The sequence below is a fragment of the Macrotis lagotis genome, chromosome 7 (assembly GCF_037893015.1).
Source record: "Macrotis lagotis isolate mMagLag1 chromosome 7, bilby.v1.9.chrom.fasta, whole genome shotgun sequence".
In the NCBI taxonomy this organism is placed as follows: Eukaryota; Metazoa; Chordata; class Mammalia; order Peramelemorphia; family Peramelidae; genus Macrotis; species Macrotis lagotis.
Window position 1 is genome coordinate 96,651,462 of NC_133664.1, and position 130,015 is coordinate 96,781,476.

The window sequence follows — 130,015 nt, forward strand, 5'->3', positions numbered from 1 at the left end:
CTTGTAAAAGCTCACCACCAGACTTGTATAAAACTGGGTTCAACATACTAACTTGTGCTTGGTATTCTGGAACCAGTGACCTTTTTCTCACCTGAATTGGGGTCTGTGGGAATGTCCCTTTCCTCCAAATCCTGCTGATCCCACACACAATGTTGCTCCTCCTGCTTTATCCGGGATAAGATGTCCTGGGTAGAAATTGGGGAGTCTGTTGTGGGGAGGAAAAAGACATTAACTTGTTTCCTCATTTTTCCACCCCCTAGTAAAATTGGTAATAATAATCCTAAACTATCCCCATTTCCCCTTTTGAGTAATTAGAAACAAATTTACCCTGAGAGACAAATTGAACCCTCCTTTCTCCCTAAATTGAATCATTTGTCATCCCTTTTATACATTCAGCATTTTCTCATAGCATATCTTGGCTCAACATTCCCTATTCTTGGAATGCCCTCCTTCTATCTCCCCTTCCTGAAGTCCCACCTATTTTTTTAATTATGTAATTTTATTTTCTAATTACACACAAAGAATTTTCAGCATCATCTTTTTGTAAGCTTATAAGTTCCACATTTTTCTACCACCCTCTTTTCTCCCCTCCCCCACCCCATGGCAGCAAAAATTTTGATATTGGTTCCTACCTATTCTTTAAGACCCAGTTCAAATCCCCCTGCTTCCATGAAGTTTCCCCTGATCTGTTCAGCAAGACATGGCCTTTCCTTCCTCCAACTCATTATTTTGTCTTTTTCATTCAATTCTGTAATATATTGCTATTAGTGTATGTTTCATACCATTCTTCCCTCAACCAGATTGTGATCTTCATGAAAAGGAATAACTATCTTTTTTTCCTAACTCTATTTTATTATTAAACTTTTCCCCAGTTAGTTACATGCAAAAAAAGTAAGTTTCAACATTTACTTCTAAAACCTTGAGTTCCAAATTCTCTTCCTTCCTCCCACTCCATTCCCCCCTCATTGAGAAAGCAAGTTACCTGGTGAAGGTTAAAAATGTGTGCCCATGAAACACATTACTACAATAATAGACATGCCATAACTTCCACCACCCCATCCCCCACATGAAGAAAGAGAAATATCAAGGAAAATAAAGTGTGGGGCAGCTAGGTGGCATAGTGGATAAAGCACCGGCCCTGGAGTCAGGAGTACCTGGGTTCAAATCCAGTCTCAGACACTTAATAATTACCTAGCTGTGTGGCCTTGGGCAAGCCACTTAACCCCATTTGCCTTGCAAAAACCTAAAAAAAAAGAAAAAAGAAAAAAAAGAAAAAGAAAGTGAAAAATATGTGCTTTAGTCTCTATTCAGTCATGATCAGCTCTGTCTTTGTAATGGATAGCATTCTTCATCATAAGTTCATCAGAGAAATTGCTTCAATTTTTTTCCCACAGTTGCTTTTGATAGCTATATTCCCTTCCAACCTATTCCCCCATCCCCATTTATTCTATTCTCTTTTCACTATATCCCTCCTCAGAAATGTGTTGCATCCAATTTCCTCTCCCAAAATCTTCTCTCTCTTCTATCATCTACCCCCCCAACTCTCCTCTCTCCCTGTCCCCTTTTCTCCCATCCCTTTCTCTCCTCTTTTCCTCTAGGGTTAGATAGATTTCATACCCAATTGAGTGTGTATATTATTCCCTCTCTGAAACCACTGCCAATGAGAGTAAAGCTTCACTCACTAGCCCTCACCTTTCCCTGTTCTCCTCCATTGCAAAAGCTTTTTCTTGCATCTTTTATGTGGAATAACTTATCCCATACTTCCTCTCCTTTCCTTTTCTCCCCCATTAACTCCATGTTTTTAAAGTATTTATCTTCAAATTCAACGCCCACCCTGTGCCTTGTCTATATATGCTCCTTCTAACTGCTCTAATAAATGAGAAGGTTCATATGAGTTATCAGTTTCATCTTCCCATGTAGGAATACACGCAGCTCAGCATCATTAAATCCCTCATAATTTACTCTTCCTGGCCACTCTATGTTTCACCTGAGTCCTGTATTTGAAGATCAAACTTCCTGTTTAGCTCTGGTTGTTTTATCAGGAGAGTTCAAAAGTCCCATTTCATTGAATGTCCATCTTTTCCCTTGAAAAAGAATGTTCAGTTTTGCTGGAGAGCTGATTCGCAGTTGTAATCCAAGCTCTTTTGCCTTCTGGAATATCATATTCTAAACCCTATGAGCCCTTGGTGTAGAAGCTGCTAAATCCTATATTATCTGAATTGTTTCTTTCTGTCTGCTTTAATATTTTTTTTTTGCAAGGCAATGGGGTTAAGTGGCTTGCCCAAGGCCACACAGCTAGGTAATTATTAAGTGTCTGAGACTGGATTTGAACTCAGGTACTCCTGACTCCAGGGCTGATGCTCTATCCACTGTGCTACCTAGCCACCCCGAGCTTTAATATTTTCTCTTTAACTTGGGGGTTTTGAAATTTGGCTATAATATTCCTGGCAATTTTCATTTTAGGATCTCTTTTAGGAAGTGATCAGTAGATTCCCTCAATTCCTATTTTACCCTCTGCTTCTAGAATATCCAGGGTTTTCCTGGAAAATTTCTTGAGAAAGGACTTTCATCTAGTCCATTTTTAAATTATCTCTCCTGGATCTGTTTTCCAGTTTCCAGGTCAGTTGTTTTTCCAATGAGATATTTCACATTTTCTTCTAGTTTTTCATTCTTTTGGTTTTGTTTTATTGTTTCTTGATTTCTCACAAGTCACCAGCTTCCTTTAGCTCCATTCTACATTGAAGGAATTATTTTCTTCAGAGAGCTTTTGGATTAAGTAGCAACAATATCTTAGTGATTTTTGCATCTTCCTCAGTGCCTGTGTTTTGCATATAGTAGGCATTTTATAAAAGATTGATTAATGAATGGCAATTTTCCAGCCAAACAACAGAAGTTACTCCAGTGACGTACAGTTCCACTTTACTTTTATTTTTTGCTATATTTGTTGAAAATCTTTCAAAAAACATATTCTTAAACAACATGTATTCTAGATGTCATTGATCATTGGTATGAATTTCTTTTTTTTAAATTTTTTTTAGTTTTTTTTTTTGCAAGTCAAATGGGGTTAAGTGGCTTACCCAAGGCCACACAGCTAGGTAATTATTAAGTGTCTGAAACCGGATTTGAACCCAGGTACTCCTGACTCCAGGGCCAATGCTTTATCCACTATGCCACCTAGCCGCCCCATTGGTATGAATTTCTAAGGTCCCTTTTTCAAATCCTAAATCTGCTTACTTAGTTATTGATTACTGTACTTTCTACAGAGATGCTCTTGAATGTTCCTGAGATATGAAAAGCTATTTGCCTCAACCCCAAATAGCCCTGGACTGCTGTGCTTTTTTGTATGGTTCTTCAGTCCAGGATTTATAGTCTTCTTACTTTTCCACTGTTACTTCACTTTATGAATTCCCCATTATCAGCATATTTTGCTGCATCTTTTTTCCCCTATTTATTGGCATTGATATATATATATGTATGTATGTATGTATTGGTTTTACACATGAGGTACTTCTCTCTCTCTCTCTCTCTCTCTCTCTCTCTCTCTTTTTTAAGGTTTTTGCAAGGCAAACAGGGTTAAGTGGCTTGCACAAGGCCCCACAGTTAGGTAATTATTAAGTGTCTGAGACCGGATTTGAACTCAGGTACTCCTGACTTCAGGGCCGGTGCTCTATCCACTGTGTCACCTAGCCGCCCTGAGTTACTTCTCTCATAGCATATTTCCTGAAAAAACAGGCAAGCAAAAGCACTTATAATAGTGATTTTGACTGATGATACATGCTGCTTTCTATTTTTGAAGTTTACCATTTTCTACTTGTACACTTTATTATATATCAAAAGAAAGGAAGGATTACTGCTTTTGTCACTGGAACCAAAGCTGGCCATTGTATTTGACCAGAGCTCTGTTACTGTTGACTGTAGTCATTTAAAATTGCTTTTTTTGTTCTTTCTTGCTTTCTCTTGTACCAGTTCATACAGATTTTTTCAAGTTTCTCTAAACTCTTCATATTTGTCCTATCTGACAGCATAGTATTCTGTGCTCAGATTGGTTGAGTTGTTTCCCAAATGCTGGTCACACACAGTTTGTTTCCTAGCTCTTTACTATTTTACACAGTGCTGCTCTGAATATTCAGATAGAAATGGGTCCTTTCTATTACTGACCTCCTTTGGGTATAAACTCAGTTATGGTATTTCTAGGTCAAAAGAGATGGACAATTAAGTAACTTTTCTCACATCATTCCAGAAAGGCTAGATTGATGCATTATTCCACCAAAATCACAGAACTGGAGAGCCAGAAGGAAAAACTCAGAGGCTGCCCAGATTAACATATATATATATATATATATATATATATATATATATATATATATATATATATGGAATTCCCAACAGTTCCCACATGACAAGTGACCATCAGTTGGAAGACTTGCAAGAATGGGGAGCCCACCCCCTCTCCATACAGCTTCTTCCACTTTGAGACAGCTCTAGTTGTTTGTTGGCAAGTTGTTGGGATTTTTCCTTTTTTTTTTTTTTAGGTTTTTTTTTGCAAGGCAAATGGGGTTAAGTGGCTTGCCCAAGGCCACACAGCTAGGTAATTATTAAGTGTCTGAGGCTGGATTTGAACCCAGGTACTCCTGACTCCAAGGCCGGTGCTTTATCCACTACACCACCTAGCTGCCCTGATTTTTCCTTTTTTTTAAACATTAAGTGAAATTGTTCTTTTTGCACTTTCTGCCTACTACTCTTGGTTCTGTCCTCTGGGGTCAAACCACAAGTTGAATTTTTCCCCCGGTATGACAGTCCTTTAAAGCTTGAACAAGGTTATTGTGTCTAACATATCTAACTCCCTTTCTCCCAGCATTCCCCATCCAAGTCATCATGGCACCCAAAAAGTCTGATGAGAATCTTCCCCTAGACATAATGCCTTTTTAAAAAAATAACAAACTATCATCTCCTGAATAAGCTACAAAGTTCTTTTTTAAAAATTTATTTATTTGGTTTTTGTAAGGCAATGGAGTCAAATAACTTGCCCAAGGTCATACAGCTAGGTAATTATTAAGTGTCTGAGGCCAGATTTGAACTAAGGTCCTCCTGACTCCAGGGCTGGTGCTCTATCTACTGGGTATGCCTTTTAATGCAGCTCAGTTTTTCTGACATTACCTTCTTTCATCTTTATCAATATGATGATAATTTTTTAATTTAATTCTAATTTAATTTTTAATCCTAATAAACAACTAACATTAATATAGCACTTGCCATAGATTGGAAGGCAGGAGTTATTATCTCCCTCATACAAAAGAAAACTGAGTCAAACAAAGGTTGAGTGTCTTGCCTAGGCTCACACAGCTAGTAAAGTCCAAGGCAACACTTGAACACAGGTCTTCCTGACTTCAGGAACAGTATTCTATCCACTGTGCCACCGGGCTGCCCATTTATTAATGTGTCAAGTCTGCTCATGGACATAAAGTCATCATTCAGTTGTTTCAATTTGCATTTCTCTATAAATTCTTTTTTAGATACTTGTTGGTAGTTGGCATTTTTTTTTTTTTTTTGGAAAAATGTTCACATCCTTTAACCAAGCATCTCTATTGGGAGATGATTCTTGGTCTATAATGATTTTTATCAAGTTGCTTCAGGCTTGGGATTTCAGACTTTTATTAGAGATATTTGATACAAATACTGTTTCCCAATCCATTTTTTTTTCTTCTAATTCCATTGATTTTGTTGTTGTTTTCTTGGCAAAAGTTTTAAAAATTGAATATATTTGAAATAGCTCATTCTGCCATTTATAATCTTCTTGATCTGGTATCTCCTTAGGAATTCTTTCCCTAGCCAGTTGTGAATTATGTAGCTTCTACTAGAAGATGACAGAAAAGAACTATTGTATATGGCTAGGATGGAATGCTATTTCACAATGAGAAATGACAACTATGAAGAATTTTTTTTAATGGCAAGATTTGTATGGATTGAGGGAGAGCAAAATAAGCAGAAGGAAAAGAACAACATGTACTAAAAACATAAATGAAAAGATCATGAAAAGGAAACTAAACTCAAAAAAATTCATGAAAAGTCCCAGAGAGCAGATAATAAATATGCGTACCACTTCCTGGCACAGAGGCAGGGGACTTCAAGGATGAAATTGCCATCTGTATATGCCTGTGTACACAGTCATATAGTCACTGTCTCAGATATTTTCACCTGTTTTTCTTTGTTTGGGGTGGGGTTTACATGGAAGGAGGGCGGAAGGAAAGTGTTGAAATTATGATGATATAAAGATAAAAAGTATTGATGAAATATATACATGTGCAGATTTTTTAAAAAATGCAGTCTTTCTTTGTCTTCCTTTCTATTGTTGCTTCTATTCTGTGCTGCCTTAATCTGTTTGTTTAGAATGACTTCTTAGGCTATTTTGATGCTGAGAAGCTTGAACAGGAGCAAAGCACATGGCTGCTTCCATTCATAGCATGGAAACCTCACCACTGATGGAGCAGTGGTAAGAATGGGGTGATAAATAACATAGTTGACATTTAAATAACATTTTAAGGCTTATGAAATGTTGGTGTTCCATTTATTCTCACAACAACTTAGGGAGATAGTTGCTATTATTATTCCAGTTTTATAGATGAGGAAACCAAGGCTGTAAGAAGTTAAATGACTGGCCTAGGATTACCCAACTATTGAGGACCTGAAGCAGCTTGAATTCATATCTCCCACACCCCTAAGACCAATGCTCAGTCCTTTTGGTCCTTTGGTTGCCTAATTAATTGGAAATTTAGGTCTTCAAACCCATTGGTAGATGTATGGTTAATGAGAAGGTAGATGATTGAGCCTAGTCTTGCCAAGGAGATAAGGAAGTGTTGATCCTGCAGAGAGTCGGGCGTGAATGCTGACTAAAGGAACAATGCCCTCATAGATGTGAAAAGATGGCTAGCATATGGGAAGGACCAAGGGACTCTAGGAGTGGCACCCCCAAAGTGGGGTGGCATCAACCTAATGTGTTTGGGTGATCACAGATGGAGGATAAGCTGCCTTGGTAGCTCCACAGGCTCAATCCTTTGACAGCGCATAATGACAGCAGCTTTGAGATCAACCACTTGGGTAGTCCTATCTTTCTGACCTGGATCAGCTGAGTTTGCTTCCAGTTGCCTTGAAGAAGAAAGGTCCCTGGGATGGAGAGGTGAGAGAAATCAGGCATTCTTACACAATTGCCATGGTGAGGGTATGGGAGGAATTCCCTACCTCTCCTACAAAGTGAAATGAATGGGCTTTGTGACCCTATCATCCTCTCTTCTGAAGCCATTATCACTTACAGGATAGTTGAACTTGGTTGAACCATGGTTGAACTTGCTAGAAATCTGACCTTGAGAGAGAATCCTGTGTGTTATCAATATGAATCTCAGAAGCTTAGGATAGAAAGGCACCTTGTGGGAGGGGAGGTGATAGAGCTTCACCCATGTTTATCACCCATCTCTATCAGACAGTGCCCCCCCCCAGAAGTCAGCAGAGGTTCTTTCCACTCACTTACCAGTAACAGTGTCTGCCACAATTTCCCTTTCTTCTGAGCACCTCTGAACTCTGGCACACAATGGTTCTTCCCTCTTCACCTGAGAGGAAGCAGCAGGTGCTTGAATCAGAGCTTCTAGAGCTAAGAACAGAGAATAGCATCATTACATCATTCCTTTCTCCCTCGTAGTTAATTATTATTTTTGTGCTGGAGTCCAGAGTAACAGACAGTTGGCAAAACCTTTGAGGGAGCACAAGCCTAAATTGAACTAGGGTAAAATGGGAAGCAGAGTCGTTGGGGATCCTGTGCAGCAAAAAAGAAACGGAAAGGGGGGAAAGGCCATTTTCATGACTGCAAGGTACTTGACATGCAAGTATTTCCTTGGATGCTCCTAACAACACCCTAGGAGGTAGATGACACAGGCATCATTAGGTCCATTTGACTGAGGAGGAAACATACCCAGAGATTTAGCCATGGTCATAGAGCCACTTAAGAAACAGAGGTGGGGTCCAGGGGCAGGTCTCCCAGTTCAGGGCTTGTTTCAAGATACAGCCTGCCTCTCAAAATGAGAGATCAAAGGAAGGATCCACCCAAAACAGGAATAAGCATGAGCAGGAATCCTGGTTAGTACATTTGTTACGGCAGGGTTTCCTCACCCTTCATTGTATCAGAGACCCCTTTGGCAGTCTGATGAAGGCTACAGATTCTCTCTATATATACTTTTTAAATTAAATTTATATTTGTATCAAGTACATAGGAGTGTAAAGGAAATGAATATATTTAAATGTGACTATCATAATGTTTTGGGTTTTTTTTAATAAAAATTAAATTCTGGGATCCTGGGTTGAGAAGTCATGATTTAGAGCATGGTGCCAACAAGGTCAGGGGTTTCATCCCCTTGCAGACAGTTGACTTTGCTCTTTTCCTCAACCAAAGACTGTCTCCCTGGCCCTGGCCAAATTTCTTGTAAAGGCAGGCTATCAATCACAAAGAAGACAGGTGGAGAGTGTGGGGCTACTTCAGGACAAACCCATTTTTTTCTCTAGAGAAAAGTACTTGTCCTACTTATGGTGGCTCAGTAAGCACCAGCTTTATATAGGTAGCTGGAGGCAAGAAGGTGGTTCAATGGATAGCTCACTGAGCTTGGAGTCAGGAAGACCAGAATTCAGATCAGGCTTCAGATACTTCCTAGCTGCGTGACCCTGGGCCAGTCATTTAACCACAGTCTGTCTTGTCTGCCCATTTCCTCATAGGGTTGATGACAGTGCATCTCTCTCAGGTTGTTACAAGAATCAAATGAGATAATAACTAATTGCAAAACACTAGGACAATTCCTGGCATACTACAGGTGCCTAATAAATGCTTGTTTCTTGCCTTCCTCTATGAACACAAGTCAATATGAAAGCACTCAGTGCATCTCAAGGAAATTTAAACCTAGGTCTGAAGAGTTACCAGAGAGTAGAAGAAGGCAAAGAGCTGGAGTCACAAGGGCATGGAGTTTGGAGACCCCCATCTCTATTCCCTTGGGTAATGGGGGGGGCAGAGTAGGGGGGGCTCCTGTCTTGGGGCTTCCCAAAGCAAGTTGGCTTCATCTCAATTTCCATCCTTTCTTTCTCTCTATTTCTATCCTTTCTATTTCCCACAGTCTCTAGCTCTTTGGTAAAAGGATCTTGGAAGGTAAATCTATCCTGAGAGCAGCAGCCACCCTGGGTGGGTTCAAAAATTTCATTAGAAGTTGGGTCAGGGGGCAACTAGGTGGTGTAGTGGATAGAGCACCAACCCTGTAGTCAAAAGGACTTGAGTTCAAATCCAAACTCAGAAACATAATACTTACCTAGTTGTGTGACCTTAGGCAAGTCACTTAACTTCACTGCCTTGCAAAAACAAACCAAAAACAAACAGAAGTTGGGTCAGGACTTGAATAAAGTACCCAAGTTTTCTAATGTGGGCTGCTGGTCTACAGAGATGCCCACCTGTACTGGGATCCATCGGGATTTCTCTCTCCTCTGGGTTGTGCTGTTCCCAGACGCAGGGCTCCTCCCTGGGCTCCACTCGAGACTGGGTGTCAGGTTTGGGCCCTGGATTCTCAGCACCTGTGAACAGGTTCGATGGGAAGGGAACATTCGCCACATGAACCACAGCCAAAGCAACAGTGAAGACCCATGGTTCACTCTTGGCAGACTCCATTCATGAAAACTCCATTGATAGTCTAGGCAAATATGTCAATTGGAGAAATCATAAACACTGGTATAGAAATGGCCAAATATCTAGTGGCAAAAGTAGCCAAACTGGAAGAAAACCAACTGATCAAATTGACTGTGGCTTATTCTAAGCCTACAGATTGTAGAAAAGGGATAGAGAGGAGTAGAAAGGTCTAAAGAATGAACACATGAATACCGTATCCTTTAAGGAAGATGACGTCCTCAGCCATGAGGAAACAACTGGCTTTAGAATAAGCCTTCTGCAAGTTGCAAAAACACATAGCCATGATCCTCTGAGGGGAAAACCCAGAAATACAACCCTTGGAGCCTCTACTTCTCTTTGAAACAGCCAGTAATGTGTATAGATATTCAATTGTAAAATCTATTTGTTTTGGATTGACTTGCTAGAGATAGGCAAAGCCAATTTTGAACTAATGATGTCTAAATAACAGAATATAATTCAAAGAAAGGGTTTTTACTTATTCAAACAAGAGTAATCAAATATTTACAAGCAAATATCCTTAGAGGATATTTAATAAAGAAATAAGACCTGGAAACACTTGTATGAATTGATACAGAACCAAGTAAACTATTTATACAATATTAATATTGTAGAGACAATTAACTTTGAAAGACCTAAGAATCTTAGTCAATGTAATAATAATCAACCATGATTCCAGAGGTCTCATGATCAAGTCTTCTCCCTATTTCTTGAGAAGTGACAGACTCAGGATGTTGATGGAGACGTAAACTTTTTGGACACAGCCAATGTAGGAATTTGTTTTATTTGATGATGCATATTAGTTATGAGGATTTTGTTTTTCCTTTTTGTTATTATTATTGCTGTTTGATGGAGAAGAAAAATCTAAGAGGGAGAGAAAATGCATTTTTGATCATTAAAAAAGAAATTTAAACTATTTTTAATTTGAAAAAATGGATGAGAGACATGTAGTTAATATTTGTATAATGTTAACCATCTGCATGAAAAATTATGCTTCCAAAATGTTTGGAAATAGTTTGTTCTCTCCTAAGCAGTTTCAACATTCTCCTGGAAATCCTTTTTTTCCACTCTTAATTTGCTTAGTAAACCCTACATTTACAGATAGGGCAAAGATAAATGTCAGGCTACTCTCTCTATAAAAATTCTAAATAAGTATGGTTCAAATTAATAGGATTTTTTGTACTTTAAAACTGATAGTGGTATGGGTGGCATGATAGAGCAGGTGATAGATACCATTTTTATTAACTCTATTGTAATCAACATATCAAGTTGTCCCTCCAAGAGATGCTAGCTGATTTGCTTACAGTATGAACAGAGATTTGGGTGACATCTTCCATTCATGGAGGTCTTTATTAAGTTTCAAAATGCTCCCAAAAGGGTGGACTCTACCCATAAATTTATTGGTTTAGGGGACTCCCAGTGAGGAAACCCCTTTTATCAATGCATATCTGTAATTCTGCAAATGACAATCTTAGCTGCCAAACTGAGAGTTTTGTTGCCCAAGTTCACAGAGTCAGGAATCCCAGAATGATCCCCAGAACCCAGGCCTGCTTGCCATCCAGGTTGGTGTTTTTTAACCACTACACAATGCTGCTTCTGTCCATAGATATAATCTTTATTTGATACTCAGACCACTTTGATGAAGTAGAAAGGAATGACCTCCATTCCACAAAAGAGAATACTGAGGCTGAGGGAGATCACCTGGACCAAGGCTATGCAGTGAGCCAGTGACACAATCAGGACTAGATAACAGTTATCCTGATTCTAATCCATTGTTCCTTTGCCTTATCTTAGCATAGACTGACAGAGAGGGGAGAGAAAGGCAATTTTTACCTAGTGACATTAGAGTTTTGTAGTTCTCCTTCACGAGGTTATTGTAAAGTTCTTTTTGCCATTCATCCAGATTCTTCCACTCATCCTCAGAGAAGTAAACAGCTATATCCACAAAGGTCACAGGCACCTGAAATGGCAAGTATCTGGATTCAGTACCTCTGGCAATCATTCCCCTCTAGGTCTTCCTTTATCCACTTCTTGCTGAAACCAAGTCCAATCTATAGTGAGGTCCTATGACTCCAGAGTCCTACTTTATTTCCCAAAGTGCACCACTCCAGCCAGTATCCCTCTCTCTCACCCATCTGGTTTCCATGACTTTGTTCATACTATATCCCCCTTGCCTGAAAAAATTCCACCTTATCTTTTTTCCATTTATGGAAGTCCTATTCATCCTTCATGGCCCACCTCAAGTCCCATTTTCTCAATGAACCTTCCTTGACCACTACAATCTACAATGAACACTTGCCGGCAATAGCAATTACTTCCCATATTACTCATTTTAATTGGTGGGCAAGCAATCATTAAGGGCTTATTACTATGTATAAGGCACTGTGCAAAGTGCTGGGATTATAAAGAAAAGCAAACAATAAATAGTCCCCACCCACCAGGAGCTCACCTTCTAATGGGGGAAAGACACCATGTAAATATCTAGGTCTATACATGATACCCGGAGGAAAAGGAATCATCCAACAAAGGAGGGTACTAGCAGTGTGGAATAGGGGGACAAAGGGGAGATAGTACGAAAATGGGATTTGAGCTGAGTCTTGAAGGAAGCTGAGGAAACTAACAGACTACAATTGGGGGCCAGGGGCCAGGCACAGAAACAGGTAACCTTGTATGGCTGAATCATAATCTGTGGAAGGGAGGGAGGTGTGAAAAGGCTCAAAATGGAGGAAGGGGCTGGGTTATAAAGCACTTTCTATGCCAAACAGAAGATACATCCTAGATGTAAGAGGGAGCCACTGAAGCTTCACGGTTTAGGGATAGGGTGGGGGAAGTGACATGGTTTTACCTATACTTTAGGAAAACCACCTTGGCAGCTGAGCAGAGGATGAAAAGGAGAAAGGTGAGACTTGTGGCAGGAACAATAGTTAAAAAGCTCCTGTCACAGTTCAGATGAGATGGGATGACAAACAGAATGAGGGTTCTGGATGAGGGGCTAAAGGGAGACTAGAATGGATAAGAGCTATCGTGAAAGCAAAAATAAAATTTGGCAACTTCTTAGATATGTGGGGCCAGAGGAGTCAAGGATAACACCAAGAGAGGGAGGATGGAAGTGTCCTCAGTAATGAAAAGCAAGCCTCAAAGGCAGGAGGATTTGGAGGGGAAAGAGAGATATTAGTATGGAAGCATACGGTCCTGTCTTACTTAGCTTTCTGTGTAGTGTATACCCTTGAATGGAAGGCTAAAGCAGGCATATTATTTATGGAGTCCAATGTAATTAAGCTACGCTAAAAGTTCTTGGAAGTGGTTTCAATCAATCTAGCACAATGAAGTAGTAATCAGGTCAAATTGCAGGTCAAATCACCTCCATACAGATAGGTATAGGTTTCTCAGTGGAACATGAAAAACCATATAAAACATGTATCATCATTTTATATATAAAAGATATATCATCCATTTCATGCACATTTCTCATTTTTCTATTCTTTGTACAGGAAAGTTTTCTCATTTCATAAAAGTAAAAAAGGGAAAACTCAGAAAATAAAACAAAAACAGAACTTCCCCCCTACCCCCCCAAAAATGTATGTGATCTAACTCTGGAAGCATGTCATGATGAGGCCTCAGTTGTGTTATAGAAGTTAAGAATCAATACTATAACAGTGTCCTGAAAATGGGCAGTATATTTAATTCCTCAAAGAAGGTAGAATCAGTAGTTAGATCATTAGTTTATTATGGAGGCCAAATAGATGTGAGAGAGTGAAGGTCTTTTTTTGCTAACCAAATAAAGAGGGGATCCCTCTGGTTTTAGTTTATCATTGACCAGATTGAAAGAAGAACCAGCCACTTCATGAAGTTAACTGCTCCCCAGTTTTCTTGCTTGGTAATTGTTTAATATTTCTAAAATCTATTTCTAAATTGTTTAGTAATTCTATAAACCTTAAATGAAATGATGCACTTTAAAAATAATCATTTGCTACTATCTCACAAGGAACTATAAGGATGTGTATTGGAAACTGCTTGAAGAAAAATAGGTCTTTTCTAAGCCAGCAGGAGGATTTTCACTGGCCAGAACCTTTCTCCAAGTAGTTGTTAGTATGTTTATTAAGTGATATGTCTGATCCTGGAATGTGCTAGAGTCAGCTTAACTGACTTGAGAGAGCAGATTATTAAATTGTCTGTGTATTTATACCTCTGAAACTAGTCAATGCTACAAAATCAGGGTTTGATTTATTGTTTTATTGCTTTAGACTAGACTTAAAGTGATGGAGAGAATTGTTAACAATGTAGATCCAACTTAAAAGTGTATTGAACCATTTCCTTCCTCTGACCCCTTTCCTGAGAGCTGGATTTTAAACATTTACCAGTATACCCTTGCGTGTCTAGCAGATTTGGCTAAAAAATGTCAGTAGATTGTTTCTCTTCCATATAATTTTTACTTAGAGATCAAGGTCATACAATATGACTTCTTAAAATTTTTCGTATGCTTCTTCCTTCCTATTTTAGAGGAATAAATGCACCTCCTTCCTTGTCAAGGCTAATTCCTTTCCATGTATCCTTTGATGCTCACCTCCTTCAGAACTTAGTCCATCAAATTACCTTCTTCTTCGCTATCCCATTCAGTTTTTTCCTTTAAACTTGTTCCCTCTTCTCTGCCTGTAAATACACCTAGGCTTCCTTATCCTAAATTAAAACCACCATTACCACTCCCCTTCTCCCTTTCTACCTTCTTTGAACTTCCATTTTTACTTCTACAATGAGATTTTTAAAATTATATAATCTTTATATATTTCCCCATAACCTACTTGCTGTTTGGTCAAATAAAATCTAGGTTCCCTTCATTCAATCTGTTCTGTTCTCCAGTACCAGATTAAACTTCCTAAAATGCAGTTCTGATACTATATTTCCTACACCAGAGGTGTCAAACCTATATGTGCCCATGTGCCCAAATAAATTAAAATGCAATTGGGAAGAATTTAACAGATAAATAAAAATACAATAAAATTTAGAAAACAATACATTTTAAAATTCAGCAAATACTTAGGCCAAAAGGACTCTTAGGTATGGTTAGTTTAATGGCCTCCCATTTCTATTTGAGTTTGACACATCCCTCCCTCAAAACCCCTGAAAAATAAAATAGAGCTCAATCAACTTTTCTAGTCTTACCTCTACAATAGGTCTACACCTATTCTATGCTTCAGCCAATCCCAAAGGAGTCCTATCTGCTCCAATGGAGAGGAGTTTGGCCTTTATTCATTCTATAGGCAATAGGTATCAATGGGGGGGGCTCTGTCACACATAATGATTGTTTCTCTACTCCCACAATGTACTGTGCTTCCTGATTTACCTTGGGGACCTCGCCTTTGCTGCCTGGAGGGAGACGGAGGACCCAGAAGTTCCTGTTCCTGAGTAGGTTCTCCATGTTCTCCAACCTCCTCTGGAGCAGCCCATATTCCTGGAGCAGAGTCCCCAGCACAGCCCACTTGCTCTCCATGTGGTTCCCAAACTCCACAGCTGTCTTCTCACAATCAGCAAGCTTTTTCTCTGCTGTCCCTGTTCGCCCCTCCAAGTTTAGCAGCTGGCTAGCCTGGGCATCCACCTTCCTCTCCACAGCCTGAATGGCAGCCACCACCGTCCAGAGGGAGATCTCAGCCGTGGGCAACTGGGGCTCCCTCATCATTCGGTCCGGATAAACAGGTGCCCTCTCTGGGAAGGTAGGAAACTGGAAGGGCATTGGACGCCTGGTGTCCATGTCCCATTCTTGAGCCTGATGACAGAGGAAGAAAAGGCATGGATGAGGATGATGATCATTCTCAAAGGCAAGAGACTGATTTAAGGAAAAGTCTTAGAGCAGGAGTTGACTGTTCAGCATTGGATGCTCCATACCCCCTTCTCCTTGCTCAAGACCTCCTCACACTCCCTGCTTCCTTCAAGTTGATTCCATATTTCTACTACCTTTAGTCTTCTAGGATCCCTATCACCCCACGAACTGGACATGTCAATTTTGAAACAATGCAGTGACTTCAGTCTAGAGTATCAAATATTACTGTCTGTGGAGGGTGGCACTTTCCCTAAGGGATGAACTTAACAAACATTTATGCTTTCGAACATCTTATAATACCTTTTAAAGTAAGTATGGATAGATCAATGTGCCTTTTCACATGTGCCAGAGTGTGGGCAGTGGGTGGAGAGTTGTGGTGAGAGAGTACAATTAGCTTGACTGCAGCAGCAGCAGATGAAGGGTAGATTACTTTGAGCATATTCTCTTGTTGCTTTTTTTGTTTGTTTTGCAAGGCAATGGGGTTAAGTGAGAATATTCTCTTAAATGAGGCAAGGGAAAAATTTCTACCCAAAATGGTTAAAGAAATTAAATCACTCCACCCCAATGCCTCCCCTGACCTGCAGGCTTTTTTGGTACCTTAAGAGATAAGTTTTAATTATCTGGAAAATTTACTTATTCAAGTTGGCAGTTTTCTATGTAAGTGCATACCCATGTAAGCATACATACATACACACATGCATGTGTATTTGAGTGAACATCTGGGGCTGCCCCAGGCGACATGAAAGCCACAGACACCAAATCAAAGGTTTTTTGGAAAACTAAAGGGTCCACCAGCTCCTAGAGACCAACTAATCCCAACTCTCATACTGTCTGGCCCCTACTTCAGGTTCAGTTTGCATTTTGCTGGTTCAGGAAGGGAAAAGGAAGGAGGAAAAGAAAGAAGGGAGGGAGAAAGGAAGAGAGGGAGGAGAGGAGGAAAGAAGGAAGAGAGAGAGGGAGAGGAAGGGAGAGAGGAGGAGGAAGAGAGGATGAGGGAAAGAAGGAAGGGAGGAAGAGAGGGAGGGAAGGAGAGGAGGAGGAAGAAGAGAGGGAGGGAGGAGAGGAGGGAGAGGAGGAGGATGGAAGGAAAGAGGGAATGGAGGAAGAGAGGGAGGGAGGGAGGGAGAGGAGGAAGAAGAGAGGGAGGGAGGAGGGAGAGGAGGAGGATGGAAGGAAAGAAGGAAGGGAGGAAGAGAGGGAGGGAAGGAGAGGAGGAGGGAGAGGAGGAGGATGGAAGGAAAGAGGGAATGGAGGAAGAGAGGGAGGGAGGAGAGGAGGGAGAGGAGGAGGATGGAAGGAAAGAAGGAAGGAAGAGAGGGAGGGAGGAGAGGAGGAGGGAGAGGAGGATGGAAGGAAAGAGGGAATGGAGGAAGAGAGGGAGGGAGGAGGGAGAGGAGGAGGATGGAAGGAAAGAAGGAATGGAGGAAGAGAGGGAGGGAAGGAGAGGAGGAGGGAGAGGAGGAGGATGGAAGGAAAGAGGGAATGGAGGAAGAGAGGGAGGGAGGAGAGGAGGAAGAAGAGAGGGAGGGAGGAGGGAGAGGAGGAGGAGGAGGAAGAGGGAGGGCGTCCTGGAAAGGGCCTGGGGCAGCCCTGCCACATCCCCACCAGGCCCCGGGGGTTCTGGGGGGGACCCCAGGGTCCTCATCCACATGTGGCCCGCAACGAGGACGGAGCCCCCGACCCAAGGCGCTCGCCAGCCCTCCCCGGCAGCCCCCTCCCCCCTCCCCCGTAGCAAAGCGGGCCGGGCCGGCGGGCGGGGAGGGCCTGCCGGGGTCCGGCGGCCTCCTGCTCCGCTGCCGGCCCCTCCTCGGCCGGGCCTCAGTTTCCTGCTCTGTCCACGGGAGGAGGGGGCCCCGGCGGGGGGCGGCGGCCGCGGCTTCTCCGCCCGCGGCCGGGGGGCCGGAGGCCGGGCAGCGATGCGGCGCCCCCGCCCCCACCCGGAGGCCGGCCCAGGGGCTGGGGGGGGTCGGCACCTGCATGGGAGGAATGCCCTCGGCCATCTCCCCTGCTCGCGGCGCGCCGGGCTCCTGGGGGCAGACCTCGTCGGGGGGCAGCGCCTGGGCCCAGCTCCAGCTCGCGCTGTCCAGTCCCAGGCCCTGGATGGCCAGCTGCTGGGGCTGCGGCCGTGTTGACACAAACTGCATCCTGGGAGTCCTGTTCCCCTCTCGGGCCGGCCAGGGAAGGGAGGAGCGCTCCGCAGCCTCCTTCCCCCTCGCCGAGGCCGGACAGCTCCATCTACAGCCCGTAGGAGCAAACAGTCCCCCTCGGCTCCCCCTCCCCGCGGCCCGCCCGCCGCCGGGGCCCCGCGCCCGGCCCCGCCCCGCCCGCGGCCTGGGCCCGGGCCCGGGCCCCGAAGCCGCTGGGCCCCGAGGGCGCCCCGCCAGCGCCCGGCGTGGGGCGAGGGCCCCAGAGAGCACGCCTGGGGCCGCAAACTCGTTGGTCCGGCATGCACACCCCGGGGCCCCTGTAGCATGGGGGCGGCCCCGGGCTCCCCGGCGCAAGGCCGGGGTTGCAGAGATCACATCCCGCAGTGCAGCCCGGGGACCGCGGCCGAAGCGCGCCCCAAGCCCCCAGGGCCCGGCGCAGAGCCCGACGCACCCAAGGCAGCCCGAGCCCGGCTAGGAGGCTGGCCAGCCCCAGAGCGCTCCTTCCAAGCCGCCCCCCCGGGGCCCCAGAGAAGGCACCCCCGAAACAAGTCTCTAATTGCGTGGTCTGGTCCAGTAGATACTTGTAAACACAGTACCCACAGTGCCTGAGAGAGTGGGTGCCATTGACATCAAGAGGAGCCTGCGGCTCGGTGGTCCGGGCAGCGAACCTTGTGTCTCTCTCCCATCCTAACCTTCTTCTCAGGGAAGAACTCATTCATCTTGGATATTAAAGAACTCTCTAGAGCTTAGCTCCCTCTCAGAAAATGGGAATGGTCTGGTGGAAAATTAATGCCATTTAGGGGGAGCATCTTGTCTTAGATACTTATTAACTCCTTAAAATACTTATTGGTTCCTGGGCAAGAAACTTCTGTGTGACTCAGTTTCTTCATTTGTAAAATGGTTATAAAAATAGAACCCAGAGTTGCAACTATCAATTGCTATATACATAATAGTTATTATTACTCTGGAGACACTCCAGACAGTGAGTCAGGACATGGGGATGAAACATTCAGAAAGCTATTGCTATCTTTCCTAAACTAAGACTACGCCACCGATAGGCTACTGACTTTGTGCTGCTTTCTAGTAGAAGGATGTAATTACATTACAGAGTAACTGGCCCGGGGATGAAAAAGCAAAGTCAACTGGCCAGTTCAAGGATTGCAATCCAGACCTGTCTCAGGGTATGCTTGCCCCTCTTGGGGTAGGCTGCCTCTGCTCTGGACCCACAACTTCCTTTTTTTCTGAAAACTTCGATGCCCCGCGTCTATTTAATTGAATCCTTACCTTTGTTTCTCCCTGCTTGGGAGGGCAGAGATGAGACACCAATCAGATATTCTGTCCACTGGACCCAGATGGCTCTGGAGGAGAAAGTGAAGCTAGTGACCTAGCACAGGACCACCCCCCCCACACACACACACACACTCAAATTTATGTGTCATGGTATCTCCCTGATGGCATGGCCTTTTTCAAGAATGAAGGACAAATATCATTATATTTCTATTTAATGCAACTTCATAATAGCCTTTTAATAGCAATTAAGTCATCCTGTTGATACCTACGCAACTCAATCCCTCAGGTCTTTTTTCCTAGAATGAAATCAGGTCTCCTTATCTTATCTTCTGAAAACTATTTGAACTTAAACATAATACTTATTACATTGATCTCTTTGGATTCTGCCTGTTGTCCCAGACTATTCTATCTTTTTCTTGATAAAGTTTTCAATTCAATGTTTTTATTAGCCTAAGATGTCAAAAAAAAAAAATCTTACTTTGAAGTTTCTTTATGGCCTGAAAGTAAACCTGGGTCCTGAAGGCCATACTAGGAAACTGCAAGCACTGGCAGGTTCTGCCAAGCTGAAGTCTTTAAATATAGTCTCAGGTACAGACTGTATCTTCTTTCTAAGGATCAGTAGGTTGACTATCAATAGGTGATAAATTCTTTGACTGTGGCAACTCATGAAACAAAAAAAACATAGGGACAGAGTGCTATGAATTATTTTTAGGTTTTCTATAATCATTAACTGTCAGTACTCTAAACACTAGATAATGTCCAATGCCCAACAAGTTGAGGTATTATCAGAAAAACCAAACCTATCATTTTACATTCTCACCTGTGCCTGTGGCACATTCTTTAGAATACTTTTGATAGACAAATTTCATTTTTTAAAAGATTTTATATTTGGAAATAGACATAAGACTGGCTAATTCTGATGATTCAGAAAAAGCTGGTCAAAAGTGTAGGGATTATGGGGGGGGGGACACAGAAAGGAATTGTGCCTATAAAGAGACTGGTTTTCTACTGTCTTAGCCTTTAAACCAACTATAATGGGATAACTGCAGCAACCACTCTTATCATAGTGTCTCCCTCCATGCTCACCCCCTTCAATTTCCTGCCCTAGGGTTAAGTTGATGCCTAACATCTGGGTACAGTGAGGCAGAACAACTATCTCACTCCAAGTGACCCACATTTTGCTGGAACTGAGGGGCTTTTTGTTCTTCAGGAAACCTAAAAGGAAAAGTTTAAAACTAACTGGGGCTTTATTATTCACATATGCAAACACCCCTCTGAGGGTGTCAGGGCCTGGAAGAAACAAGAAAGAAGCTTTTCTGGAGGAAGCTTCAAGAATGTAGGATGAATTCTAGATACCACTGCTTGGGGAGTTAGTGCCCCCAGCAAGAGCTGATGTTGCTGAAAGCCATTCTGTTGTTTGTTTGTTTTTTTAGTTTTTGTTTTTTGCAAGGCAGTGGGGTTAAGTGGCTTGCCCAAGGCCACACAGGTAGGTAATTATTAAGTGTCTGAGGCTGGATTTGAACTCAAGTACTCCTGACTCCAGGGCTGGTGCTCTATCCACTGCACCACCTAGCCGCCCTTGAAAGCCATTCTGAAAGAACAGTTCCAAGTATGTTTTGATCAATGGCTATACTGTTGCAATACATATTCAAAAGGTGACTGGTGCAACACTTATCAGACATAAATTCCAACAAATTAAAACTAAATCTTATTTTACAGTCCTATTTCCACATATGAAAACTTTTGAAAAACATTAATGCTACCAAAAGTTAAGGAAGTATTAAATCTCATTTGGTAGACACCACCAAGACCAGAAAGGGTTGCCTGATGACTTTAGTCTGCCTGGACCTTATCTGGACTAAGTTTCCCTATAAAGCCAATCTATAAAGAATGCCACTTAGTAAATTATTTTGATCCTACAGTTTATGTCCTTTTTTTACTCACACATTTGGCAGGTGAGTTCCACTCCATAAAGTGAGTATAGTTATTACAGTACCTGCCTCCTCCACTTCAAAGTCCTAAAAAAGAGCAAGGTGTGCATCATTCAATTTGCTTTATTTCCAATTCAGAGTCCTGAAATTCTTGCTAGGATCTAATGACAATTCATTGACAAGGGGAGGGGGTCAAAGGCTCTTCACTAATGAATATTCGCTAGCTCCCTGCTCCAGCGAAGTGGACTTGGATCCATTATTTTACCTTTTTTTTTTTTGCTTTATCTTTCTCTTTAATCTTCTGTTCCACAAAATATCCTCTAACTCCTTTCCAGACTGCCTCTGATTTCCCTTATTATTCTCAAAATTTTATCTACATTCCAAAATCACTGAGAGGATACTAAGTTGATATTTCCTTGCTTATCCTAAAACTAACATAGAATTTAATTAGTATGTATTTATCCAATTATGTTTCCCTTTTATGGATAATTACAAATATTTTGCTTTCTTAGTTTATAGGCTCCTCAAGGGCTAGTTTTTAAATTGGAAGTGTATAACACTTTACAGCATCATTCATATAAAATAATTATTTTAATTCACTCTTAAGCCTTCATCATGGTATTCTGAAACTGGTTATAGCTCCATGTCACAATTATAAGTTAGCATGAAACTCAGGTTAAAACTTATATTTATCACAAAGTTCCCCTACCACTAATATCCCAAATAATTATCTGAGACAACTTACCACCAGAAAAGGCAAACTAGAAGGAAAGTACTAGGATTTCTGAGCCACAAGCGAAGGTAGTATGTGTGGTTTTGAGTGATGTATTTAAGAGTAAAACCCACAAGTATTAAATAGGCACTTACTACATACCAAGTACTATGATAAGCTCTAGGAATATAAAGAACAGTCTAAAGTATGAATTTAAAAAGTCTAATGGGGGACATAAGCAAATAATTATGTACAAACAAGATATAAAAAGAATAAATTAGAAGTAATTTTTTTAAGGGAAGGAAAGCTTCCCTAACATTAAGGGAGATTGGGAAAGGATTCTTACAGGTGGGATTTTTAGCTAAAATTTGATGGAAGTCAGCGGGGTGGGGAGGCATAGATGAAGAGGGAGAACATTCTAGGAATAGAGGACTGCCAGCGAAAATGCAAAGAATAGGGAAATGGGAGTATGATATGAAAGGAACTTACTAGAGATCATAAGATCATAACGCACATGGTAAGTAGGGGGTGGGGTGGGAGATGAAGAGTAAGGTATAAGAATACTGGAAAGATAGGAAGGGTTCAGGTTATGAAAGGCCTCATTATTTATTTCATCATGGTGCTTGCTCACAAGAAGTCCCTGGAATTTACTGACTAGAGTTGGAGTATATGTGACATGGGCAGATCTGAGGTTTAGGAAGAGCAATTTGACAGCTACTGCAAAGTCTAGAAATGAGGGGCTGAGGGCCTGCAATAGGGTAGTGGCAGTGTTAGACAAAAGAAATGAAAAGTCTTGCAAAGGTAGAATCTATAAGACTTGGCATCTGATTGGCTATGGGGCGGAAAGTGATGCATCAAAGATTATTGTTGTAAGCCTAAGTTATGAGCCTGGGTGACTGTGAAGATGGTAGAGCCCTCAACAGTAATAAAGAATTTAAGAAGAGGGGAAGAGTTTTGGAGAAAAGATAATAAATTCATCTTTGGATAAACTGAATTTAAGATATCTAGGAGACATCCTGTTCAAGATGTCCAACAGACAACTGGAGATGTAAGACTGGAGGTAAGCAGAGAGATTAGGGCTGGATAAACAGATTGGAAGATCATCTACATTGAGATACCTGAATCCATGGGAGCAGATAATCAACAAATGAAATAATATAAAGGAAGAAGACCCAGGACAGTCTTGGGGGTTATCTAGGTTACTGTGTGTGAACTGTATGAAGATCCAGTAGAAATGTCAGATAGGTAGAAGACCCAGTGTAGTTTGATGGAATTCTAGAGTAGAGATTATCAAAAAGAAGAGTGTGGTCAATAGCATTAAAGGTTGCAGAGATCAAGAAGGATGAGGGTTTAAAAAAGGTCATTAAATCTGGCAATTAAGAGATCGCTTGGGGAACAGCTGAACAATTTATGGTGTATGAAGGAATACTATTGTGCTGTAACAAGCAATTAAGGAAATGGATTCAGAAAAACTTATATGATCTGATGCCAAGTGAAGTAAGCAAAATCTAAAAAACAGTTTATACACAATAATGCAATATTTTAAAGATAATCAACTCTGAAAGATTTTGTTACTCTGATCAGCAAAAGGGTCAACAGCAATTTCAAAGGACTCACAAGGCAAAGAAAAGAGATCTCAGAGATTCAAAGTGCAGAATGAAAATATTCCAATTTTTTTTCTTGGAACATGGGTTAATGTGGAAATGTGTTTGGCATCTCTATACATATTTGTAATGGGTCCCATTTTTCTTGCTTTCTTAATGGTTGTGGGAGGGAGAGAATTTGGAACTGAAAATAAAACTGAATATAAAAAAATCAAATAAATTTGAAATTTTGTAGACAATATATTTTTGTGGGGAGCAGAGAAGCAGACTGGTTCAGAGACTGAAGAGAAGTGAAAGAATGAGCAATCTGCTGAAGATGGGATGGAATGAAATTACATGTAAATGGGTTTTGCTTTGGCAAGAAAGGCCACCTTTTGTTGTGATACAAGAGTGGACAAATGACAGAAGGTGCCTGATTGTGAGATGAAAGGAGGAGAGAGCTCTTGGGACAGAGTTTTTTTAATATATATATTTTTAGAGGAATATAAGCAAGGACTAGGGGTGGTGTTAGATGGTGCCAGGGGAAGATGAATGAAAGGATAAAGAGGTATGGAAAAACTGCTTTGGTGACTGGGATAGTGAATCAATTAAGGAGGTGGAAAAGAAATGCCTTGAGGTAGCCCCAGTTGAAATTTAGTAACATAAATTTGTAGCAGGTCCAGTTCAAATGATAGAATCTAGGTCCAAAATCTTATTTTGCTACTTAAAACCTGTGTAATTTTGAGGCAGTCCTGAGTTTCAGGGTTTTTTGGTCTATACAATAAAGGGGTCAAGATGGTTTCTGAAATATCTTCCAGCTTTAAATCCCCATAGACAGTCACTAACAGTAAGTTGATTATAATTGACCCAATTATAATGACAATTATAGTTTATTATAATTGACTTGAGCATCTTCTATACTTTGACCTTACACTTACCTGATGCTGTAGTTTCAGAGCATTTTCCACTTATCTCATTTAATAGTTTCTACATTCCACTTATCATAAAGACATGATGAGAATACATATAAAACTACTTTGAAAACTGGAAAGCTTGTGCAAAATCACATAATTCTATTTAGGCTTTGGAATTTCATTCAACTCCTATCATTATACAGATGTAGCAGAGGCCAGAAAGGTGATGATGACTACAAAGTCACCCAGTGGTTCAGTAGTAGGATGGAGAGTCTTAACCCCTAGGCATCGAACTCCCTCTTACACACACACACACACACACACACACCAAACAGCCTGTATTGTGCCAGGAATTATGGCAGACATAAAGATTTAGAAAGCAAAGTCTTTTACATTTTCTAGACTTCTTAATAGCACCCCTCTCTCCCCTCACCATTCCACATCTCTGTGAGTGGAGGAATGAACCAGTGATTTCATGTGTGGGGAACTTCTCAAGTGGAATCTCTCTCTCCTAATAACTACTGACAACTCATTTGTAACAGTCTTAAAGGGTTGCCTGGTACACAGAGACTTGCCTTGTCATGAAGTCATTACCTGTCAAAGGCAGGGCTTGAACCAAGATGCTTCTGTATCTACTATTCTACATTGCTTTTCACCCCACTGGTTTTTATCAAAAGTAAAAACTCAAAGCATAAAACTTTATCAAACTTCTATGACTTTATTTGAACTGCTTACTCAACAGTCACTCAGAGCACCTAGGTCCCAGTTTTGGTATGCCCTTCTGCTTTTGGCTGGGCACAGATCTCTTCTGCACTTCATGTTTACATTCTCTGGTGGGAAGTTAGTTTTTCTTTTTTGTATTTGTGAACATCTAGTTGTTTGGGAGAATCCTTTTAAAACCTTCACAGTTTGACATACCATGTGACATGAAGTATATTTTTGTTTATTTGGGTCCACTGAAGGAAAAATTAAGGATACAGAGTAGCATTTATGAAGGAACAGTCTGAAGGGGGTATACATTGCTCTGAGAACACTCTTTTACTTTTGCTCAAGAAACGGAAACAGGTCACAAAAACTGCTAAGACAAAAAATGCTCCTTGAAAACAAGTTGCTCTAATCTAGAAATGTGTTTCTGTCTGGGATGGAGCTGAAAAAAAGTGAAAATAAAGCTTTACAGGCAACCCACCAACTCCACCAGAGGAGACCAGGGAAATCTCTCCCACTGGACTGAAGGATTCACTCACTTATGCATTCCCTTAAGGTCTTCCTCAAATACTGCAGATAGACTTCTGGGGTTACTTTTGCTGATTCAGACAGTCTCTTCATTCTGTAGAGGTGGTCTGAGCACAGACCCCTGAGTTATCTCTACACTATATGAAGTGAGTGGAAATGAAAGTCCTAATCACTGAGGTTCTAAGGATTTCTTTTATTAAGGAAAAAAAATCTTTGATGATTAAGTCATGGAGGTTCCTGAAGGGCCCACATTAAAGTACCCCCAATATTGATCCAACAGTGAAGGACAATGACCATTTCTCTTGCTATGTAACTAATTTAAAAGTTGATCATTTAATGATGTTCACCAATTTGCATGTAGATTAACTGCTAAGCCACAAGAGACAAAGAAAATATCCAGCAAAGAGTTTGTTTATTCTGATCTCCTTAGTAAACCAATTGTATTAATTAGTGATATAAGCCCATCCCTTAGCAACTGAGAATTACAATGGATGAAAATGTTCAAGGATATAAATTGACATCTATCTGTATAGTCAAGGATTTTTAACTGAAAGGGAGGGTGGAATGGTGAATAAGGGGACAGGCTAGTATATCTGCTAAACTCCTCTGCTACAGATGAAAACTACTGAGAAAATCCAGAGGGGAGACGGTTGGTTGGATCTAGGACCTGAGGAGGGCTTCTGACCTTTATATTTTACAGCACTTTTTTCAAATTGCAGTCTAACAACTTGGTCCTTTTGAGGGACTTGAAGGATCAATATGGAAATTGTCCCCCCCAGAAACTTTTTTTTTTTGCAAGGCAATGGGGTTAAGTGGCTTGCCCAAGGCCACACAGCTAGGTAATTAAGTGTCTGAGGCCGGATTTGAAGTCAGGTACTCCTAACTCCAGGGCCAGTGCTCTATCCACTGCGCCACCTAGCCGCCCTACCGTCAGAAACTTTTCCACTGATAGAATAAGCCCTTTTACTTATCTAGTATTTTGATTATATACATTCTGATTCTAAAAAAAATAAATAATTTGGGGTGGGGGGCTTCTCTTCACTAGTCAGGAAATAGGACAGTAGATGAGATGATCATGAGTCTGTTAAATTCCCAGTTTGTGTCAGTGCTGAGAGAGTCTGACACTTACTGCTCTAGTGTGGCTTCTTCCTAGAAAATTTATATATTCTTTTTCATTCAGTATGATGACTATGCCTCACGGAATCACAATATCTTAGATATGGAAGGTCATCTAACAATTTTACAGATAAAGAAACTGAGACAGAAAGTCACAAAGTTACTTACTGGTAAGACTCAGATGTCTTAAACTCTTATATGCTGCCTTTTCCACTACACAGTACACATAGTCTTCCTGTTCAAAATGCTTAACACCACAGGTAAGGAAAAATACCTTTCCTCAGCCAGACCACAGGCAGTTGTACCATCTCCAGGTGAGAAGTGAAAGACATGCCCTTCTCACTCAAACCACTAAGGTCTTGTCATTGAACACCATGGACTAATGTATTCTCTGTGAATAGAGTATTTAGTGAGAAAGGCTGATTCAGACAGACTCCTCAATCTGCAAAGGGGATCTTGAGCCCTTGAGTTATCTTTCCATTACATGAAGTGAAAGTCTAGATCTCCTTCTAGATGATGCTAACATCCTCTCCTGCCAATGTGCAGGGCTACGGCTTCTGTGTGAGAACACTAACCAAGTCTTCTCTGGGTTCTCAATTCATAAGAAAGTACACACAAATCTAAGAGATGTGGGTCAAGCTTCAAACAGAAGTCTCTACCTTGACTCTGACCAGAAGATTCAAGTCTGTCTATGTAGAGAGTGAAAAATAATTAAATGGGTTTTTGGCAGGAAAGAGAATATTCTGTAGAGCTCTTACTTTAGGTCTTACCTGTTCCTCACACCAACTGTCTGAGATGAACTGGATAGGAACTGGTCTTAATTTACAGAAAGGTAAATAGGGTGCAGAGAAAGAAATAACTGGCCCAAACTCAGTGAGGAATATACCCGGGGGCTCAGTTGCTCCAAATGACTGGGGGACCCATATACAACAACTAATGAACTTGTGCACATAATAGACAGTAGCCCTGAGAGCATGATATGGTTGGGACTGATAGGCTGTTTATGTACAAGGAAGGGCCAGCTATCAGCTAGGGAGGAAGCTTCTTGATCTTACCACTTTCCCAGGGTAGGGTCAAATGGGGGTGAACATACACTTCCCCTAATGGTTTGAGCCAGCCACATTACTAAAAAAGCTTAAGTTTCATTGCTTGTGAAGCAAATAGTGAAAGTCTTCAGCTAGTTTGAAAGCTGTGAGATGTAATCTTTTCTACTATCTATAGTCACAAACGTCCAAAATATCAGAAAGAGAATAGTCAGACTATTATTTCTGTAAAGACATAGAAAAATGTATTCATTAGATGTACTCATATCGAAAGTTGACGGCCTAGTCACAAATTCTGGGCAGTGCCCTTTAGAGACATAGCCTGTCATTTACTCCAATGAATCCTATTTTTAATATTTTGGAGTCAGGGACTGTGTGTAGACTGAGAATACTAATATCCAGGAATTTTAAATTTCAGTAAAATCTTGAATATTAGAGAGATAAACCAAGCCAGTGAAAAGTTCAAAACCAACCAGTTCTCCTTAAGGAGATTCCCAACCTCCAAAATTCAGATCTCTTATCCTGGGCTGATCCAATAGTTAAGAAAATCACATTGATAAATTCAAGAAATCTTATAGCAGGTCAAATCTTGAGTTGACACGGGTGGAGAAAAGGAACCTCCAACATGCTGGGTCTATTTCAGGAAAGATAAGCAGGAGTACGAGTAGGGGGGTCTAAGCTGGAGCCAGAAGGAGAGAGCCCCAGCCCCCACTTGGCAGTTCCATGCCTAGCACTCCCCTCTAACAACCACCTCACCCACCCAGGAGTTAGGGAGAAATCTCACTGGCCCATCAACCTCATAGTATAGCGAAAGAAGCAAATTTTAAAGTTTCCCCATGATACCTGCCCTGCCCTGAACTTCAACCTACAAATAATGTGGAATATCTCATAGTGATTTACCAAGTTTTTGCTCTCAGCCTCTTTGTAACATTATCACCTCTTCAGCTCATGGTGAGTGGATTATTTTCAAGCTCCTCCAAATTCACAATGTATCTTCATTATTTGCAATATGGTGAAGTTCCAGACAACCAGAATTGTCCCTAGTTAGATGTTTGCTGCCCAAAATGGATCGAAGAGCCAGTTTAAAATGACCTTGGGCTCCCTGTCTTTGGGATTCTCCACTTGCTGGATAAACAAGAGATGAAGGATTTACAAAACACCCCCTCCACTCCCCTCCCCATACCAGTGGTTGGTTTCAAGGCCATCAGCTCCAATTCCTAAGCCTGTGGGCTCAAGCCCTGGGAGGAGGAGACCAGGGGGATCTGGTGGCTGCCCTGGGACGTCTCCATCACCACTGCAACTTCCATCCTGACCTGCTCGCAAATGGTCCTTGAGCGTCTGTTTGTAGCGGAAGCTCTTGCCACAGCAGGGACAAGGGTAGGGCCTCTCACCTGTGTGGATGCGCTGGTGCTTCATTAAGTGGTGTTTACGAATGAAGCTCTTGCCACAATGGGCACAATGGAAGGGACGCTCACCTGTGTGCAGCCGCTGATGATTAAGGAGGTGCTCCTTACGCATGAAGCTCTTGCCACAGTCACCACACTGGTAGGGGCGCTCACCTGTGTGGATCATTTGATGGCGGATCAGTGCCGAGTGGCCATTGAAGTCAATGCCACACTGAGGGCATGAGAAGGGGCGCTCTTGGGCATGACCCCGCTGGTGAAGCAGAAGACTAATCTTTAAGCTGAAGCTTCGACCACACTGAGCACAGCGAAACGGCCGCTCACCAGAGTGGCCACGTCGATGGCTGGTGAGCCGAGATTGGTCAGCAAAACGCTTCGGGCATTCTGGACATGGAAAGGGCCGTTCACCACTGTGGACCCTCAGGTGGTAGGTAAGCCGAGAGGGGTGCACAAAGCTCTTGGAGCAATGTGGGCAGGTGTGGGCCCTCTCAGTTGTGTGTACACGAGCATGATTGCTGAGATTGGCCTGTTGGGCAAAGCGCTTAGGACACTGAGCACAAGCAAAAGGACGCTCACCAGAATGACTACTCTGGTGGTCCATAAGCATTTCCTTCTGGTTAAAATTCTTGCCACAACGACGACAAGGGAAGAGTTGCTGCTGCTCTCCAGATTGGGAGGGAAGGGGAAGGTTGCTCAGCTGGGCAAAACTAGCTTGTCCACCAAGGGGGTCCATGGGGTTATTAAGTGGAGGTCCAGAGGGCAGTACAGGTGGAAGATGCTGGGTTTTGAAAGCTGCATCCTGAAAAGCATCTTTTGCCACTGTTGGTGGATTGACTGAGGTAACCTGGGCATCTGGACACAAAGGACCTCCAGTAAGCCCCTCAACTTTGATGGCAAGTTCATCATCTGAAAGAGAAGACTAGGGTTGTTATACAACATTTCTATGTTATACAACATAGAAATTGCTTTGTTAGCAAGTCTCACCACAAAGTAATAGCTACATTCTACCTGGTTGTCACAAATTGCTCTGTGCTTTAATTCACTGTGATTATATAGGAAAGTGATTAGTTCAAAGGTACAGAAACAGTTCAGCAAATTCTGAGGTGATCATCCAGGAATCTAAGGGGACATCTCTGAATTATGATATTCCTTGGTTTGAGATAGGGGATGGGAAAAAGCTAAGTTTTAAATTAAATTTTCCTAAGACATTGCTTTAATCATGTTACTTCCCTGCTCCACAACTTTCTCTCACTCCCTTTCGCCTAATGATCCAGCCTCCTCCCACCATCCTCCTCTGTTCTTCCAACTCTTCCCCAACATAAATCTTCTTGTCTAAAAGGGCTGCTCTTTCTTCATTCCCCCCTTGCCTCCAAAACCCTGTAATGAACCTCTTTCACTTCCATGATTTTCCATTTGTTTTTTTGGGCTGTTTCTCTGCTGCACAACACTGGAGGCAGGGTTTTACCTACTCCATTACTCACCAGCATAGGGGCCTTTGTAAATGTCACTTTCTTCATGTTCTTGTGGACCTTCTACCTGGGGATCTTCTTCTTGTTTAATCCAGGAAAGAATGTCTGATGTGGAAATACCTGGCTCTGTTTATGGGAAAAGAGAAGCAGAGTATTTTGTTCCATTTTGTTTTTAGTTTCTATTAGAAACTGAACAGTTTTGAACCAAAAACTAGAATTAAATACGCTAATTTAATTTCAAACAATCCAAATATTCATTTGTAACTAAGCACTAAATAAAACTCTTCCTAAATCAATCACAGCTTCTGCCTGGAGATGCCCTAAAGTGATATAACAATGTGTCCTCTATTTCTACTGAATTCTTACTTTAAATTGATTTTATCTTAATTCTCTTTCCCCCCTCACAACAGTCCTATAATGCAGATAAGGCAGAGTCTCTTAATTAATATAAAAATCATAATTTATTAAGTCAAAGCACTATGTTATATCCTATGAATCTCAAGGATCTCACACTATAACAGAGAGACATATAAAACAAATAAATATGATACAAGATAAAATATGATAAAGAAAAAGGAAAGGTAAATACTAAGTGTTACAAGGATATTTAAATGTGGAGGAAGGTGAGAATGAGAGAGAAGGTGAGAATCATCAAAAGTTTCAGCTAGAAACTAAAAAAAAAAAGAAATTCAATAAGCAGAGATGAATATCAAAGGAACTCTAAGCATAAGGGATAGCTTATATGTATGGAGAGAGGCAAGAAAGAACAAGGGAAAATTAGGAAACAGGACTGATTTAGCTAGAATGTACAATATATAAAAGGAATCAATGTTAAACAAGGTTGGGCCACTTTGTGGTCAAATTGTGGAGGGCTTGAAATACCAGATTAAGTAAGAAATTTGTATGTGATTCTAGAATCAACATGGAGCCCCTGATAGTTTTTGAGTAGGAGAATAATATAATCATAAGATGCATTAGAATGATCATTTGACCATTATGTAAAGGGGAAAGGTAGGACCTATAACTATCAATGCTAGTATTGATGAGTATCTACACTAAAATATGGTGGTAGAAATGAAGAGGAGAGGTCCAAAATAAAACATTAGTAAGGAAGAATAGGCAAATCCGCAAGTTGGATATAGGGGGTAGGGAAGAGGGAAATGTCAAAAATGACTATATTTTTTAGTATGAGTGATTGGGGGGATAATGGTGATATTAATGGAATTAGGAAAGTTAAGGGAAAGAGGAAATTTTGAGGAAATGATGAGAATTCAATTTTGGGCATGCTGAAATAAGAGATGCTGAAAAGCATTCAAATGGAGAGATCCTGAAGGAAGTATTCAAATGGAGAGAGAAAACAAGTTGATTTACTTTTTAACATTTTTGTTTTTATATTTAAGAAGTGATGGTATCTGAATATAGAACAATTTGATTTACAATTTTGAGTCATTTTATAGGAGTAAAAACTAAAATTACAAGACTGAATGAAATCAATAAGAGAGATAAGACAAAAACACAAGAGAAGGCAGTTGAGGACACCAACATTTACGGAATAGTCAATAGATCAAAAATGAAAAGTGAGAAGGAATGGAAAGAAAGGAAAAAATTAGAAAGCACCAATGTCATGGAAGTCTAAAAGACTATCAAGGGAATGGTCAACAGTGTCAATTCTGCAGAACAGTCAAGAAACCTGAGGTCTAAGAAAAAGTCACTGAATTTTGCAACTGAGAGCAAGATCAGAAGCCAAACTCCAGAAAACTGTGGAGAAGGCCTTGAAAAGGAGACAATGATTTTGTTATTTTTTAAAATATTTTTTATTTTATTCTTTTTATTTTTATTTTTTTATTTATATTTTTATTTATTTTATTTATTATTTATTTTTATTTTTATTTTATTTTATTTTATTCTTTTTCTAGAAGTTTAGTAGTGAATAGAGGGAAAGATACAAGACAATTTGAGGAAGTAGGAGCATCAAGGTAAAGATTATTGTTTTGTTTTTCTAGGATAAAGCTGACTTGAATAAGAGAGAACATGGTGCAGAGTAGTGCTATCAAACTCAAACAAAAAGGGATGTCTGTCAGTTGCTAAGAAACCACAAATTAATATCTATGTTGTAATGTATTTTTATTTATTTTCTTAAGCATTTCCCAAATAAATTTTAATCTGGTTCCAAAGCTCAAGTTTGACCTTGGTTGAAGAGGATAGAAATTGTTTTTATGGTCAAGAAAATTTGAGTTCAAATTCCATGGCACAAACTGAAAATATGACCCTGGCATGACCCTTTTTAAATGAATAGCTTTCCCCTCAATACACTTTTATTGATCTTTTATTTTTACATTGTCTAAATTTCCCTTTGTATTCTACCCCTCTCCCAGGCAGTCATCCATTATATTCTATACTACGGAGCTCCTCTCCCCCACCTTTTCCTTTTTTGAGGCCAAGCTTGCTCTTTGTAATTTTACCCTTTTCCTTTAAAATAAAATTTTATTTACATTACCAAAATTTCCCCCAGTATTCCTCCCACTTTCAGAGAGCAATTTTATATATAGTTTATATATATATATATATGTTTATATATATATAGTATATATAGTATATATATAAATAATATTTAACTTTCACTTTTGATTATTTTGTGGTTTTTTTATACACACACACACACACATACACACATTGTTTATGGGGGCTTAGCTTACCTTCCTTTTTATCAGTTCATGTGAGTCTTTCCAAGTTTCTCTATATTCTTTATATTCATCACTTTAAAATTCCATTAAATTAATATACTAAAATTAGTTTGGACATTCCCCAAGTGATGAGTATCTATTTTGTTATTTTTTTGATTTTTGCTACCACAAAAATGTTGCTATAGATATTTTGGTATACATATAAACTTTTCTCTTTGTTAGTGACCTCTTTGGAGTATGTATAGCATGCTCTAGCAACAGAATCTCAGATTCAAGGAAATGAACATTTTTGCCATTTTTTTCTTGCATAATTCCAAAATGCTCTGTAGAAGGGTTATACTAATTCATGCCTCCACCAACAATGCATCCTGACCAAGGCCTTTAACTAAACTCTCTGTGTTCTGTGGTATTCTCTAAATGGAATAGAAGGAGCTTATCTATATTGATAACGGAAGTTAATTGGAAGCTCCCAACCAGATGAAATCAAAGGTCTGGATAAAAAAACAAAAAAAGTGTTGAGCATGTTTAAAGCAGAGGAAAGAGCTTCTACTTTAGGAATGAATGGGCAGATATGATGATGAAAGGATGAAGATGAGAGGCAATGATAGATGAACTAAGATCTCAAAAGAAGATGAAAGGAATTGGTCCAAGGAAATAAATAAACAGTCAGTTTTGTTGAGGAAGAGTTAAGTCATGATCTTTTTAGATTGAGGAAAGAGGTCAGAGAGATCAGAATGTCCAGAATTACCTGGCTTTATCCTGCCCAAGATAAAGTCCTAAGGTAGGTCTAACTATAAAATCTTCTATTGACTTCTAGTCTAATGAGAACTGGTATAACAGAAAGAGCTCTGGATGTGGAGTCAATGGACCTGGGTTAGAATCTTTGTTCTGCTATATGACCTTGGGTGATCACTTCCCCTTTGTGGCTCTCAGCTTTCTAATTAGCTATACAAGAGGTTGAACTGGATAGTCTCAATGATCCTATCTAACGCTCAGTGTCTAGGACTCTCACAGGGGCAAGCTCTGAGCCCTCAGTCTAACTCATCCTTAGCAGTACTTAACTCTAATTAAAGTCTCACAGGGAGGTTCTGTCTTTATTATTATCATCAACAGAACTCTGTTTTGTCAGGGACCTTTGGAGAAGCACAAAGCTATCAAAATGTAAAATAGCTTGTCCAAAGGAAAGAGAAAGTTGAGTAAAGGCACAACAGATCATACCTGGGAAGGATTAGCTTGCAAAGAACAAAGGTTTACTATTATAAAGAGAGGAAAGAGGGTGGCTAGGTGGCGCAGTGAATAGAGCACCAGCCCTGGAGTCAGGAGTACCTGAGTTCAAATCCGACCTCAGACACTTAATAATATTACCTAGCTGTGTGGCCTTGGGCAAGCCACTTAACCCCATTGCCTTGCAAAAACCTAAAATAAACAAACAAACAAATAAATAAATAAAGAGAGAAAAGTAGACAAGGGAATGGAAGAAGATGAGGAGGAGAAAGAAGAGAGATTAAATGAAATAAGAGATAAATAACAGTGAGATAAAAAAAACCTAAGGAATTAACTGTTAATTTTGATCAATCACTAAAATGAGAACCTCAAAGTTAAGAGACCACAAGATTCTGTCAATATTTCTTCTTGTCTTGGTGTTAATCTTGATCCCTCACTCTTATTCACCTACATGTAATTTCCACCTCTAAAACATCTCTTGAATTAATTTCCTCCTCTCTATTTACAAAGCTTTTACCCTAGTTTTGGTTTCATCATTTGCCTAATCAAATAGCCTCTATAATTCATCTCCATCTCAAATTTCTCTCTACTCAGATTCATTCTTCATGAAAATGTCAATGTCATGGTCCTAAAGCATAAATCCAACTATGTCACAACTCATCAATAAATTCATTCCAGGGACTTCCATTACCTCCAGGAACAAATATAAAATCCTATAGCGTTTAAAGCCCTTCAAAATCTGGACCTCATTTACCTTTCCAGTTAGCAGGCCTCCCCTTTGCCACCTCTCTTCCCCACCACAGCACAATATTCTAACCAAACTGGCCTTTTAACTATTCATCATAAACAACATATAATTACCAGTCTCCAAAGCTGGAAAGTACATTTTCCTCATTTCTGCTTCTTAGAATTCCTAGTTTCCTTCAAGGGTCAACTCAAGTACCAGGAAGCCTGACCAGCTGTTAATAAGCTACTATGTCTGGCACATAGTAGGTTTAATGCCCATTAATTGAAAGATTAATTAAAGATAGAGCAACTTTATAACTGAAGTCAGTAACAAAGTTGAAACTAGAAGTCATCAATCTTTAATTGCTAGGCTTCTATTAAACCCTGGGAATGCAAGACAGACTAGGGTCTTGGAAAATGTGCTATGGGGCGGCTAGGTGGCGCAGTGGATAGAGCACTGACCTTGGAGTCAGGAGTACCTGAGTTCAAATCCGACCTCAGACACTTAATAATTACCTAGCTGTGTGGCCTTGGGCAAGCCACTTAACCCCACTGCCTTGCAAAATCTTAAAAAAAAAAAAAATGTGCTGTGATCTTGTTTACTCACCATCACTGGGTTCTGCGGTCATCTCACTCTCCTCTGGTCTTGCCTGATTTTCTGTATTCTGCTCTGACGCTGGTTGAGTCTGGGACAAAACTTCAGGTTGTGTCATGGCATAATCTAGAAAACAAAGGGGAGAGAAAAGAATATAAAAATTAATGGAGATGAAGATGACATTAATTCTAACCAGACTAAACTGAGGGCACAGAGGGCCTATGGAGCTAGGCCTTATATGGACCCTGTCCCTACTACACCTTTAAATTAATCAGTTCTTTTCCAAAACCTGTCCTATCTTCACTGGGCAGGGGTATGAGGCAGCAGTAGCTCCTGTAGAGCATAGTTATCTAGGACAACCACTGTAATTTGCATATATATCCTATGCTGTTTCAATTTTAACCTTTGTTCCTAGATCATGCTCCTACCATCTGACATGGGAGAGATACATCAAGGTAACTATAGCATTTATAGTGATTCTAAGTTCACAGTAGGAAAACACTGAGAAGTTGCATTTTCCACATTTCAGGTCTGAAATGACAACAGGAAGTTGGCTGAGCTCACTTGAAGCTGTTGTCCACTAATCTGATAGAAGCCAGCTCAGCCTCACCCATTGAGATGAGAGACTCATAGTTGCCCTTCATTATGTTCTTGTAAAGTTCCTTTTGCCATTCTTCTAACTTCTCCCACTCAGGCGTAGAAAAGTAGATGGAGACATCATCAAACGTCACTGGTACCTGCAATCATAAGCATGTGGGGCTCAGTTTTTCCCTCTATCATTTCATTAACTTAATTTTTGTTAAGAGACTATGGTGTTTAACACATTGTTAGTCACTGAGGGGGGGGTGACATAAAAGAAAAGTATATTTCAGAAGCTTACAACTGAATAGGGGAGATGAGACATAACTGCACAAAATATAACCATATATGTGTCTCTGGCATCAAAATAAGCAATTCAGGTAAATGTTAAAGTAGTTCAAGAAAAGAGTAAGGATAAAAGTGGACATGAGTGCTCAGGAAAAGATTTCATGATTGAGCTCTCTTGAGAGCTGGATAGGAGAAGGAACTTGGGGCACAGATATATGTGGTAATGTTTCATCCCAGGCCCCATCACAACTGATCCCGGTTTTGAACACAGTCAAGTTTTTCCGGATTTTTTTCCTTTATATTGTTGTCCTTTTGTAAATTTGTCTCCTGGTTCTGCTCACTTCACTTGGTTTCAGTTCTTATCACCCGTGATCTCCTGAAATGAAGTATTTTTGTGTGAGCACGTGTTTGAGTGTGTGTGTGTGTGTGTGTGTGTGTGTGTATTCAATCCTGCTTTATCTATTTCAGATAAAACATAAGTTTATCAGTAATATAATATTTGTAAAATGCTTGACACTGAGTCTGGCAGGAAGCAGATGCTACCCTAAATGCTTGTCCCTTCCCTTCCTTTTCCCTCATCTGATGCCCATTCTTACTGCTGTTTCCTCATGTTTATGTACCTTTTCTCTCATACACATCGATTATGAGAAATCATGTTACTTTTCAGTGTTTTGTGAATGGAAAGTAATGGTGGTGTATATTTCAAACTAGGGAAAATGCGAAAAAATTGGATGGAGAGTTCTTTTACTCTGACTCATTAGGAAGACTGCCTTGTTGCCTTAAAGAACAAAGGAAGTGGGCAGCTAGGTGGCACAGTGGATAGAGCACCAGCCCTGGAGTCAGGAGGAACTGAGTTCAAATCCAATCTCAGACACTTAATAATTGCCTAGCTATGTGACCTTGGGCAAGTCACTTAACCCCACTGCCTCAAATAAATAAAAATTTTTAAAAAAGAATAAAGGAAAACTTCAAGAAGAAAACAAAGAGGAAAGAAACTAGGTAGCAGCAGAATTTGGAAGAATTATTAATGGAGTAACAATTCAATCCAATTAACATTTACCAGTTTAAAGTGTAGTGCTAGGTGTTAGATACCTAAACACAGTAATTGAACAGATTCCACCAGAAGCTCACATTTCAACTGAAGAACTGGCTCCTCAGCTGGCACTGAAGGAGCCTCAAGAACCTGAGAGGTAGAATGGAGAAGGGAAGACATTCCAGATGTGGAAGAACCATTTAGTCAATAAGTAAATAGGAGACTGACTACCATTATGGGTAAAAGTGCTAGCAGGTCAATTTGACTAGAACAGAATGGATGAAGGGAAATAATATAAACTACAGCTACAAAATTAAGTGCAAAATAAATTATATAGTACTATAACCCTAGACTTTTAGAGGTACTTGACTCTCAAAAGAAGTCATCTAAGGAATGATGATGAGGATAGAGATTTTATCAGGAGATGGGGAACTCAGACTGGACAGAGTAGGAAGAAATGAGTTTGGGTGGATGTCTGCTGATAGGAAATGAGGAAATCATGTGCTATCTTGTTTTCACATATCTTTGACATAACAGAGGGTCTGCTTTCTAAGACCTATCAAACCTAATTACCAAAAATATCTACCTCTGGTTAATCAACTAGGGAATAAATGTGACCCACAAAAGGAACTTAGCATTTCTAGGAATTATAAAATTATGAACAAGAAAATGAAAAACTTAGGAGCACAGTGATTGATCTGGGAAGTAAACAACTGGTAAAGATGATGCTATCCAAGAACAGTATTTCTGGACCATAACTTAAAATGTGGAGATGACTGGCTCTCGGCCAAAGAGGGTCTGCATTTAATGCTAGACAGTAAAAATTTGTTCAAGAAGGCTTTAAATAGAAAAGAGAGAAATGAGAAAATTTTCCACATGCATCCATTATACCAGAAACACAGTAATACATATGATATAGGAAAAATATCAGTGAAAATTACCCATAATACAGAAGAGACAATATCGATAAGAAGGATAAACAATAAAACTTAGGGCTTTGGATAGTTATATAAAAATTCACAGAATATAGGATAACATATACTAAAAATCTTAATGTAAGAACATATAATTTTTATTATAAACTCAATAACCATTAATTTCAACAAAAATAAACATTTTTTTAAAAGTTTATTATACACACACACACACACACACACACACACACATATGTATTATCCAAAATCCATTCTCAGAAGGCAGAAACAAATGAACAAAAGGTACTTAGCAATTATTTAAATTCTACCACATTTAATCCTTTTCCTTCTTTCTCTTTCTCTTTTCTTAATGCAATGGGAGACTGACCAATGGGGGCCCAAATCTTAATGTATTTAAACTTGTCCTTGCTTGTTAACAATCTAATAGAAGAATGCTTGGTAAACCTTCCAGATAGTGCAGGAACATGATGAGTTTTCTAATTGACTTCACAGCTAGAAGAACTGATGCAGAGCTGGAGGTGAGTTCACATACAAAAGGACAAAGTAGACTCTTTGACCTCATATTGCTTCTTTCTTCTCCGATGGCTTTCAAAGGAGGAAAAACTGTGAGTACCTGAGTAGGGGAAGGAAAGAGGCAGCAGCTGTATAATTCCCCCACACAGCAATCATATGTTTTTGAAGCATGAAACCATGGGGGTACTGGAGAGGTGGGGGTAGGGAGGGGGAGAGAAAGAGACAGAGACACAGAGAGACAGAGATATTATTCTTTCTTGATCATAGGTAAATCTAAAGATGGAATAGATCAGGTCAATGTTCTTATGAAGCTCAAAAGATCAGAAGAGTTTTATCAGAGGTTTCTTCTGCAACCAGAGCTGGTAGCAAAGGATCACTGAAGTCAGCAGTTGCAGTACCTAAGATTAATGATGGACTAACCCCCAAGATTGACTAGCATGACTCTACACAGAAATGAACTGACCTGGCATAAGATGTATTAAAGTCATACAAGTATCTAACTCAGCTCATACATTTTAGTATCTTTCAAAAATGAACTTAGTGGAAACTCCATGATAAGAGAAGACTCCCAAGGTCAGGAGGTACCCCTTGGTTACATGTGGTCCCTACAAGAGACAGGGAATTAATTTTGTGCTCTAAGTTTGAGCCCATTCTTCTGAGAGACCAAGGGTATGCAGAGAATAGAGAGTGCCCCTGGCTTTGGTGAAGATAAGTTTACCCTCACCCAAACTAGGGGCACACTCTAGTAAATAATTCCTTTGAAAAAGCTAATTGATATAAAATATAGTCAAAATTAAAAGGAGTAGATTAGATAGAGGCTAAATTGCAAATACTTAGGATTAACTCTAGAACCTTAAGAGGAGAGATCAAATTCACAAACTAGAGGGAAGTATGTCAGAGAGTATTTGCAGGTAGAGCAATGAAAGGAGATAAAAAAGAATATGATTCAAACATACTACATATTTAATCAGCAAGAAAAAGAAATGGATAATTAACTTGGGAAACATTTAAAATTCAGCATGAAGAGATGATATACCAATGTCTGGATGCTTCAACTATCTAAGCCAAAGCTGTCCCAACCTTACCTTTAAAAGTTTTTATTGAAATAATAGATAATATCTGGACTTTGTTTCTTCCTTAAGGATATGATTTCTTTCTCATCATATTCAATTTGGATCAATGTATACCATGAAAACAATGTAAAGATTGACAAATTGCCTTCTGTGTGTGTGTGGGGGAAATAAGATGGGGAAAAATTGTAAAACTCAAAATAAATAAAATCTTTAAAAAAAAAAGAAAAGAAATAACAGACAATGCATTTTGATTTGACATTTTAGTAAGAGCTCTGCGGTAGTTTGGCTTTGTTCACTAAGTATTTAGTAAATCACCCTATGGGCTACACATGGCCCACCATTGCATTTCGGACAGCTTTGGTCTAAGCACCTGCTAGATCTCTTCTAGCTAAAATCAGAGCAGCCGATCAGTTCTTGACTTGTTTTAATAGTAATTTGAGATAAGAGATATGGAAAATAACAAGTGGAACTTTCATTTTTAGAGGAACTAACTGGCAACAACGTAAATGGCAAGAACTTTGAGAGGAAGCGAATGACTTCATCTTTACGTTTGTGACAGGGAAAGGAAAGCTGAATATGGTCTAATGTATACCCTGGATTTAGGAAACATGAATGTCAAAAAATACAGGGACAGGAAAGAACTATGTTTCCATAAGTTAAAATTTGCAGGGGAAGTAAGTCCAAAAGAAACAGAATACTGTTAAAAATCACTTTTTTAATATATATGTGAATAATTCTGATGGGATAAACCATAATTTGATATTGGAGCTTATGCCTGAGAAAGGCCTTGAGATATAGAAAAACAAATGTGAGAAAAATTCCCATCTAAGAAACAGGCTTGAGAAAATTTCTTTCTACCTATTTGACCTTGTGATAAGATACATCTAGAAGGGTCCTGTGATATAGAAAAGTAACCCTGAGAGAATTCCTCCCATCTGCCCCTGAATAGTTGAAGATGACTTTCTTTATCTAGACCCTAAATGACAATTGTCTCCTCCCCTTCAGTCTCACCTGCTACTCCTGACCCTTGAGTTCACTCACCCCCAAACCTTTCCCCTGGGAAAGTAGCAAATCAAAGATCTTAACATCTTGCCATCTGTTAATTAAGAGCACCCCCCCCCATTCTTCTACTTAAACTCATCCTGTTCTCCTTAAGACAGACTTTCAGCTTTGACCTGTGCTGCCTCACATCATTTCTGATCTAAATACTATCAAATAATTAAAACTTGGCTTCAGGAAATTCTTTTTTTTTTTTTGTAAGTGTGTTCTCTCAGTACTGGACACCTAACCAGGGTACCAGGACCCTTTGGCAAAGGGTTTTAGTCTCCCTTGTCCAAAGATCAAGACCCCCCCAAATTCCAAGGAACTGATTAAGGTAGGGTGGAATGGTGTAAGGATGGGGGGAGGGGGGAAGGAAAGAGGGGAAAATAGCTATACAAAGTGATTAATTTAGAAAGACAGGAAATTCACTGATCAACCTAGATTTTCAATTGGCATGGAAAGAAAATGGAACTGAAGCTAGATAAAAAAAAAAAAATGAAATAGTCCTGTCTCAAATGCTAAATCTCCAAACAAAATTAAGGCTGGAAATGATTGGTATGGGCAATAAATAATTATTCATGTCAGGAGCTATATGAAGGTCATAGGAAAGGAAAGATAAAAGAAAAATTTCCTGATTTACAAGGAAGTAAAACTCATCCAGCAAAGGGGCAGCTAGGTGGTGCAGTGGATAGAGTACCAGCCTTGGAGTCAGGAGGACCTGAGTTCAAAAATCGGACCTCAGACACTTAATAATTACCTACTTGTGTGGCCTTGGGCAAGCCACTTAACCCCATTGCCTTGTAAAAAAAACAAAAACAAAAACAATTCATCCAGCAAGATGAAGTCTCAGGACTTGTGGTTTATGATTGAATTGATCTAAGTTCTAAAGTCCTTCAAAATTGTATTTCCTTATAATGCTATTAACATGTTTAAATTATTAGCCTGGTTTGGCTAATTGATTCAGGATCAATTCATAGATTTCTTCCCAGTTTCCTCTGAAACTATCTTGTTATTTCTTATGGTACAATAATATTCCATTTTCTTACTAAAATATGACAGCAATCAATAAGTGGGTACCACTTTCAATTTTGGATTTTGGTTAATATGTGAAAGAACTACTAGATATATCTTTGTATAAAAGATCTTTTCTTTCACTGATCTCTTTGGATTATCGGCCTAGTAGTGATAATGTTGGATCAAAGGTTTGGTAGGACAGTTACCAAACAGCTTGGTAACTTTCTAGGCATAATTTCCAAATTGCTTTCCAGAAGAATTGGTTAGGCCAATTAAGAAAGTAGATATATGCCAGGATTTTCAGAGCCTCTCTACATTTTCCAAGGTGAGATGTTACCTAAGAGTTGCTCTGTTATTTGGATTATTTTTTTCATATGAATGTAGATAGCTTTTATTTCTTCCTTTGAAAACTGCCTGATCATATTCTTCAGTTAAAAAAAAACCTATTGGTGAATGGCTTTCAGGCTTATAAATTATAAACAGTGTCTTATATATCTTGGGTGAGACCTTTATCAAAGAAACTTGCTGCACAGTTTTCCCTAGTTATCTGTTTCTAACTTTAACTGCATTAGAAATCTGTTTGTGCAAAAACTGTCAATTGCATATAACAAAACTGTCCATTTTATTTTCCATGATCCTCTCTAATGCTTTAATCATGAACTCTTCCTATATCCATAGAAATGAAAGGTAATTTCCTTACTCCTCTAATTTATGAGATGTGACCTTTACTATCTGGGTAATGTATCCATCTAAAGTTTATCTTGGTATATAGATGAATTGTTGGTCTATACCTGATTTCTTTGAAAATGATTTCTAGTTTTTCTTAGCAGTGTTTTCAAATAGTGAGTCCCTCCCTTAGTAACATAGGGGCAACTAGGTGGTACAGTGGATAGAACCCTGGCCTTGGAGTCAGGAGGCAAGGAGTTTGAATCCAAACTCAGACACTTGATACTTTCTAGATGTGTGACCTTGGGCAAGTCACTAACCCTGATTGCTTGCATCCAGGGTCATCTCCAGTCATCCTGATCCCCTAGACTCAGATAGTTCTGGAGACAGAAAGTGAGTCTGGTGACTCCTCACTCAAATCCAATTCACATGCTTGTCATGGCATCACCTCCCCTGATGTCATGGTCTTCTTCAAGAATGAAGTACAAGAGGGGGCAGAGCCAAGATGGCAGTCTGAAGGAAGGATTTCCCAGAAACTCCTTCCCCAAAAAACTCCCAAAGCTGTCAAATTATGACTCTAGTCAAAATTTAGAGGGGCAGAACCCACCAAGACTGACTGAAACAATTTCCCAGTCCAAGATAACTTAGAAGTTTCATGGGAAAGGTGTGTTTCACCGGGACTGGAGGTTGGAAAAAAGCGGCAGCCATGGTCACTGGAAACAGCTTGAAGGGGTGGTGATAGAACTCTACTGCATCAGAATGACTGCAGAATGAGGAGCACCGGCCTCAGAACAGCCCTGCGGTAAGAACTTGCAGTGGGAATCAGGGAAGCCTGCCTGCACCTCCAGAACACAGCCCTTAAACAGTAAAGAGGGTCAGGGAAGACTGCAGAAATCTCTCTGCTCTCCCTGGAGCAGGACTCTGCTGTTTGCCCACACTCAGATCCAGGTTGCAGGTTGGGCTTCCATATTAAGATAACCAAGAAGGGATGGTTCTTACAGCTCCAGGGCAGAGGGGAGTGCCTGTGGTCATCTACATATCAAAGCAGAGGCAAGAGAGCAGTAAGACCTTGAAGGAATAAAGGTCCCAGTGGGGTGTCCCCCCCAAAAAAAACCCAAAGCCTTGGAAATGCAATAAATTAGTCTTAGGCTGAGGAAATGAGCAAACAAAAGAAAAAGAAGACTCTGACCATAGAAAATTACTTTGGTCCCATTGGAATGTTTAAAAGATAACAAACTTGAAACTTCTGTATCCAAAGTCTCTAAGAGAAACAGAAAATGGCTCAGGCTATGGATGAGCTCAAAAAAGACTTTCAAAAAACAATTAAGGGAGGTGGAGGAAAAATTGGGAGGAGAAATGAGAGTGATACAGATAAATCATGAAAACCAAATCAGCAGCTTGGTGAAAAAAATACAAAAAATACTGATGAAAATAATATGTTAAAAAACCAGTTTAGGCCAAATGGAAAAAGCTTTTAAAAAAAGGCAAATGAGGAGAAGAATGCCTTAAAAAGCAGAATTGGCCATCTGTAAAAGGAGATAAAAAAAGTTCCCTGAAAAAATAACTCCTTCAAATGCAGAATGGAACTAAAGGAAGCTGATGACTTTGTGAGGAAATAAGGAAGAAATAAAACTCTTCCAAAAAAGTCAAAAATTAGAAGAAAAGGTGAAATATCTCATTGGAAAAGCAACTGACCTGAAAAACAGATCCAGGAGAAATAATTTTAAAATTATTGGGCTACCTTCAAGTCATGACCTGGAAAAGAACCTAGACTTCATTTTTTCAGGAAACAATACAGCAAAATTACCCTGAGATCCTAGAAGCAGAGGGTAAAATAGAAATTGAGGGGATTCACTGGTCACCTCATGAAAGAGATCCCGAAAGAAAAACTTCCAGGAATATTACAGCCAAATTCCAAAACTCCCAAGTCAAAGAAAAAATACTAAAAGCTGCTAGAAACAAACAATTCAACTACTGTGGTTCTATAGTCAGAATTACACAGGATCTGGCAGCATCTACATTAAGGGATCATAGGGCTTGGAATATGATATTTTGGAAGGCAAAAATCTTGGTTACAACTGAGAATCAACTACCCAGCAAAACTGAACATCCTCTTTCAGGGGAAAAGATAGACTTTCAATGAAACAGGGGACTTTCAAACTTTCCTACTGAAACAACCAGAGCTGAACAGAAAGTTTGATCTTCAAGTACAGGACTGTGGTGAACCACAGAGGGGGTGAACAAGAAGGACTAACTATGAGGAACTTAGTGATGTTGAACTGTTTGTATTCCTGTATGGGAAAAAGATATTGATAACTTATATGAACTTTCTCATTTATAAGAGCTGTTAGAAGGAGCATATATAGACAGGAAACAGGAAGGAGTGGAATATAATGGTATAAATAGTAAAAAAAAGGTGGAGTCAATGGGTGATAAAGGAAAGTACTGGGAGGAAGAGAAAGGAGAGGAAGAAGGGGTTAAGCTATTTCACAGAAGAGTCAAAAAAAAGCCTTTTTAATGGACTGGAATGGGGGATGAGTGAGCCTTCATTCTCATCAGAAATGGCTCAGAGAGGAAATAACATACACACTTAATAAGGTATAGAAATCTATCTTACCCTAGAGAAAAATGAGAGGAAAGGGATGGGATAAGGGCGAATGGGGGGACGGAAGGGGGGGGAATAGGAGATAGAAAAGAGGGAAGATAGTGGGAGAGGGTACTCAGATACAACACACTTTTGGACAGGGACAGGATGAAAGGACAGAATAAATGAGAGTGGGGAAGAATAGAGGAATAGAGTGGAGGGAAATACAGCTAGTAATAGCAACTGTGGGAAAAATATTGAAGCAATTTCTCTGGTGGATTTATGATAAAGAAGGCAACTCAGCCCTGAGACAGAGTCACTGAAATCTGAAGTACATTCTTTTCTCTCTCACTATTCTTGAGGTTTCTCATCTTCTTGTGTGTGTGTGTGGGGGGGGTATGTTTACTCTTATAACAAGATTATTATAATAATATAAAATAAACCAAAAACATATTCTACTAATTGGGAAAAAAAGAATGAAGGACAAACATTATTAACTTAGGTCTTTGAGTTTAAACTCAAACAAAAACTAAGCTACCATATTTGTTTGCTTCTGTATGCTGTGTACCTAATTGTTCCACTGATTGACTTCATTGTTTTTAAACCAGTACAAAATAATTTTAATGATTATTGTTTTATAGTATAACTTAAGATCTAAAACTAATAGAATTCATTCTTTCCCATTCCTTTTTACATTTCTTTAACAAATGATTATCTTGTAATTCTTGGTCTTTTGTTCTTTTATATGAATTTCACTGTAAAATTGTTATTTTTATTATATTGTTTCAATGTCCCCATAATAATTCTCCAATTATTTAGGTCTCTATTTCTGCAAAGGGTTTTCAGATGTCTATTATTTACCTTATAAAGAAAGGTTATTTTATTCCTATGCTTTCTTTTTCTTAAATGAAAACAGGTGTTGAATTTTATCAAAAGCCTTTTCAGAATTTATTGATCATGTATTTTTTAAATTTATATAATTAATTTTTATTATATTTATTATCTTCCTTATGCTGAACCAACCCTACATCCCTGGTATAAATCCAAGCTAATAATTTTGTATAATTTTTCTAATATGTTGGTGTAGTCTATTACTAATAATTAATCTAAATTTTTTGTGTCATTGTTCAGCAGGAATATTGTTTCATAATTTTCTTTCTCTAATTTGTCTTTACCTGATCTAGTTATGAAGATTATATTTGTTCTAGAGTAAGATAATGGAAAGATTCCTTCTGTTATTATTATTGAAAATAGTACATGTAATTTTGGAATAACTTTTCTTTGAATGTCTGATAAAATTTACTTGTATAATAATCTGTTCATGGGAGTTTTTTTCTTTAGGAGTCTATGGCTTATTTTATATCCTTATGTGATGCTGGGTTTTTTAAATTCCTTATTTTGTTTAGTCATTTTATATTTTAAGTATTCATCCATTTCCTCTAAATTATTTTCTGTATTAGCATGTAACTGAGCAAGACAGTTATCAGTTTTATTTTCTCTTCAACTGTTGTGAATTCTCCTTTTCAATTTTTAATATAAACAATTTGGTTTTCTCTTTTTTAAAAATTAGATTATTTCAACAGTTATAAAAACTAGCTCCCAGTCTTAGTTTTAATGGCTTTTATACTTTTGGTTTTTATTAATATCTTCTTTAATATTCAGAATTTCTTCTTTGTTGCTTGGTAAAGTAATCCCAAGAGACAAGAGTATTGAAAGAAACAAAGAATGTGACTGCTGAGTTGCTGTAGGCAACTGCTAAGGAAAAAAAGGAAAACATGAGAGGTACTAAAAGATTGGAGATAAATGAATATGACATCTTTTTTATAAAAGATAATTAGGTAGACACTTGAAGTTAAAAGCCAGTGACCTTGATTTCAACTCCTGGAAAGATTCTTGAACATATTATTAAGAACATGTTTTTTGAGTATTTAGGAAAGAGAGAGCATTCAGGAAAAGTCAGTATGTTCATCAAGTATAGTTTATGACAAGCTAACCATTCATTCTTTAATTAGACTGACAGGTAGGTCATAGGAATACACAGTCACAATCTAGGTGGATTTGAACAAGGCATTTGATAAGTCTCTCTCACAAAAGTCTGGTGGAAAAAACAAAAAAGATGTGGCTCAAATGATAATTAGGCAGATTCAAAACTGGAAGAATGGAATAACCATGACCAGAGTGTAGTACATAATGGAACATGATCACCATGGATTGATGTCTCTAAAGATGTGTCCCAGAGAGGCAGCTAGGTGGCGTAGTGGATAAAGCACCGGCCTTGGAGTCAGGAGTACCTGGGTTCAAATCCAGTCTCAGACACTTAATTACCTAGCTGTGTGGCCTTGGGCAAGCCACTTAACCCCATTGCCTTGCAAAATCCTTAAAAAAAAAGATGCATCCCAGGGAATCTATCCTTGAGGCTATACTGTTGGAAAAAAACTTTATCAGCAATTGGAAGGCAGAGATGGTATTCTTATACAATTTATTACATCAAGTTGAAAGCAATAACCAACATTGGCCAGTAGCATCAAGTTCCAAAATATATCAACTAGGCAGAATGGTAAGTGGAATCTAATAAGATGAAGTTCAATAAGAATAAATGTAAAGGTCTACATTTGTGTTTAAAAAAAATCAAGTGTGCAGGTGTAGGAAACAAAGCAATAGATGGACAGGAATTCATGTGAAAAGACCTATGGATTTTAATCAACTGCAATCTCAGTAAAAATCAATGGTGTGTGATGTACATATCAGTCAAAAAGAGCATACCAGCAACCCATCCTGGATTCAGGGATCCTTATTCCCAGAAATGAAATTTATTAGATGCAAAAAAAGAAAACTTTGGTATTCATTGAGAAGAAAAAAGATATGTTTAACTTCATTGCTTTAAACTGCATTGATAAAGTATAATGTACAGAACGATTAGAGGCTTGTTGCTGCCTTGGGCAGACCACATCCAAAATAGTGTTTGGTTCTGAGAATCACATTTTAAAAGAGACTGTATTTGAGATAAATGCTAGATTTAGACACAAATGCTCAGATTTGAGTCTAAAACCCATCTTTTCTACTCACTACCAGTGTGACCTTGTACAAGTCACTTCACCTTTGGCCCTCATCTGTAAAATAAGGAGGCTAGAGTAGATGACTCCTCAGCCTCAGTGGTCCCATCAGTAAAATGGGTGATAAAAGTACCACCCACCTCACAGGACTGTTGTGAGAACTAAATGATAGAAATCAAGGACTTTGAAAACATCAGTTATTATACAAATGCTAACTAGCTCTTATCACCATCATCAGCACCAACTACTTTAAAGTAGCTAGTTCTAGCCATTCCTCCTCTTGTGCTCCCTGGTATAGTCCTTGCCCCACACTTAGAATTCTTTCTCTGCTTTATTCCTCTGTAACTTCTCTTTGTGGAAGGTTTTTTCCATCCATCTACATCACCAGGTTCAGATCCTAACTTCTATTTGTCCAGGTAACTCTCCTCTTAAGGAGTTCAATACTTAATCTGGCTCTCAAAAGTTATGGTTTACTTTCATATTTGAGAATTCCAAAATAAATAAATAAATATATATATATTTATATATACTTATATATAAATATAGATAAATAGATCTAGATATATATTTTGATGTTCCTTTGAACACTCTGGTCTTTAAGTTCATCAATTTCCATGACTTACATATTTTTTTACCTGGATTTCTTAAAAATTTGCTTTAATTTTCATAATAAACATTTTTTGCTCTCTCCCTCCCACTCTCTTATAAAAGAAAAACAAAACCCTTATAACAAACACCCAATCATAATCTCCAAACTGTGGATAATCTAAAGGGTAACATGATGGTTTAAAACATATCTTGGCATATTATTAAATATCACCTGCATGCAAGAAGGGTTATAAAAGTTATCAAGAAGGAAATATATGATGGCAAAGGAAATGGGCTACTCAAATAGGAAGTGTTACAATACCAGATAGAGGCCCAGAGAGCTGCACCAGTACACCATGTTAAACAGCCTCTCCTTACGTACTAGGGGATTCTTTAGGGAGGATAAATGGAAGAATGAATGTCAACTGGAGTAGCCAAACTGATAAGATCATGGATGTGCTAAAATAATGACACATATTCCAAAAGAACAGAAGTTCCTTGAGGACAGGTACTATTTCATTTGTCTTTGTATTTCCACAATGTAGAACAGTATTCACACATAGCAGGTACTTAATAAATCTTTGTAAAATATTTGTTGAAATGACATACAAAATTCTTTTTATAATTCTAGTCTCCTCATATTCCCATATCTACTACTCTGTAGATGCTATTGTCTCATTTCTAGAGTTTACTCTTTTTTGCCACAAGGCTTAATAGAAAAAGCAATGGAGTCAAACATATTATTGTTAAAATCTTCCCTGTTTTCTTCTCAATGAATACCACAGTTTTCCTTTTGCATCTAACACATTTCGTTTCTGGGAATAAGAATCCCTGAATCCCGGATGGATTACTGGTATCCAAACTAGATCAGGATTAAGTGCTTCTCAGTCACAATTTTTGACTGATTACTTCCATGCTGGTTCCCTGTTCCTGTTTCTCTTAATAGTCACTGTTAAGAACATGGAAACAAATAATTTCTTCAAAGATGTGATTATAATTTATAATTTTCCATCACTGTTTCCTAACCTGTTTATTCACCTTTTTAACATTAAGAAAATTTTTTTCTAGTTAATGTACCATATTTCAATACTGTAAACCTTAATTTCAATCCTAAAATCTTTCAGATTGGGCTGTCCTCCTTTAAACAATAAGCAGTTTAGAAACCCTATCCCAAAACTTCTAGATGGGTCTATGCTTTGGTAATCTTAGGGAACTTAATAGGATATAACAGGAGGAAAAGGTATGGGATCTATCACCTAAGTCATATTAAGTGGGAGTCAGAGTCAGAGAGGCTATGAGCCTCTGCCCCAATGACTTCTTGGGTTTATAGATTTAGAACTAGAAAGGACCTCTGAGGTACAGAGAAAGAGGAAAAGAAGGAAGGAAATAAGTATTTATTAAGTGTCTACTAAATAATCAATAAGCACTGTCCTGAGCACTTTATAAAGAGTTATCTCATTTGATTCTCACAATATCCTTGTGAGGTCAGTGTGTGGTTTTTATCATCATTTTACAGTTAAAGAAACTGAGGCAAACAAAAGTGACTAGTGACTGAGGCAGGATTTGAATTCAGGTTTTCCTAATTCCAAGTTCAGCACTCTTTCCCCTTTGTTAATTTACTAACCACTAACTACTGAGTAAATTTCATAAATGTAAAAAAAATGTAAATTTAATTGAAAGTCAACCCAAACAAAAAATTAAAGGATGCATATATGTCCAAATTAGTCAAAAAGCAACTTATAATATTCTTGGATTTTTTGAGAGTATTCCCAAGAAATTTTAGGTAGGGCCTCCAAATTAGAGTCAGAAAAAAAGTAACTTGAAAGGTCATCTAAGGAGCATCATTACTCAGGGACTTTTGTTCATAAATTTGAGAGAACCCTATATGGATAAAGATCCTAAAAGCCTTATTCTGGTTAAAGAGAACAAAAGCTGAATCCCCTCCTTTTCAAATGTTGCTATCTAGGTGCATCTTAAACCTTTCTAGGTTTATTTTATATTATTCCCTTTTCTACAGTCTGTATTTCAGTCAAATTCACTTCCTCACTAATTCCCCAAAACAGAATCATCTATCTCTCTGCATCTTTACTGAGGATACTCCCCCATTTATCGATTGCCCTCCCTCTTACCCCTTTACCTTTCTTCTAGACTTGGTTCAAATCCCCTCCTAGACAAAGCCTGTCCTGATCCACCCAGCTGTCAGTATTCTCTCTTCCCTTACTTCTCTGTACTATATATCAGATTTCCCCCAAAAGATTTATAATCATTATGATTTCATTTTTATCTTTATGTACACAATGCATTGAACTTGGTAGACTTATAACTTAACTTGGTAAGTTAAGTGCTTTTCTTTTTGCATCACCCCAGTGTATTCTGGGGACAAGATTATCAGGTACTGGCAGATGATTTAGAACAATGGGAACTTATGAAATCTCCCAGTCCTTTCCCCTACTCACCTCTGGTGATACAGAAACAAGGCAGAATTAAGTTGACTGATCTTTCCAGGATGACTCCCATAAAGTTCTTTGTAAAGGTACCCTAACTATATTTCTTTGGTCAGAATACCACCCCACTTTAGACACAATTTATTTGGTGTTTAGTTCTTTCAGGTTCTCAGAAAATTAGCTGCAGATGATTCTTTCCTTCATCACCCTTTAAAACTTAAATCTTTAAAGACTTCATAGACACATAACATTAGGGAAAAGAACTAGTACACTGCCACTGAGTCTAGCAGTGAGCATATTTGGAAATGGATTATAGGCCTCACACTGTAACATCAGAGAGTTTTTTTATTGCGAATTAATTGAGCTATTCAGAGGTTGATGTGGTGCCCTTACAGCATTATTTCTGACATGTGATTCTTTACAATAGAATTCTTAGGGTCAAACTTAAGAGTTGGAAGGGACTTCAGAAGTCATCCAGTCCAATTCCCTCATTCTACAGATCAGGAAACTTTAGCCCAGGAAGTTAAGTGACTTTTTCCAGGTTTTATAGATAGTAAGTTAAGATTCAAAAGCAGCTGATTCCAAATCCAGACTATTTTACCATCTTTTGTTTTGCAAGAAGCTGGTGATAGAAAATATGGAGCACCACAGTTAATGCAAGCTAACTGATCATCATTTAATTACTTTTTTTCCCCCAGGGAAAGAAACCTTATAGTAATTTACTTTCAAAGGCTCGAAACAAATGTTCCTTAGTTTGTTTGGTTTTTTTATATTTTACCTGCTAAATTTTTATTTTTTATTTATTTTCAATTAATGAACATTTAAAAAGAAAAACAAAATCCTTGTTACAGAAAATATGCAGTCAACCAAAACAAATTTCTGTCTGACATATTTACTAAAACATGTCTCAATCTCCACTCTGAATCTATCTCCTCTCTGTTAGGGAATTAACCTATTCAATCTTTCAACTAACTGTGTCAAGTTCAAAGAGGTTTATTGTAATTTCTCTTCTCTGCTTTTCCCCAGCCAACTGACAGCAAAAATGATTCAGAGTTGGGGAGAAAAGGATAAGCCATCAGACTTAGTATTTTGAAGGGCTTCCCCAATTTGAGACTCTAAAACTCAAAACGGACACTAGCAAAGGCCACAGAACATTTGTGAGATAAACACATTTAATTACTTCACAATTCCCTTAGTTTAGTATTTTTTTTAACAATAAAAAACTGAAATGGAAAAGTTCAATTACATGAACACCCCTTACTAGTACAAGATTTCATTTTAACTTGTAGTCACAGAAATGATGTTATTACCTTTGGGATATCTCCTTTAATACCGGGGGGAAGCCGGAGGATCCAGAAATTCCTATTTCGCAGTAGGTTCTCCATATTTTCTAGTCTCCGCTGCAGTAGTCCATATTCTTGGAGCAGGGTCCCCAATACAGCCCATTTTCCCTCCAGCTGGTTCCCAAGGTCCGCCATTGTTTTTTCACAGTTGTTCAGCTTACTCTCGGCTGCTCCTGTCCTCCCTTCCAGATGCAGAAGCCGTCGGCTGTGCACCTCCACCTTTCTCTCTACAGCCTGCACTGCTGCCACAACTGTCCATAGGGAGATGGCTGCCGTCTGCAGGTGGGCCTCGCTTGGCAGTGGGAGGGACTGCAGTGAAGTAGTACACTCTGATTCCCATTCTGGAATCTGTTTGCCAAGAGAAAAAGAATATGGCAGTGAGCACTAGGTGAAGTACTGGTTCAAAACCAACTCTGTGAACTCTCCTTTCATTGCAAGTTCAGATAAAACCCTCATTTGAATATAAGATTTACATTTGAATGTACTTGGGGATAACAGGACCATAATTGGGATGAATTTAGGATAACTAAGCAAAATGGGAAATAGAGTCCATAGGTATCATCTTGTATACTCAGGAGATTCAAGTCATTATTACCTCATTTGTACCTATCTTATTTGTACCTAGCTTATACCATGACAGAATGTGCCCCCCCCCACCATTCCCCTTGGTTCAATGTCCTCTAAGGAAGACCCTAATAGTTAAAAGGTCAGAGGTAAATGCAATGAGGCCTTCACAACTCAAGTCTCCATTGACAGACTTAAGACTATTTAAAGAATAAAGGAACTAGGAATGTTTAGTTTGGATGAAGCTGACAATGATAATAACATACTTTTGAAAATTACAAAGCACTTCACAACAATTCTATAAAGTTGGTAGTACATGTCACATTTAGTTTTCAGGTAAGAAAACAGAATCAGAGAAGACAGTCATATTCAAATATATAAACCTTCTAGTTTAAATATTTTATTTTTTTTGAGTTTTACAATTTTTCACCCATTCTTGCTTCCCTCCCCTCACTCCCCACAGAAGGTAGTCTTTACATTGTTACAATGGTATATATTGATCTAAGTTGAATGTGATGAGAGAGAAATCATATCCTTAAGGAAAAATAAGTATGAGATAGCAAAAAAAGTATAAAAGATAGCAAAATTACATAACTGTTTTTTTTCTAAATTAAAGGTAATAGTCCTTGTTCTTTGTTCAAACTCCACAGTTCTTTATGTGGATACAGATGCTATTCTCCATTGCAAACAGCCCCAAATTGTCCCTGATTGTTGCACTGATGGAATGAGCAAGTCCATCAAGGTTGATCATCATCCCCATGTTGCTGTTAGCGTATACAATTAAACCTTCTACTTTAAAATGGAGCACTTTTTTTTTGAAAATTTAAAAAGCATTTTACATACATTGTCTCATTTGATCTTTATGATGAATAACCAAGTAGATCTCTCAATCATAGCTCATTTTATAAAATCAGAGAAGAGGCCTGCCCAAAGTCAAATAAGTCAAGAATGAAAACTAATTCTGGATTCAAACTTTTTTTTTTAGGTCCTTGCCATTGTCATCAATTTCTTTGATCTTTGGGGGAGGGAGGTACAGATCTTAGAGTGGTATCAAAGGGTATACATAGTTTAATAGCTTTTGAGGCACAGTTCCAAATTAGCTTTGGAATGGTTGGACCATTCCACAGGTCCATCAATAATGCATTAATTTACTTGTTTTCCCATAGCCCCTCTAGTAATTATCCTTTTCATTTTCTGTCAGTTTTTTCAATCTGACAAGTATGAGGTGTTGCCTCAGAATTAGATTAAATTCATTTCTCAGTTATTTACAGTATTTTTTCTATATGGCTATTGATAGCTTGAATTTCTTCCACAAAAATTTGACTATTCATTCATATCTTTTGTCAATTTATCAATGGGAAATACTGCATTATGCCTCAAAGGAAAATGGATACACTGTGAGGTAGCTAGCTATAAGGAGAGAGTATGCTCCAGGCCTGTGGGTAGACAAATACAAAGGCAGGTAGACAGAGATGTAGTATTGTGTGTAAAGCACAAAGAGAGGGTCAATATGACTATATTACAGAGAGCAAAAGGCAGAACAAGCTCCCATGAGGCTGGAAAAACCAAATTGTTTAGGGCTTTATAAACTAGCCAGAAGCATTTATATTTTATCCTAGAGCAAAGGTTCTTAATCTTTTTTGAGTCCTCAACAACAAAAAAAAATTTTTTGTGTCCTCTTGAAATCTAGTAAAACCTATGCAACCCTTCTAAAAAGAATTTAAATGAATAAATGAATTTAAATGAATAAAATAAATTACACAAAATTAGAAAATAAACTGTATTGAAATACAGTTATAGAAATATTTTTAAAAGGTCATGGATCCCTTCCACAAACAGAGTGAAATAAGCAGAATCAAGGAAACAATTAATGTACAATTACTACAACAATTTAAAAGTAAAGAATTAAAAAGAAAACCAAAGTGAATGTTGCAAAATCATAAGGAACAAACATGGCTCAAAAGAAGAGATATGAAGATACTCATTTCCTACCCCATTTGCAGAAATCCTCAAATATTGGACACTATACATATTCTCACATTTTTTTCTATGTTCTGATCATACTTTTTTCTTCTATGAAATGGAGAGTCCAAAGCCTGGAATCAGAAAAAGTTGAGTTCAAGTCTGGCCTCAGACACTGAGTAGCTGTGTGTCCTTAGGCAAGTCACTTAATCTCTGTTTGCTTTGGTTTTCCCATTTGTAAAGTGGGGATAACAGCACCTATCTTCCAAGGTTGCTATGAAGATCAAATGAGATATTTGTTAAGTGTTTAGCATAGTGCCTGAAATATTAAATTATGCTTATTCCTTCCCCCACTTGGCCTTTAGAAATTTATTATTTGTTGTATGGGATGGTTCTTTGAGAGAAGAGAGAAGGATACTATATATTGATATAAAAATAAATTGACATATTAAAAAATTTTTAAGTTCATGTATCCCAAGTTAAGAACCTCTGTCCTAGCCAACAGGAAGCCCATATAGGTGGTTGAGATGCATGATCAGTTAGGTATTAAAAGAAAATTACATTAGCAGTACTATTCATCGGGCAACTAACTAAATATATGGCTTGAAGGAGAAACCAGGAAAACACTTATATTAAGAACCTGAGACAATAAAAGGTTGATAGTGTCTTTGACAAGAATGGCAAAGTTTGGAAGGAGGGAGGGGTGAAAAATAATGAATTTAGTTTTGAACATTTCAAGTTTGAAATCTCTCTGGGACACCCAGAGAGTCCAACAGATAATTAATGCTATAGGACTAAAGCCCAAAGGAGAGACTAGAGTTAGATAGATATATCTGTGAGTTATCTGCTTAAAGATGCCAACTAAATCCAAGCAAGCTGACATGGCCATTCAAAGAGTATAGAGGACCTAGGGAGCACTCATGGTAATATGAACCAGCAAAGAAGTCTACAAAGGAGCAGGAAGATAGGTAAAAGGAGAACCAAGAGAGGGTAATGTTCCCTTCCAGAAAGGAAAAGGTGGTTAAATGTCAAATGCAACAGAAAACTTGAGAAAGATGAGGGATAAAACCATGAGATTTGACAATTAAGAAAGAGATCACTGATAATCTCTGAGTACCTGTTCTATGGTCAGTCATTTCAATAATGCCCTCTTACCAATCATCCTTCAATTTCTTGTTCTCCTGATCTTATTTCATTCTTAACTTGATAACTCAATTCTAGTCAATTCAACTACCTGCCTTCTCCATTTCAATTCCCTAACAGTTGAAAAACAAATAAGAAAATATCACAAAATCAGGCTGATCAACTCACTACAAATTTATACTATGTAATTTCACTGTGACAATCTTTTTATTCTGCTGTTAACCTTGTCTTCTCTCCTTATGCCTGTAACATCTTTCTTTCCCAATCCCCAGCAGACGATTTCTATCAGCTCCCTTCTAGTATTCCTTTAAAGTCTTTATTGTCCTCCTCTTCATTTCCTTTTCTTCACTACCATCTCAGAGAAACAGGTCATCCTCCTAACCCATTACTATACCTCTGATTTCATCCTCTCTCAATTCGTTTTATCTTGCTTCATCAGTGATCCCTTGTCACAAGCACATAAATCTCTGTCTCTATTGGTTCTTTCTCCTGGGTTTACAAATAAATTCCTGGCTTTCATATCTGTTAAAAAAAAAAATCTTGATCCTGTAATCCACCCCAACATATCTTAATTCTCTCCCCCACACGTTGTCAGAAAAAACAAAAGTTCACTATCTCAATTTCTGTACTGCCCATTCATTCCTTAACTCCTTGCAATTTGACTTCTTCCCCCACTCTATGGAAAGCACTCAATGAGTTTTTTTCCTCTCCTCATTAATCTTTCCTGCAATATTTGAGACCACTAAGCAGTCTTCCCCATTTCTCACTGTCTCTTCCTTTGGTTTCCATGACTCTTTCCTGGTTCATTTCCTTCTTTTACCATTCCTTCTCAAGGCCCTCTGCAACTTCATTGTCTCCTGATCACTTTAATATGGGATTTCTCTCCCTCAAGGTTCTGTACTGCTCCCTCTTCTCTTCCCTCTTTATATTCTTTCTTGATACCCTACTTTTTTTCCTTTTAAAGATTTTATTTGCTTTAAAATTTTCCCCTTAATCTTGCTTCCCTCCCCCCACCCCGAACAGAAGGCAATTTCTCAGTCTTTACATTGTTTCCATGTTGTACATTGATCCAAACTGAGTGTGATGAGAGAGAAATTATATCCTTAAGGAAGAAACAAAGAGATAGCAAGATCAGACAATAAGATATCAGGTTTTTTTTCCCCCCGCTAAATTAAAGGGAATAGTCCTTGGTCTTTGTTCACACTCCACAGCTGTTTCTCTGGATAAAGATTGTATTCTCCATTGCAGACAGCCCCAAATTGCTCCTGATTGTTGCACTGATGGAATGGGCAACTCCTTCAAGATTGATCATCACTCCCATGTTGCTGTTAGGGTGTACAGTGTTTTTCTGGTTCTGCTCATCTCACTCAGCATCAGTTCATGCAAATCCCTCCAGGCTTCCCTGAAATCCCATCCCTCCTGGTTTCTAATAGAACAATAGTGTTACATCACATACATATACCACAGTTTGCTAAACCATTCCCCAATTTAAGGACATTTATTTGATTTCCAATTCTTTGCCACCACAAACAGGGCTGCTATGAATATTTTTGTACAAGTGATGTTTTTACCCTTTTTCATCATCTCTTCAAGGTACAAACCAAGTAGTGGTATTGTTGGATCAAAGGGGATGCACATTTTTGTTACCCTTTGAGCATAATTCCAAATTGCTCTCCAGAAAGGTTGGATGAGTTCACAGCTCCACCAACAGTGTAATAGTGTCCCATATCTCCCACAACCTTTCCAACAATGATCATTATCCTTTCTGCTCATATTGGCCAGTCTGAGAGGTGTGAGGTGGTACCTCAGAGATATTTTAATTTGCATTTCTATAATAAGTAATGATTTAGAGCAATTTTTCATATGACTATGGTTCGCTTTGATTTCCTCATCTGTAAATTACCTTTGCATATCCTTTGACCATTTGTCAATTGGGGAATGGCTTGTTTTTTTTAAAAATTTGACTCAGTTTTCTGTATATTTTAGAAATGAGTCCTTTGTCAGAAATACTAGATGTAAAGATTGTTTCCCAGTTTACTACCTTTCTTTTGATCTTGGTTACAGTGACTTTGTGCAAAAGCCTTTTAATTTAATATAATCAAAATCATCTAGTTTATTTTTAGTGATGTTCTCCATCTCTTCCTTGGCCATAAATTGCTTCCCTTTCCATAGATCTGACAAGTAAACTATTCTTTGATCTGCTAGTTTGCTTATAATATTGTTTTTATGTCTAAATCCTGATACCATACTTTCAATGATGACCTATGTGAAGCAATTTTATGCTCTAAAATTTTAGTACTATTGTTAGGGATTCTATTATCTGTGAATACCTAGGGATTTTCCTGGATGGTTCATGTGCTTCATAGTTCCCATTCAATATATCTTCCTATTCAGCAAAACAAAGTTCAGTTTGCCAAGCACTCTATCAGCTAAGGACTAGAAGATCCCTGGCCTTCAAGGAGTGTGGGATATTGCATATTAATGCAGATGACAAATACAGACCACTCTGATAAAAAGGTTCTAAGTTCCATGAAGCAGTGAGAGTTTCAATTTTTTCTTAACATTCCTATCTTTTATTAGAATGCCTTGTAAACAGTACTTAATAATTTGTTGAAATATTTATTGATGAGAACATCTCACCCTTACTTCTCCCCAAGAGATCTTGCCCCATATTTCCAACTGATTTGACACCTATACTTGGATGTCCCATTGATGCTTATAAAACTGTTCATCCTGCCCTTTATTTCTACTAAAGGCAGCATCATTGTCCTCATCAATAAACTTGAAACTTCAGCACCATGTTTGAGTCTTCACTCTCCTTTATTCCCTGTACCCAGATGCTTCTATCTTGGCAGTATCTCTGTCCACTTCAGTTGAACACTATAGTGTACACAAAGGATAGCAGACACATTCATGCCCAGAGTATACCCTCTTCAATTGATCTTTCACAACATTGCCTGCATAATTTATCTAATACACTGCTTTGATCAAGTTACTTCATTAAGCAAAAATTTTCAGTACTGCTCTTTAAACTGCAAAATAAACTACACATCTCAGGAATCAAAACTTTCCACAATGGAGTTCCAACATATTTTTCCAGCCAAGGTAGCTAGGTAGGGCAGTGTGGCTTGAGCACTGACCTTGGAGTCAGGCTGATGGGTGTTTGAACCCAGCCACAGACACTTAACTCTTACTAGCTGTGTGACCTTGGGCAAGTCACTTAACCCTGATTGCCTCTTATCCAGGGTCATCTCCAGTCATCCTGATTCATTTCTGGACATTGGACCCAGATGGTTCTAGAGGAGAAAGTGAGGCTGGTGACTGAGCCTCCCTCACTCAAATACAATTCATGTGCTTGTCATGGCATCACCTCCCCTGATATCATGATCTTCTTTGATAATGAAGGACAAATATTAACATCCTCATTTTTCAGTCTTATCTCATATTAACTTTCTCTTCATGTACTTTACTTCAAAACTGATTAGTTCCTATATCTTTCTCATTTTGTTGTAACCCTACCTTTGTACATTTGTTTATGTTAACCCTTCCCTCCTCCCATAATTTCTCCTCCATTTCCATCTGTAAATATCTTTCTTTCCTTTCAAGGCCAACTTAGATGTCACTTCTTTTGAAAAAGTAATCTTTCTCTTCTTCAAATTTCTCATAGCATGGTACACAGACCTTTGCAATAACACCATCTTCCCTTAAAACATGGCCATTTAATTTCACTATTTATTACCATCTCTTTATCATTCTAAGGTCCTAGACAATGACATCAGCTTTTCTAACCCTGTACCTCTAACATCTAATCTTTAGCCAAGAGGGCAAATAGATGGTGAAATGGGATAGAGCTCTGGCCCTGAAGTCTAGAAGGCCTGAGCTCAAAAGTGGCCTCAAACACTTACCAGCTGTGTGACCTTGAGCAAGTCACTTAACCCTGACTGCCTCACATCCAGGGCCATCTCCTAATTCATATCTGGCTAATGGATCCAGATGGCTCGGGAGAGAAAGTGAGGCTGATGCCTTAGGAAAGAATCCTCTCACCCATATCCAATTCATGTGTTTGTCATGGTATCACTACCCTGATGTCATGGTCTTCTTTGGAAATGAAGGACAAACATTATTATCATTGTTTTATGTGACCCTTAGCCTTCATTACTTGTAGCTCTAAGTCTAAGATCCTTTAAATACATGAATAGAAACTCCTAGTGGGCAATGACCCATTTGAATCTCACATTGTGGAACTCAAATAGGTGTTAAAAAACATTGGTAGACATTTCTACTGAGTTCAGAATCTCAGATGTTTTGGCATTGTAGCTTCTGAAACACAGAAGCACTGAATTCCTTTAGCTGGGAGTTAAGGTATGTGCTCAGTAATTCAGGGCAAACCCAAACTTTGAAAGGTCAAAGAAAACTAAAACACAAATTCCAGACATTGACTGATATCTGAGGAGCTTGCCCACCCTGCTGGATGGAGGTGGCTAGATGAATCTTAACTAAGAATGTGGATCTCCTTTCAACCAGGTCTAGAACTCGTATCTCACCTCTGGACACTTGCTAGCTGTGTGACTGAGAGCTGATTTCGAGTTAGAGGTTATGAGCTAAAACATGGATTTGTCAACACCTATGTGACCCTTGGTAAGCCATGGAACATCTCTGGTCCTCAAGTTCCACATCTGTAGACTGGGGAAGGAGAGAAGTTGAACTATATATATCCTTTATGGCTCTTTTTGAGTCTAAATTTATGATTCAAAGATTTTGGGCAAATGACCTGATAGATAAGGATAATTATCTATACCACTGACCTCTCAAGGTCAACCAAGACCTCACTATAACCCAGTTGACTATGACAGAGCATTTCTTCTACTCCATGGATCTCATCCTGGGATGTCTGGTTCCAGAAACAGAGGCCCTGGTTACAAACTATGTATTATATAACATTAAAGAAAGGATCGTAGATTCTCTTCTGTTCAATCTCCACAAGTTTTTAACAGAATAAATGCTACCTGAGTACCATGGTGATATCAAGAAATTCTTATGTCTTTAAAAGGGGACAGTTAAATGATGATGATGATGATGATGATGATAATAATATCATTTGTGCCGGGTGCTTTATAAATGTCATCCCACTTGATTCTCACCACAACCTTAGGTGAGAGGTGCTATTATTATCACCATTTTACAGATGAGAAAACTGAGGAAAATCGAAGTGGAGAGACCTGCCCAGGGCCCCGCAGCTAGGACGAATCTGAGGCCAAATTTTAATTCAGATCTTCCTGATTCCAGGGCAGGGGTCGCTTCACTGTGCCCCACAGCCGTGTTTAATAGACATTTATGGAATGCCTACTCTGCCGGCGCTGCGGGTGCCGAACAAAGGTAAAAGATAGTCCTTGGCCGGGGCGCTCCAGTCTACCCGGGCCACGGACCCCGGGGGCTTCTCGGGGCCCGTATACGCAGTGTCCGGCTCCTCGGCCTGCGGGCTCTGCCGCGCCGGCGTGAAGCCCGCCCTCCCCGGGGGCCCCGCACAATGAGCGCCGGCGGCCGCCGCTGCCCCGGGCCGCTCCCCCCGCCGGGCCCGCTCCCCCGGGCCTCCCTCCCGCCTCGGGGCCCGCCCGCTGTCGGGGCCCCTCTCACCGGCGCAGGCGCCGCCTCGGCCATGGCCCCGGCTCCGGCTCCCCGGGGGCCGGCTGCGCCTGCCCTCCCGCGGCCGCCTCTTCCTCTCGCTCCGCTCCCGGCGGCCGCCCGGCACGGGCTCAAGGGCCCGAGGGCCTCGGCGCGCGGCGGAGCGCCGGCCCGAGCTGCGCTGCCCCCGCCTGCGCGGCCGCCGCGGCCCGGCCCGGCCCCAAAGCTCGCCCGGCCCCGGCTGCCCGCGGCCCGGCTCCGCCGCAGCCGCCCAGCTGCTGCTTTGTGGACCCCGGTGCACTCTGGGAGCGGGCAGCTCCCGACACGCTCCTCGGGCCTCGCCGCCGGCCGGGCCCCGCAGCGCCCCCTGCCGGCCCCGAGAGCCGCCGCCCGAGCCCGGGGCCTGCGGAACGCCTCTCCCGAGGGGGAGGGCAGGGACCGAAGCGCCGAGGCGCGCGGGCAGGCGGGGCCCCGAGACCCCCGGGGAGGGCGGGGGAGCCGCGGGGCCGAGCCGGGCCGGGGCGGGCCGTGCGTGTGCGTGTGCGTGCGCGAGGGGGCCAACAGGGAACACGCGTGTGTGCGTGTCTGCACGCACAGTAAATGAGTGCGTGTGCGCATGCAAGCACAAGTGTACACGTGCCTACCCGTGCACCGTGAGCGCGTGTGCGTGTATACGTGCGTGCATGAGCACGCGTGAACATGTTCATACACACACACACACACAATGAGCGCTAGTGGGCATGTGTGCGTGTGTGTACAGAAGCGTGCATGTCCTCTCATGTTTATACACACACCATGAGTGTAGTGTGTATAGATACATAAACACGTGTGTCCATTCATGTTCACACACAACATGAGTGCTAGTGGACACATATGCATGTATTATGCATAAGCATGTGTACACACACACCATGAGCACTAGTGGGCATATATGCATGTATACAAACAATAAGCATGCCTATGCCTATGCATAAAGCACATGTGTACACCTATACTGTAAGACCTGTGCATGCACACAAATGCAGGCATGAATAGCTACATTAGACCATATGCATATTCACACATGTGTATAATATGTGCACAAGAGATATTAGTGTATGTGCATACATACCCTAGTACACACATATGCTAGACTATATATATAATTTATACATATATTTCTATATACATTTATTTACTTTGTCCTCATGCAAAAAATTATGTACAGACAAGAATTGGGAGGAGAGTCAGAAGGAAGGCACCATAATAAAGTAGGATTGGACTATTATTTATTTCTATTTTTCACCAGGCTCTATTTAGAAGTTTGCAGAAACACACTACTAAATCTCAGAATATCTATCCCAACAGGTCTGGCTCAGATTCCTAAGAAATCCTGGAAGAGATCCTCTTAGAGGCAGGAGAGAAGGAAGCTGTGTGCCAGAAGAAAAACTGATCATTTAAAAAAAATCTAGTAAGAAAAATTAGTGGAAATCAAAGCAAAAAAGCACTTTGTGGTAACAGAAATTGTAGATAACAGATTTATTATCCTTTAGGATGTCATTTATTGAACATCTTTATTGTACAAGTAAAATGAGATACAAGTGTAAAGGCTACAGAAACTTCAAGAATAGATCAAGGTGGTCTGGGAAGGAATCAGACTAAATCTCAGAGAGGGGGTGAAGATTTGAAAAAGCAAAGAAGGGCATTCCAGGGATTAAGTACAAGCAAAAAGCATTGAGGAGAGAGAGAAGATTCACAAGGGTTAGAGAGAGAGATCAAGAATTTCAGTTTGAACAGTTTCTTTAAGGTTAGTCACTGAGAAACAGGCTGGAAATAAAGGTTTTCAATGTAATTGATCTGATCATGTAAGTAGTGGGAATCATTGAAAGTTAACCTTAATGTGATCAAAGCAATATTTTAAGAATATAAGTCTGATGACAGTTTACAGTATAGATTGGTGATGAAAAGACAGGAGGCAAGGAGCTTTATTTAGCAATTACAGAATTCTGAAGGAGAGGTTTAAATGTGGGCTCAAAGTCGGGTGATGGCAGGGGAAATAAGGAACATTTTGGCAGGTCTGTTTTAAAATCTGAATACTCCTGTAACAAATAGGATTTGGAAATTGAGTGGATGTCCATCAGTTGGGGAATGACTCAACAAACTGTGATGTGTATATATATATATGTGTGTGTGTGTGTGTGTGATGGAACACTATTGTTCTATTAGAAACCAGGAGGGATGGGAATTCACAGAAGCCTGGAGGGATTTGCATGAACTGATGCTGAGCGAGATGAGCAGAACCAGAAAAACACTGTACACCCTAACAGCAATATGGGGGTGATAATCAGCCTTGATGGACTTGCTCATTCCATCAGTGCGACAATCAGGGACAATTTTGGACTCTGCAATGGAGAATACCATCTGTATCCAGAGAAAGAATTGTGGAGTTTAAACAAAGACCAAAGACTATTACCTTCAATTTAGAAAGAAAAAACCATTATCTTATTATGTAATTTTGTATCTCTTATACTTTATTTTTTCTTAAGGATATGATTTCTCTCTCATCACATTCAACTTAGATCAGCGTATACCATGGAAACAATGAAAAGACTAACAGACTGCCTTCTGTGGGGGGGGGAGCAAGATTAGGTGAAAAATTGTAAAATTCAAAATAAATGAATGAATTCAAAACTCAAAAAAAACCAAATAGGACTTGGCTGATAAAGGCTTCATTTAGCAAATATATAAGGAACTGAGTAAAATTTATAAAAATACAAATAATTCTCCAATTGACAAATGTTCAATGAATATGAACAGGTACTTTAAAGAACAAGAAAACAAAGCTATTTATAGTCATATTAAAATGTTCAAAAACCTTTCAGGGGCAAAGGAGGATACTCAATGAAATAGGGGACTAACGACCACAGCTGATCAGAAATTTTGATCTTCAAATCAAAGATTCAAGTGAAAGGTAAACCAAAAAGGCAAATCATAATGGACTTAATGATGTTGAACTGCTTATATTCCTTTGTGGGAAGAAGATACTGACAACTCAAATGAACTTTTTCATTTATTATGGTAGTTAGAAGTACATATATATAGACAAGGCACTGGTGAGAGTTGAATTTGAATAATACATTTTTAAAAATGGAATTAATGGGTGAGAGAGGAATGTACTAGGAGAAATGAAAAGGAGAGGTAGAATGGGGAGGTGATTTCACATAAAAGAAGCAAGAAAAAGCTTTAGTGGACTGGAAGAGGGAGATGATGGGGAGTGAGTGAGCCTTTACTCTCATTGGAATTGGCTCAGAGAGGGAACAGGGTAAATTATTAGGGATTTAATGATGTTAAACTGCTTGTAGTCCTACATGGAAAAATGATACTGATAACTCATATTTATTATTAGAGTGGCTAGGAGTAGATGTAGACAAGGTGCAGGAAGAAACTGAATTTGAAGGTATAAGATATTAAGGAAAAAGGGATGTACTGGAAAAAGGGAAAGGAGAGGTAGAATGGGGAAAGTTATTTCCCATAAAAAAGGTTACATGGGGCGGCTATGTGGTGTAGTGGATAAAGCACTGGCCCTGGAGTCAGGAGTACCTGAGTTCAAATCCAGTCTCAGACACTTAATAATTACCTGTGTGGCCTTGGGCAAGCCACTTAAGCCCGTTTGCCTTGCAAAAAAAAAAAAAAAAACCCTAAAAAAAAAAGGTTAGAAAAAGCTTTTGCAATGGAGGGAAGAGGTAAAAGATGAGTGAGTCTTTACTCTCATCAGAAGTGGCTCAGAGAGAAAATAACATAAACACTCATTTGGATATAGAAATCTGTCTTACCCCAGAGGAAAATAGAAAAGGGATGGGAGAAAGGGGACAGAGGGAAGGGAGGGGAGTGTAGATAATAGAAAAGAGGAAAGATTTTGGGAGAGGGTAGTTAGATACAACACATTTTTGAAGGACAGGGTGAAAGGAGAGAAAATAAATGGGGGTGAGGGGGAATGGGATTGAGGGAAATTAAATTATTTTGTAGTTTTTCATGGCTACAATTTTTAACCTATACTAAGTAACTTGCTTTCTCAATTGGGGGAATAGGGTGAGAGGGAGAGAATTTGGAAGTCAAGGTTTTGAAAGTAAATATTGGGGTTGGCTGGGTGGTAAAAAAAAAACCCTAAAAAAAATTAAAAAAATAAAAATTAAAGTAAATGCTGAAACTTGCTTTTGCATGTAGCTGGGGGGAATTTTTTTTTTGCAAGGCAAACAGGGTTAAGTGGCTTGCCCAAGGCCACACAGCTAGGTAACATTAAGTATCTGAGACTGGATTTGAACCCAGGTACTCCTGATTTCTGGGCCGGTGCTTTATCCACTACACCACCTAGCCGCCCCATGGGGGATAATTTTTTAAATAATTTTTTTTAAATGATGAACAGGAGGGCAGAGCCAAGATGGTAGCATGAAAGCAGGAATTCCCAGAAACTTGTCCCCAAAAAGCTCCAAAAGTCATAAAATTATGACTAGCCATAATGCCCACAGAAAGGCCGAGTGATAGAATCAAGACAACTTGAAAGATCTCTAGGAAAGGTCTATTTCACCAGGACTGGGAGTTGGAAGGAAGTGCAGCACAGCCAGGCCACAGCCATACCATGCAGAGCAAACCAACTCCAGCCTTCCAGGAACAACCCAAGGAGCACCTGGGTCCAGGGTAGCAGTGCAGGTTCCAGATCTCTTGGTCCAGGGATTGCCAGGGAGGCTTGAAGGATCAATAAGAGAACTCTGCTGCATCAGAGTAAGCATGGAGCCCAGGTCAGCACCAACCTTGGAAGAGCCCTTCATTAGGAACCTGCAAAGCCACCCAGCAGCTGCTTCCAGAGCACTCAGTCCACAGACAGTAAGGACAGGTGGGGAGAGACTGCGGAAGTCCCTCTTCTCTCGCTAGGGCAGGACTCTGCTTTTTGCCCACTCAGACCCATGTTGCAGTCTGGACCCCCATACTACTATAGAGAAGTAGGGACCCTCTTCACAACTTCAGGGCAGAGGGAGAGCTTGGGGTCATGCACAGAACAGAGCACAGGCCAGGAGAGCAGTGAGAGTCTCTCAAAAGACCCTAAAGGAATTGAAGTCTGGGGCAGGTATATCCCCAAAACCTCAAAATTTTGTAGGATGACTATGAGTGACCTTTTTTCAGCAATGTTGTGACTCAAGATAACTGATTTATGATAAAGAATACCATCCAGCCAAACATAGAGCTAATGGTATCTGAATATATATTGGAACATACTTTTTTTGAAACTTTTTCTTGTTTCTTTGTGGGGGAGAGGTTATGTTTACTTTTACAACTTATAATAGTTTTCATGATTACACATTTTTTAACCTATGTCAAAACTTATTTTTTCAATGAGGGAGATTGGGGGTGGAAGAGAATTTGGAACTCAAAGTTTTAAAAATGATTAAACTTGCTTTTGCACATAACTGGGGAAAAAAGTTCAAAATTTCTACTGATTAGAGAAATGCAAATTAGAACTCTGATTACCTATCAGATGGGTTAATATTACAAAAAAGGAAAATGATACTAAGAGGACATGGGGATCGTGAAGTTGTGAATTGATCCAACCATTCTGCATAGCAAATGGAACTGTGCCTATCTTTCGATCCAGCAAGACAATTGCCAGGTCAGTATCCCAAGAAATTTTTTTTAAAAGGGGAAGGGCCCTCATGTACAAAAATATTTATAGCAGCTCTTTTTGTGGTGGCTAAGAATTGAAAAATGAGAGGATATTCAAAGGTAACAGGCTCATTCTGGTAACAAAGAGCTAAGTTTGTTATCATGTTGGGCTTCTGCCTCTTCCTGTCCGACAGGATCTTACCAGTGGTTAGGCTGGACATTGTCTAGTTGGCAGGGTATACAGATAGCTGTCATCAATTCAAGGTCTAATACAAGGAGGAGGACTGTTCTCAGGAATGGTAGCAAAGGACATCACAACAGAATTTCTCAGGATACACAGTCAGCATAGAAAGATGCAAGATTTAACTATTGTCTGCCTAGTATTTCTATTTCTAAGTTTCCTGGAGAAAAGACTTGAGTCTAAAGCATGAAAGATGGATAACACTAGGGTAAAATGGAAAGCAGGAATTCAAATTTGACCTCAGACATTTAACTAATTGTGCAACCATGGGCAAGTCACTTAACCCAGCTTGCCTCTCAGTTCATCTGCAAAATAAATTAGAGATGGAAATGACAAACCACTCTACTATATTTGCCAAGAAAACCCTAAATGGGGTCATGAAGAGTTGGAGAGGCCTAAGCATGACTGGACAATAAAGGAATTCTAGGTACAAAGAAAAGGAAGAGTAAAATTAGATAAACTTGACTTGTTCAGGGAATTGTGAGGTCAGACCATGAAGGCTGCTTTTCCTTTCCCTATGAATAGCTCCCACCCTCCTTAGGAGTGGTTTTCAAATTAAGTAGACAGAGGACAGATAGGGAACTTCAAAACAATAATAAAAAAAAATTATAAAGGAAATATCATTTTTGCTAAGTACCGTACCAAGCACTTTTCAAATACTGAATTGGATCCTCACAACTCTGGGAAGTAGGTGTTATATTATTACTTTCAATTTCCAGATAAAAGAAACTGAGGTAAACAGACTTGCCCAGGGTTATGCAGACTGGACTGGAATGTGTTTTTTCCTAACTCCAAAGCCTCACTGCTCTGTCCATTCTGCCACCTAGTACAGAGAGGTGTAAGAAAATTCCCAAATAAGGATCAATAAGCATAAAGCCTTAACATTTTGTGCAATGATTTACTTACATTTCAAAATGACCCTGGCCTGAGTGGCAGATTAGAACAGGCATTTAGACATGCTTTGAACTTCAAAACTTGTCTGTGTTCAGCAAGAGTTCTCAGATGAAGTTCTAATTCAGGGTTGAGCTCTTTCCAATACAATACACCATTAATCAAGTTTTTTCTGGTCCTTTTAGGAAGAAGTTGAAGACTCTTGGATTTCTTGTGGCTCCAAACTTATACTCAATATTTGCCAGAAACAAATCTTCAGTCTTCAGAAATCATTGCCATCTTTTACAAATACAATGATGAAGGGTTACCAAGAAGCTGAAACCCCACCATGATACCTTGAGGAGGAAGCTGACCTTCCCCAATTATAAAAACAGATTTTATGGATTCAGAGATACTTTGTTTATTGCTATAATGACATATAAATAAATAAATAAAACTGAACAAACTTGTCAATCACACTAACACCTGAAACAGAATTTGGGTTCTAGCTTTGAAATTGGGACAATATACTGTAGGAACAAGAGGGCGATCGCATGTCTGCTTCCCATTCACTGAGCTGTAGGACCTCTCTGTGTGATCTGGCTTATTTCTTTAAAAGACTGGCAAAATAGCACTCTGTATCTGATCCCTGTAGAGGAACTCAACCTTGGGGAACCCAACAGTCACTGATTTTCTAAGTGCACAATTCTGTGAAGTTCTGTACAAGGTTTTTGTTTTTTTATCTCAAGATAATACAATTATTCCCAATCAACCAAAGAACAAGTATTTGCATATTTACTCCCACTGATGATCTGCCTAGAAGCATGGACCTGCTTTATTTCCAATAGCCCAAGTCCCCCTGTCTGGGGTTCACCATATTGGTGCCAGACTTAATGTGGACACCTGATCTGTTTTAGCCCTACTTTAGCTCAAAACTCCTGAACTTAAGTGATCTACCTACCTCCACCTCCCAAGTAGCCAGGAGTACATACTGCATCACACCCAGCCCATTTTCTTTCCAAGGACTTTGATGTGCTTATTTGTTATTCATTTCCCATCAGGTGGCACTCTTCTGGATTTCATCATCCTGCAGGTCTATCCAAACCCTGGAACTCTTCATACTGCTTGAGTATTTCCTGCCCCAGGGGCTGCACCCTTCCTCTGATTAGAGATTAGCAGAGGACAAAAGTGAGCTCCTGCAGGCAAGGGAAGCATCTAGGGCCACCACCTCATCATTTCTACAGGCTGTACTCTCCTGGACTTTATCACAATACAATGCCAGATACCCTCTCCATTCTTCCCAATTTCAAGTTCTTTTTATGTGTTGTCCTTCCTTTGTTAGACTGTATCTTGAGAACAAGACTCTAAAGAAGAAACTTGTATTAAGTACATCCATGCCAGGCACTGTAGCAAAGACAGACGGTCCCTGCCCTCAAGGAGCTAACACTCTAATGAGGGAGAGAGTGCCCAATGCAGGGATGCCGTGGAGTCAGAGAAGCCCACAGCACTCAGTGGGTGAGAGCTGTCTGGGCTGAACTCTCCTCAGGGGAGGTTTGGAGGTCCTGGTCCTACCCCCAATCAGAGGCAATGAGGATTCAGGAGCTGGAGTCCCAGGGCTGAGAAAATGAGACAGGATGAGGAGCACCTGGCACAGATCGCCTGCTGCCTCTACTTTGGCACAGAGTCCAGCACCCAGCAAATGTTTACTCGATAGTTAGGGCCACCAGTGTTCCTCTCCTAAAACAAAAATAATAACATGAGACTGAGGGAAAGGGGGGGGGGGGGTCTCTCTCAAGACTGTCACCAATCCCCCCCCCCCCCTTCTTGTTTTCTCTGCTTGAATCTTCCTCTTTCTCACAGGTCTTACCTGAGGGCACAGGAATAGCCTCCGGCTCATCTAGAAGAAAACAAAAGCTGTCAAGAAGGATGAGTCATCATAGGACCACAGGGTCTCAAACACTGCTTAGGATACATCACCCTCCACTCCACCCCAATGAAATGTTGATGGAGCAGTGAGCCACTGACTCTTGGTAACCTCTATGAGTCTTGGCTTGATAAATTCCAACAAATGACATTCATTATTCAGTATAATCTAATGTTCACTAAATTCAGCCCTCTTTTCACAAACAAAGGATCCAAGTTTTTCAATAGGAGCTATGTAATCAGAAATCTGTGGGCTACATTAATGTGGTTATTCAAGTACAATTCAGCTTCAATATGAGCTAGCACAATACCCTTTCTTGTGATCATAGAACTGGAGTTACAAGAAACCTTGGATGTCATCAAGTCAAACTGTCAGCTGAGGACCATGGTCCAAAGATTTAATGATTTGTTCAAGATCATAATGGAGGGGAGGCTAGGTGGCGCAGTGGATAGAGCACCGGCCTTGGAGTCAGGAGTACCTGGGTTCAAATCTGATCTCAGACATTTAATAATTACCTAGCCGTGTGGCCTTGGGCAAGCCACTTAACCCCATTGCCTTGCGAAATCTTAAAAACAAAAGATCATAATAGGGAAGGTGTTTTTTGGATGAAGTTTCAAACAGGCTGCACTCCATAGTTAGGCCATAAGCTTGTCTCTGCTAATGTTTTTTTTTTAAATTTGCCAATCTAAAATTTTACTTTCCCAAATGTGATAAGAAAAATGAACTCATCCTGGTGCATTCAAATAGAATTATTACCAAGCATGCCATGGAGGACAGTTTTCTTTGAGGACATGAGCTTTACAATTCTTTCAAGCAATCATTCTTACATTATGTAAGAGTAGATCATTGGCACTTTGATACCATACTAGTATTCTTATCAAGAGATAGGAAAAGTGAGGGCCCAAGAAGAAAAAGGTAAATTATACCCACTGAGTAAATTAAAAACAGAAGTGTTTTAGATTCTCTCCATTCTCTTTGTCAGTTGGTGAAAAGTACTTCAAATATAAAATTCAGCTCATAATAAAAGAAGCTAATATTATACAGCATCTTAAAGTTTACAAAAATACTTTATAGCACTGCATTTAATTCTCATAATAACCTTGTGAGGCAAGTGCTATGATGATTCCCATTTTACAAATATAGAAACTTGGGCTAATAAAGGAAACTAAAAACTAAAATTAAGATGCTATGTCCACTTCATCACTTTAAAGAATAAGTTCATATTTTATGGTCATAATCCTATCTTACTTACCCCCAAAGGACTCCAAATTACATTGGTAATCAGTACCAGAGCTGTTTCTGTTTTTCTTGAAATTTCTTTATCACAGAGGCACAGCCCTTCCTTTCATTAAATCTTGGAAATCAATCTGGTTTGGAATCTGCAAAAACCCACAAAGAGGTAGTTTTATATCCTTTAATAGTACATCTGAAAAGTCTGTTCACAGTTAAATTGTTAATGATGCCATGAATGGAAAAATTGTGAGCTTAAGTTACCTTAAGAATCAAAAATCTAATTCAGGCTCATTTATTTTACAGATGAGTGAATTGAGGCAGAGAGATTACAATCTTGACCAAGATCACTCACCTAATAATAAAACCACAACTAATACCTGGCCAGGTCTCTTGCAAATGAAAAGATAGTGAAAAATGAATCTTAAGAGATCATAGGTGAAATATCCTTCTGCTCTCCAGTGTCCTGATTCCCAAATTATTTTTGAGTTTAAAAAGTCTATCATTTAATTTCTTCCAAACTCCCTTCTATTCATCAAATGCTAATGTGCCATGTAATATTCATTTACAAAGCAAATTAATTTTTGTTTTGAAGAATTATGAGAAAATTAGGTGATACTTTTTGAAAGAGTTATACTCTATAGAGCATCACAAAACCAAGGCTAAGAACAGATGCCAAGATCCGATTCCATATTTCACAAATTAATCCCTTCATTCCAACACCCCTTTTCCCTGTTTGACACCATAAAGTTAGTTATACCTTTGACTTCTTTTCTTTGACTCCCATTGCCTTATCTTCAGTTGATTCCTTTTAATGACATAAGGAAATTCCTTGGCCATTTAAATCTACTAATAAAGACTATTTCTCTGGTCTTCATTTAGAGTTTTTAATAATCTTCTACCTTCTGGTCTCATGCCCAGCAAGATGGTAAGATCTTGGTGGTTTTCCCCCCGGTGCTCCTAAAGTCCTCTACAGCTTAGAGCATCTCAGTCAGCATGAGATGAAGGCCTGATTTTTCCAGGTCTTTCCTCCTGCAATATGTAGGAGATTTATTTGTCTAAATAAGTATCTCAAAACTAATTCCTAACCTCTGGTATTTTAAATCCTTCAATATTCTAATATTTGTTTCAAGATTCATGTTCTAATTTCCTTGAGACTTTTAGCTACACATTTCATAAAGCTATCTAACCAGCCTCTTGATGCACTTGAAGACTAATCCATGGTTTTAATATTTGCCTCTCAGTCTGTAAAGTTAAAACATTCATACTTGTTCATCCTTTTTTTTTTTAAGGTTTTTGTAAAGGCAATGGGGTTAAGTGGTTTACCCAAGGCCACACAGCTAAGTAATTATTAAGTATCTGAGGTCAGATTTGATTGACTCCAAGGCCGGTGCTCTATCCACTGCGCCACCTAGCCACCCCCTTGTCCATTCTTGATAAATGGCATTGGTTGTTTTTCAGTGAAGTATATTCTTTCCATTGAGAAGCTGAGAAGGTAGATAGTCCCACTTTTTGGAAGTTACATGATGACCTTAATAGTAGACTGGATATATTTGGAGGGTAAAGTAACAAATTCCAAGTTCTGATTCTGAGTTCTGAGATCCAAACTGCAAGTGATTTCCAATGAAATTTCTTTTGCTCAAAGGGCTGGTGCTAGTCTGCCTACTGCTGTTTTCCTAGCCAGTCACAGTTCTGCTGCATTTTTATAATACTCATTCCGTCAACACCAACAAAGCTCTAATGAACTGAATGACTACCACTATTTAGGATCAATGTCTGACTTACTTAGGGAATTGTAGGGTTTCAATTTGTCGTGCAATTTGAGGTGGGTATTAAGTGCAGATTTCTGAGTGAAGTCTTTACCACACTCACAACAAGAGAATGGTCTCTCCCCATTGTGAATACGTTGGTGGACTTTCATATCAGCCTTCAGACGAAAGCTCTTGTCACACTCAGTGCACTGGAAGGGTCTCTCTCCTGTGTGCACAAGCTGATGGTTGAGCAGGTGGCCTTTCTGATGGAAGCTCTTATCACACTCAGCACAATGGAAGGGCTTCTCACCGGTGTGTACTCGGAAATGTTCAGTGAGTTTATACTTTTGAACAAAGCCCTTACCACACTCACCACAGGAGAAGGGCCTCTCCCCACTGTGGAGGCGCTGGTGGACTTTCATGTAAGCCTTTCGACAGAAGCTCTTGTCACACTCAGGACACTGAAAAGGTCTCTCACCAGTATGTACAACCTGGTGTTTGAGGAGATATTTCTTTAAACGAAAACTCTTGTCACATTTTGGGCACTGAAAGGGCTTTTCTCCAGTATGCATTCTCATGTGAGTGGTAAGTTTATACTTCTGAATGAAGCCCTTTCCACATTCATTGCAGGTGAATGGTCTCTCCTCACTGTGCTTGCGCTGGTGGGCCTTCATCACAGACTTCAGGCGGAAGCTCTTGTCACACTCTGAACATTTGAATGGCTTCTCCCCACTGTGCACTCTGAGATGAACTGTGAGTGCAGACTGTTTAGTAAAGCCTTTGCCACAATCAGCACAGGTGAATGGCTTCTCCTTACTGTGTAAGCGCTGATGGGCCTTCATGACAGCCTTTAGGTGGAAGCTTTTGTCACACTCAGGGCAGTGAAATGGTTTCTCTCCGGTGTGGGTAAGCTGATGGGTAAGAAGGTCCCTCTTCTGGCAGAAACTCTTGTCACACTCTTGGCACTTGAAGAGCTTCTCCCCCATGAGATTTCTGATGTGGGTATTGAGTAAAGATGATTTGGTGAAGCCCTTGCCAAGACCAGAGTCAGAAAATGGTCTTGCTCCACTATGCCTTCGATGGTGGGCTTTCATGACTGCCTTCAGGCGGAATTTCTTGTCACACTCAGGACACTGGTAAGGCTTCTCCCCACTATGTACTCTAATGTGTTCAGTGAGTTTATATTGCTGGGTAAAGCCCTTTCCACAATCACTGCAGGAAAATGGTCTCTCTCTGCTATGTAATCCTAGGTGGGCCTTCATGACAGCCTTCAGACGGAAGCTCTTCTTGCATTCAGGGCACTGAAAGGGCCTTTCCCCTGTGTGAAGACGCTGATGATTGAGCAACTGTCCCTTCTGTCGGAAGCTCTTATCACAGTCCGGGCACTGGAATGGTCTCTCCCCAGTATGCAGACTTTGGTGGTTTAGTAACTGTCCCTTCTGTCGGAAGCTCTTGTCACAATCAGGGCACTGGAAAGGCCTCTCACCTGTGTGTACAAGTTGATGGTTCCGCAAATCAACTTGGCGTCTGTAACTCTTTTCACACTCATTGCACTGAAATCGTTTTTCTCTTAAGTGAATTCTCTGAGGTAGCTGGGAATCAGATGGCTTGTTGAATTTCTTCTTGAACTTTGGGTATCTACAACATGGCTGGTCTTGGCAGCAGCTCTTCTGGTGGCTCACCAGCTGGTCATTCACCTGAAAACTTTTCCCACAGACAGGACAGGGGTAGACTCTCTGTTCTGGGGGAGTTTCCTGAACCTTAGGTGAATCCTGGCTTTTGTGGATAGATGGTTTGGTGCTATAGATTTTTTCCTTTTGGGTAAGTGTGTCCTGTATGCACTGGCTCTTCCACATGATTTCAGGTCTACAGCAAAACTCTGCCTTTTTATCTGACAAGGGTCTAGATGGGTCCTGGCTTTGAAAACCATGTAAATGACATTCTTCCTTATCAGTATTCACAACTTTTTGGTCCCCTGAAATGAAAAACAAAGATCCTGTCCTTATTCATTTCTATGTTATCATTCCTTCCTTCCTTCAACTCTGGCCTGTTAAATCTATTCTACCTGTTTTATATGATGCCTTTAAGGGGGCCAAACTCTTTTAAAAGAGTCACCTGTCCTGACTAGGGAAATTCTTATGAAGACACAAATTGTGGCTTATTAGATCCTAAATACATTATTTGAAGATTACCTTTTCCTTTTAGTCAGCAAAATTATTCTCAATTGATTAAAAAAAGACAAACATAAGCATTCATTTTATTGAGGATTATAATACTGATATATAATATATTTAACACTTCTTTTCAAAGCAACATCTTTCCCTCTCATACTTGGCAGAGGCTACAACCAAGACAAAGAGGTTAAACTTTTTTGGAAATTTATTACAGTATCTAAAGAGAGGGTGAGATTATAGATAGCTGACGCTTTGAGAGAAGCTAAAAGAACCCAATCCAGGGGTTCCAGAACAGATTCAAGTTATTCTGACAAGGAACTATAGGAAACAGCAAAGTCATACTTTGAAGTACTATCAATGATACCAAAAAAAAAAAGAAAAAGTGTCATTGAAGCATTTTTTTTAAATTACAGAAGAGAACAAAAGGAAATTCCAAGGGGAATGGAGATGATACAAGCTGTGTCAGAAATGTTCCTTCCTTCTTCAAGGATATGTGATTTCATCAATATGGCTACCCTTCCTCCAATTAATTCAGATTACAACTCCTCCCTTCAAGAATCCTGGACCATAATCGAGGAGCAGAATCACAGTGAGGAAAAACCACTAAATACAACTAAGTTCTGAATCTATGTCTTAGAGAGTAAGAAGAATGAAAAATAAGACCATTTCTTAAGACAAGTCAATAAAGTTAACAGATAACAGAAAGAAAGCTAAGTTATTCAATTCTTTATGTGTACATCTTTTCTACTAATGAGACAATAGAAGACACTGAAGGGATTTTGGCAGTGGAATGACAGAGTTATATGAGTAAGTGCAACAGAAAAACTAAATGATCAGTGAAGGGAAAGAGAATGACTGGAGACAAGGAGACTGGTTAGGAAACTAATACAAGAATTCAAATGAAAATGGACAAGAGCTTACATTACAACATATCAATGGAAATATAAAAGAATGGATCTGAGAGGATAGTAGGAAGAATAGAAAACCTATGCTGGGTTTCAGCATGGAAAATTGAGAATTAACCAAAATGGAACACAACATGGGGAAAAGAGGATGAGTTCACCTTTATGTAAATTGAAGGCTGGCAGAAAATCTAGATCAAGAATTGAGGAAGCAGTTGGAAACATGAGTCTAAGTCAGAAGAAAGGCCAAGTTTAAGTGCTGTCCACAGATATAACAGATGAAAAGTAACGTATCTGTAATAAAAAAGCAAGTGTGTAATGCATTGTTGGTGGAGCTAGGAACTGATCCAACCTTTCTGGAGAGCAATTTAGAATTATACCCAAAGGGCAATAAAACCGTGTATACCCTTTGATCCAGCAATGCCACTACTGGGTCTATACCCTGAAAAGATCATGAAACAGGGTAAAAACATCACTTGCACAAAAATATTGGGGGCAGCTAGGTGGCGCAGTGGATAGAGCACTGGCCCTGGAGTCAGGAGTACCTGAGTTCGAATCCAGCTTCAGACACTTAATAATTACCTAGCTGTGTGGCCTTGGGCAAGCCACTTAACCCCATTGCCTTGCCAAAAAAACCTAAAAAAAAAAAAAGAAATACAAAAATGTTCATAGCAGCCCTGTTTCTGGTGGCAAAAAATTGGGAATAGAGTGAATGTCCATCAATTGTGGAATGGCTGAACAAATTGTGTTATATGTATGTTTTGAAACACTATTGTTCAATTAGAAACTAGAAGGGATGGAATTTCAGAGAAGCCTGGAAGGTTTTTGCATGAGTGAGATGAGCAGAACCAAAACAACATTGTACACCCTGACAGCAACATGGGGGTGGTGATCAACTTTAATGGACTTGCTCATTTCATCAGTGCAACAATCTGGGACAATTTTAGGGACAATCTGCAAATGAAGAATACCATCTGTATCCAAACAAAGAATTGTGAAGTTTTAACAAAGACCAAAGACCTTTAATGTAAATTTTTTTAAAAAAGGTATCTTGTAATTTTGCTATCTCTTATATATTTTTTTCCCTTAATGATATGATTTCTCTCTCAACACATTCAATTTTGATCAATGTATAACATGGAAACAATGAAAAGACTATCAAACTGCCTTCTGTGGGAGGAGGGAAGTGAGATGGGAGAAAAATTGTAAATTTCAAAAAAAAAAATTTAAAAAAAGTGTGAATAATTCATTCACTGGCTAACATTTCCCCTTCTATAATGACAGGGAGACCCAATGGTAAGCAAATTCTGATGCCAGTCATCTAACAAAAAAGCCAAAAACCTATTTCTAGACAAAACCAAACCAATTTTTCATATGTTATGCCTAAGCACTCCTTATATAGATGCCTGAGGAAGAAACAGAAACCTTCACAGCAAAATCTGAGAACAGAGAAGGGATAGAATGGGATAGGCTGATAAAAAATAAACTGCTGAGTATTTGTAAAGGTATAATATGAGACATAAATTTATAATGGATACTATCATCTTGGTTTCATGACCTTCTTCAGCGTAGTTAGCTACTCAAGAGGAAGCAGATGTAAGAAGGCAGAAATAATGGTGGTTGAAAGAGACCAAAGATTCTAGGTTTGTGACAAGCACATCAATGGTCTTCATAATAGGGCCAGCATTCATCTAAAAGGCTCTGAATAATTGGTTTCAATGTATTTTTTTCTAGCACAGTGATTTGTGCCCTGCAGTGGGACCATTTTAATATTACTTCCTTCCTATGTATAAGACCAAACCAAATTAGACAATCCTGTCACTCTGGATTTACAGAGTATATAGTACTCTTCTCATTCCCCCACAACATTCTCTTTCCTCTCTATGACTTTGTCTAACATTCTACTTCAGTAGGGCAATAAAATACTATCCTTATCTGAAAATGGGTTTTCAATCCCAAGACAGAAAGGCCTTGGTTCAGTATAACAATGGAATGTCAGTAACCAAATTTTGAAAATATTTTATACCCAGTTAGCAGATAAGTTCTCTAATCTAGCTTCCCCCCACTCCAAAATAAAGTTTAGTCCAAACACCGCAGAGGAAAAAGCTTCACTTATTTCATAGCTAGTTTTTCACTCACCCCATAACAAATTTGCAGAAGCACTCTTCAAGTCTTGGGACTTATTGAGACCACATCTAATGGCCATTTCTTTTTCCATTAAGGTCCCATGATCTCTAATGAATGGTTCTTCACCCCGCTCAATGTGGAATATCAAGTCTGGTTTGGGAATGGCAGAGTCTGTACAGAGGTTACAAAGAGTTAATTAAATTTTCTCAAACAAGTAATCTGAGTACATTGATAATGATTGCCAAAGTTCTCTTTATTCATTAAATTGAGACATGGAAAATAAAAATTAATGACCAAAGAAAAAATGGATTACATTCCAGAAGTGATCACAAAATATTCTAGTTTGGAGACATCCACTATTTGACTATACCAAATCAAATACAAAATGTGGTTTTTATAGATTTTAAGGCAGTTAAATTTTGTTTCAAGAATATTTTTATAGTTATGTGATATTTCATGAATTGACTGATGATGTCATTACCTATCATAAAGTCAAATTTGATTTTAAAGCAACTGGCTCTGATTTAAAAGTTCTCTTCAATGTTCTCTATATTTTTCATTACCGTTTAGCCTAGGTGGCTAAATAGTGAGGCTGAGATCTGAATAACTGCTCCATAAAGACTTTGTAAATGGGTAGTAGCTCAGATATAATATAAATGTTTAATATTCAAAGACCTACACAATTTGGCCCCGATCAGTCTTTCCAATCTCACAGGACATCATTTCTTGATGTGAACTCTAACATTTTGGCCAAATTGGCTCTCTCTCTCTGTTCCTCACATATCACACTCATCTTCTTTCCTTTCCACTGGCCATCCAATATGCTTGTTATGCACTCTCTCCTTACTTCTACATCTGTAAAATCTCTCTTTTCCTTTAAGACAAAGTTCAAATATCAGTCCTGCCCCCCCACCCTCACTTCCTATTATTGCTTCCCTCCTATTCAACTCATTTCCTGCCACTCACAGGGCAGGTAAGTGACTAAGTGAAGCAGCAAAACACCCTGAAGAAGAGACAAGATATAGAATGTTCCAGGCAAGTCAAATCACCAGCATTATCTGAACCATCATCTCCCTTCAGATCCTGCTGGAGACAACCTGGGACCCTGAACCCAAGAGCCTCTGGAATAGCAATGTTTTGAGCCCAGTGCCTACAGTTGACATCCTAACTCTTATGGAGATGCAACCTGGCAAGTGCCTCCCATAAGGACTGCAGTCACATCTACTGAAGACCTAAAAAAGAATATTCTTGTCATCTTTGGTACTGTTACATGGTTCAGTATCAGACACTGATGTTAAAGAAGAGAAATCACCCGCTGTTCTGCTGCTGCAAGCTAAGGATCACAGGGCTTTTCCACCTTACCTGAAAGTAGTATCTCCTCCAATAGAATGTAGGCTCCTCTCAAATTATCTTCTACTTAATGACTATGTATATATTTGTTCTCTTTATTGTCTATGCTCTGTATTTCTTACATTGATGTACTGTCTCCTTCATTAGAATGTAAGCATCTTGAGTACAGAGATATTTCATTCTCTGTATTTCTCTTCCTAGCACTCAGTATAGGGTCTAGCACATAGTTGTTGACAAAGCTCTAGCTTTAGTCTGAAGAATCATTCCCAACCTATTCTTATGTTATTGGCCAATCTTACCCAAAGCAAACCCTCTGCTCCAAGATCTCTTTGGTGTCCTTTATTGCCTCCATTTTTGCTCATGCCTGAGATTTGTCAATCAATTTTTATTTGGATAAGGACAGTTATTTTTAAACAAATAGATTAAATAGTCAACTGTTTCAAGTCCTATTCCAGATCAACTTTTTTTATAAAACAATTCTTATTTCAGCCTCTGTCAATGTCTCTTCTTTGAACTCCAAGAATGCTTAGTCTATTTTAAAATGTATCATCTATGACATACTCAAGAATAAAACAATACTGCTCTCTACTAGATTCATGGTTTCTTAAGAGATAACCTAATTTAATACCTTCCTTTTAACACCTTATCATCCAGATAGAGAGAAAGGTTCAGTTCCGGGAAGTGGGTTGACCAGAGAATTAATGGCAGGGAAATCCTCCGAGTTTCAGTCCACCATTCTAGAGATTCACTAAATCTTTCTCACCTTATGGCTTCATGCAAATATCTCATTCTTCCAACACAAAGGTAAACTGACTATGCTACATCTCTTAGCATGATGACTCAGACATGACAAGAAAGGGGCTAATTAGGAAATGCTGTGACAAGAATTCATGGAATTGGGCAATATTTGAGCTATTTTTCAGGATCCTACACTCAATTATTAAAAGCCTTGCTCTGGTTAAGAAAAATAATAGACTTCACACTTCCAAAGTGCATTACTGTATCTCCTCCACAAGAGCAAGACAATCACTGTCACTGTTTGTAGAACCATCATCTACACTTCATTGATATTTACATCAGGAACTACACAGACTTAAAATCCATCATAACTATCACTCATTAATGTTGTTTCTAACTTTTGAAGTCTATCATCTCTTGGGACACATGAGACTATTAAATACTTGAAAAGACATTATATCCATAATAAATCTTTTTTTTCTCAATGCAAAAAAAGCTCTATACTTTAATTTTTCCTTGTGAAATCCTTTCACTAACTTCATCATCATCCTCTAGAGACTTTGACTAGTTTGGTGAGTGTCTCTCTTAAAATGGGTCCAGCACTGAGCAGAATTCCCCAAATGTGGTTTGACTAATGAAAAGCAGAGTAAAACTACTGTCTTTCTGAATTAGATATTCTACACCTACTGATACAACTCAAGACTGGATTTAAAATCAACAAACTATTCCCAGTGTAGTAAACTTTTTTTTATTAATTTCAATTAGAAAAAAATCTATTTTATCTCCCACAACACCTCCTCTTCCCATTACTGAAAAAAAAGAAAAAGAAAACCTTTGTAACAAATATGCAAAACAAAGTAATACAAATTCCCTCACTGGTCACATCCCCAAAAATTATGTCTAATTTGTAGCAAGCTTTATTATTGGTCCTCTAGAATCATAGTTGATCATTGCCCTGATTTGAGTTATGAAGAATTTTAAGGTTGCTTTTTCTTTACATTGTATTGTTTTCCTGTTTCCGCTCACTTTACTTTTTAACATCTCACACATTTTTATTACTTCTTAAGGCACAACAGTTTGCCATTACATTCACATGCCATAATTTGTTCAGTCATCCTTCATACACAGCAAGATCTTTTTCACAAGAATGGCTGTTAAATTAATGCTCTCTCTTACATTTGAGCAATTTTTAAAACTTAAATGCTCAACATTTGCATCTATTCCTGTTAAATTTCAACATGCTTGTTTAAGATAATCATATGAGCTGATAATTTAAAGTCCTGATTTTGTGATCCACTGTATTACCTCTCCCAACTACCTTTGTTTCACTGTATATTTGATGTTTGATATCTTTATTTAAGTTGTTTAGGACAAGGCTAAGGGCAAAGCAGCATAGCATAGCAGTGGATAAAGAAGTAGATTCAAGTCCTGCCTCTAATACTTACTGGCTTTTTGACCCTAGGCAAATCACTTACCTTCTCAGTACCCCAAGGTACTCTAAGATTATAGGTTGCATATTAGTTGCTGATCTGCACTGGTAGAGGGGGTTTCTTCATTGGAAACTCCCTACATCCATGAAATCATAAGTCTGGACAAATAAAGAAAGAGGGCTAAGAACAAAGTCCTGTGGCACACTGCAAGGAATAAAATGTTCCTACAGGCGGATATCAACTTATTAATGAAGCAATCTTTAGATGTAATTAACCAGCTAAAAATCCATATAAGAACAGTTTAATCTAGCATACATTTTTACATCTCCTAAACAGAAATATCAGAAATTTTGGTATATTGCTGAAATCAAGATATGTCATTTGAAGTAGCATATTTTTTAGTGGAATGACCACTGAAGCTAGAATCAGGAGAGGAAGCTGGGTATGAATCCCAATACTAACCCTAACTTTTAGTCTGGCCCTGGACAAGTCACCTAATGTCTCCACTTCCTCACTTGTAAAAGGAGGACAGTTTTACCTGCTCTGCATTCTAAATAGCTTGTGGTGAGGCTCAGGTCAGATGTAAGTACTTTGTAAAATCACAAAGGACTATATCCTGGTCAGGTATAATTACCACATCTATAATGTATCACATTACATTGTTATATCTATCAAATCTCCCTAACCAATCTCATGACTGCATCAAAAAAAGAACCAAAAGATTCAATGTGGCCTTCCAATTCCAATCCTGCTTGAGTTTGCTGTTTAAACAATGGAGGATCAAGTATTGTTATTATGACTGATATAACAAAAATGCAGAGTTTTTCCATTGCTTAAACAGAAATTCAAGAAACATTAAGTGTAAAGCTCTAATATGTACCCAAAACATTGCAGGCATTCCTACAAAGCATTGGTAGAAACTAGAAATTTGGTCTAGATTTCAGGGAAGTTGTAGGATTGAAGGACTGGATGACCTCCTGACTTCTAATTCCATAAGAGACATTCACAAAGTTCCTAATGAATATATCTCACCCAGAGAAAACAGCATCTCATAATTGACAGTCATCACATGCTTGTAAAGCTCCTTCTGCCACTTGTCCAGGTTCTTCCATTCTGGTTCTGAGAAATACACAGCCACATCCTCAAACTTTATAGGCACCTAGAGGCAAAAGAAGTTTTTGCTTCAATGTTACCCCAGACAAATCACCTCCTGGCTAATTTTTTTTTTTAGGTTTTTGCAAGGCAAATGGGGTTAAGTGGCTTGCCCAAGGCCACACAGCTAGGTAATTATTATTAAGTGTCTGAGGCCAGATTTGAACTCAGGTACTCCTGACTCCAGGGCCGGTGCTCTATCCACTTCACTACCTAGCAGCCCCCTTGGCGAATTTTAAAAAGACAATTTGATGTCATTTATGACTGGCCTCATTACCTTGAAATTTAAGGTAAGAAAGCAATTTCAATCATGCCCTTGAGATTACATTTAAATTTGCAAACTTTTTACTTTGTGCTCCAGTTTTAAAATTTTATTTATTTTTCTTTTCTCCTACAATGTGACAAAAGACTACTAAGAAACAAAAGATTTTCCCGTCTGGGATAAGACTTCTTGCCCCACCTCCATTCTGAATTGTGCCTAGAAACATATTCAGATTTATTTTCCTCTCTTGTTTTTTACCCATCACTTAACAAATGCTTGATAACTTGATTTCTCATTCTGTAAGAAGAGAGTTCTCTTCCTTTGCAGTTGGAATAGGTTCATCACAAAGATCTTCCATTTCTACTTTGTTTTTGCACTATTTTTTTATTGTTTGCAAATTTTCCATTTCTCACTGGCCTTCCACAAAACTGAACCTTATTTGTTGCTCTTAATGGTTCAAACAAGATCAGTTTGTGGTGCTTCTGGTAAGAACCTTTTCTCTGCAGATTATTTTCTCTTGTTTCTCAGTCCTGTCACATTGTAGGATAAAGGAAAGAAAGCAACAAATAAGTAAGATTTTTTAAATGGGAGTACAAAACAAAAACGTTTGTAAATTTAAATGTAACCTCAAGAGGCACAGCAGGTCCTGCTTTCTTACCTTAAATCTCAAGGTACCAGTGGCCGGTCATTCTATAAAGGCAATATTTTCCACTAAAATACCTACTTCAATAGTTTGGAAAGGCAGTATAAGGTAACGGAAAGGCAGTTCACCTCAAAACAGGGAGACTTGGGCTCCAGAACTGATGCTGATATTCTTGGGCACCTTATTTCACCTCTCAATGCTCCAGATAACTTAGTTAAGACTATTAATTGGGCGGCCAGGTGGCGCAGGGATAGAGCACCGGCCCTGGAGTCAGGAGGGCCCGAGTGCAAATCCCACCTCAGACACCATAATTACCTAGCCCTGTGGCCTTGAACTCATTAAAGCAAAAAAAGGCCATTAATTGCAGAGAGGCGCTGCCCTTCTTTGCCAGCGCTTCGCCAACTTCTCGCCTTCGGCAGCCTGGAACCTCCGCCCCCCCCCCCCCCCGATACGGACCCCGATCCTCCCAGGCCCGGCGGCCTTTGACAGGGGTTTCGGATGCGCCTGCGGCCGGGCCTTCCACGGGGGGCTCGGAGGGTCCCCGGCCGCAGCGGCCCCGGGCAGCCGGGCCTCTGTTCCCGGCGGGGACGCTGCGCGCTGCCGGGCCCTGGCCCGTGGAAGGGCTCGCGCCGCGATCGCCCGGGTGTCTACGCTCGGCCCCCGCCCCCCGGGGCTACCCGGGGCCACCCGGGGCCCGCGTCCGGCTCACCCGCGCCGGAGCCGCCTTGGCCATGGCCCCGCGTCTGCCGCCCGGTAGCCGGGGGGGCGCCTCGGGCGATGCCGGCAGGCCGGGCCCGGGCGGCGGGGCGGAGGCCGGCGCCCCGCGAGTTCCCGCTTCGCCCATTTTTGTTCTCCACACGCGGCGGCGGTTGCCAGGGACGCGCGGGGCATCCTGGGACGCCTGCTCCCTCCCCGCCCCTTCCGCTCCGGGAAGCCGCCACTTCCGGCGGCCGGCGGGCGGGAGGAGCCGGGCGGCCTCACTGCCCGAGCCAGCTCCGCCGGCCTCGGGGGCTCATTCCTCACCCTCTTTCCAGACACTTCCGAATGAACAGTAGCCCGAGTGGACGCCCAGGGGCTCCGGCAGCTTCTTAAGTTAGTAAAAGGCCAGGAGTGGAAGCAACGCCTGCGGATACGTTTACAGAGGAGTCCTCTAAAACATATAGTGCCCGGAACGCTAAGGAGCCGAATAAATAGAAAAGACAAAAAAAAAAACAAAAAACAAAAACCCAGAAAAGGGGAGATCAGCTGTTTATTGGGGTATAGAATATATTTCCTTCTTTGGGTTTTTTGCTTTAATCTTATACACCAAAGAGAACTGAATTGACTACAGCCAAAACTGAATTGATTTTCAAAAAAAAAGAGGCAAGTAAAACCTTCATATTCCAGCCTTGTAAGCTAACGGTTAACTCCGTACAAAAACTAGAAAGTAGTATTAAAAGAATGTTTAGAGGGGTGGCTAGGTGGCGCAGTGGACAGAGCACCCGCCCTGGAGTCAAGAGCACCTGGGTTCAAATCCAAACTCAGAGACCTAATAGTGTCTTGGGCAAGCCACTTTAACCGCATTGCCTTGCAAAAACCTAAAAAAAAAAAAAAAAAAAAAAAAAGGAAAGGAAAGGAAAGGAAAAGATGTTTAGAAAGTGAAGTGATGATTTCTAATTGCTTCTACAGGTTATACTGATAAATTGGGGGCCTTGATCCTTGGGGAATGGAGGCATGTCCACTATGAATTTTTAAGAGAACCACACAAAAACACACACAAACAAAGGATCCCTGGAATTCTGCCCAGATTTAATTATTTGATAGTATGTAGACTAGGAATGATATGAAACAGTCATGAGTGGAATATTCCCAGTAAAACCCTCACAGGGTTAATATCCTCTCAGGATTAAGAAATAGTAAGAAAAACAAACCATTTTTCTTAGATAATTCTTAGAAGAAAGACCTTGCATTCCAAAAAGAACTTATGAGCCACTTGCTTTATGATATGACTACTTTTACTAACTAGGAAGATAGTAAACTATTCCAAGAAAGACCTTGCATACTCAGACATTATTTCATTTAGATAGACATAGAAAGCCATTAAAGTCATTTTTGATATTCCCACCATCTGGATGGTGAAATATTTTATGAAAACATTTTATTATTCTCTTTGTTACTAGGTAGATTTTTTCACCCATAGATTATAACTCTGGAGGCCCCCAACCAATCTGGTTGAACAAGAGGGGGTTAAGGAGAGGGTAGAGTTAGGCTATATATCTAGCTTGACTGTCTATTTGGGGCAGCTCCTTGACCTTCACTAATTTGTGAAATTTGGAGTTTTGCCCTTTTTCTGAAGAAAAAGCCAAACATTTTTTTCTTTTTTGCTCAAATGAGCCTCTCAATATTTTTTAGGTGGAATTTTATTCCCCAGTCAGTATAGGTCAGACTGAAAGTCTGTCATAGGGAGAGCAGGATGACCTTAATTAAGTAAAAGAATCTGACCCTTGTTGCCAGATGGCTAGATTGTAAGATCTTTGATCTGCTGCTTTCCAGGGGGAAGAGTTGGGTAAGTGAACTAAGGGGCCAGGAGTTGCAGATGAGACTGAAGGGGAGGAGGCAATTGTCATTTAGGGACTAGATAAAGAAAGACATCTTCAGCTATGCAGAGACAGTTGGAAGAAATTCTCTAGGGTTACTTTTCTATATCAAAAAGCCTATCTCAGATACACAGACTTGCAGTCTTATCACAAGGTCAAATATGAAGGAAGGAATTTTCTCAAGCCTGTATCTCAGACATGCAAGGACAGAGGAAAAATTTCCCAGGCTTGTACTTCTAGGTCTCAAGGCCTGTCTCAGGCACAAGATCCAATACAAAATTATAGTTTACCCCATCAAGAGGATATGCATTTCAATGAGGTATTGACAAAATCTCAGGACAGAAAAGATGGAAAAAATGTGAGTTAGATGATATGCACTTTGAATGCACTTTGGTGCATTCAGAACTAGGGACCAATATCGGTTTAAAGGAACTTTTCCAGTGTAATGTCTCAGAGATCTGTCTTTGACTGTGTCCCATATTTTTTAGCAATCACTTAGATCAAGGCATAGAAGTATACTTAACACATTTACAAATTTCACAAAACTAGAAGGGACAGTTTATGTATGATGTAACACAGTTGGGTTTTAAAAAGATCTCAATATACTAGAAAAATAAGTTGAATCTGAGCAAATATAAATGGAGATAATGAAAAAATGTAACCCAAGTCTTAACATTTGATTAACTGTATGAATAACAGTTCTGGGTATCCCATTTTAGGAAGGACATTGATGAACTGAAGTATTCAAAGAAACACAAATGGGAGGAAGAGTAATAGAAGCCATGGCAATGCCATAGGAGGCTCTGTTGAAAAGATTAGTTTTAAAAACACTTAGGAAGAATTATAACTCTTCTTAAATATCTGGCTCAGTGAATAGAGCACTGGGTCTATAGTCGGAAAAATCTGAGTTCAAATTGGGTTTCAGACACTTCTGAACTTTGTGAGCCTGGGCAACTCACTAATCTGTTTGGCTAAATCTACTGGAGAAGGAAATGGCAAACCACTCCAGCATCTTTACCAAGAAAATCCCATTAAGGAAAAATTTCCCAAAATTAAGACCTGTCTAAAATTGGAATGACTTGCTTTAGTGAGCAATAAATTGTTCTTTGTGACCCTAGGTAAGATACTTCAATTCTCTGATGCTGTTTCTTCATCTATACAGTGAGCTACCTGGAAGAGATGATCTCCAAAATCTGTCTAACTTTAAATCCACAATTCTTGTCTGGATTTCAGGGAAGGGAATTCTGTTCAGTTTTGCATTGAATGAAATGTCCTATGATGGCCTTTCAATTCTTTTTTTTTTTTTTTAGTTTTTTGCAAGGCAAATAGGGTTAAGTGGCTTGCCCAAGGCCACACAGCTAGGTAATTATTATGTGTCTGGGGCCGAATTTGAACTCAGGCATGCCTGACTCCAGGACCAGTGCTCTATCCACTGCGCCACCTGGCCACCCCATCTCCTTTCAGCTCTAATGTTCTGCAAGCCAGATTATAATTCAAATTGTAGAAGTAAAACAGACTATTCAATGTGATGCTTTCCACCAAATTTCCTTGCCGGTTTCTCAGCTTCCAGTGGTTCCAAAATGTTGTGTGCTTTGAAGTGTTCCTTCCCTATTTCAGTCTCAAATTAGCTTCAATTCACTCTCAGAATCAGATGGAAAATTTTGATCCTTGTTTCAGAATGATTCCCAGCTAGAAAGCCTAATGTTGCTTGTCTGTTTTCATCTCCCATTGAAAGAATATAGGATTGGGACTCAGAAGACTTGAGTTAAAGGCTTCATTTGATCTCTTATTAGTTATGTCACCAGAGGACATTTAGCCAATTTTCCTCAGTTGTAAAATGAGGGGAACTTATACCTACACAATCCATCTCACAGGTCTGTTGTGAGTTTAAAGGCTTTGTAAACCATGAAACAATATGTAAATATAAACTAATGCTATATTCATTTCCTGTCTTTGATTTAGCCAGGTTCCTGGAACACCATAATACTAGGACTAAGAGCAATTTTAATATCATTTTACACATTCTAAAATTCTTATGTCTGCTTTATATCATAACCCAAGATTTGTTGTAGGGGGCTATATCCTCCACACAGTTCTCCTTAGAATAATTTGGGCTTCAAGATGGAAAAATATATGTAGTTACCAAATCCTCTTAATAAAGAACATAACATTTATAAAATAATAACTCAAAATTATATGGTCACACCATAACTTGCTTACATGGAGAGAAAAAATTATGATTAGTGAAATGTGATTAATCAGAAATGGATCAGTGGAGAAGTGAGTGATAGCTAAGGGAAGTCATTGATTTGGATAGAAAGAGCAGGTCAAGGCAGAGCATAGAGGTGATAATTCAGCAAATGAACAATAAATAAGTACCTTAAATAAGAAGATTGTAAGTTCCTCATTGGCAAAAATGTCTCATACTTCTTTTCATCTTCTATATTATTTAGCATTGATTTTTTCTTGCCTTAGCAATTGCTAAATAAATATTTGTTGATTGATTCGCATTCTAATTCCCATGAAATGTAGTATGATACTGTGGAAAAAGTAAGAAGTAAGATTTAAATCCCAATTCTGCTGTTTAACTAATTTAACTGCTTAACTGTATGTATGCCAGTTAATTTCTCTGAGCCTCTTCTGTAAAATAAGGGTAATTGTACTGAATAATATTTAAGGTCTCTTTCAGCTCTAAATCCTATGGTCTTAAGAAAGTTAACACAAATTTGTTTTAAGGAATTGCTTTCTGGAAGGAGGATGGGGAAAAGATATAGAGAGAAATTTAGGCAACATAAAACAAAAGATATTAACTTTTTTTTGAAAAAGGAAATGGGTTGGGTAAGGATGAATCAATGAGACAAAATTAAGGACCTATTCTGTGCAGAGAACTGTGAAAGACACTGAGGATACAAAAATTAAAATAACAGAAGGAGCATATAACATAATGGGAGGAGGGAGAAAAATAAGATATATATATATATGTATATATATATGTATATAATTTTGATATGAGGATGCTAAACACAATACAAACATCTGAACTAAACCTTGAAGGAACTTCAAAAGATGAGACTGATAGTGATGGGGGGACACCTTTCAAATAATGGGGAAGAAAAGAATGAAAATGAGAGATGAAGAATCGTCTAATTTGACTAGAACATTCATTATGTGAAATGGAATACTATGTGAGAAAAATGGAAAGTTAAGTCAGAGCCAAAATGTAGAAGCTTTGAATCAGAAGTTCATACTTTACTTGGTATACAATATATAGTCACCAAAAGTTTGTTGAAAAATGCATCAGCAAGATTAACCTGCCAATGACGTGAATATTTATAAAGTAATAACAAAACATGAATTAGATAAGTTAGAGGACAGAAAACCATTTAAGAGGCTATTATATCTCATAGGTTAAAAGACATATGGGACTGAACAAGGTGACTAGCAGGAATGGACAAAAGTGTATGAATGTGAGGGAAATTTGTTAAGTGATTCATTAAAATATTTTTATGAACCTACTAAATGCATAATATATGCATCTGGATGGCAAATGACTCTTAAGGAGTAAAGGAAATCACCAATGGAGAAAAAAATGATAAAGCTAGAACTTTGGAGGACAGCTCTGTTTAAGGTATGGGAACATGATAAAAAGTGTTAGTCAAGGAAAGATTAGTCCAAGAACAACATGTTTCAAGGAGGTCAAGGAGAATGAGGGAAGCAAAAGGCCATTGGATTTAATAGCTAAGTGACTTTGAAAAGGACACTTTAAATACAGTGATAGGAGTATGTTAGAGGGTGAAAAGAAGGAATTGGAAACTGAGGAGTAATTAGCTAGTACTAATAGAAATACAGTGTCTAAAACAAAAGAGGTAATAGTCTCACTGTATTCAGCAAACAATTGGTCTGTTTCCAGAGTACTGTACTCCTTCTAGGTTGCCATATATTAAAAGGAAGATCATGACATTCATACATTACTGAGTATTTGACTTGGACAAATCATCTCATCTATCAAGGTTTTAATTTTCTCATCAGTAAAATGAGGGATTTAGACAAGCTATTCTCTAAAGTACCTTCAAGCTCTAAAACCCCATAATTCTATTTCAATGTTGCCATTTCTACTTCTATTGGAATATCTTACAACAGGCACTAGAACTTGCCAAGAGTAAACTCCCTTCCCATATGGAAGGAATCAAGTTGATAAACTGAAATGTCTAATAAGAGGACAACATGAATAGTGAAGGGCCTAATAATCAACAGTGGAAGAACTAGGGATAGGGTGACTATGTTAAGTGGCTGTAGTACCTATGAGAAGGTGGGCATATTTTGGGACCTTGTCCAATTGTCTGAAAGGCCTGTTGTGTGGAAGAGGGATTCGAGTTGTTATATAGAGTTACAGAGACCAAAACTAGAGTTGGTAGAAATTATAGGAATACAAATTTTTGCTCAATATAAAGAATTTCCTAGCAATCAGTGTAATTCACAAGTGGAAAAAGTTGCTTTATTAGGTAGTGAACTGCCTCTCACTGGGTTGTGCACACTGATAGATGTTATAGAAAGTATTTCTATAATCCTTCCAATTTTAAGATACTGTGAAATTTCAAAATCAAAATAACTGTGGATGCAATAATATCCAAAAAAACCAGAGCTAATCTTTCTAGAAGTTTTTCTTTTTTTCAAGGTCTCTGTCTCTGTGGCTAGAGTTGTTTTTCATTCCTTAGAGCCTCTATTCTCTAGTAGTAACTCTCAAGATAGCTTTGAAGAACTTGCCTCCTCCTTATAGTTTAAACCCTCCCCACTTAACGTCATTTTGTTTCTGAACCTAATCCAGATGAGCCAGGTGTGACAAAAGAAAACTGATAGAGCCCTCTCTTGTCTACCCTCCCCACCAATACAAGTCAGTGTTTACACACACACACACACACACACACACACACACACACACACACACACACACACACACACACACAGACTCTCTGACAGCGAAAGGTTGGAGGAACCTTCTGAGTCTTCATTTTTCTTGTAATCTACAATGAATTTTCTCTGTGAATGCTTTTTCTTTTTTTTATAATTAGAAAGGAACTTTCAATAACCCCTCTTTGTAAAAAGGTCAAGACCTGGTCCCAAAGAAAGTGCTCCTGATGAAGACTCATGGATATATCAAGACTAAAAGCTATGTGGATAGGGAGGAAAATATGGGGTTGGGTGAGCCAGGAGAATAGGATCTAGCTCCAGATTTCTCACTAATTCACTGTATGATTGTGAGCAAGTCACTTTACTCCTTTGGATGTGTTTTTAAAAGGGAGAAACTAGATTAGATCAGGAAGTCTTCACCTGCTATCTGTGACCTTGTTTGTTGGGAGCCAGGGTCTCTAAGCTGTTTGACACAGTCGCAGCAAGAAGACTCGAGGCAGTCACACTGCCTGATGGAACAACATTTCTTTCTTCAATATATATAGGGATTTCATGCATACCAATATTTATAGGTTTATTATTGATTACAATATTTACTCACCCTAATACTGGAATGACTATAAAGGAAGGATTTCAGAAAAATTCCTTGAATAAAACAGATTGTAAACTCTGTCCAAATTTATGCCTCTCTCTGAGGCATACAAAAAGTCTCAACATTATGAAATCTCTGGAAAACCCAGAACTGGGAATTCCAAGGAGATGCCAGAATATATACAGGGAAAACAGATACGAGATGGGTCAGATAGAATTCCAGGGAAATTAATAGTTTTGCCCCCCCCTTACCATACACAGGAATATATGAAAAAGATGGTGAGAAAATAGTACAGGTGATCAATATGTGAACTCCAGCAGCCTTTGTTTCATGGGAAAGAATAAAAAGTCACAGAAACTGTGGTTTCTACCAACTAGGCCAGAAAGAAAAATTGGTTATTGTAAGAGTTAACAGATGGGTGGACAAGCATAAAGACCCTCACTACAGACTGTTAAGGAAGTGTATCAAAAAACATTACCTACACACACAAAAATATAAAAAACTTTCCATTAAAAGAATTGCTTAATTAATAACCCTAAATTAACAATTATGCAATGTAGTAATAAATATGGTAACAGACAGGTTAAGGTCATCGTGGTTTGAGTATGGATAAGAAATTAATTAACTATATGATTATTACTTAAACTTGTAATCACATGATTAAAACTTGTAACCATATGAACTATGTGATTGTTGATGAAAATTGTACACTCTTGTAACCAAGGAAATGATCTCAGCTTGCTTGCTTGAAACATACATGATTCTGAAACTATAAAAATAAATCCAAGCAGCTGACAGTCAGTCAACCTGCTCCTGCCTATACCCACTTGTTGACTCAACTCATTTCGCCGATTCTATCCCTTGTGTCAGGTTCCAAGAACCCCGCAGAGGCTGGACCCCGGCACTTGTTTTTTATTTTAAAAATATTTTCAAAACCATATTTCAATAAAATTGGTTTCTTTTGTAATTCCTTGTATTTTATTTTATATATCTAAAAACGTTACTTTGAGAAGGGTTCACATTGTTCAGGGATCTGTGACAGAAAGAAAAGGAATTCTTGGTCTAGGTGACATATCAGGTCCCTTCTAGACATGATATTCTGCAATTTGGGGTTTCAGCAGGAACTTGGGAATTTTTGTCATAGAGTAAAATCATTAGTACTGTTGGACAGTTGGTATTAGTCACAGTTTTGTAGAAGTCAAATCTTCATTTGAGTTTTCTTTATGGTTTTTTAAATTATTTTAAATTATTTCCCCTGGTTACATGCAAAAACAAGTTTCAACATTCACTTCCAAATTCTCTCCCCTCCTCTCACTTTACTCCCCCACTTGATGTAAGTTAAAAATGTTTAGTCATGAAAACCATTACTCAAGTCATGTTGTAAAAGTAAATATAGGGCGGCTAGGTGGTGCAGTGAATAAAGCAGCACCGCCCTGGAGTCAGGAGTACCTGGATTCAAATCCCGTCTCAGACACTTAATAATTACCTAGCTGTGTGGCTTTGGGCAAGCCACTTAACCCCATTGCCTTGCAAAACAAACAAACAAAAAAAAAGTAAATATAATCCCCCTTCCCCTAAAAAGGAGAGAAACCTCAAAAAAAAATACAGCATGCTTCAATCTGTATTCAGATACAATCAGTTCAGTTTGGGGGATGGATAGTATTCTTTATCATAAGTTTGGGATTTTCTTTCAAGAGTGATACAATGCCTGTGATTAAAATTTATGTAGAGAATGATAATGTTGGTATGAGAAGAGCTGTCTTGGGCAGTGGGAAATTGTGACTTGCCTTGTCTGTCACAGTACTAGTCTTCCTGTCTCTCTAGTCAGCTTCCCAGCTATTAGACCATACAACTTCTCCTATTAGATTTATCTTTTGTAATTAAGAAGATAGGCCAGGAATCAGTGGGGTTCTCATAGTGCTCAAGTGTCATCAGAGTTCTGAAATGGGTTAAATCCTGAGATGAGCTAGGAAAAATTTTGTATCTACTCTTTTTCATATTTTCTCATTCAGATTCTTGCTTTAGGACTTTGTAATTAGACAAGCGCTTCTCAGTTAAATTTTAAACTTTTTTTCAAAACAGAAGTTGATTTATTTGGTATTGGCATTATATAGTGATAGACTACATGGCCAGGCTGATTTGGCCAAGACTCCTAGGGTAAGAAAAGACCTTGGAGCTCTTCTATTTTTTTGCAAGAATTATCCAAGGAAATCTTTCACTAAAATCAGATTCAATCATTGTCCTTCCTATGATACAAGAAGTCACAAAATTGTGATTAATGATTTTTCCAAATTAAAAATTATGAGAAGAAAACAGGGTGGACTATGTAATTATATTTGCTTCCTCTTGGAATACGAAATTACTTAATTTGATTGCTAATTTCCACTCTAACCTACCTACATCCAAGTCCTATGGATTTGAGGCACAGATCTCTATTTCCTGCTTAATTTAGAATATCAGATTGGAAGAGTAAGAGACCTCCCCCCCCAAAAAAAGGCAATCCCATCAGGGTTCAAACTTCTCTTGTGACAGTTGCAGTTCAAGCAACTTAGGCTTTAGAGTAATTTAGGGCAACTCTTTCATTTATAAGGAAGAAACTGAAGGGCAGAGAGATTAAATGACCTGTCCAAAGTAACATAGTTCACTGATTCCAAGTCTTAACTGCTCAACTGATTAGTCACCATCTCTCAATATCTGAATTTGATAACATTACAAAATTTCAGTTCACAGAGACCTTATAAACCATTTAGTTCAATATATTCCTAACTAGGAACCCTCTCAATGAAAGGAGAAATTCACTGATTCCAAAAAAAAAGGTCCATTCTACCTTTGAAAGCTTTAATTGGGAACTTTTTCCTTATATGAAGCTGAAACTTGTCTCTCTGTAACTTTTACACATTTTTCCTTACTCTGCTTTTTTTTTGGAATCAAGCAGAACAAATAATTCCTCTCACACAGAAAAGCTTTTCCACACTCTTTGTGATGTGGAATATGTAATCACACTCAATAGTAGCAGCTATGTGCTTCTAATTCTCACCTTTTCCAAGCCAAACATCAATCCTATGATATGGTGTCAGACCCTTCAACCATCCCAATTGCTCATCTTTAAACTCTCCAGTTAATCAACATTATTTTAAATTGTGACAGGTCCCCAGAAATGAAGATATTCTGGTTGGAATGAGACTGGACACAGCAGAGGACTGTCACCTGCCTCAATCTGAGTATTTGTTTTCTTGGCTATCGTATTATAAACTCTTTCTCTCCCCCCCCCATGACATTTTTATTGTTTTCCTTTTGAAAATTCTGAAAATACTTAAATTTGAAACCACAAAATAAATTGGCCTACTGAAAAAAATTAGACTCCATGCATATAGCATATGACTATATTTCATCACATTCTTTTTAAAAAATGGAAGTGTATAGCCTATGCCTGAACCTTAATCTCAGGCCTTGGGGTTTGGATAACTGGTTGTTGTTGAAGTTGACTGGTGGCTAAGGGTCGCACCTCTACAAAGAATCCCTTGAACACTCTGACCTCTCAGTTCACCCCTCTCAGCTCCTAATCCTTCTATCTACACCCTATCTCAGGTCCCCTCAGGGAGTGGAATTCCCTAGACCTCACTATTACTCCATCACTTTATCATTACATGATTCTGAACTTTGAAATTTTCCTGTCTTATTATATTCTTCCACCTCTACTTCAATTCTCTTAAACCTACTGGGTTTTTTTAGTTTTTTGCAAGAGAGTGGGATTAAGTGACTTGCCCAAGGTCATGTAGCTAAATAAGTATCAAGTGTCTGAGGTCAAATTTGAACTCAGGTCCTCCTGCCTCCAGGGCTGTTGTTCTGCTCCACAACTACCCAGTTATATGACCTTGGACAAGTCACTTAATCCCTTTGCCTTGTAAAAAAAAATCCAAGTAAAGGAATTTACATTTATTTTTGAGATTCAGCCCTCAGCCTTTTGAGATCTTTCTATATTGTGATATTATCATCCAACCAGTTTGTTGTCCCTCAATTTTGTGTCATTTCCAAATTTGACATCTTCTAACTATATTTCTATTCAAGTCATTGGCAAAACTGTTAAACAGTAAAGTTTAATTCCTGCACTAATCCACTAGAAGATTCTTTCTAAATTCATATAAACCATCAATGACTTGTCTTTGGATTTGGTCCAAAAATATGAAAGATTTTACAAAAACTAGATAAATGATATCGGAACCCAGGTACTCCTGACTCCAAGGCCAGTTCTTTATCCACTATGCCACCTAGTGGCCCCGATAAATGATATCTTTAACATTCTTTTGATCTATCAGTTTTGTATCCTCATCAAAAAAGGAAATCAGATGAATTTAAAGAATTCAGAGAGACAAAAGAATTTTAAAAATAAAGCAGTATGAAATATAAACTCATGGTTTCATACAGAATCTCATTTTTGTATTCTGCTTGTGGCATGGACATGTTCTTTTTTTGGTTTGAGTTCAGAAAAGCACAAAAGACTTCCTTTTGAATTGATACAAGGTGAAGTAAGTAGAACCAAAAAAAAATCTACAAAATTTACAACAAAATAAATGGAAAGAAGAATGAAATAGAATCCTATATAATTATAGCCCTATTTCAGCAACCTGACCTGGTTCAGCTGAATCTGGAATTGCGTCTAGCTCTATGTCAATACTGTGATTTATCTTAGACTAAACCTAAGCCCCATAAGTCTGTTCTCCCCAGTGAGTTTACATTTTAATATAGAACAAAGAAACTTGCTAGTTCTTCCAGAAGACCTTATTAATAGGAGCATAGTCCAGCCTACAGGAAAGAAAGATTTAAGGAATAAAGCTAAGAAAGTAAAATATTTCACAGTCATAAACTTTTCTCATCCCAAAATGACTACTCCTCAATGATCTTAAATTCTAACTGGTGAACAGAATCAGCTCTGGTTAACTTTATTTTTTTTTCTTACAAAGCCCCTGATTTCTTTTCCATGTTCAATACAAAATATCAGATCTGGCTTGGAAATGGTATAGTCTGCAAAGAGGCAACAAAAATAGTTTGATTTCCTTGAGCACTTAGTTTGTTTCTGGAATGGGCAATTCTTCTAGGAATATGAGTGTGAGTGAAAAAAATCCATGAGGATATCTGAGCCAGATTTGTTTGTAGGAGATGGCACAGAATAAGTACTAGCTAGGGTTAATGAGTTGAACACAATATTATGACAAAGCTACATAATGAAACTGATATGATGAGTGTCTAATATTATTATTATTATTATATCTTACTGGGACAAAAAAGAAAACAAATGAAAAAAAGTGAAAATACTGCCTTGTCAGAAAAGGACAAAGTAATTTGTGTTGGAAAATTCCCCAAAGTTAGCATTATGATCCATTACTTAAGCGAAAGAGAAGAATTCACAATGATGGTATTGAATGTGAAACCATATTTTCCACCCTTCAAAACTTTAACATTATAACACAGATCAATTTTTTTTGAGGGATTCAAAGAAGTAAGATCTTTCTTCAACATTCAAGGGCCCATGATAGTCCTGGAATTCCTGAGCAGCTATGCCTTACTTGGACACCTATTCCCTGGAAGAGGGTTTTGAAAGGTATGTCTTATGTGTGTTTCTCTTGGTTAATTCTTATGGATCTTCTCTTTGATTGATTGGGCAACTTGGAGGTACAGACACAGAACTTAAGTACTAAGCCACTGCCTTCTTGTTAAATGTGTCAGTAGAGTCTCGTCACATCCAAACAACCATGTTACAAAGCATTTTCCTCATAACAACCTGGTGAGGTAGGCAGCCATAAGTATTATACTAATTTTACAAAGAAGGAGGCTGAAACTTTAGAGAATTCAAGTACAGAAACAGAACCTAGACTCAAAGTAAGGTCTCTAAGTGCATATCATACAATCATGAAATTTAGAATATTAAAGGGACTTTAGAATAACCTTGTCCAACCTCAATTTACAGATGAGGGAAATTGAGCCCCAGATGGATTTATATTTTCCCAAGGGTAAACAGTAAGTAATTGATATTGCCTGAACTCAAACCCAGGTCCTTTGATTTAAATCCAATGTTCCTTCCACTGCCTAATGCTACAGGGCCTCTGGATTTCAGTCACCAGTAAGGTAAACTTCAAGATGTCTGCCAGTCCATCAAGGAGCCACAAAGGCCTTCAAATATTTGTTTTGAATTAAACAGATCAGTACTTTGAAAGGTGTTATGATGATCCCACCCCATCTTAAGGAGATTAGGGTCTCATAATTGATCCTCATGGCATGTTTATATAATTTCTTTTGGCACTTCTCCAAGTTCCCCCATTCTTCCTATGAAAAATTTATGGCTACATCATCAAACATCATGAGCACCTGCATCCACAAGCATAAAACACACATTTATTTTCATTTCCATGTTATTCTAGTCCTCTCTTATGAGGTTTATTTTTTGGTTGATCTTTTGTTTATGATATTTCTCCCTTCTTACCACACCAAGTGTCATCCCTTACAATGAAAAAGAAAAAAGAAAAAAGTCAGTTCAGTGTGTGTGGGATAAAAATCCACTTTAAAAAATATACAGATTCCTCTGAGCAAAAAAAAAAAAAAGTTTATTTTGGCTTTTCTCAAGAAAAGGGCACACTACAAGTCTTACAAAGGTAGTGAAGATCAAGGAGCTTCCCCTAATTGACAGTCAAGCAAGATTATATGGCCTAACTTGATGCCCTCCTCTTCCCTATCGTCCCTCTCTGTGGACTCATTGGTTAGTCTTCAGAGTTACATTCTACATGTGAAAATCTACCCCAGCAACAAAGAAAAGAATGAAAGGTTTTCATAAAATATTACCTCACCATCCAGATGGTGAGAATAACCTTCAGGATTATAACTATCCTATTAAAATAATGTAACTTGGGGGCAGCTAGGTGGCACAGTGAACAGAGCACTGGCCTTGAAGTCAGGAGTACCTGAGTTCAAATCTGACCTCAGACACTTAATAATAATTACCTAGCTGTGTGGCCTTGGGCAAGCCACTTAACCCCATTGCCTTGCAAAAAAAAAAAAAAAGAAACAAAAAAAGAAAGAATGTAATTTGTCTTGGAACACAAGGTCTAGGAACAGTCTACTTATCATCAAACAAGAGAAGTCTTATGAGCTTCTTTGGAATGCAAGGTTTTTCTGATAGGGAAAAGTCTACTATCCTTCTAGTAGTCAGTAAAAGTAGTCTTACCAAAAGTTAGGAGAGTGAGTCACCTGTTTGGAATACAAAGGGTTTTCTTTTAGAAATAGTTTAAGAATAATAGTTTGCTCTTTCTTTAATATTTCTTATCCCTGAGAGGACTTCACTAGGAATATTAAGCCTGAAATGATTTTATTGGGAATATTACACTCAAGTGCAACTAATTATCAACTGAATCTAAGAGCAAATGCAATGGTTCTAGTTCATAATATTTACTTCATCAAATAAGGAAAGGGGAGAGAGGAAAAGAGTTTGGAACTCAATTTTTTTAAAACTTGTTTAAAAATGTATAATTAGAAAAAGAAAATATTTAAAAAAGGAAAATAGATGCATTTTTTACAACTCTCCTTCAATGTCAAGCTTAGATCTTACAATTAGGTAGCATTCAGTCTTGAGTATTGTTGTTCTATTTATGTCTCTTAGTCAATATATATATATTATTTTATTCACAATCAGTTTACCTAAAACATCTAATGTTTATTTGAAGTCTTCATATATACTTCTTGTAGTATAGGGATGTTCAGTTAATAATTAATAAGAATAGCATATTTACAAACCATTTTACAAGTATTTTCTCATTTTATCTTTACAAGAAATATAGGAGATGGGCGGCTAGGTGTCATAGTGGGTAAAGCACCAGCCTTGGAGTCAGGAGTACCTGGGCTCAAATCCGGTCTCAGACACCTAATAATTACCTAGCTGTGTGGCCTTGGGCAAGCCACTTAACCCTATTTGCCTTGCAAAAAAAAACAACCTAAGAAATATAGGAGATAAGTACTATGATTATCTCCATTTTTCATAGGAAGAAACTGATCATTAGAAGTTAAATTGACTTCCCCAAGTTGGCACAGCAAGTAAGTATATGAGAATGTTTTTTAACTCAATTCTTCTGACACCATCTAGTTGCCATTAAACAAGGATGGCATAATTTGTCTGACTCCTTGTGAGCCCCGTATTGGATTTTATTTATTTATTTGTTTGTTTGTTTATTTATTCATTCATTTATTTATTTATTTGCAAGGTAATGGGATTACATGATTTGCCCAAGGTCAAACAGCTAGATTATTATGAAGTGATTAAAGTCAGATTTTGATTCAGGCCCTCCCAATTCAGGGCTGGTGCTCTATCTACTGAGCCGCCTAGCTGTCCCCATATTGGATTTTATTGACAGAAATACTGAAGTGATTTGCTATTTCCTTATCCAGTTCATTTTACAAATAAGAAACTGAGGCAAACTGGGTTAAGCGACTTCTCCAGGTTCATATAGCTAGGAAGTATCTAAAGTCAGATTTGAAATCAAGAAGATGATTCCTGACCCTGGACCCAAGTACTCTACCCTTAGTGAGTTTCTAAGTTCTGAACGTTTATTTTGTTCAACTGATGGTCATCTACTTAATTTACAATTTTTTGCTACCACAAAAAATGTTGCTGTGAATATTTTGGTGTATATGGGACTTCCCCCCCCACCCCAATCTTTGACCTTTTTGTACATTAGTAGTGAGATCTCTAGGTCAAGGGATATGAAAACTTGAGTCACTTTTTAAAAGCATAATTTCAAATTAATTTCTAAAAAGTTTGGGCAAATTCAGAGCTTCACCTAATATGTTTTGCTTTGTTGCCCTTCCTTTCAGCAATGACTTCTCACTGTTACCTGCTGATTTCTGAGTGTGAAGTGAAATCTCATAGTTATTTTTATCAGCATTTATTATTAGGGATTTGAAGATGGTGGTAGCTTATGCAAGAACATCTGTGGCAGAGAATAAAGTAGAAAAATTCTATGAAAACCTTAATGTCCAACCCAAGCCTTGATACTGGTTGATTCCATGGAAAAATGGACATGAAAAATTGTGAGAAAATATGTTGGAAATAATGGTTTTGACTAAGAAATGATCAAAGTCGAGGACTTACAGATGATCCAGAAACCTCACACTTCCATGTCATTAATTTTTCTTGATGGAAAAAGTTAGATGGCAGTGACTATGGCAATTTACTATCACTACATCAATTAAAAACACTAGTTTACACACCATGCTAATTTGCAAAAAATTATGAAGAAAAACATAAAATTATGAAATACTCCTGCCTCACAAAAAAAATGAAAGAGGAAGAGGGATAAAATAATTCAGCAAAAAAGAAAAAGACCCTACTAAATCAGATCATCACAAGACTATTTATGGATGAAATTATACCATTTATAGATGAAGGACAATAAATACTCACAAAATATAACACATGCCCATCATCAATGACAGTATATCCAATACACTATATAAGGAAGTGGAAATGGCAGCTATGAAGATGAAGAAGTTATGACTGTGCTTGACCAAATACACATACACACAAAACAACCAAAAAAAACTGTGCCAGAGATAATACAATTTTAAAGTCACACAAAGATCAATTTTCAAGATTTTTCAAAGGGAAAAATTCCAAAGACTATAAAGGATCACAGATGGTATTATTTACCAGAAATTAGTTATAAAGAAGAACCCAATCACTACTAATTCAGTTTTTTCTCATTTTTAAAAATTATTTTTAAGAATGGCATATATATATATATTTATTGAGGATATCTTTCATGATAACATGGGGGGGGGGGGTGTAAATGACTGAAAAAAAAGTGGACCAATCATGTAGCCTGAGTTAATAGATGGATACCTTAAATATTGTATTAGTATATACTACAAGTTAAAGACATCAGACAGCCTCTGTAAAGGATTTACAAAAAGGTATGGACAAGAATAGGGTGAGAAGGTATGGATGCACTGGTGAAGGAAGTCCTCTCAAGGGATGGATGAAACCACCTAATCAAAGGATCATAGACTTAGAGCTGAAGGAACTTGAGACACCATTGAGTCTAATTCTTCCTTTAGAGATTAGGAAACTGAAGCTCAGCGAGGTTGCTGAGACAGGATATAAAGTCTTTCTTGATTCAAGTTCAGCATGCTGTCAACGCCACCATCCAGCCACAAAACCAATCATTTTATAAGGGAGAAAACAAAGCCTAATGGTGACTTGCCTAAGGTCATGCGGCTAATACGGGAACCTCCAGTTTTCCTCCCTAAAATCTGCCTTTTCATTTACAAGTTTTTCCAAGAACTGGGATACTTCCCTATTGGAAATGTCTCAGTGTCCTCCCCACCCGATCCTGTACCTTCCCTTTCCGACTTTGTTCTCTGGAGTTCTAGACTTCCCTTTTTTTTTACTTTTAAGGTCTGTGCTGAGGTAGGGCTGGAGGGGGGGGGGTAGGGGAGACAACTAGGTGGTGGTGATGCAGTGGATAGAGTGCCTGCCAGGAGTCAGGAGGACCCGAGTTCAAATCCTGATCCTGATTCACACCTGACCACTGGACCCAAAAGGCTCCGGAGGACGATGTGAGGCTGATGACTTATCACAGTAAGCCCTCACTCAAATCCAACTCACTGGATGTGGCATCGCCTTCCAGAACGAAGCAGCAGCAGCATCTTGTTATCCTGGGGAAATGGGCTTGCCGGAGAGTTCAGGAATGAAGAGCTTTTTCTTTAACGAAAAATTTCCTTAATATATTTTCGTTAAATATTTCCCGAGTGTATGCAAAAAATCCTTCACATTCATTTTAAAATGCTAAGTTCTGAATTCTCCCCCTGCGTCCTCTCCCCCTCCTGGAGAAGGCCAGCGATTTGACTGAGATTGCACATCAGGGACCGGCCCTGAAGTCTCCCCACGCTGGGCCTGAGGACCCCGAGTCCTTCCCTCGGCGTGCGCGGGGCGAGGTGGGGGCTCCCCCCGCCACACCCCCAAGTCAAGGTCGGGATGGGGCCGGGGTCCTCGGCCCTGCTCCAACCCGCCGCTCCGTGGTGGGGATCCGCGGCGCCCCCCGGGCAGAGGGCACATCTGAGCCCCCCGGCCGTGGGGGATGAGAAACACGGGGGGATAAAGATTAAGGGGTGAAATGGAGCCCGGCTTGTGACAGGGCGCAGCCAGCCTGCCCGAGATGCCGAGGAGTAGGTGCGGGCCAATGACAAGAGTTTGGCGTTTATCCTAGGGGATGGAGAGGCATTGAAGGTTTTTAGGCCAAGAAATATTTTGAGATTATTCTTGTAATGGTGAAGTGGGGGGCGGGAGGGTGAGGGTAAGGGAGAACTGGAAACAGAAGCTTTCATTTAGAGAACTCATTTAGTTTTCTTGGCATACACTGGAGTGCTTTGCCCCTTCCTCCTCCAGTTCATTTTACTGAGGAAACTGAAGCAAACCAGGTTAAGTCATTTGCTCCGGAGGCAGAGTTAGCGTTTGAGGCTAGATTTAAACTCGGGAATAGGAGTCTTCGCATTTTAAGGCTCCCTTTTTCTATCTGCTGTGCCACCTGGCTGCCCATAACAATAGAATTAAAGATTTTATTTATTTTGAGTTTTACAATCCCCCCCCCCCCCCCGCCATCTTACTTCCCTCCCCCCAACTCTCCCCCCACAGAATGCAATTTGTCACTCTTTACATTGTTTCCATGCCATAAGAGAAGAAATTAAGTGGAGATTGGTGTGCTTGTGTGTGTTTGTGTGTGAGAGACAGAGAGGAAGAGAGAGAGAACATGAGGGGGGAGAGGCTGAATAAGGGTAATGGCAGGAGGAATGGAAAGGGACAGGTGCCAGAGACGATACAAAGGAAGAATCAGTTGTTACATATGGTGAATGACTGGATGCTAAGAGAGGACAGGATAATGATGCTCTAAACTAACTGAAAGGAATGAAACTAGAGGAAGAAAAGTTTTGAGGGAAAGGATGAGTTCATTTCAACTTCTTAACCCCCCATTGCCTTGAAAAAATAAAGTTGCTGAAGTGACTGCTGAGTAAGAAGTTAGAAAAGAGTAATTTAGACTAAAAGAGCTCCAAAATTCACTCCTGTTCTAACATTTCATGATTCTGTGAGTCCTTTTAACCATGTTCAAGGATACGTACTAGGTGGTTAGAATATATAGCAGAGTACAACCTGTTCTCAAATATGGCAATGGGGTTAAGTGGCTTGCCCAAGGTCACAGAGCTAGGTAATTATTAAGTATCTGAGGTCACATTTGAACTGAGGTCCTCCTGACTCCAGGGCCAGTGCTCTAACCACTGCACCACCTAGCCACCCCTACTTCAGCAACTTTAGAGGCTATCTAGCCTCTCAACACTTCTATTGTAAGGGAAATCATTATTTTGCAATCCACTTTTGAACAGCACCATATGTTTTGCCTTATGTCAAGCTGAAATCCCTTCTAACTTCTACCTCAAATTCTATCCAAATTTTTCTAACCTAATCCTCAAAAGTCCAAGTCTGTCCTTATGAGAATCCTTAAGTTATATAAAAAGTTATCATGTTCCTTATTTCCCTACCTCCATCTAATATTGCCTGTTGAAATCCAACTCATCCTTCAAGACCCTGCTACAATTCTGAAGTTGTTAGCATTGTAGTTAATAGAAAGTTAGGAACATTGGTGTCAAGAGGTGGAAGTTGAGTTGAGACTCTAAAAAAGATTTGTCAGCACTATGTCAAGGGACAGCTCCTAGCAATATGCAGCTGAACTGTGGGTTGTTACCGATCTACCCAAAACACCCAGATAGAAGAAATTAAGTGGAAATACTGTGTTGTGTGTGTGTGTGTGAGAGAGAGAGAGAGTGCTAGCCATGTAAGCAGGGATATGTCAGGAGCTAGAAAGGTTCATGTTTGTTTCTTTAGGGGCTTTGGATTGTTAACTCTTTGAAAGTAATACCCAAGGGGCTGCTAGATGGTGAAGTGGATAGATCACTGACCTAGGTGGCACAGATAGAGGTGAATAGAGCTTGGGCAAGTTACTTAACCCCTTTGCCTGGCAAAAAAAAAAAAACAACCGCCCCCCCCCAAAAGTAATGCCCAAGTGAATCTCTAGAATGAGAAAAATGAAATTATCTGGATTTCTAGGAAGTAAATTTCTTTTATGGATGTGTTTCCATATCTTTTCCTGAGGCATTCAAAGGAAAGAAGCAGTATAATTGTTTGTGTCTGTGTTCCTTCTTAGGATGTCATACGGTAGTGCTTATATTATCCTTAGAATGCAAGAAACCTATATTCCACTTAGATGTTGTTATAGATGAGCAACCCCCCCCCCAGCAGATTGCTACCCTTTTAACCATTCCCTTTTTCTCAAATCTTCCCCTCTCCTTACCATTGGTTCTTTCCTAAATTGACTTCAAATAGGCTCGGGTTTTTCCCCATTCTTAAAAGAGCTTCATTTAGACCCTACCTTCCCATCACGTTCTTGTCTTTTATCTTCTTCCTTTCAGAACTTCCTGAAAAACCTATCTATGCTCCCTGTCTCCCCTTGCTCTCCCCTCTTTCAGCCCTTTACGTTTACATCTAAACCTTATTACTTAACTAATCCTCTCCAAAGTAATCAGTAATCTATTACCTGTGAAATCTGATGGTCTTTTCTCAGCGTTAATTCACTTCAATCTGCTGCAGACTTAGGCTAAATGACTTACCTAAGTCTTCCTAACTACATTCCCAATGCTCTGTCCACCATACCACCTATCTGTCTGAATGGGACCCAACTTTGAGTTTTTATTATATGCACTGGAGTAGATCAGGGTGGGAGCAATATGTACATAACTCATCTTTCCTTTATAATACAAAGTCTTTGGCAGCAGGAAATACGTAAATTTTCATTTTTATATTCCCAGTACCTATTGCAAACATTAAATACTTCATATATTACAATTCAAGAAATATTTATTAAATTGAATTTCTTTTCTGTCATCTTGCACTGGCTCTAATTGGATTTTGATATGAGATCCAACATTAAGTAAAAGGGAGCAATCTGAACACTCCATATTGCTAACACTTACTGGATGAAAATGCTAATTTTCCAGACTATGATGAAAATGGTTGGACAGCTCATTCTAATGTTTGTTCTTCATTTTTTTTTGGCAAGGCAATGGGGTTAAGTGACTTGCCCAAGGTCACACAGCTAGGTAATTATTAAGTGTCTTTGAACACTTAATTTGAACTTAAGTCCTCCTGACTCCAGGGCTGTTGATCTATCCACTCCACCACCTAGTTGCCCCTATCCATTCTTTTTTTTTTTAAGGTTTTTGCAAGGTAATGGGGCTACGTGGCTTGCCCAAGGCCACACAGCTAGGTAATTATTAGGTGTCTGAGGTCAGAATTGAACTCAGGTACTCCTGACTCCAGGGCTGGTGCTCTATCCACTGTACACCCTAGCAGCCAGGTGTTGGGCCTAGAATCAGAAACATTCTTCTTCTGGAGTACCTCAGAATCTGACCTCAGAGACCTACTACCTGTATGACCTTGGGTAAGTCACTTAACCTATTTGCCTCAGTTTAACATTTGTAAAATGAACTTGAGAAGGAAAGGCAAACCACTCTAGGACAGTTCATTAAGCTAGTTCATAAATATCTTGCTGGGACAGATACCCCTTAAAGATGATAAGTTGAGCCCCTCATCTGAATTAGGAAGAAACAAGAACTGTATTTGAAAAATTAAGCAGTATTTCCAATGATCTTAATATGCCCTTTGTATAAAATATTTCCTTATTGATACTCTGTGGGTATAAAGCTTGGGTCACCAAAATCTCCAAAAAAATAAGAATGCAAGTGACCCAAAAACAAGGAGAAATACATGGTGGGTCCAGATTTGACATAGCATATTTCTAATGATGATGTAAATGCAAAAAATAATGTAAAGAATTTCATGGAGAAAACCTATTAGTAGAAAAGGAGCCAGGCCAGTCATTTGTTTAGAGGGACATTTGTTTAGAGTATGTATTAATTCCACTATGCTTCCATATCACAGGGTAATTCTTCTGTGAAGAATAAATGAACAGATAATACAAAATAAAGAGATATGGATAGGTTTAGATCTGCACCAATAGAGAGAATACTCATATTGATAGTATAATAAATCATTTAAAGCATTCAATAAATTTTATTCTTATTTTTAAAAATTTCATTTTGTTTTTTTTGTACACATAAATATATTTCCATATTCACTATAGAACAGAAGAGGATTATGAAACTATAAATCCCTATTACCTAGAACTTGCTTTTCAAGTACATAAAGAACTCAATATATAACTTCCAAAGTTGTCTTACTTTGTGGTTCCTTCTGGCTGCCCCTCCCTTCTATTCCATTTGGGGGGGGGGGCAGGACTCTATCATAACTCTTCTTCTTTCAAAACATCCTCAACCCACCATTGAGAAAAAACCTCCCCAAAATTCCTCTTTATAATAAATATTCATAGTTAAGCAAAACAAAGTCAAACAAGACCCTTGTCCAAAAATATACGCCTCATTCTGTACCTTGAGTTCATCATCTTTCTGCCAGGAAGTTGTAGCATGCTTCTTGTCCTCTGGTGTCATGGGGATCATTTCATCTAGGAGAGATCTTAAATCTGTCAAAGTTATTTTTAGATTTAAAGTAAGAAAATAGTCCAAACTAGATAAAAATACCTCTCTTCAATTCATTGCCTTTATTTATTTTTCTTTTCTTTTTTTAGGTTTTTGAAGGCCAATGGGGTTAAGTGGCTTGCCCAAGGCCCCACAGCTAGGTAATTATTAAGTGTCTGAGGTTGAGTTTGAACTCAGGTACTCCTGATTCCAGGGCCAGTGCTTTATCCACTGTGCCACCTAGCCACCCCTTCTCATCTACTTTCAAATCCCAAGTTTCTCTTGGCTCCTCATCCCACCTTTGAAGTCCAGAAGACTCTAATCTTTATTTTTTAAATTATAAATTACAAACACTTTTTATTGGAAATAACAAAAAAAAAAGCCTAAACCTGACTTCTAGGATATTTGACTTAGCTCACCTACTAGCAACCACTATTTAGAATATGAACTTGTTTACTGTAAAAAAGATAGGGATGTGAATAGAACTAAGTCCAGTAGCAAGAAACAAGCTGCATCAATAAAACTGTCACTGTAACCAGGGAAGACTATGCACCTGTGAACCTCTCTCACCCTGTTAGTTTGGCTTGGTTCAAAACCTAAAATATGTTCTAGGTATGCCCTAATCCTCTTTGCTGTAAGTTCATGATTTCTCAAAGACAAGCCTAGGAGACATGACTGCTTGCAGTAGAAACGGTCTTTATCAATAACTACCACTGTTCCATTAAACATCTTTTCCCTTATGAGCCCCTCTCCACCATTTCTCATTTAGTTCTTTTGAAGTATATCTTCCATACTTTCTCCATTATCCCCATGTTTACTGCAGCATGATCCAATGCACATGAAGAAGACATCTGACAGTTCTTGCACACACACAACCTCCATATATGTGAAGGATTCAGGAGATATCTGTTCACTGACAAGACTATTGGATTACTATTTATAGCATTCACATAGCTAAGACCCAACTCCCAGAGTGAATTCTGAGAGATAGCAACCCCTCAAGTTATGGGGCTCCATTCACTTAAAGATATAACTTCATTCAGTCAACAACATTTATTTATTGCCTACTATGTGCTGGGGATATGAAGAAAAGCAAATCCAGTCTTCATCTTCCAAGTTCACATTAACAGGGGCAACAACATGCAATTAACCATGTCAAAATAAGAAATATAGAGGATAAATTGGAGGAAGTCTTTAGTATTAAAATGCACTGAAAATGTTTCTTGCAAAAGGTGGATTTTAACTGAGACTTGAAGGAAGACTTGAAGGAGCCAGAGCAGAGGAGGGAGAACCTTCCAGAAAAGGACAGTCAGTGTACAGGCATGGAGCTGGAAGGTGAAGTGTGTCATAGGAGGAAAAGCAAGTAGGCCAAATGTCATTAGATAGTAGAATATGTGGAAGTAAAGTGTAAGAAGGCTGGAAATGTAGGAGGGGGTCAGTAGTGCACTTGATAATCCCAGATCTTTTGGCCTCATCCAGGAGTCTTACTCCATTAATTATCCATTTTCTTTCATCTATAGCTTCTGCTCTTTAACCTCTCCTTAAAAACTACTCTCAGGACTCCAATCTTGAAGAAATATTTCCTTAATGTTGAAGGGGTTATGCAAAGATAAGATACATTAATAAATTGAATGGTGAACCCATTTTGGAAATCAATTTGGAATTATGCAAATAAAGACTAAAATATCCATATCCTTTGAACTAGAAATTCTATTACTGAACTTACACCCCAAGGAAGTCAGTGATAAGATAAAACACCCAAAACCCCTATTCTACAAAACATTTACAGCAGTACTTTTTGTAATAGTTAACAGCTGGAAACAAAGATGCCCATCAATTGAGGATTAGCTAAATAAATTGTGGCATACAAAATGTAATGGAATATTATTGTGCTATAAGAAATAATGTGTCTGATGAAACACTGTAGATGAAACTGTGAACTGATAGCCATTTTGGAAAGAAATTTAGAATTATGCAAATGAAGGGACTAAAACATCCACATTTTTTAACCCAAAGATTTTGTCACTGGGTTTATATACCAAGTTATAATATATATATATAAATATATATATATATATATATATAAAATCCCAATAATCTTATCATTGATAAAAAAAGATCTTATATATGCCAAAATATTAAAAGATTTTTCTGTGACAGCAGAGAACAGTGGTACATGAATGTAACTGAATATTACTGTGCTATAAAAAACGATGCTATATAAATTGATGCAGAGTGAAGTAAGCAGAGCCAAGAAAAAAAATTATACAATGGCTACAATATAAATGAAAAGAATAACCACACAATTTTAAAAATCAAAAACATAGCAAAATTATAAAATCAAGTATGACTCAAAAGATATAAGAAGACACTCCCAACCCACCTTTTGTGGAATTGGGAGGTCCACAGGTGCTGCAGATTGCATGTTTTGGGACCTTTTCAGCTACTGTCGATTGTACTGGTTTTGCTCCCTCTTTTTCTTTTCTTTTTTTTGGGGGTAATGGTGTCTTTAAAAATACTATTTGTTAGAGGGGAAGACTCTCTAGGAGAGGGAGAGGAGGAATACTGGGAAAAACTTTTTAAAAAAACAAACTATATCCATGTACATAGATATCACACATGGCAAGATTAACAATTAAAAGCTTTCTTCCCTTATTAGGATCTTTGTGTATTGCAAGTTTACTTTATCTCCCTTTAGAATCCGAGTTAGCATTCATATGTAAACTTTCAAGGAAGAAAACCATTAAGAACCTCCTTTAAGGTCACATGACCAAGGCCATCCTCCTGGGCTATCCAAGATTTAAAATTTACTATTCTGAATACTATTGTAGTTTTATTCACTTCTTGCTTTCTTTTGTTTTCCTACCTAAAACTAGCCAAGGTTTCCTCCTGTCTTATAGATTGGTGTCCACTGGAGCCCAAGCATCCCCAAAGCATATCGATCATCTCCTTTTTTAATTATGAATAAACTGAGAACTTTTCCAATCCCACATTCTCATTCCCCTCACTCGATTACTATGTTCAAAGATCTAAATGCATAGATGTAGAAGTGGAGGAGACGTATCTTATTCCTCTGAAGCTCCACAGAAGAGGGAACATCTCTAAGCTGCTACCAAATCACCCCAAACTGGACAGATCTAGAGGACTAAAGTACCCCATTCCTATGTCCAACCAACTGTAAGATCCTCTAATAAATCTCTTTTGGACACAGGTTTTGGGCACATATTTACTCCTTTTAAATTCTCTGGTGGAGATATTGGGTTACCTCATGATCATTCATTTGTAGAGGCATTTGTTGTCAAATGTAGGAAGAAAAATGGGCAGGAAAAACTGATCATGTCTCCCTCTCATTTTAAAACTCCTTGATCACAAAGAGATCTTATTCTAACTGTGGCACTGAGTGGTCCTAATTTGAGGTCTGAATCCCAGTTTACTTTTACTACTTGAAAAACCTCGAAGTAAATTCTTTTCTGGGCCTCAGTTTCCTCATTTATAAAAAAAAGTTGTTCTAGATGAGAAGTGTCAAATTTGCAGCTGCAACTAAAAGAAAATGTAACTGAAAAATATATAACAAAATAAATATATATAATAGTCAATTTGTGATATTCTAAGTCAATACGTGACAATGTGTTTCTATGAGTTTGATGCCTCTGTTCTAGGTGCTTTTCAGCTCTCAATCTATGATGAGAAGGGATCATGAAGGAAGATGAGAAGGGAACAAAATCAGAAAGGTTGGTCTTGCCAAACAGAAGAACCATTTTTCTCAGACATGAGTCAAAAAAGAAAAAATATGAGATAATGGAGAGATTTTGAGGGTTAGGGGAGAGTAGAAGCTCAAAACAAATATTTTTATAAGCATAGAAAGCAGACCACACTCTGCAAGAAGTAGAACAGACAAATAGCAACCTCCATCACTTCAACCTCGAGAATGATAGGAAAACTTTTCTGCCTTTTTTCTCTTTCTTAGGCATAGGTTTCAATGTTGCTTCAATATTTGAGGATGATCTCAAACAACAGAATACCAGGGAAAGAGGCAGGAAGGGTGATTTGAAAGTGTGGCTAAAATTTTTTATCTTACCTATGCTTTTTGATTAAGAACTGGGTCCTCTTCCTGATTTTTGCCCATCATACAGATCTGTTCTTTGATGGCCACAATTCTGTCACACCTCTCTCAACTCCAATCAGCCTCTAATAATGCAAATATATGGTAACGCTTGCGTGTACTATCAGCTTCACTTGGGACATCACAGGACTTACCCTTGGTGTGTACTCTGAAGTGAGTGGCAAGTTTAGATTTATAAATGAAGCCCTTACCACATTCTCCACAAGAAAATGGCCTCTCGGGCTTGTGAATGCGTTGATGCCTAAAGAGATGGCCCTTTTGTCGGAAACTCTTGTCACATTCGGGGCAATGGAAAGGTCTCTCTCCTGTGTGAAGGCCCTGATGGCTAAGCAGTTGCCCTTTTAGGCGGAAGCTCTTATCACATTTAGGGCATTGGAAGGGCTTCTCCCCTGTGTGTGTTCGAATGTGTTCAATGAGTTTAGACTGTTTAGTGAAGCCCTTACCACAGTCACAGGAGAATGGCCTATCTCTACTGTGTAAGCGCAGGTGGGCCTTCATATCGGCCTTTACTCGGTAACTCTTATCACACTCAGGGCACCGGAAGGGTCTCTCCCCTGTGTGCAGACGCTGGTGACTGAGCAGCTGCCCTTTTAGGCGGAAGCTCTTACCACACTCTTGACACCAGAAAGGTTTCTCTCCACTGTGCACTCTCTTGTGTTCAGTGAGCTTTGACTGCCTGGTAAAGCTCTTGCCACACTCACCACAAGAGAATGGTTTTTCTCCCCTGTGTATGCATTGGTGGGCCTTCAAGATACCCTTGAGCCGAAAGCTCTTGTCACATTCAGGGCACTGAAATGGCTTCTCCCCACTGTGCAGCCTGAGATGCTCAGTGAGTTTACTCTGGTGGATGAAGTTCTTGTTACACTCATTACAGGAGAATGACCTCTCCCTCCTGTGTACACACCGATGAGCTTTCATGTCACTCTTCAGGTGGAAGGTCTTTTCACAGTGAGGACATGGAAAGGGCATCTGTCCCATGTGCAGGTGCTGGTGCCTCAGCAACTGCCCCTTTTGGCGGAAGCTCTTTTCACACTGTAGACACTGGAAGGGCTTTTCTCCACTGTGAACTCTTAAATGTTCTGTGAGCTTACACCGTTTGGTGAAACCCTTACCACATCCCCTGCAAGAGAATGGCCTCTCCCTGGTGTGAACTCGCTGGTGTGCCTTCAGCATGCCCTTCAGTCGAAAACTCTTGCCACACTCAAGACACTGGAATGGTTTCTCCCCTGTGTGTACTCTGAAGTGGTTGGTTAGCTTGGACTTTACCAGGAAGCCCTTGCCGCACTCACTGCAGGAGAAGGGCCTGTCCCTGCTATGTGCACGCTGGTGAGTCTTCATGTCTCCTTTCATGTGGAAGCTCCTGTCACACTTAGGACACTGGAATAGTTTCTCCCTGCTGTGTACTCTCATATGGTGGGTAAGCTTAGACTTCTCAGCAAATCCCTTGCCACACTCCACACAAGAGAAGGGCCTCTCCCTGCAGTGTTGATGGTGCTGATGAGCCCTCAGGTTACTCTTTTGGCAGAAGCTCTTCTCACACTCAGGACACTGGAATGATCTTTCTCCACTGTGCATAAGTTGGTGGTTGATCAGACTTCTCTTATGGCGATAGGTCTTTTCACATGTGGGGCATTGGAAGGACCTTTTCCCTGTGTGCACAATTAGGTGTTTGAGCAAGTACTGCTTCAGACGAAAACCCTTGTTGCACTTCCTGCACTGGAAGCCCCTCTGCCCCCAACAAAGCCTGGGCTGCTGAGGGAGGCTAGATGGCGGTCTCCCGCTTCTCCTACTCTTTGAACATTTCTGTGCCCAGGTCTCCCTGTGTGTTCTTTGGTGTTTTACCCAGTGGGTTTGACAAGAGAATCTTTTTCCACAGACAGAGCAGGGATGGAGCACTCTCTGCCCTGGCAACATTCCCTGGCAACCAGAGGAATTCTGGGGCTTGTGACCTGGACTTTGCTCCCAGGAAGCCGATTCCAGGGTGCTGTGTCCTTCTGGAATTAGATGCCGTGTGTCTTTGCTGCACAAGTCTTGGTCAGACCCAACAGAAACTTCTCCCATTATGCCTTGTGAGAGCTCACAAGAACCCTGAATTTGTAGGCTATCTAAATAGCTCTTCACTTTTCTTGGATGCATAGAAGTGTGGTATCCTGGAATTAAAAACAAAGATCCAAAACTATTTCTAACAATCTATCAACAAGCATTTATCAAGGCACCACCAAGTGTCAGGTTCTATGCTGGAGATACAAAGACAAAAATGAAACAGCCCCTGCCTTCAGAGAGATTAGATTTTAATAGAGGAGATGTCTGAACCTGGAGGTATATGAACAGGTGAGTCTGGACCATTTTGGTGAGCTCAGTGCTGAAGAACACTTTGAGATAAAGCAGTAATAATTACCCTCATTGGCCAATGAACCAGGATAAGTTCATTGACTTCTAAAAGAAAAAAAAAAGCTTTATTCTTATGGAATTTCCTATGAAAGTGTGAGGAAGGTGGTTTGGGTGCCACAAGAATGTGAAGGGAGATTATTAATAATATACATTACAAAGACTGGAGTCTGCCTTTATTGGTGCCTATGGGCAGGTATGTGACTGCAAGACAAAAGACTTAGCCTCAACCTGTCAAAATCTGAGATTAGATCAGGTATGCACTAGTTCTGAGCTAACCTAGGGTCTGCATCCTTCTCCTTTGCACATGTTCTAGGAGATTACTGTTCCCCTTCCCCAAGCTCATTAGTGTAATGTATCCATTAGATTGTGATCCCAGCCAATGGCTGGCTTAAAGGGGGAGGAACAAAGCCTTTCAAAGTGCATATAAGACTTAGCATCTCCACGACCCAGCTTCTCTCTCCCCTTGAGAGACGGTCCTTTTGTTAAGACTGTCTTAATAAAAGCTATTTTTTTTTTTAGGTTTTTGCAAGGCAAATGGGGTTAAGTGGCTTGCCCAAGGCCACACAGCTAGGTAATTATTAAGTGTCTGAGGTCGGATTTGAACTCAGGGACTCCTGACTCCAGGGCCGGTGCTCTATCCACTGCACCACCTAGCTGCCCCAATAAAAGCTATTTTAATCACTCTGGACTTAGTATTAATGAGCCATTTATAACAAGTGTCTCCTTCTCATGCCCCACCTCCCCAACATATATGGTTATTGTTTCCCCAAGACATGTGCTAATTGAGACTGAATCTATGCCTTGTGCCCTGGTTGGTTCTTCTGCCATTATTCTTTTCCTAAGCAAAGGTGATTGAATAGCATTTCTGAGATTGACATTTCTAGGCTTGAAGGGAATGTTATGAATTGGAGAGAGACTGAAAGTCCCTGAGTTCTTCATTAACTGGGATGCTCAATGGAAGACTCCCTCCCTCCACTCTACCCCCAACTCCCCACTCCCAGTAGCTACTACGCTCTTCAGACCACTGACAAGAAGATAAGACTGGCTTGGCTTAGTTTATCAGAAGACAAGGACTCTTTTGCATCTTGAGTATTTTGTGTGGGGGTGGGGGGTGGGAAAAGGAGTATAGGATGGAACATAGAATACACAAAGAGCTGTCTACCCCTGATCAATAGCATACTCTGAATACTGCTACAATCTCCTTTTGGAGGGAGACAGGGAGACTAGAAACAGGAGCAAAACCTTTGTTTTAAGTGACTTTTCCCAGGGCTCCAGGGTCAAGGAGTAAAGAGTCAGAGACAATGAGAAAAAAGCTTGACCATTCTCTTCTCTTTAGAAGAGGCTTCTCTGAATAAACCCAGTACAAACAGATACCATTTCCTGGCTCAGCTTAACCCAAAAGAAAAGCAGTACATAAAAAATAGATGTAGGAAAATCTAATGACATTATCCTAAGTTTCAAGATTCTGTTTCCTTATCACTTACCCCCAAACAGTTGTTCTTCGGGGCTTAAATCATTGCAACTGCTGGCAGTTTTTATTTCCTGTGAATCCTTCAGCTTTCTGATGAAAGGTTCTTCCCCCCGTTCAATCAAAGATATCAAATCTGGTTTGGAAATTGAATAGTCTGCACAGAGAGGCCAAAGAAATGCAGTTTAGTTTCTTTGGTGCTCAATTTGAAGATATATTCAGAAGTTTATAAAGTTTCCCTCATTTCCTTAGAGGAACAAGACATGGAAATAGATGTAGGGAAAAAAATGAGGCCTTGGAATACCATGAAAAGGAATAAAATCATCTACATGTCTGCACAATAATGGCTCAACTTAGATTTTTTTATTCATTTAAAAAAATTAACCACACCTCAGAATGTGCTATCTTGTTTAATAACTTAGATTACAATTGTTTTTGTTTTCAGAATTATATAAATAATTCTTGAGTTAGCTAGAAATATCACAAAATATTTTTTTAAAATGAGAGTGACAAATAACTATTTTGAGAGAATGCAAAACATCTGGCTCTCACTAAATATTCTCTACAATATTTCTGATGACAAAAACATTGAGTTCAAAAGACCTGACTATGAATCCTATGGCTAAGGCGATGGATTAATTATCAAACATCAGAGGTTGGTGGTGGACATTGAGAATCTCCTGAGTTGAAAGTCAGAATGACCTATAACCCCATCTTGGTTGGCTGAAAGTTCAATTCTACATTGAAATCGTTCTCTTGAAAGTCAGCAATAACTTGTCAGTCTCTTATTTCTAGCCCCAGGATCCTACCATTGCTTATTATATGCTAGACCAGGCATCAACAAATTATGATGCGAGGGGTTTGAATGGTTTTTACATTTTAAAGAAGGTTCTATTGTAATTTAAAATGCAAAAATCATTCTTAGCTTATGAGCCACAAGGTAGGCTAGATTTGATCCTCTGCCTAATTTGCCAACTCCTGGACTAGACATTACATAGTACACCTCTCTGACATCTGTCTGTATTTCACAGGTCATTTCAAGCCCATAGTAATGTCTCCCTTCTCTCAAATCTTATAATGTATATTACTCTATTATTCATTTCATAATTCTCTGTTCACTATCTTGTTTCTAGAATAGAAATATTGAACTATTGCTTATCTCTTGTATGGTCATTTAATAAGAAGCAAAACAAAGTATAGAGTAAAGGGTAATGGATTTGTAGACAGGAAATCCAGATGCAGATTCATGATCTGTCACTAGCTGAATGAGCCTGGGGAAACAATTTATTGAATGGTCATGTCAGACTAACATCATTTTCTTCTATGCTGAATAGAAATAACAACAACAATAATGGTAGGAGTTAACATTTAAATAGCATTTATTATGTGCCAGTCTCTATGTTAAGCATATTACAATTATTATCTCATTTGATCCTCACAGCAATCCCACAAGATAGGATTTTATAGATGAGGGAATTGAGACAGAGGATAAGTGACTAGTCCAGGGTTGCACTGCTAGGAAGTGCCTGAGGCAGTTCACATCTCATTTGATGCTCACAACAACTTCCTAGATAGGTGTTATTATTATTATTATCCTTATTTTAGAGTTGAGAAAATTGAGGCAGATACAGGGGAAGTGACTTGCCCAGGGTCATATAGCTAGTAAGAATTTGAGACTGCATTTGAATTCAGATCTTTCTGACTCCAGGACTAGTGCTCTATTAAAGGTCACCAATAACCACCACATCCCAACATCTTTTATACCTATATTCTTTTTTTTTAGATTTTTGCAAGGCAATGGAGTTAAGTGACTTGCCCAAGGTCACACAGCTAGGCAATTATTAAGTGTCTGAGGTCACATTTGAACTCAGATTCTCCTGACTCCAGGGTCAGTGCTCTATCCACTGTGTAATTATGATAATCTTAAGATAAAAGCTTAAGTATTTATCAAAGATTTAAAAAGTAGGCTAGTGAAAAATCATCTTCATGGAGTTGACTTTTGAGCACTATCATCAGATAGCACATAGAAAGCCTGTTTGACCTCAATATATCTTCCAAGATCTGATTCTATGAAAAGTCACACACACACACACACACACACACACACACACACACACAGCCACAGACAGAGTTTTAACTCATATAAACATATCTTACCAAGGGAGATAAGGATCTCATAATTGGCTTTCATTACATGCTTATAAAGCTCTTTCTGCCACTGAGCAAGTTTATTCCATTCTTGCTCTGAGAAATACATGGCTACATCATCAAATGTCATGGAAACCTGAAATCAAAGTTTTACACACAATTAGTTTTAGTGAAATTTTGCCCCTTATCTTCATTGTCAATTTTCAAGACATTTCCAACTATAATTTTTTTAAGACAACAATACTGCAAAGATATATAGGCCTTAAAAAAGTTCCCATCAAAACTTCAAACATATCAAACCCCAAACTCACAAATGATTCTATATTTTATTATGAACATAATAATTCTAATCTATGAAGGAGGATTATATGTGAAACTGTGAAATTGTTACTTCCATTATAAAATTTTAAAGAAATATATATTAAATTTATATTGCATCAGTAATATAACTGCTATTTTTGTTCTCATCTGAACTTCTTTATGCTCTCTTATTTTCTTCACCTTTTTTACTTTAAATATGTAGACTCTATTTTACAATACAGGAAAAAGATTTTTATTGATGTGAAAGAACCTGGAATTAGTTGTCTGTAGATTATCCTATTAACTAATCAGAACTAATATCTAAATTTATTTAAACCATAAATAATACAAACTACAGAAATAATGAGAAAAAATTGAGTATAATTTAAATGAGGGTATCTTTTTTTGTCTTGGATTTTTTTTCAAGGCAATAGGGTTAAGTGACTTGCCTAAGGTCACACAGCTAGGTAATTATTCAGGTCCTCCTGACTCCAGGATGGGTGCTCTATTCCCTGCACTACCCAGCTGCCCCAATGAGTCACTCTTGAATTAAACAACCTACTAAAAAAAATGAACAAAAAACTTATAGCATCAGTTTATGATCAAATTAACATATATATAATTATATGTATAAAACATATTAACATTAATTATAATAATTTCACTCAGAAGACTAATCAATGTAACAATTGCTATAAGGACTCCAAAGAAGCACAAACCTTTGTCAGCAAACAAGTGACTTTCTTGCTAGAAGGCTATGGTTGTCAAAGGATATATTAGGTCAGAATATAAACTTGTCTGTAAAATTTTACTGTAAAGGTAAGCTCAGTTAATGCAATTACATCAGTTCCAGTCACATAATGAACAGAACCAATGAACAGGCACAGAACAAACAAACCAAATAAAAGAATAAACAGTATAAACTAAATATAAGTCCTTAACCAACTTAAGCCAATTATAGAACTTTGACATTTGAATGAAAGATATTTTCTGAGTGATCTTGAGAAAAATCAAGTCACACACTAGACTATGTATAAACCAGTTCAATTTATTGGTTAAGTGATGAACCAGTGTACTGGAGAAAGTCGAGTTATAAGAATTCCAGTTTAAGAGTTAGAATCAAGTCCTTGAGTTTCTACTATTCTGCATTTCTCTTTCCTCCCTCTCTGTACCCCAACCCCTCCTTCCCTCAAATCCTCATATTGCCTGAGAGAGGGGAAGTAGAATAGATTGCACTCAACTGGGGTTAGAAAGACTAAACTGAGAGAAGACAACCCCTTCAGCCTGGGGCAAGACACACAAGAAAAAGCTGGTTCAGGATACAAACTCAAGGAACAGCACCCAAGAGGGTTAAAAGCACCCAAGAGGGAATCTTATTGAAGGAGAACTGTAGGAGAATACAATGAAAGAATAGGAGAAATAGTAAAGCCTCTTTGCTATTTGGGATCAGTATAAACTGATCTAAGCTTCTCTTGCCAAAAAAAAAAAAGACCCATTTTCAATCCTAACATTTTGCCAATGTTGTTACATAGCAGTGAGAAGCGGAAGAACAAGAATCAAGGTAATCATCAAAGGAACTGTGTCACAGTAAGAAAAGAAGGGCTGATCATGTGGCAAGAACTAGGGATGACAGATATCCATTCCGTTCCAATGGTACTCTTTCAATATCAAGGAAAAGTTCAGAAAGCAGCTAGTAACATTTTGGCAAACTTTGAAAACCATGGAAAAGAATCACACAGGATGGGGAAACATGGTTTCAAGTTATAGTGGGAACTGTTGAATGAATATGAAATTTTATTTGAGGTTTCATATAATTAGCTTCTCAAATATATCAAGACTTTTAATATAGTTACTATGACTTAGAATTTAATTAAATTTTAAAATTTGCAAGTACTTTATAGCACCCTTAAGATTCACAATCTCCCCATGAATTATTATTATTCATATATTAATATTATTATATAATTATTATTATTAACTATTTTAAAGATGAAGAAATTGAACTTGGGTAGTTAAGCGATTATTTTAAAGATGAAGAACTTGAACTTGGGTAGTTAAGTGATTCACTCATGTTTACATAATCAGTGAGCTACAGAAGCAGAATTTCAACTCACCTCTTCCTGATCACCTTTCTACACTACACTAGAGGTCAACATTTGAACCTTGCAAAATTCTCCAGTGAAATTCAAACCAGGTTAAGGTGTAATTTGGGAAATATTTAACAAAATGTTTTTTTTTAAATCACATAAATAATGTTAATTTGTGGTTTACCAAATCAACAGGACACGCAGGGATTTGGTTCTATTTGTGTAGGACACCACGCTGCTACCTTACTTAACTGGCAAATGTTTTATATCCTGTGCTACTGACTAGTCTTTATCATGTTCCCATTATATCAATATATTTTTAGTGTTCCTTACAGCTTTTTTTCTAATTCGTGATTTGGAGGGTTTTTTTTTATTACAAGGCAGTGGGTTAAGTGGCTTGCCCAAGGTCATTCAGGTATTAAGTGTCTGAGGCCGCATTTGAACCCGGGTCCTCCTGACTTCGAGGCCGCCGGGCCACCCCCCACTATTTATTATTATTAATTATTATTATTATCATTATTGTTATTATTATTATTTTAAATAACGAGGTTTAAATTCAAAGCTCGCGTAAAGCGCAGTGTTTTGCCGCCAAAGCCCGGGGCTTGGGTTGCCCGGCCCCAGCCTCCGGGGCCTCCCTCCGCGGCGGCCTCCGTGCGCACCAGACGGACCCGAGCCCCGGCCCCAGCCCGGGGAGAGGCCCACACGCGGCGGGGAACCTCACCGGCGCCGCCGCCGCGGCCATGGCCCTTCCTCCGCTGCCCGCGCGCCGGAGCCCCGCGACGCACGCTCCCTGCTCGGTGCCGGCGGCGCGCCCTCGCTCTGGAGCGCGGGGGGTGGAGAAGCTCGCGTTGCATGCCGGGACTCCAGAGCCCGGCTCGAGCGCCGCCTCCGGCCGGGAGGACTAAACGCGCCCAGCATTGTCTGGGAGGGGCTGTCCGGACTGAAGGGAAGGAGATGTCCGCGATGGTTAAACCCGGGAGCTGCCTCCTGGGAGCCGAGTGTTAAACATGTAGCAGCACATCCCTGATTCACAAGCAGTTTCTGTGCATCGACCTGGGTCAACAGACATCGTCTCAGGGGATTAAGTGTATTTATTAATCTAGGAAAAAGAAGCTCTTACAAAAGTTATAAAATAAAATCATATTTTGCAAACATAATCCTGATTAAAGACACAACAACTTTATTTTTAAAAATACATAAAAATTGAAAATTCAACATCAAAATATACATCAACCAATGACTGGCATCCTTCTCAATATCTATTGAGATTAATGGCATAGTGTTCCTTTGAAGAGATGTTCCTCCATATTATTCTTAATTATTGTAAACATTCCTTGGCAAATCTCTGAGTAATGCATTTAGATTACCAAAAAATATTAACGGTTATGGATGACTTTTCTCATACAAGTTACCTGGAAAAAAAAAATTCATCTCTCCATAGCAGCCTTCCTAACCCGCAGGGAGAGAATGGTTTTGACACATTTTCAATTTGAATCAGATGAGCAAGTTTTCTTTAAATTGATTTAAGAATATTCATTTATTCATACATATTTACTATGGCCCAGGCACTGTGCTAAGCCAGGACATGAAACAAGGGATTCTCTCTGCCCTCAAGGAGCTTACAAACTTATGGGGGGGGGGGGGCACACAAGGTAAATAGAAAATAAAAGAACATACGTTGTTAAAAAGACTTTACAACAAAGTGTACTTGGAAAAAGATTCCATATCTTCTTCAGATAATACTATATTGTAGAGGAAATAATGTTAGGCAGAAAAAATGTTATGCTAGCTGTTGACCTTGTGCTAACTAAAGACCATTATGCATATTCTGCATTTTGTTTAGACTTCTATCCTGTTTTTCTTGTCAAAGTTATTGTATCCAGACAAAAACCACTTGACACTGGCACCTCAAAACTATCTTACAAAGATGGGAGGTTGGGGTGGCTAGGTGGCGGAGTGGATAGAGTACCTGCTTTGGAGTCAGGAGGACCTGAGTTCAAATGTGACCTCAGACACTTAATAATTACCTAGCTGTGTAGCCTTGGGCAAGCCATTTAACCCCGTTTGCCTTGCAAAAGTCTAAAAAACCCCACAAAAACCTGGGAAAAAAGATGGGAGGTTGAGGCCCATGAAAAGTGTTGGGATGATAGATCATTGCACAGCTGCCCAAGGCATGAGCTAACTGTCCTTGACTATTAGTTGACTTTCTGACATATCTTGAGTATTCTTGTATTACTTGAGTATTCTTGAGCAGAAGGCATAGAAGAGAGGAGTGACAGGCTCGATGAGAAGGATTCTTGAGCACTGCGAAGGCTGTATGGAAAAGGGGGAGAGCTGGGGAAGAGTCTCAACAGTGGAGGAATGAGCCTTTCCGTGCTTCTATTAAGGTGGTGGTTGTGAGTATATAAAAGAGAAGGCATATGTGAGAGATACAGGGGCACAAACCATGCTAAATGACTGAATGGTTGCAGGGAGAGGGGAGAGTCAGAGACAATGCAATAGCTTCAAACACTGACACTGGATGAATGAAAATACTATTGACAAAGAGTGAAATGAGAAGAGAAGCAGGTTTAGATGAGAGCTTAACCTAGTGCCTGCACACAGTGATGCTAAGTCAATGTTGATTGATTGATTTTGGCCTTGCTCCGGTCAGGGTGCTCAATGGGACACAAAGTTGTGGCAGGTCTATAGTTAGAAATGTGGGTCGGGAGCTCAGGAGAAAAGCCAGAATTCAATATATATAGATTTGGGAGAGATGGGGAATAGTCAAACAGTGGGAGTAAATGAGATGGTTAATATAAAGCAGATAAAGTATGCGAACAGAAGCAGGCCGGTGAAACAAGACAGGGTCTCAGATGAAACAATTCTTAAATGTCCTGCCATAAACAAGGCACTGTAATAGGTGCTGGTTTAGTAATTCCCAGGTGGAGTTACCCTATAGCATTGCAGGGTGACACCTTCTCTGCAACTTCTGCCCAGAGCAGTTTGATACTGGAGTACTAAGAAGGTAAGTGACTTGCACAGGGGCACATAGCTAGTAAGTATCATTGGAAGGACATTGGAGGGACATGAATGCTAGCCCTCTATCCACTATACCTCACTGTTTCTAATAGCAAAAATAGAATGAATAAGACTATTTTTCCTCAAAGAATTTACAATAAATAAGAGAGATGGGCATGAATTAGGATATAAGTATATAAAAAAAGAACTAGTAGAGGAACACTATAAAAATGAAAAGAACTCAAGGATAGGGAAAGACGTCATAGAGGAGATGGCACCCAAAAGTAAGGAAATGGAGGTGGAAATCTATTCCAGACAGGGGATCAATGTGAACAAAAGCAAAATGAAAACAAGGGTCAGAGCCTCTTCCATGATGGCTAGAATATAGGGTAAAGGACGACTAGCTTGAAAGCAGGCTGCAAAGAGGGTCATGTTGATCAAAGCTTTGAAGGACCAGCTACCATAATCAGTACAGTCAGATGATGAAGAATGTTGGATACCAGGCAAGGAAGTTTGCACCTTGACAGGTAAAAGGAACAAAAGGTTTTTAAGGAGAGAAGCAATAAGAACAGTAAATTGTGACAGCCTGCACAGCTGTGGGAATTTTTTTTTTTTTACAGAAGGAAGGATTACTTAAGATCTGCTCAGACACAGTAATTCTGTGGATAAATGCCAGACTGACAATTCTAGCTCCACATTACTGACTTTTTCTTGCTCAATCTTGACTAGCAATCTCTTGTGATAATGCCTGATACTTCCTATCTGGAAACTATATCAGCTTCTTTCTTTTCCCAGTTAGATTTCCACCACAATCATGGACAGTGATAAGAAAGATGGACTGGAGAGTAAAAGCGAAAAGATCTGCTAGAAAGCTAGTACAATAGTTGAGGTGATGAGATTCTAAAATAGGATTGTAGGAAAGGGGAAAATATTTGAAGTAATACATCTATTGGGTGGAAGAAAGAAGGAAAAATAAAAAATTAAATCTGAATATGCCACTGGCTATCACTTCCATCTAAGAGACCAGAAATTAATTGTTTTAGAGCTCTCTGAAAGCAGAAAAAGAAAATGGAGTCAAAGGGAATAAGAATATGGTATGGAGGAAAAAAGGAAAAAAATATGGATTTGTGGGCTTAATTTTTTCTAAGAGGTAATGACAATGAAATCTCATTCCCTTGTTGAACCAAGTTATGGGAGAAACCAAAAGAAGTAAAAATTTCTTCTGGTGATAGATGAAATGAATCTATGGAATCTTAGGGAGGAAAAACCTTAAAGAACATCAAATCCAGTTCCATGTCACACTTGGGAAAACTGAGGCCCAGAGGTTAATTGACACTAAAAGTGATATAGGAACAAATATAGTTCTCTTTAAAAAGATTGTATCTAATTGCTTCATAAAGGAGAAATATAGTAAGGACAAAGAATTATATAAATCATTAATAACCAGAAACTAAATTGGTTCAAGTTCAGAAATCTTAAAAAACTTATTTTTATTTTTTACAAATCATAAAATTCCTTTAAAGATCATAAAATAAATCTGGAATTTATATAGGCAGGATGGTGAGGGATCTTTTCAGTTTTAATCAATAGTCCTGTGAAGGTGAAATCCAAATGGAGTGAAGTAGGAGAGGAGTTTTCATTCACACATATTGTTCAGGCTCTGATTTCAGGGTATTTGATGTCTGGATGTACATGCATGTTGAATGGTAACAAGAGTTCCTGTGGTCCTTTGAATGGGTTTTAATATGGTAATACTTTTTCTGCCAATCCTTCCCTCCACCTTCCAGGCTGGTCTGGCAGGTGAACCACTAGCCACACTCTCTGCTGGAGAAGGGTATTTGATCACCATGTGAGTTGTGGTGTAACTTTAAGGAGCAGCTTTTGTCACCATTTTGATGGTGGAAAAGCTTTTGTCCAACTGTGAATTCTTCTATGGGTGCTGAGAATGGACTCAAAGCTGAACATCTTGCAACACTCACTGCAAGAGGACTTCTCCCCACTGTGGAGGTCCTGGGGTATAGTCAAGTAGGCTCCCAAGCAGAGGCCCTTCCCAAAGACTTCACAGGAAAATGGATTTCCCCTGATGGGTATTTGCTGAAGCCCCTCTAAGTCAACCTTGCAGCAGAAGCTTTGAGCCCCTCAGGGCCACAAGGGGACCTCTCCTCCCCGTGAACCAGCAGGTGAGTGATCAGAGTTCATTTGAGAAACGAACTCCTCGGACACTGACAGGGATGAAAGGGCTTTCCTGGCAGTGGAGCCTCTGACTTTGCTTAATGATTTCCTCACACTTTGAATGCTGGCAGAGTGGCTCTTTGGGATGGCTCCTTTGGTGGAGTATTAACTAACTTTTCCTATGGAAGCTTTTATTAGACACAGAGCACTGGAAGCACCTCTGACAGCCCAGGGACCTGGAGTTTTATGGTTCAGGCTCTCTTCCTCTGGAAGAACCCCTTAAAAAACAGGGCTTTTATTTTTAATGTGATGGTATCTCAACAGACATGGAACAAATATTTCCTTTTTACCACTTTGATGGTGATCCTAATGGAATTCCTCTTCTTTTGTACTCATAGCTCCCTGGCTTTCTGGAATTAAGAACAAATATCCTGTTATTATTCCTGGTTGTCCTGTGAATCAAAATCCTTCTCGCCTTCATTCACAGAGAAACTATAACTTTGACTTTTAGTTATTTGTCATTAAGAAAATTAAAAATGGTCAAAATATGAATTATTTTAGATTGAACAAATCTAGAATGAAGCAATAAGATTCAAGATTCAAGATGGATCTGATAAGCACCAATAAAGTTATGGTTTTCTGGTTCATTTAAATAAAGCCCAGCCCCAATAGGTTTACCATGTACACCAATTCATCCAAGGAGGAAGGCTATTCTCAGCAGATGCTGCCCAGTGTGAAGGTGTCATCACTAAGGAGCTCAGGCCTATTTAACTAAGGAGTTTTGTTAGGGGATTAAAGAAAGTGCATGATTTAATCAGTAACGTTCCAATATTAAAGAACATGAAAAGACTATTTGTACTGAGCAAATATCAAATATGAGCATTTTTGTATATAAACAGAAGGACAGAAAGACAGAAAAATCTCTGTTACTAAATTATAAATCTCTATTATATAGAGTGCATTTTTTTAGAAAGCAGTTCTAAATTAAACTTTCTGTAGGAGATAAATAAAAGAAAAAAGTAGATTAAAACAGTAAAAGAAATAACAACATGTCCAAATTATGACATAAAGCAAAGCTGTCAGAAAAGATTTCTGAGAGAAAAGAGGCCCAAAGACAGTTGCTTGAGGAACACTCACCTCAAGTATTGAAAAGAAGATAATGAAGAAATGAAAGTCACAATAAAGAGTCATAGAGAGACAAGAGTAAAAAGATCCAGTAGGAGATAGTGGTCTTTAATGTTAAAAACTACAGAAAGGTCAATTTCCATTCCTGATCCAAAATTAACTTATGAAATAGTGCCAGGAACACCATGAAAAATTATAAGCAAGTACTGAGTTGTCCTGGGTTGCCGAGGACTGAGAATCAGTGACATAAAGAGAGGCAGGAGATGGTGGGATGTTTGGGAAGAGAAATGTTATTGGGAATAGAAGTCTCCGGGTGACCATAGTAGGTTAGGCTGGGTCAATTCAGAGCGTGACTCATTTGATGCCCCTGGCCATTGTTGGCTATATGGGTAATAAAGTTGCTTATTAAAAAGACAATTTGGTATGGGTCCATTTGTTACTTTGAACTCAGAGGATGAGGCAAAAAAGGTTTGAAGACTGGAAGCAATGCAAGTCTGATGCTTTCAATTTTCTTCATGCAGTAGGAGGCGCTAAGACATCTGATAGAAGTGTGAGAGGTGAGGTCATGATTGAAAAGAGTCATGGAAAAAGGCCAAGAAAAGAGAACCACAGTATAGATACTGACTACACTAATGAAATGAAAAAGTACATGTATAAATAGAGACTAATGGACAGAGAGGAACAGCTAGGTGGATGAATGGATAGAGTGTTGGGCCAGGAGGACAGAAGACTCATCTTCCTGAGTTCAAATCTGGCCTCAGACACTTATAAGCTCTGTGACCTTGAGCAAATGACTTCACCCTGTTTGTTTCAGTTTCCTTATCTGTAAAATAAACTTGGGAAGGAAATGTGAAACTATTCCAGGACTTTGCCAAGAAATCCCAATTACAAAGAAGTGAATACAGTTGGAAGTGACTGAACAACAAAAATAGACAAGAGAATGTAATGTACAGGGAATCAGAGATTATAATTGATTATGTTTTATGAACATAATTCAGAAGCAGAAATTCAGTTTTACATGCAAGTAATTGCAAAGGTATATGTGATTGATTTTGTAGCTTAAAGTTCAGTATATGACAAAGTATTTTAAAATAAAATTTTTTAAAAAAGCAAAAAGAGAGGACTAAGGAAGATAACTTAATGACAATTCTTATCCTCCTAGGTCTTAAAAAGACTTGATTTAGGGGCGGCTAGGTGGCGTAGTGGATAAAGCACTGACCCTGGAGTCAGGAGTACCTGGGTTCAAATCCGGTCTGAGACACTTAATAATTACCTAGCTGTGTGGCCTTGGGCAAGCCACTTAACCCCGTTTGCCTTGCAAAAAAACTAAAAAAAAAAAGATTTGATTTATTCATTCACTGGAATAGGGCATGTTGGGTCTACTCTCTCCTCTAATATGCCCTACCCCAGGTGATTTTAAAGAAGTTAAGAATGTATATAATGAGTATATAATATAAACCTATCCTAGGTTTCTCTTCTGTAAAATGAGGATGACTTCCCTTACCTAATTAATGCAGCTACTATAAGTATAAACTGAAAATAACTTCTACAAAAGCACCTTGTAAATTATAAAGTGAAATTTGATTGTAAAGGTATATTTATTAATAACAGTAATAGGTGGTGATATTCACATATTCAGAAGCTACTAGATTGTACAGTAGATAGAGCACAGATCTTTAGTCTGAAAGGCCTGAGTTAAAATCTGACTTGTATACTTTTTAGCAATGCTACCTGGGGAAGTCACTTAGCCTCTGTTTGCCTCAGTTTCCTCATCTGTAAATTGGTATGACAACAGCATGTACCCCCAAAGTTATTGTGAAGATCAAAAGAAATAATATTTGTGAAATTTCTAACTTGTATGGGGTTTTCTTGGTAAAGATACTGGAGTGATTTGCCATATTCTCCAAAGGAGTAAGGCAAATAAGAGGTGAAATGCCTTTCCCAGGATCACAGCTAGTGTCTTAACCACACCTAAACCCAGGTCTTCCTGACTTCAGGCCCCAAGTCGCCTAGCTGCCTTCATAAAAAATGCTATCACTATCATGCTCTTCATTTTCCTCAAGCACAACTCCTCCTCACTCTGATTCAGAAAAGTAAATTTAAGTGGTCAAGGCTTATTAGACTGCTGAAAAATTGCAGCCAAAAATAAAATTGAGACTGCTATAAGTATCTTCATTTTAAGTTATTAGGGTTTAGGGTTGCTCCTTTCCATCCAGTTTTAAATTTTCCTATATCCAGACTTTTAAGTTCCTTGCCTTAGATCATTTTAAACAAATAATTATTGTACTCAGTGGGATGGGAAAGGCAGAGTTTCTCTGAGATCCTTGGGAGAGAATGCCTACATATTTACTGCTTAAAATCCCTGAAAGGGCTTTCTAGATGAGGTCCACAAGGAACTATTTGTTTCTTTTTAGATACAAATATAGATTATGTGAATCACAGTTCTGGGCTTCTAAAAATATAATTTAGCTGCTGGTACTCTAAATATATAATCATCTAACAAATTAGTAACTATAATAGAAAAATATATATCTTATACATAGTTTTTATTATCAAAATGAAATTTCAGCTGAATGGATGGCTAACAGATTCTTTTTAGAATTCTTAGGATCACTGTAGCATTGAAAGGAATCTTAGGGGCATTTTATAAATGAGAAAACTGAGGCATAGACAGGTTAAATGACCTGTCCAAGGTCATTACATGAAAGCACCAACATTAGGAAGACCCAGTGAAGGAGACATAGAAGTTAGAAAGGTAAAAAGTGAATCAAAAGAATATAACACCTCTGAAACCAAGGACAAAGAGCTCCAGAGGATGTATCAAAAGCTACAGAAAAGTCAGAAGGGATTAAACCTTCTAATTTCTATTGGTTAGTTGTCCCTATGTTCAGTGCTCTCTAAATATGAGTTTCAAACAAGTATAAAGAAAAGAAATATTTAGGGTAGTTAGCTAAAAGGTTTGAAGAAGGGTTTTTAATCTCTTCACACTCATCAAAAAAACTGCTACTTCTCACTGCTTTCCTGATTGCATTCCCCATTATCA

At 39.0% G+C, this 130,015-nt stretch overlaps 4 protein-coding genes across 10 annotated transcripts in view; all 4 read right to left on the reverse strand.

Moving 5' to 3' along the window:
- ZNF282 (zinc finger protein 282) overlaps positions 1 to 19,072 on the reverse strand; it is a 23,971-nt gene extending 4,899 nt beyond the window's left edge. Inside the window, exons 1-6 of one of the 2 annotated variants that reach the window (XM_074193450.1) lie at positions 18,950 to 19,072; positions 15,045 to 15,464; positions 11,537 to 11,663; positions 9,475 to 9,594; positions 7,523 to 7,642; positions 92 to 205 (exon numbers count right to left, since the gene is read on the reverse strand). In XM_074193450.1, the coding sequence (XP_074049551.1) occupies positions 92 to 205; positions 7,523 to 7,642; positions 9,475 to 9,594; positions 11,537 to 11,663; positions 15,045 to 15,449 (886 nt within the window). In that variant the 5' untranslated portion in view covers positions 15,450 to 15,464; positions 18,950 to 19,072. Of the gene's footprint in view, positions 1 to 91; positions 206 to 7,522; positions 7,643 to 9,474; positions 9,595 to 11,536; positions 11,664 to 15,044; positions 15,465 to 17,491; positions 17,757 to 18,949 lie in introns of those variants that run through there. The other variant, XM_074193451.1, reaches the window with a different exon arrangement.
- Positions 19,073 to 25,723: 6,651 nt separating this feature from the next.
- ZNF398 (zinc finger protein 398) lies at positions 25,724 to 62,194 on the reverse strand. Its single transcript, XM_074193449.1, has 6 exons — positions 62,046 to 62,194; positions 52,710 to 53,090; positions 36,199 to 36,325; positions 35,601 to 35,714; positions 30,372 to 30,485; positions 25,724 to 29,796 (listed from the first exon to the last, which is right to left on the reverse strand). Exons 1-6 carry the CDS (start codon positions 62,067 to 62,069, stop codon positions 28,637 to 28,639), a joined length of 1,920 nt encoding a protein of 639 aa, XP_074049550.1. The 5' UTR covers positions 62,070 to 62,194; the 3' UTR covers positions 25,724 to 28,636.
- A 5,343-nt stretch (positions 62,195 to 67,537) lies between these two features.
- Positions 67,538 to 89,759, reverse strand: LOC141492782 (uncharacterized). 4 transcript variants are annotated; one of them, XM_074193446.1, is made up of 7 exons: positions 85,171 to 85,325; positions 83,437 to 83,563; positions 78,899 to 79,057; positions 73,718 to 75,658; positions 71,955 to 72,081; positions 70,646 to 70,675; positions 67,538 to 70,515 (listed from the first exon to the last, which is right to left on the reverse strand). In XM_074193446.1, exons 1-5 carry the CDS (start codon positions 85,303 to 85,305, stop codon positions 72,065 to 72,067), a joined length of 2,379 nt encoding a protein of 792 aa, XP_074049547.1. In that variant the 5' UTR covers positions 85,306 to 85,325; the 3' UTR covers positions 67,538 to 70,515; positions 70,646 to 70,675; positions 71,955 to 72,064. The 4 variants fall into 4 exon arrangements, with proteins under 4 accessions (XP_074049547.1, XP_074049546.1, XP_074049548.1 ...); XM_074193445.1 differs by having other exon boundaries at positions 72,693 to 75,658; positions 85,171 to 85,324; XM_074193447.1 differs by lacking the exon at positions 85,171 to 85,325 and adding an exon at positions 89,417 to 89,759 and having other exon boundaries at positions 67,539 to 70,515; positions 72,693 to 75,658.
- A 14,461-nt stretch (positions 89,760 to 104,220) lies between these two features.
- On the reverse strand, positions 104,221 to 121,487 carry LOC141492787 (uncharacterized). 3 transcript variants are annotated; one of them, XM_074193452.1, is made up of 5 exons: positions 121,397 to 121,487; positions 118,298 to 118,424; positions 116,157 to 116,297; positions 112,473 to 114,431; positions 104,221 to 108,163 (listed from the first exon to the last, which is right to left on the reverse strand). In XM_074193452.1, exons 1-5 carry the CDS (start codon positions 121,415 to 121,417, stop codon positions 107,955 to 107,957), a joined length of 2,457 nt encoding a protein of 818 aa, XP_074049553.1. In that variant the 5' UTR covers positions 121,418 to 121,487; the 3' UTR covers positions 104,221 to 107,954. The 3 variants fall into 3 exon arrangements, with proteins under 3 accessions (XP_074049553.1, XP_074049554.1, XP_074049555.1); XM_074193454.1 differs by having other exon boundaries at positions 108,113 to 108,156; XM_074193453.1 differs by having other exon boundaries at positions 108,077 to 114,431.
- Positions 121,488 to 130,015: the final 8,528 nt, after the last annotated feature.

Bases quoted from the DNA above. Each gene is read 5' to 3' on its own strand.
- ZNF398 (XM_074193449.1), bottom strand. From the start codon at position 62,069: ATGGCCGAGGCGGCGCCTGCGCCG. The intron at 35,715-36,198 runs GTGAGGCTGAGC...TTTGTTTTCTAG, and splicing joins TGAGTCTCTCATCTCAATGG to ATTATGCCATGACACAACCT. The intron at 30,486-35,600 runs GTGAGTAAACAA...TCCCATAAACAG, and splicing joins GACCGCAGAACCCAGTGATG to AGCCAGGTATTTCCACATCA.
- LOC141492782 (XM_074193445.1), bottom strand. From the start codon at position 85,305: ATGGGCGAAGCGGGAACTCGCGGGGCGCCGGCCTCCGCCCCGCCGCCC. The intron at 83,564-85,170 runs GTGAGCCGGACG...TTTTGCCTCTAG, and splicing joins CCAAGGCGGCTCCGGCGCGG to GTGCCTATAAAGTTTGAGGA. The intron at 79,058-83,436 runs GTGAGATATATT...ACCTCTGTACAG, and splicing joins TGAGATGCTGTTTTCTCTGG to ACTCTGCCATTCCCAAACCA.
- LOC141492787 (XM_074193452.1), bottom strand. From the start codon at position 121,417: ATGGCCGCGGCGGCGGCGCCG. The intron at 118,425-121,396 runs GTGAGGTTCCCC...CTTTGATTTCAG, and splicing joins TGGCCGCGGCGGCGGCGCCG to GTTTCCATGACATTTGATGA. The intron at 116,298-118,297 runs GTAAGATATGTT...CTCTCTGTGCAG, and splicing joins TGAGATCCTTATCTCCCTTG to ACTATTCAATTTCCAAACCA.